General features: G+C 38.0%; 9 protein-coding genes and 1 long non-coding RNA gene across 11 annotated transcripts; 5 read left to right on the top strand and 5 right to left on the bottom strand.

Moving 5' to 3' along the window:
* Window positions 1-1,928: 1,928 nt before the first annotated feature.
* LOC121776821 (polygalacturonase-like) lies at window positions 1,929-4,353 on the bottom strand. Its single transcript, XM_042173984.1, has 4 exons — window positions 3,913-4,353; window positions 2,755-3,044; window positions 2,455-2,683; window positions 1,929-2,156 (listed from the first exon to the last, which is right to left on the bottom strand). The coding sequence occupies exons 1-4, from the start codon at window positions 4,351-4,353 to the stop codon at window positions 1,929-1,931; spliced, it is 1,188 nt and encodes a 395-aa protein (XP_042029918.1).
* A 42,445-nt stretch (window positions 4,354-46,798) lies between these two features.
* On the top strand, window positions 46,799-48,873 carry LOC121776820 (stress-response A/B barrel domain-containing protein UP3-like). The gene is made up of 2 exons (XM_042173983.1): window positions 46,799-46,903; window positions 48,219-48,873. The coding sequence occupies exons 1-2, from the start codon at window positions 46,799-46,801 to the stop codon at window positions 48,699-48,701; spliced, it is 588 nt and encodes a 195-aa protein (XP_042029917.1). The 3' UTR covers window positions 48,702-48,873.
* Window positions 48,874-64,084: 15,211 nt separating this feature from the next.
* LOC121777878 (U1 small nuclear ribonucleoprotein C-like) lies at window positions 64,085-69,287 on the top strand. Its single transcript, XM_042175217.1, has 6 exons — window positions 64,085-64,239; window positions 64,326-64,368; window positions 64,756-64,797; window positions 67,932-68,187; window positions 68,463-68,729; window positions 69,066-69,287. Exons 1-5 carry the CDS (start codon window positions 64,232-64,234, stop codon window positions 68,711-68,713), a joined length of 600 nt encoding a protein of 199 aa, XP_042031151.1. The 5' UTR covers window positions 64,085-64,231; the 3' UTR covers window positions 68,714-68,729; window positions 69,066-69,287.
* A 3,609-nt stretch (window positions 69,288-72,896) lies between these two features.
* LOC121777110 lies at window positions 72,897-77,786 on the top strand. Its single transcript, XR_006045369.1, has 2 exons — window positions 72,897-73,049; window positions 74,322-77,786. It is a non-coding gene; the product is annotated as an uncharacterized LOC121777110 (long non-coding RNA).
* A 6,210-nt stretch (window positions 77,787-83,996) lies between these two features.
* Window positions 83,997-88,654, bottom strand: LOC121777109 (sodium/hydrogen exchanger 1-like). Of its 2 annotated transcripts, none has more exons than XM_042174249.1 (14): window positions 88,162-88,654; window positions 87,974-88,092; window positions 87,547-87,644; window positions 86,658-86,714; window positions 86,506-86,552; window positions 86,215-86,409; window positions 86,062-86,108; window positions 85,781-85,847; window positions 85,583-85,683; window positions 85,361-85,462; window positions 85,149-85,284; window positions 85,003-85,065; window positions 84,777-84,860; window positions 83,997-84,602 (listed from the first exon to the last, which is right to left on the bottom strand). In XM_042174249.1, the coding sequence occupies exons 1-14, from the start codon at window positions 88,333-88,335 to the stop codon at window positions 84,222-84,224; spliced, it is 1,671 nt and encodes a 556-aa protein (XP_042030183.1). In that variant the 5' UTR covers window positions 88,336-88,654; the 3' UTR covers window positions 83,997-84,221. The 2 variants fall into 2 exon arrangements, 1 of the variants encoding a protein (XP_042030183.1); XR_006045368.1 differs by having other exon boundaries at window positions 84,554-84,602; window positions 84,967-85,065.
* A 4,990-nt stretch (window positions 88,655-93,644) lies between these two features.
* LOC121776819 lies at window positions 93,645-94,934 on the top strand. The gene has a single exon (XM_042173982.1). It carries the CDS (start codon window positions 93,645-93,647, stop codon window positions 94,932-94,934), a length of 1,290 nt encoding a protein of 429 aa, XP_042029916.1.
* Window positions 94,935-105,618: 10,684 nt separating this feature from the next.
* Window positions 105,619-108,132, bottom strand: LOC121776407 (CASP-like protein 1). The gene is made up of 3 exons (XM_042173583.1): window positions 107,817-108,132; window positions 106,790-106,916; window positions 105,619-106,004 (listed from the first exon to the last, which is right to left on the bottom strand). Exons 1-3 carry the CDS (start codon window positions 108,071-108,073, stop codon window positions 105,780-105,782), a joined length of 609 nt encoding a protein of 202 aa, XP_042029517.1. The 5' UTR covers window positions 108,074-108,132; the 3' UTR covers window positions 105,619-105,779.
* Window positions 108,133-135,133: 27,001 nt separating this feature from the next.
* On the bottom strand, window positions 135,134-136,293 carry LOC121776818 (putative disease resistance protein RGA1). The gene is made up of 3 exons (XM_042173981.1): window positions 136,084-136,293; window positions 135,481-136,030; window positions 135,134-135,384 (listed from the first exon to the last, which is right to left on the bottom strand). The coding sequence occupies exons 1-3, from the start codon at window positions 136,291-136,293 to the stop codon at window positions 135,134-135,136; spliced, it is 1,011 nt and encodes a 336-aa protein (XP_042029915.1).
* Window positions 136,294-136,319: 26 nt separating this feature from the next.
* LOC121776817 (putative disease resistance protein RGA3) lies at window positions 136,320-136,655 on the bottom strand. The gene has a single exon (XM_042173980.1). The coding sequence runs from the start codon at window positions 136,653-136,655 to the stop codon at window positions 136,320-136,322; it is 336 nt and encodes a 111-aa protein (XP_042029914.1).
* Window positions 136,656-137,666: 1,011 nt separating this feature from the next.
* LOC121776816 lies at window positions 137,667-139,766 on the top strand. Its single transcript, XM_042173979.1, has one exon. It carries the CDS (start codon window positions 137,667-137,669, stop codon window positions 139,764-139,766), a length of 2,100 nt encoding a protein of 699 aa, XP_042029913.1.
* Window positions 139,767-144,179: the final 4,413 nt, after the last annotated feature.

Genomic DNA, 144,179 nt, shown 5'->3' with positions numbered 1-144,179 from the left:
CTAAGATGACACGTTTCTTTTTTTGGAAACTTTTTCTCTTCAATTAATACACTCAATCACTTTTTCCGCTCATATTAAAATATTCATCTATCTTTCTGTCTCTATTTTAATACCTACACCCACTTTTTATCTCTCCAATTAAACACATTAACCAATAACTCTTAAAATCTCGTGCCGCCCAATGAATGTATCATCTTAGGCAGGACAGAGAGAGTAGTATTTATGTTTTATAGTTTGATTGAATCTTCACTAGCTTATCTTTGTAGCTTTCCGGCCAACAAATGCATATCGTGATCACCAACAATCTTATCCAGTGGCACAGCCAACACAAACACCAAAAATTACAAGGATAAACTAGTGAAGATTGATCATTATTTATATGATTATATCACGGTGCATGCTAACATGAGCCGTGTGTGATGTGTCACATACACCTCATAGCAAACTAACTGATCAACTAATTCCTAACCAACTCTAACTAACTCCAGCTCACTCCTCTGCCATGTCAGCTCCATCACTTCACACCCTCGTGATCACCTCATTCTATAGACTTCAACAAAAAAATCCCAGCAAATTTTATGCTATAAAATATTACAATGAATATTTGTTTGAATTCACAGTCTCTTTTAGTCTTACTCCATCAACTTAATAACAGCTTCTTTAAAATAACTTAGTTTGTGTTTAAGAATGACTGAAATACGTACCAGAAAAATGAAGAAAATGTTAAAAGACACACCAAATCAACTAATTAAAACATATAAGTATACAAAGTATAATTCTTAGAAATAGATATCCACAGAGTAGAATCTTTATATTCATTTAGTATTTTTTAGCAAAAATTCACTTGTCTAGGTATCTATGTTAGCACGTGATAAATATGCTGTGTCCCGCTAATGATTATTCGATATATGAAATTAGAAAGGATCTTATTTCTATTTGGATGTGCAAATTAAATGCTTTCACTTTTTATGAAAAATGGTATCTTCTGAAATATGGAAACTACCCAAATTTTTTACCTCCTATAATACAACTATGCACGCATATATATTCCTATAATATAACAACATATCTGATGTTTATAATAACCTTTGGACGCCTAAAAAAGTATTCATATATATTGTGCCATTAGTTTGAGTATTATATGAGATTGCTTTCTTTTTCTCATTATATATTCTAGTATACATATATGTGAAAATGGAGAAATAAAAAGTATTATCATAATTTATATTTGTTGCTTTCACTTTTTTTTGTTTATACTCTCTATTTTATGTAAACCAAAGTTCACCAAGCAAAATCATAACTTAAATTTGTTGTCATTGCATATTGTACATGAATTATATAGTTTAGTTCTTGTTTTATTCTATCTTCCACGTCATTAATTACATGAATTGCTATATGTTATATTAAAATATAAAGCAATTCCATCAAATTTACGAGCCATAATTTATGTAACTATGTACATATATAATTTATGTAATTATGTAACATATATAATTCATGTAACTATGTAAGATAATAGTTTCCAAGATCCAATGTCCTATAAATAGTACTATTCACATAGGGGTAACATCAATTGAATTGCTTTATATTTTAATATATACTATATAATTCATGTAATTAATATATACTTGCATGAATTTTTACACTGATTATATATTTTTGTTTATGTAGATTATATATTAAGAAATTTATGTATCTATATATTTTTTTAATATTCACGATATGTGTATGCATAATATTTTATGTGTATAAGTGATGGTCAATATTTGGTATACTTTCTAGCTATAAATCTATAATGCTTCTTTTTTTTGGGAAAATTAAATTGGATGTGGGAACTTGTCAAAAATGTATTGAAATTAACGTTTGAGGAGGAACTGATATGATATGTAATAACTCTAAGCTAATATCTCAAAATACTATGACACTACCTACTTCTTAGGTTGACATTTCAATCGATTGACTACTCCGTTCATATTCTGAACGGCGTTTTCACAGACAACATTAGCTGCTTCATTCTTGTGTTTTAGCACTATGTTATCTAACGTAATTCCGGTGCACGGTTCTGTTTTACTGCACTCCAAGTTCACTCCAAGTTCCGTCGCCGATGTTCCAAGTATGTTTTTATACGTCACACCACTAATCTTCACACCCGACGACTGCAGTGAAAGGTTACGAGGGTTAGGAGGTGTTGAAATTATAGAAGGAAACAAACAAAACTACCAAATATGATATTGGTATATATAATCTTTTATACTACTATATATTATTATTAATATGTATACCACAAAATTTTCCACTTTTTTATTGTTAACTTAGTTGAAATCGTTTGAAATCATCTAGTAATAGTTCGAAATATTGTATTGGTATACATGATATACTGATTTTTTAATATGTAAATACTTATTCAACTATAAGAAAATAGGATCGACAAAGCCTAATCAATAATATATATACCTGTTTGGGACAATTTTGATTGTTGGGGCAGTAGTTCTGGTCAATGACAATAGGGTTTTTAGCATTAACCATAGTGAGATCCTCGTAATAAATATTGTTAACAAATCCATTGCTAGGCCTTGCCCACGTCTTTATCCTCACACCATTTTGTGTTCCACTAAAAACACACGATTTCACCGTCACATTTTCCACCCCTGCTTCATTCAATACCCAACCTAGACTTCCAATGCTGCAAAAAAAAAGTTTGATGTTTCACAATTTTCATAAAATATTTACAATTTAAAAAATGATTTATAGTACCTTATGCCATGGCCCGGGCCACAAGCGACATTTTGGATAAACACATTGGATGTTCCAGGACTCATAGAGATGCAGTCGTCGCCGGTGGCAATGCGGGAGTTGGTGATGCTAACTAATGACGACCGCGCAATGTGAATTCCGTCGGTGTTGGGGCTTTCGTTGGGCGCAGAGATTTTGATGTTTTGGAGTTTTGCGTCGTTACAGCCATCGAAGATCATGTGGAACTTTTGGCTGTTAATGGAGGTTAATCCGTTGATGCTTATTTTGTTCGAATTGAGAAACGCCATAGACTAGTCGTGAAAGAAAATCATTTAGAAGGTATATTATAAATGGAAAGAACACATAATAGTGATACACGAGTATCTCCTATGTTTTCTAAATTTTATTCCAAAAAATAATACAGGATTGGGTAGGTCTATATTTTTCAGCAAAATATAGTTTTAAATATTTATATAGTTAATAGATACTTTTACAATAATCTATATAAAATTAGCATAAATTTCAAAACTCTATAACTATTTTTTAATATATGAGTAACCTTGTAGGGTTTCAAACCTCTCAAGCACTCATTTAGTAAAGTACATGAAGACCAAATAGACAAGGGAAGACACATGAAAAAATATTAGGATGAACTCTGTTTTGAAGTTAAATTCAAAACTATATTTAAAAATTTAAGATTGTTTTCGAAAACAGTATACTCCCTCCGTTCCGTTTTTTCATAGTTGAGTCATTTTTCCATTTCGGAAAGTTTCTTCATAGTTGAGTCATTTCCATATATAGTAATTATTTTATCTTTCTTATTTTATTTTCTCTTACTTTTTTCTCTCTACTTTATTCACTTTCTACTTTATTCTCCCCACCTTTTTCTCTCTCTTACTTATTTTATCTATTTATTCAACACACTCAACATCCCTTTCTTAAACTCCGTGGCGAAAAGTTTCGCCTCAACTATGGTGAAACGGAGGGAGTACTTTTTAGGAGCAATATTTGGAAATTATGTTTTTTGCACAACAATTTACATAAAATATGTAAATTATATAAATATATTTGAAAACAATTACGCTTGGTAGGGTTTTAAGCTTCCTGAGAACTTCCATATTTATTCGCCAACACAACAATGAGTACTCATAACAAAAGAAAAGGAAGAATTAGAGTTACCGTTGCTCCTTCTGGACACGTCTTGCCGGAATCTTTGCAGGCCCACAAATTGGCGCCAAGACCATCTAGGGTTCCACCGCGGATAGAAACTCCGGTGACCTTTTTGAACGTCAACCAGTGGTTACTATTACCAATGACATTGTAATCAAATGGAGCAGTAAGAGTCCCATCAATCTGTATGGTTATGGCATTATTTTTGCACTCATTGCCTTCGAAATATGCGTTTCCCAAGATGTACCTCCCCTGCGGCACATATATGGTGGCCGGAGACGTTATGGCACAGGCAGCGCCCCAGGCAGCTTCAAAGGCCTTGGCGCAATCGGATTTTCCGTCTGCTTTTGCACCGTAGGAAAGCACATGGTAGGTAGGGTTTGCTGCTAGAATTGATGTTGAAAAGTAGTAAAACAATGTGAGAATTAGGAATATTCTTGAAATGGCCATTTTTATTGTGGTGCAGCGTGTTTTTCGTTTGTGATTTTAATTGATTCAGTAGCTGGTATTTATTGGATTTCGACTTCTAAACAATTCGTTTCATTATAGGTATAAATAAGTTAAAAATGTACCCTGATCCTACACCATTTAAACGAAGTATATAGTCATAACTTTAGAAGAAAGGGAAACCAAATCAATTCTAATAGTGCAATGATATTATATCGTAATCTTATACTCTATTTCATGAAAGAGTCAACTTTCGATGATAAACAAAGAGTATATTTGCTAAAAATTGCTTCCAAAACTAACTAACAAACACATTAATTTTCATTTTTTATTATCAAATTTTATCGGATGTTGTTAGTTAAGATAATTACTATATATTTCATTCCAAAAGAATAAGAAAGGGATATATATGTCAAAAACAATTCACATACCTTTTTAAATATACTCGATGAATTACTATTTTCAAGCTCGGTGTAAAATGGGAAATGATATATACTTCAAATTTTCGACAAATGGAGAGAGTCTTGGAGTATATTTAAAATTCTAGAATCCAAATTTAAGCCAGATTCTTATTTCAATGGAGTTAATACCTTACCAAAAAATCTAATACATATAATACGATTTCATTAATTTAAGCCTGATTATAATAAGTGATATTTCGAGATTCAGTAGCTGGTATTTATTGGATTTCGACTTCTAAACAATTCGTTTCATTATAGGTATAAATAAGTTAAAAATGTACCCTGATCCTACACCATTTAAACGAAGTATATAGTCATAACTTTAGAAGAAAGGGAAACCAAATCAATTCTAATAGTGCAATGATATTATATCGTAATCTTATACTCTATTTCATGAAAGAGTCAACTTTCGATGATAAACAAAGAGTATATTTGCTAAAAATTGCTTCCAAAACTAACTAACAAACACATTAATTTTCATTTTTTATTATCAAATTTTATCGGATGTTGTTAGTTAAGATAATTACTATATATTTCATTCCAAAAGAATAAGAAAGGGATATATATGTCAAAAACAATTCACATACCTTTTTAAATATACTCGATGAATTACTATTTTCAAGCTCGGTGTAAAATGGGAAATGATATATACTTCAAATTTTCGACAAATGGAGAGAGTCTTGGAGTATATTTAAAATTCTAGAATCCAAATTTAAGCCAGATTCTTATTTCAATGGAGTTAATACCTTACCAAAAAATCTAATACATATAATACGATTTCATTAATTTAAGCCTGATTATAATAAGTGATATTTCGAGATTTATAATCCTAAATTCCTAAGTTCGATCGCATAGTGTCACCTGCGTGTTAATAATGTGCTACGTATTTAATATACATATAGTAGTGATAATTATTTATATGCTTGATAGTAACCTTTTTTTAAAGTTAGTTTGCAAATACGTTAATATTAATTGGTATAAAAAAATATATTTGTCTTTTTTTTAATATCAGTTCACTAATTTATAAATATTAATTTCTAATTTTATATCAATTTCTAACTCTATAGTACGATACCAACTGATATTAATGAATCAAAAAATTGACAAAATTATAGGTTCTCAAAAATTTTATTTTAAAAAAGTTCACAATTGAACCACTCCCTATATATACAAAAATACGATATTAGGGCGTTAATACCCGTAACTGAAATTATGTGTGGCCAAACTATACAAGTCCCCAATCATCGGCCCATAAGGTATCAAACAAAAGGGCCCATTACGTTACATAGATATGAGCCCATCTTAAGCTGATTTCTGCACAAAGACCATCCAAACTTAATTCAGTTTTCAGCCAACGGGGAAATTATTGTAAAAGTAATGAATTTTGGCCAAATCTAGGGGTTATGAAAAATGCTAAAATACCGTATTTTTGGTATTTTTTTGATACGATAAATGCGGTATTTCAGTGCTTCTCCTCCCTGACAAACCCATAGTTTAGGATGGTTTTAGAGGTGATTAATCTATATTTTTGTTGAATTAAGGTGTTTATTATAGGTTTTCACTCACTTAGTCATCAATTAGATGAAGTAATGAGTTTGTTGGAGTTTGAAGTAAAAACAGGTTAAAACGAGCAAAACGGAGCGAACGGGGTGATTCCAGAGAGTTCGCACGATCGGGCGTTTTTCATCCGAAGAAACGCCCGGGCGTTTTGCAGAGATTGCGGGTTCCATAGAAAACGTCTGGTCAAGCGTTTTACACAGACTCTTTATTTTGCTGATTTTCACTCCGGATATAAGAGGGGACTTCACACATTTAAGCCCCACCTCCCACACGACGATTCTAAGTAAGAAAGCAAGGTTTTGAAGAGGATTTGAGGGCTTAGGAGCTTCCCCTCTCAAGAGATTGAAGGAGAAGGCTCCCCACCATCATTTGTACCATAAGGAGTTCTAGATTTTATTTTCTATCCATGTCTTCTTTCATTTGCTTTGTTTTTCCTTTTGTTTCATCTTTGAACATGAGTAGCTAGATTTTCCTTAGTGATGTGGTGATGTTTGTATGGAATCCGTGGGTTGATCCTTGATTTATGCTATCTATCTCTTGTGTTGGTTTTGTTGGTTATTGAACTCTTATTATCCAATTGCCTATCTAACAATTTGATATATCTTGTTCTAATTAGTGACATTGAGAGATGCATGATTATAATGGTTAGGTAATAAACAACTACGTGCGTTACATGTGATCGAGAGATATATGAGTTAGAGAGAGGACTTGGGTCCGTTGTTCTAGGGAGTTGATCTTGAATTGTATGGAGGAGACTCCTACACTAGAGATTAATCCACGTGTTAGATGCACCCGAGAGGGGGTCTAACCAATTAGCCCGACCTTCCTAGCCACACATGAGAACTAATAGATGAGCATGATCCCTAGGTGAAACCCGTGATCCATACTAACGGATCCATATCTCTACCTTTCCAAATTTGTGTGAAAAACCATCATTTGTTTGTCTTGCTTCGTTAATTGTCTTTACTTGATTAATTGTTCTTTGATCTTAGTTATAAAAACCAAAAATCCCTTTTACTAGTCTAAATAGTGTTCAAAGTTGCATCGTAATACTCAAACCGACTTTTAGTCTTCGAGGATCGATAATTTTAGCTTGCCATATGCTACTTAGCTTGTACACTTGTGGGTGATGCTTTTAATTGAAAAATTAGCATGAGTCATGTTTTTGGTGCTGCTTCCGGGGACTAACTTTTCTTTTGTGTTTGATATTGTGATAAGATTGAGAATACTAGTTTAGACATTTTACTTGCTTTACTTAGTTTAGTTTTCTTGTTTAGTTCTAACTTCCCTTTGTTATTCTCTTGTGTTGTGTAGGTGTGTATGCTCACGCGTTCAAGGCGTCTACCCCTTGAGCCGATTGACTTGGAAATAGAAACACCAATAGAAGGAGAAGAGGACAAAGGAGGAGAGCACAAGCTCAGCATCTAATTGAGCCAATGGAAAATCCAAATGGAAACAATGGGGGAGTTCCCCCTCCAAACTATCACATTAAAAGTCATGCATACTCCAGATAAATAAGTATTATAACACACAACATTTTCACATCTCAAAGCAAAACACTTTCACACTTTACATTAACATCTTCAAACTCTCACACTTTCCTCAAACTTTCACATCTCACTTTCAACTTTAGAGTAATAGTTTTTACTCAAAACTCAAAACATCCTTAACATCCACTTTCATCTTTCATGTAAAACAAACAATCCATCGTTTCTCTTCACAACTTGCTCTTTTTTCAAACATCAGCAAATACTCTTCTCAACTTGAAATCGATCCATCATGGAAAGATTCTATATTATCTATCCAATTTATTCGATCCAGCTCGCGAATCAAGTCTAATATATTTATTCCTCACGAAAAGGAATTATTTTAAATTCACGTAGTAATTTATTTCACAAAACCCTAGTCCAGCGACAAATTCCACTTAACTATTAATTCGCGGACCTCGCAATATTAATAGCATTAAATACAAGTACTTTAGGGTTCAAAAAATAGGTTTAGAAAAACGGCTGGTCAGAGTTGTTTCGGGGCTGAAACGATGAGAAACGGTGGCTGCCGAACGTCTAGTGCATGGCGACTTGAACCCAATCCTGTCCGCACCCTTTCAGGTTTTTTCACGGCGGTGCAGCCGCTCCGCATGGCGCTCATGAAGGAGGAGGTGCCGGATACGGCGGAGGAGAAGCCGCCGGCAAAAAGATCATCGACTAAAGACCGCCACACGAAAGTCGAGGGACGTGCGCTGCTGGAGTCTTCCAACTCACGCGGAAGCGACAACGTGCGACGGACGGCGACCAGCAGCGACGGCGTACGACGGCAGCGGCATCTCGACAGCAGCAGCGGTGTCGTGCGACGGAGGCTGTCGAAGCTGACCCGCGACTGCGCCGACAGAACCGTGGCGGCCGCCTTTTGTCTTCCCGGCGAGTGGCGGCTGGCGACGAGGGGTAAATTGGAGAAGGCGACGGAAATTGAGAGAGATATCAGTTTGCCGAAGAGATAGAGAAGAGAGAGACGTGGGGGGGTGTGGGAGTTGATTTTGGGCCATTTGTTTTTTTTTTTGGTAGATTTGGGCCCTTGTAATTTTAAAAAAATCTTTGGGCCTTATAATTAAATGGGAGGATTTATTTAAAGTTTGGGCCCTCTTTTATTTTTATTTGGGGCCTCTTAATTAAATTGGAGATATAAGGTGGGAAATAATTAAGTTTTGGGTCGATAATTAATCGTGACGAATATTTAATTAATCTCCGGAATAATTCAAAGAGTGAATAATTTTATCTTATGTCGGAAATAATTAATTTGAAGAGAAATAATTGCGGGAATTTAATTACACGCTTAAATAAATATTGGGATTAATTTCTACATTTTTGGAGGGAAGTACGAAGAGCCAACGGAGGGATTATGGGCACAAGCGGCCGCCGAATAATAAAAAATATGCGAAAATCGAGAAACGAGATAAAAGACTTTACTTATGATGCATGCATTTTTATTTATTTATTTGAAAAGTGTGTTTATATATATATATAATCTAAATGTTAAAGGTGAATCATCGCAAGTGAATCGTGATACCAAAGGGAAGAGAGTACTTGAGAATTAAGCAGTCGAGGTGGGCTTTCTTTTACTAAACTCTTTTACGCTTTCAAAAGTATGATTATGGTGGAATAAGGGTGGTTTAAATTGTTATGTCATGCCATGTTTGTTTTGATGATGAGATTGTCGCCTGATGTCTAGTTTGTGAGTTCGCTCCATTAGGCTATAGGGTTATGTTGAGATTGTTGCCTGATGCCTAGTTTGTGAGTTCACTCCATTAGGCTATAGGGCTATCTTAAACGAATTCGGGTCTGAGTAGGGCCGCAAACCCTATCAGGCTAGTGTACACAGGTGGGATCGTGAGCCGTCCTTGCTAGTCGGCCGGTCTCGTGGGCGAATAGTGTGGCCACACTTTCGTCGCACTATGGTAAGAGGATGCGATTGATCGATTGTTTTGACTGGCCAGTCTATGAAATTGTTTTGTGATACTCGATGATATTCTTTTCTAAATGTAAAACTCGAGTTCACTATGGTATGGATGACATAACTTTTATCAACTATTTTCGGTGTGTGTCCACTGAGTATATTAAGTACTTAGCCCTGCATGTTTTTTCCCTATGTGCAGGTTGAGCGGCAACGAGAATATGGTGGTGTTGAGCAAGTAAATCGGAGAATGAATTGTTTATCCTTGAATTATGAGTGTCGTTGTGTCTTCACACATGACGTCACTCTCTCTCTTGGTCGTTTCCGCTGTAATATTTCTTTTACTTACCATTTATTGGGCCTGCAACTCAAATTGTTTGGATATTGAATATTTGGGATTTTGTTGGATAATGTCAACTCTTGGTCATTTTCTTTGAATATCAATTGTTGGTCAAACTCGTTATCGAAACCCTAGTTGTCTTTGTCTGATTATTAAATTCTTTTAATCACGATCGCCCGTATTTATTAACCCTAAAGGGCGGTCATGAAAGTTTCTCTCAATTCAGATCAATTCAAGTTGGGAAATCGAAGAGATAACATATAATTACAGCGTAGCTCCTGATGGTATTTTTCATGGTTGTAATGGGGTCTTAGGTTTTTCTTTGTAATGTTGGTAAGATCCTTCTCTTCATCTTCTTTTTGTTCTTCTTTTCTTCTTTCTGCCTCTTTTCAAGGTGTTAGCTATGTTTGAGGCTGTCTTTTTCGCTTCCTTCTCTATTTTAAGTTGTTTTGCAACTGTTTTTTTCTTTGAATGGTTGGGCAGCGTCTTTGACTTGCTTGATTTTTTTTCTTCTGAAGGGGGTGATCATACTCATTCTTATAGTGGAGACCTTAACACTTCTTCCTTTTTGTGTGGCTTAACGGACTCTTTTCACTTCATTCCCGAAACCTAATTTTTTGGTTTTTTTTTAAAGAAAAGGCTCATGGCTCAAGGGCTTAACTAGGGAAAATGTGTTGGTCAATTAATTTATTTTTTCTAAAGCCTCCTAGTTGAGTCCACTACCATAATCAACGCTTTATCTCATCTCTTGCCTCTTTTCTCTTCAATTCAATTGCATCACTCCCTAGAAGCAGAAATTGGTTCCGCATTTAGGCTCTAATCTCACCATTTCTGCCTTTTTGCTGCATTCTCAGATCTACAGCGTTTCCATCATACTCCCTTTACCCACTCAGTCCGCTAAGATAAAGAAGATACAGTTTTCACGCATTAAAATTTTTAGACGCACCAAATTGGTTCATGGAAGTTGTTGAGTTCATTATACACACAGAAAAAACACATTAAAAATAAAAAAACATGCATCTCCAAACAACTGGCCAGATACCCCCTCCTTTTTATGGGGAGCTTGCCCTTAAGCGACTATGCAAAAGTGTATGAGAAGGGGTTTAGTGATGCTAAATAAAGAAACAGAAAACAACAAAAGTCCTCCTCCCACATGGTTGAAGCTGCACGAGTGCAGCGAGGCCAAGTGCATGAAGGGAAACAAACATACATAAAAAAAATATAGATAAAATACCCCTCCCCACACTTGAATTCTGCTGCAGATTGTAGTGGAATCAAGTGTGACGCTGGGATGCTCAAGACACGTACATAAAAGGAAATTAAAACTAACATCCTAAAACAAAATAAAATACAAATAAAAAACATGCGGAGGTTTTGGAGGATGTCAGTGGCTTGTTTTGTCCGCTGATTTTGGATGCACGAGGTTGGGCGGTGTTCCCTCTTGATGGTAATGGTTCTGCTCCTTGATCGTTTGTTGTCGATGATGGTATACTTTTCGGCCTCTCCCCCTGTTTTCCAGTCCCTGCAAAATGGTTTAGCTTCATGGCTTTGTTGAAATCCCTGGCGATCCCTAGGTCTCTCTGCTCCTCTTCTTCTGCTCCATGGGCTAAGAATTGAGCTAGCTCAAGAAATTTGTCCACTTTCTTTCTTGCGGCAGCTTGCTCCATAGCTAATCTTTGAGCGGATGGTTCCCCGACATGCCACTACACGGCAGTGTTGTTCTTGTTGGTGCTATTTTCGATAGTGATGACTGAAGCCACAATTCAACAATATGTATTTGTAATCCTTTTTATGTTGGCCACGAGTTTTATTGCACAACCGGTAAGGTAAGAGAGAAAGAGAAATAAATAAGTAATTAAAGTATTGTTAGTGGTGAATAGGTTTCACCTTATTAGAGAGAAAGAAGTTTCCAAAATTTGATAGTGCATACTTTTGTGGAACAAACTAAAAAGGAAAGAGTGCTTACTCTTATAGAACGGAGGGAGTAGTATACATTTTGTCAAAATTAATTTAAATAAAAAAAAGTTATGTGAAATTTAAAAGAGAGAAATTGATTTCATATAGCATTGATAAGAATAACAGTGAGGTGAGGTGAGGTGAGGTGTTTATATTCAAAAGTTAAAATTGTACTTATCATTTAAAAATAAAAGAAGAAGAGGGATTGATTGTATCCAATAGATCTCAAGATTACGCGGACAAAATTAATGTTGGGGTTTGTATACTAAAAGATGCTTCGAGCGTACATGCCTTTGTACAGTCAGCTTGTGCATGTATACGAGAAACGCCACGTCCACTTGTTTACCTAATTATGAGAATAAATAATATAATATAATGATTTATTTATTGAAATATAATAAACAAGTCTAAGGCTTCTTACTAAGAAGGTCAAAGTAGGGAAATTCGATGATTTCTCATGAGTTTTCCAGTAAGGGACTTGACCAGATCTAGTAAGAAGAAAAACAAGTTCACAACCTAGATAGGTCTTGGCTACCTATTGGTATGGTTGCAGTGTTTGTGATAATTCTCTCATACCTAAGAAGAGAATAGAAACATTAGTGTGATAAAGCATTGAAAGAATCTAATGAGAAATGTATTCTTTATTGCTATCTACTGAAAGAATATATTTCATAAATTTTAGTATTTTCTAGTGTATGAAATTAATATCAATATTGTTTTTTCAGTCAGACGTCACTTTGACTTATCAATATGGGAGAGTTTTTTGTAACTCAAACATGATATCATGGGTGGTAGTTACTGAATAACATGAAGGTATTGGAATATTATTTCATAGAATTCGCGTGCCCAGTGTGGTATGATTAAATCACCAGGAGGTGTTTGAAAAAAGGAATTTATTATTCACAAATCTGCGCAGTTGAAATTTTATTCCACGAATAATAAATAAAGTTTCAAACTAGAAAAACTCTTTGGAGAATTAATTTAATTCAAGTCACATAGGAGACAAAAGAATTAAATTGATGGATTAAGATAATCTTAAACGCGAGAAATATTATAACATAAAATGAACCCAAGTTATTTGTAATTTGGTGATTTAGATGGGAGTGCAATATTATTCTTTAGTGGAACAAAATAATATTTCGATCAATAATATATGAAATCATGGGTCAATTGATTTATCTCCTTCTTGATCTCAGCCGTTTATTTCCTCCATCCTATGGCCTAAATTATTGCCTTTTATCCAGAAGGAGATAGGAGAAAATATGAAAAAATGATTTGAATACATCCCCCTCTCTCTCTCTATATATATAGGGATGTATTCATTTTCTTTTTGTATCTTTTGTTCTTTGTTCTTTTTAATCTCAGCCCCACGATTTTGTCATCCGACGGTTAGATTGGTGCCACGTGTCATTTAATAATGCAGATTTTCAGTTGAATAATGCACACCGACTAATAATGCACCATTATTGTGTAATAATGCAGATTTTCAGTTGAATAATGCACACCGACTAATAATGCACCATTATAGTGTAATAATGCAGATCATCTGAACCGTTGATGAATGAGATCTAACGGCCCATATTAAGAAGAATAAATGATCTAAGGGATGAATAGGAGAATAACGCTCCCCTATATATATATATATATATATATAGAGTTGTGATCATATAATAATCCTAAATCACGTAATAACTCTATAATCAAATCTGAACCACACATATTTCTTTCATATTGTAACAGAAAGAGGGAGAAACGAATCCGCGTTTTGCGCAGAGTTGACAACCCGGATTCTGCTGTATAAAGTAAAATTGATCTAAATGAATATATGCATTCTTTGTTTTGTTTTTTTAGTTGGACTTAAAAGTAAGAAAGACTGAGGAAGGAAATAAATGATTAAATCTTTTTAATATTTGTGTTTTTCTTAAACTTTAATGTTTCCCTAACTTTTTTAATTAAATGATACTGTACTCCATTTAACTCACCAATTGTTGATCGTCAATTTTAGATGAAAGAGTTAAATATGGATCAAAATATATTTAAAGATCAGAAACTATCATAATAGTATATAAAAATATTTTGGATTTTAGTGTTGATAGAATTTCATAAGTTTTTTCCATTTTTTGTTCTTTTTTCTTACTTTCGGGCCGTAGCTCTTAATTATCCGTTTTGCTGCTATACTGAAAGTAATCAATATGAAACTATCATTTTATCCAACAAAAGAACTCAAACAATCAATTTATCATGTAAAAGTATCATTTTATCATTTGAAACTATTATTTTATCCCCTCAAACTATCATTTTATGATGCAAAAGTATCATTTTATCAGCCAAAAATCTATAACTATCATTATTAAACAAAAATATTATTTTATCACTGAACCTATCATTTTACCCACTGAAACTATCATTTTATTCCCCGAAACTATCATTTTATTCCCCGAAACTATCATTTTATCCAACCAAAGAACTCAAACAATCAATTTATCAAGCAAAAGTATCATTTTATCATTTGAAACTATCATTTTATCCCTCAAACTATCATTTTATGATGCAAAAGTATCATTTTATTTGCCAAAAATCTAAAACTATCTTTATTAAACAAAAATATCATTTTATCACTGAACCTATCATTTTACCCACTGAAACTATCATTTTATTCCCCGAAACTATCATTTTATCCAACCAAAGAACTCAAACAATCAATTTGTCATGCAAAAGTATCATTTTATCATTTGAAACTATCATTTTATCCCCTCAAACTATCATTTTATGATGCAAAAGTATCATTTTATTAGCCAAAAATCTAAGAGTGAAGTGAAATCATAATAAGAGTGATGTGTTTTGTGAACAAGAGTGAAGTGTTTTCTGAACAAAAGTGATGTGTTTTGTGAAAAAAAGTGAAGTGTTTTCTGAACAAGAGTGATGTGTTTTGTGAATAAGAGTGAAGTGTTTTGTGAACAAGAGTGATGTGTTTTGTGAACAAGAGTGAAGTGTTTTCTGAACAAGAGTGATGTGTTTTGTGAACAAGAGTGAAGTGTTTTCTGAACAAAAGTGATGTGTTTTGTGAAAAAGAGTGATGTGTTTTGTGAACAAGAGTGAAGTGTTTTGTGAACAAGAGTGATGTGTTTTGTGAACAAGAGTTAAGTAAAATTGTGTGGAATCGTGTGAACAAAAGTGTTTTCACACAATTTATGTGTCTAAATCATTATAATTATTTTGCAGTTTATAATATCGATGGTTAGAGTCAGTAGTCATCGATCCATCATACAATTATTATTTAATCAAGTTTATATAACTCGATATATTATTGAGTGTGGAGTAGTGATCGATTCTGTAACGACCTCAAAGCTTAACTCATCAATGCACATACTCCACAAGTCGTATGTATCCATGAAGCATCAGACTTTTGTGTGAAGATCGTGTGGAATCGTCAGAAATTTGTGTTAAGATCGACATGATTTTTTGGAATCGGATATTTCAAGTGAATCATTCAGATCGCAGGATTGAGTGGAATCGATTGTTTATGCAATTGATTACAGATAATTGGAGAATCGTGGTGAAGGATTATGTTAAAATCAAACATATAGTAATTATGATAAAGAAAACTGGCGTGGACTAGGGATGGGAATAACAGGTTGAAATTTGACTCGAGATTTGAAGATTCAGAGCGACCTGTGAAGATAAAAAATTGTACGGTGGAGATTTAGTTATAGGGTTATCACATAAATATGGGTTATTATTTTTTAATAAAATGATACTTTTACCTGATAAAATGATAATCTAAGCGGAGAAAATGACAGTAAGCTTATAAAAATGATAGTTTAGCTGAAGAAATTGCATACAAGCTGATAAAATGATACTTTAACGTGACAAAATGACATAAAACTGATAAAATGATAGTTTTGCCGGATAGAATGATACTTTCAGCCGATAGAATGATAGTTTTGCCGGGTAGAATGATACTTTCAGCCGATAGAATGATAGGTATTTTTGGTGTATAAAATGACATTTTTTTAATAAAATGATACTTTTACTTGATAAAATGATAATCTAAGCAGATAAAATGACAGTAAGCTTATAAAAATGTAGTTTAGCTGGAGAAATTGCATATAAGCTGATAAAATGATACTTTAACGTGACAAAATGACATAAAACTGATAAAATGATAGTTTTGCCGGATAGAATGATACTTTCAGCCGATAGAATGATAGTTTTGCCGGGTAGAATAATACTTTCAACCGATAGAATGATAGGTATTTTTGGTGTATAAAATGACATTTTTGTTTAATAAAATGATACTTGTACTTGATAAAATGATAATCTAAGCGGATAAAATGACGGTAAGCTTATAAAAATGATAGTTTAGCTGAAGAAATTGCATATACGCTGATAAAATGATACTTTAACGTGACAAAATGACATAAAACTGACAAAATGACATAAAAATGATAAAATGATAGTTTCTGATGATAGATTTTCCTGATAAAATAATACTTTGAGTTGATAAAATGATACTTTTACTGATTTGTAGGTTTGTACATTCCTGTTTGTGATGATGCTTTGAAGCCAATGATTGGTATGAAATTCAATACATTAGTAGAAGCATCTGGTTTCTATGAACACTATGCCCGTTCAGTTGGTTTTGGCATTCGTAAACTAGGCAACAAATCAGTTCATGGTATTATTAAGTGGCAGTATTTGGCTTGCAGCAGACAAGGCTCTAAGAGTTTTATACCTGGTCATGCATCCAAATCAACTGAAGTGTCTGTTAAGAGCGTAGGTGTCGGTCGTTTAGGTGTGAATGTCTTGCTAAGCTCAACTTGAGATATTTTTCAGATGGTATTAGCAGCGGGTATGAGGTTTATCAGTTTGTTGAGTATCATAATCACTTAATGGTTGGGGATGAGCATAGGCATTTTATGACGGCCAATCGCAGTCTGGATCCTATCTATCGAAGTTTTATGGAGGATTGTGGCAGGTGTAATATTGGTCCCACTCAAACATTCAAACTTTTGAAGGAGATAATGGGTGGACCTGAAAATGTTGGATGTGATATTATTGATATTAGAAATGGTTATCGTGATATTATGTCCAATATTGATGGTTCAGATGCTCAAATGATTTTTGATTATATGCGTTCTCAAAAGGAATTATCTGATGCCTTCTATTATGAAATTGAGGTAGGATCTCATGGAAAGTTAACTAAACTCTTCTGGGCGATGCTATTTCAAGACGAAATTATCATATGTTTGGAGATGTAATTTCATTTGATTCAACATACAACACTAACAGGTATATTACTTTTGTTGCTAAAAGACCTAAAATGATACTTTTTGCTGATACAATGATACTTTTTGCTGATACAATTATATTTCAGTGGATACAATGATACTTTTTGCTGATAAAATGATAGTCATAGCTGATAAACTGATACTTTTCTGTATGCATGAAAATATAACTCAGTTTTATGTTATGTTTTGAAGGTATTGCATGATTTTTGCTCCATTCACTGGAAAAGATAACCATTCCAGAGCAGTTACATTTGGAGCTGGATTGTTATCAAGTGAAGGCAGAGACTCATATTCTTGGTTGTTTGGCTGTTTTGTTCGATGTATGGGGGTTGCACCCAAAATGATTATCACTGATCAAGAATGGGGGATGAAACTTGCTGTTCAACAAGTACTTTTACAAACAAGGCACCGATGGTGCATGTGGCATATTATGGTTAAGGTGTCAGATAAGTTGCCCAAATCCTTGCTTGGTAGTGAAGATTTCAAAAAAGATTTTAATGCATGTGTTTGGTCTGATTTGTTAGAGCCTGATGAGTTTGATATAATATGGAATGATATTATGGAACGGTATGGATTAGAAGACGTCCACTAGTTTGGATCGATGTTTGAAGATAGAGAATTCTGGGTTCCTGCTTATTTTTGAGATTTTCCCATGGGGTCGCTTCTTAGGACTACATCGATGTCTGAATCAGAGAATAGCTTTTTTAAAAACTACACAAAGCCTCGTGCAAATCTTGTACAGTTCATGAATTTCTTTAACTGTGCTGTTGGAGATCAAAGGAATGCCAATTCACGATTGAACTACTTGGATTACTCAACTATTCCTGATTTGTCAACCCAATTGCCTACTGAGAAGCATGCATCTACAATCTACACTGATAATATTTTCAAACATGTACAACAGGAAATAAGTATGGTATGTGAGATTGTTTCGATAACTGTTGAGGATAACATCAAGATGCATAAGGTCAAGGACCAATATGGTAGAACATGGGATGTTAAGTATGATTGTAAGCAGGACACATTCGAGTGTAGTTGTAAGAAGTTTTCCAGAATTGGTTTGTTATGCTGTCATATATTTTGTTTGTTGAAGAACTAAGTCTGCTAATCTCATTCCTGAGAAATATTTTGGTCGAAAGTGGTTGAAGAGCTCTTTACTAAAGGCAGCACATGGTCTACCATCTGAGGAGATACAACCATTTGAACGTGTGCTCCATTTTTAACCTTATTGTAAAAACTCTATTTTTTCAGTCAGAGAAATGATAGTATTTATTGTAATAATGTTATCTTTTACCTTGCAGATTTGGATGAAAAGCAGGAAGTTAAGAAAAAGTTGTTCTCCAACTTTTATCGATTAGTCCAAAAGTCTGAGGGAAGTATGGATCATCTGTCTTTGTTATGTGCTGGTCTTGATGATTTGGAAGAGCATATATTTGGAAATTGTGCAATACCTTCAGTCATTGAAAAGAAAAAGATGGTTGAGGAATTTTATGGAATGGCAGTACCTGATGTAATTGATGTACATCCTCCAGATGTTGTTAGAACCAAAGGATCAGCTAGTGACAAAGTATCAAAGAGGGAGAGTGCAATAAGGAAAGTAAATAAGCCTCTACGACGGTGTGGTAAATGTCATGAGATGGGTCGTCATGATTCAAGAAATTGTGGTAGAGTCAATGAGAAGACAGATTGAAGCCATTTGATATAAAATGATACTTTTAGCCGATAAAATGATACTTTCAGCCAATAAAATGATAGATATTTTTGGTGTATAAATGATAGGTTTACTGTATAAAATGATAGTTTTGCCGGATAGAATGATACTCTGAGTTGATAAAATGATAAATGTTACGCGTAGCTGATAAAATGATATTTCTAACCTATAAAATAATAAAATTATACTTGCAACCGATAAAATGATATTTTTGACTGATAGAATGATACTTTGAGTTGATAAAATGATACTTTTGTTTATAAAATGATCCATTGGTCATAAAATGACACTTTAACCTGATAAAATGATAATATAAGCTGATAAAATGACAGCAACCTTATAAAAAGACATATAAGCTGAAGAAATGGCATATAAGCTGATAAAATGACATAAAAATGATAGTTTTGCCCGATAGAATGATACTTTAAGTTGATAAAAGAGTAAAGGCCAAAATTGGTCCTGAACATATAGCCATTTTACGATTTTGGTCCTAAACATTATCTTTTGGATTTTTTGGTCCTGCACATATGGACATTTGATCATTTTGGTCCTGCACATATGAAAATTTGATCATTTTGGTCCCCCGTCAACATTTTCGTTAAAAACTAACGGTCAACATTATCTTTTGGATTTTTTGGTCCTGCACATATGGATATTTGATCATTTTGGTCCTGCACATATGGAATTTTGATCATTTTGGTCCTCCGTCAACATTTTCGTTAAAAACTAACGGTCAACGACCGATTTTTGACTAAAACAATGGGTTGGGTCGGGTCGTGTTTGGGTCGGGTTTGGGTTACACGTTAAGAAAAAAAATAATTATTTTTTATTAATTAAAAAATTATAAAAATTTAATTTTTAGTTATTTTTGTTGATTAAAAATATTATAACGACTAAAACATGATGTTATTATACGATTTAAACATGATATTACACAATAAAATAAAAAATTACCAAATTAAAATAATCATTTTTTAATCAAAATAATAAAATTAAAGTATATTAATATTAAATCTATATAATAAAATTAAATAATTAAAAAATTATTTTTAATAAAATCTAAGCATAATATTTTCTTCAAATTCATGAAAAATTAATTAAAAAATACTATACTTTAATTTTATTAATTAAAAAATATTAATTAATTTTTAAGAATATTATGCTTAGATTTTAACGAAAATATTATGCTTAGATTTTAAGAAAATATTATTTTTTTCTTAACGTGTAACCCAAACCCGACCCAAACACGACCCGACCCAACCCATTGTTTTAGTCAAAAATCGGCCGTTGACCGTTAGTTTTTAACGACAATGTTGACGGAGGACCAAAATGATAAAAAATCCATATGTGCAGGACCAAAATGATCAAATGTCCATATGTGCAGGACCAAAAAATCCAAAAGATAATGTTGACCGTTAGTTTTTAACGGAAATATTGACGGAGGACCAAAATGATCAAATGTCCATATGTGCAGGACCAAAAAATCCAAAAGATAATGTTTAGGACCAAAATCGTAAAATGGCTATATGTTCAGGACCAATTTTGGCCTTTACTCTTGATAAAATGATACTTTTGGCTTATAAATGTTAGGTTTACAACATAAAATGATAGTTTTGACGGATAGAATGATACTCTAAGTTGATAAAATGATACTTTTACTGATAGTTATGTACATTCTTGTTAGTAATGATGCTTTGAAGCCAATGATTGATAGTTAAGATGATACTTTTGGCTTATAAATGTTAGGTTTACTATATAAAATTATAGTTTTGCCGGATAGAATGATACTCTGAGTTGATAAAATTATAAATGTTACTCGCAGTAGATAAAATCATATTTCTAACCTATAAAATGACAAAATGATACTTGCAGCCGATAAAATGATATTTCTGATTGATAGAATGATACTTTGAGTTGATAAAATGATACTTTTTGTTTATAAATGTTAGATTTACTGCATAAAATGATAGTTTTGTAAGGGCAAAATTGTCATTTCGTTTTCAAATTGGCGCGTCGATAGAAAACGTGAACTAGACGCTAAATTTAATTTCTCTGACACTCAAACCCTCCAATTCGCTTCCAAACTCTCCGATCGCATTCAAACCGTAGTTTCTTCAGTTTCGAAGGTAAATCCATCCAAATTATGTAATATGACGTCGAAAAACCCTCAAGCATCATCGAAGAAAGGTTGGATGAAGTTTTTTACGTATTTTACTTTTGTTTTTGCTCGATTTTATCATTTTGCCTGCGATTCTCCTTTTTTTTATATTCTATAGTTTTTTAGTGTAGATTTAGAGTTACATATGACAGCATGATGAATTTACTTCGAATTTACTTCATACTTGATTTTGTATCATCAATACATACCTTGTTCCATATCTAACTCAGCGGTTTTTAGATTCTAAATCAGCGGTTTATTCGAAGAAGTTTATCATTATTTAGTATCTCAGTGAATAATTTTGAGCTATATTAAGTGTGTATTCATGAATTTGACCACTTTTTTTGTATGTCTTCCAGCCTCAAAGCGTGGGAGCTCACAAACCAACGATGAAGAAGAAATGCTTTCCAGAAAGAAATAGAATAAAGGAAAGAGTGTTATGGAAGTACCTTCCTCTGATGAAATTAAAAGTTCAATTTGGGAGGCTGCAGATGCTATTAGTAAAATGATGAGGTATATAAAGGATGCTCCAGGAAATACCAATAACACCAATTGCTTCAAAGTTGCAACTATAAATGCACTAAAGATGGTTGGTGTTGAGGTTGATAAAGGGAAGCAAGCTGTGTCTAAGACAATTGAAAACATGACACAAGCTATGGAAGATGATCAAGAAGATGATCCAGAATGGATTCAGCTTATGGAAAAAATGATGGAAGCCCATGATGAAAAATGCAAATTAGTGAATGAAGGCACATCAATTTTGCCTGATATTAACTTGGGAAAGAAACCACTAAGTTGAAGATTTGGAAACAATTTATTTACTTTTTTGAGTTTTATTCTTATGTTATATCACATTTCACTATTTGCAGGAGACAAATGATTATAATCCTTCAACCGAAATAGTAGTTTACAATCCTGAAAAGGTAAGTGTTAAGCAATGATATATCTCATCCATTCACCAACACTTTTAACAAACATGAAGTGAACTATATGTCTTATATAGTGAAGTTTTCATATCATTCTTGCCCTGGCAGGCAATTTCTAGGATTGAACAATTGGAGAGGATGGTCCAGGCCAAAACAAAGTTTACCTTGAAGGAGTCACAAATCTTTTTGTGGATTATGACAACATATGAATCAAATGAGTAAGATTTATATTATAGTTGTGATTTAGAAGAAAAATATACAACAGATGTGCTAACACATACACATATTTGAACAGGGACGCCAAAGTGTATGATGATAATGTCATAACGGTAACAAAAAGAGAATTATGTTCACTATTGTCACGTACTCTAATAGAAGTGGGTGTGATCAATGCATGGGCTTCTTATTTGAATAATATGGAAGGATACAGGGCTCTATCTTCATCAAGGCGCCTCTTTTTCACAACATACCCATCCGTAAGAATAATATAAATTTTGAAAAATAAATTGCATGGTATATGTTCATTATAAAGCATGACTATATATATGCTTGTCTATCATCTTCATCAGCAGCAGCATCAGGAAGTTTATCTCCTAATACACAAAAGATTTCAGTGTGTTAAACGATTTATGTCATTATATAAAGTCAAAGTATCATTTTATCCACTGAAACTATCATTTTATCCCCTGAAACCATCATTTTATCAAGTGCAACTATAATTATATCAAGTGCAACTAGTAAGTTTATCATTTTACCCACTGAAACTATCATTTTATTCCCAGAACCTATCATTTTCAATTATTTCCATCCAGATTTGACTTGTCTCATCTTTCAGCTGTATACAATTGTTGACCGGCCTTATGGGGTCGACCTCGTGACTCTGATTGATAGATTCTGTGACAATGTACAAACTGAGGTTGAACAAATTCTGTATTTCAAATGGGACGATGTAGATTTGGTAAATACTGAACACAATTGATTCTTTGTTATATTACTAATTATTTTTGTTCTGAAATTATTATTATTATCTATGTAGGTGTTCTTTCCAATATGTGCTGCAGAACATTACTATACCATATGCTTCAGATTTAGTACTAAAAGTATAGTAGTGATTGACAATTCGAAGAATGCTGACGATGAGGACGTATTAATCAAATATGGTGGCATACCTAAAAATGTGGTAAGTATACATGATATATAGTGAAGTATTTTTGTGATTACAGTGAAGTATAGCACTCTTTATAGTGAACTACATTTGATATTCATAATGATATATTGCAGATATTGTTTTTTTGTCATTTTTTTTGACAAAAATGGGGTATCACAACCAAAGCAAATCAATAAAGGATGCGAGCATAGTAAGGCTCAAAATGCCTTGGAGAACAACATCAAATGTAGAAGATTGTGGAGTTTTCTTGATGCGACATTTGGAATGTTATTATGGTGAGCGTGAACAAGATTGGAATTGTGGATTAACTGCAAGAAGCAAGGGTATACTACAAAGACTAAGAGCAAAGTATTGCAACGCATTATTATTGTCGGAAAAAAACCATGAGTCATTGAATAACTTGTCACTAGAATCAAAGCATTATGAAGAATATGGGAAAACAAATAATACAGATGTGGAAAAAATGATTGTAAACTTCAAGCGTTTATGAACTATTGTAGAAAACTTCATTTAAATTTAGTAGCAAGTACTTATTGTACATTAATATCTTGTTTACTATTTAATTCACTATTGTGTTGTATCTATTTACTTCACTGAATAAGGAACTAGTGTTTTGTGAACAAGAGTGAAGTAAAATACGAATAAGAGTGATGTGTTTTGCTTGATAAAATGATACTTTTACTGATTTGTAGGTATGTATAAAAGCGCGGGGGTAAATATGTAATTTCCCTCATTTAATTTCTGAATTTCGCCAAATATCACTTAAAATGATAAAATGATATATGTTAGGTTTGTTGGATAGAATGATAGTTTTGCCGGATAGAATGATACTCTAAGTTGATAAAATGATACTTTTGACTGACTGATAAAATGATAAGTTTATTGCATAGAATGATAGTTTTGCCTGATAGAATGATACTCTGAGTTGATAAAATGATATTTTTGACTGACTGATAAAATGATAAAGTGATATATGTTAGGTTAATTGCATAGAATGATAGTTTTTCCGGATAGAATGATACTCAGAGTTGATAAAATGATACTTTTAGCTTATAAATGTTAGGTTTAGTGCATAAAGTGATAGTTTTGCCGGATAGAATGATACTTTCAGCCGATAGAATGATAGTTTTGCCGGGTAGAATGATACTTTCAGCCGATAGAATGATAGATATTTTTGTTGTATAAAATGACATTTTTGTTTAATAAAATGATACTTTTACCTGATAAAATGATAATCTAAGCGGATAAAATGACAGTAACCTTATAAAAATGATACTCTGAGTTGATAAAATGATACTTTTGCCGATAGAATGATACTCTGAGTTGACAAAATGATAGTTTTGCCGGATAGAATGATACTCTGAGTTTATAAAATGATAAATGTTACTCGCAGCAGATAAAATGATATTTCTATCCTATAAAATGACAAAATGATACTTACAGCCGATAAAATGATACTTTAACCTGATAAAATGATAATATAAGCGGATAAAATGACAGCAACCTTATAAAATGATATATAGCTGAAGAAATGGTATTTTAGGTTTACTGTATAAAATGATAGTTTTGACTGATAGAATGATACTCTGAGTTTATAAAATGATAAATGTTACTTGCAGAAGATAAAATCATATTTCTAACCTATAAAATGATGAAATGATACTTGCAGCCGATAGAAATATATGAGGGCAAAATTGTCATTTCGTTTTCAAATTGGCGCGTCGATAGAAAACGTGAACTAGACGCTAAATTTGAATTCTCTGACACTCAAACCCTTTGAATCGCTTCCAAACCCTCCGAATCGCTTCCAAACTCTCCGATCGCATTCAAACCGTAGTTTCTTCAGTTTCGAAGGTAAATCTATCCAAATTCTGTAATATGACGTCGGAAAACGCTCAAGCATCAACGAAGAAAGGTTGGATGAAGTTTTTTGCTTATTTTACTTTTATTTTTGCTCTATTTTATTATTTTGCCTGCGATTCTCTTTTTTTTTTTATAGATTTTATAGTTTTTTAGTGTAGATTTAGAGTTACATACGACAGCATGATGAAATTACTTCGAATTTACTTCATACCTTGTTCTATATCCTAACTCAGAGGTTTTTACATTCTAAATCAGCGATTTATTCGAAGAAGTTTATCAGTGTCTATAGCAAATGTGTGACTATAGCGGCAAAACTCATATTGATAAAGCGAATAGTTGAGATACTTTAGTTTATCAGTATCTGCAGCCATATCCTAACCTCATGACCTTATTAAAACGCTTTGGTTTAAAAAAATGTATGCAGCAGTAATGCAGATTCGAAGAAGTTTATATGAGTACTGATTTTGTGAGTAGTGTTTTGTTATAACCTCCTGACCTTAAGTGACAAGTTTTGCTCTCTCTCTTGTTTTGAAGTAATTGAAATTTAGGTGATAAAATGATAGTTTCAGAAGATAAAATTATATTTTCAGGTCATAAAATGATATTTTCAGGTGATAAAATGATAGTTTAATGTGATAAAATCATAGTTTCAGGTGCTAAAATGATACTTTGACTTTATATAATGACATAAATCGTTTAACACGCTGAAATCTTTTGTGTATTAGGAAACAACATTCCTGATGCTGTTGCTGCTGATGATGTTACACTCTTAATGATGATTTCAGAAGGTAAAATGATAAATCTTTTGTGTATTAATGATAAATCTCTAAATTGAAAATGATAGTTTCAGGCGATAAAATTATAGTTGCACTTGATAAAATGATGGTTTCAGGTGATAAAATGATAGTTTCAGGGGATAAAATGATAGTTTCAGAGGATAAAATGATAGGTTCAGTGATAAAATGATACTTTTCAAATGATAAAATGATAGTTTCTGGGAATAAAATGATAGTTTCAGTTGGTAAAATAATAAACTAACTAGTTGCACTTGATAAAATTATACTTGCACTTCATAAAATGATGGTTTCAGGGGATAAAATGATAGTTTCAGTGGATAAAATGATACTTTTACTTTATATAATGACATAAATCGTTTAACACACTGAAATCTTTTGTGTATTAGGAACAAACATTCCTGATGCTGGTGCTGATCATGATGATAGACAAGTAGTGATGGTTTCAGAAGGTAAAATGATAAATCTTTTGTTTATTAATGATAAATCTCTACATTGAAAATGATAGTTTCAGAAGGTAAAATGATAGTTGCACTTGATAAAATGATAGTTTTAGGGGATAAAATTATTGTTTCAGGGGATAAAATGACAGTTTCAGTGTGTAAAATCATAGGTTCAGTGATAAAATGATACTTTGCATAAAATGATAAAATGATAGTTTCTTGGAATAAAATGATAGTTTCAGTAGGTAAAATGATAAACTTACTAGTTGCACTTGATAAAATAATAGTTTCAGGGGGTAAAATTATAGTTTCTGGGGATAAAATGATACTTTGACTTAATATAATGACATAAACCGTTTAACACACTGAAATCTTTTGTGTATTAGGTGATGCTGCTGCTGCTGATGATGATAGAATATTGGCTGATGAAATAGAAAGTATAAAAAATAACAAGAAAAGAAAGAATGATGATGCAAGTAAGAAGAAGACAGCTGCAAAAAAGGGGAAGAAAATAGTTCTTCAAAATGATGCAGCCATTGACTCACCGACCTTGGTAGGAAGAAGGAATACTGACTTCTTCGTTAACATGCTCGATTCTCTAAACAAGAATCAAAGAAGAGCTGTTAGAGAGATTGGGTTTGGCGCACTCCTACACTTCAAAATAAGAAGTTTCCCAAGATCATTGGCTTATTATCTGATTTACAACTTTAACCATAATAGTTGTTCAATTAAATTGAACAGCGGGGAATCACTATTTTTAGATGATGAAGATGTTCATATTACTCTTGGGTTCCCTATTGGACCTTTACTTATGAGTAGGAACAAATTTCAAAAAAATATCAACATTAAAAGTGAAATTGCTAGATTCTGTAAAGGTGGAGAAAAAATATGGTTCCAGATTATGTTGTAGGACAGATGATGAAAGACGAAGAAGGTGGTGACTGGTTCAAATTGAATTTTATGATTCTGGTTGAGTATGCCTTGATCAACACCCCTGCTGATGGAAATCTGAGCCCACAAGTTTTTGATTACATAGCGGATGTGAAGAAGATCAAAGAATACAATTGGTGTGGCTATGTCATATCCAAATTGCTTGAAACACAAAAGCGATGGAAAAATAACACAAGAAAGATATTTACCGGACCAGTCATCTTTGTAGTGGTAAGAATATATTTTTTTTCCATTGTCTATGAATCTATTTACAGAAAAACTAATATTTAGTTTTTGTTAATGTAGGCCTGTTACGTCGACAGAATTGTGTTTAAAAAAAAATGGTGCCAAGATGCTATCCAACAGTTAAGGGTTGGACTGTCGAACTGCTGAAAGAAAGGCAAAGAGCAGAAATGAGTGCTTCAGAGTTTGATCTCGGTCATAAGTATGACCGATATAAAAAGCAACAACATGAAGAGAACGATGAAGATGATGAATCTGAATCTGAAGATGATGTACCTGAAGATGTACAATCATTGGAGATGAAAGATCAGGACAAAGAGGGGACAACCAGTGGAAGTCAACAAAAGACTTTCATAGATCAATGGAAGGAGGCTGCCAGTGAGTGTAAAGCCTCAATGTCGAAAATTCTTGATGTCCTTGAAGCAGCGCCAAGTGAAATCAGGAATTTTAATAGCTTTAAGATTATCTGTGACACAACAAGAAATGCAATGGGAATCAGAGAGAAAGGTATGCAGATTGTCACAGAAAGTCAGAAATCAATGTCAAATGCTATGAGCAATGATGATATTGATGATCCTGAATTTATCGATATCATGATTGAACTTATTAAAGTTGCTGAGAGGACTTATATACTGAAAAATAGGGATGAGTTCCCTACATTCACTCTGATACCCGAATATGACCAGACTCCTGATGAGAATCCAAATTTTAATCGGGAAAAGGATATAGAGAAGGAAAAACTTCCAGAGAAGGAAATGGTTAATAAAGCAACTCAAGAAGAGAAGGAAAAAGTTCCAGAGAAAGAAGTTGAATTGTCTCTCAATGATGAATTTGAGGTAACTTTTAAAAATGATAGTTTAAGTACATAAAATGATTGTTTATATGGTTAAGATGATATAGGTTTGATGATGTTTTTTGGTTGCTCTGTTTTATTTGAAAAATAATACTTTTGCATCATAAAATGATAGTGTAAGGGGATAAAATGATAGTTTCAAATGATAAAATGATACTTTTGCATAAAATGATAGTTTCAGTGGGTAAAATGATAGGGTTCATTTATAAAATGATACTTTTGCATCATAAAATGATAGTTTCAAATGATAAAATGATACTTTTGCATGAAATGATAAAATGATAGTTTCTTTGGAATAAAATGATAGTTTCTGTGGGTAAAATAATAGGTTCAGTGATAAAATGAAATTTTTGTTTCATAATGATGGCTTTAGATTTTTGGCTGATAAAATGATAATATGAGTTCCATTGGGTAAAATAATATCCCTTATGTCAATAACAATTTATATTTTTGATTGAAAGGATGAAAGAGCATGTGCCATAATATTCACTGTCATGGAGGATATAAATGGTGAAACCGGAGATGATGAAGTTTTAAAAGACAGAAAAGATGTTTTGAAAAAGGCCAAAGGGAAGAAGAAGGTTTCCCAAGAACCTGCAGTTGAAAAGGAGAAAGTGCCCAGAACAACAAAAAAAATTGTTGAAGCACTGTGCTCTCCCTACAATGTCAGGGCAGTTAATATAAAAGGAAAATTGAATAAAGAAGAGAAGGAAATTATGTACTGGTTGATGACACATGAAGAAAGCGAACTGTAAGTTTTGAATTACATAATTATATTCTTATTAAATTCTTTTACCTAACATTAAATATGATTTTGAGATCAGTTATGAGATGGTTTATGAGAACGACCTGATCAGCATGTTCAAGATTGATTTCCACACCCTTGCTCCACGTACGTACGTCAGTATCAACATCATAGATGCATGGGCTGTGTACCTCAACTACAATGAAAAATTCAAATCAAATGCATCTCCGAGTCATCTTTTCATCAACACCACACCTACGGTACCGTAAAAGGGTAAATAAGTAATAGCGGTACATTAAAAGTTAAATTTATTTACAAAAATGTAAACTTGACAGGTATACAATATTGCTGCGAGGAAACCTGATTGGACTCAAGCCGAGGCTCAGGAAAAATTCTGCACAGCGTTAAATGAATTTGTGTCAAAGATTGAAGATTTCAAATGGGAAAATTATGACATGGTAAGTCATAATGAGATATACATTACAGAACAACGTACCTATATTTTTGAAAATGACATTTGTATGTAATGTTTTGAAAATTAGATATTCTTTCCGATATGGGCGCACGATCATTTTTATATCATGTGCTTCAATCTCAAAATTCAAATGCTGGATGTGATTGACAATGCTCTGGTTACTGAAGAGGAGATAAAGCAGAAATATGGAGGTGCACCAACTATTCTGGTATGTTTAGTTAAATGCATTCAATATCATTTAGTACCAAAACATAATATCATTTTTAATCAACCTCATGTATGTTTTGTGTTATTTGAATAGAAAAATTTCTTTCGAATTTATCTTGGAAATTGTGTTAATCCAACAATGGAGAGTATTGTCAAAACGTCAAAAAGCAGACACATGACTCTACCATGGCAGAAAAATACAAATAAAGTTGACTGTGGAGTTTATGTGATGCGCCACATGGAGACTTACATGGGTGGTCCAGTTCGTAACTGGAATTCAGGTTTAGCGAAAAACGGGACAGAGGCTTTCATAAAACTTCGTGCCAAATATACTGAAGCATTGCTTCTTGGAGAAACTAACAAGAAGGCTTTTGAGACATTTTCAATGATACAGCAGAAGTTTCAGAATGATAGGAAAAAAGGGGAAATCAATGTTGTAAAGATGATTAGAGAATTTGAACCCCGTAAAGATAGGTTGTAGTTGTAATAGTAACTTGTAAGACATTTTGTCACGTTAAAGTATCATTTTATCAGCTTATATGTCATTTCTTTAGCTTATATATCATTTTATAAGGTTACTGTCACTTTTATCCGCTTAGAATATCATTTTATCAGGTTAAAGTGTCAGCTTATATAGTTTCAGGAGCTAAAATAATAGTTGCACTTGATAAAATATCATTTTCAGGGGATAAAATGATAGTTTCAGGGTATAAAATGATAGTTTCAGGGGATAAAATGATGGTTTCACAAGGTAAAATGATAGTTAGACTTGATAAAATTATAGTTGCACTTGATAAAATGATATTTTAGCTTATATATTCTAGGTTTACTGCTTAAAATGATAGTTTTGCTTCATAGAATGATATTCTGAGTTGATAAAATGATACTTTTGCAGATAGAATGATAATCTAAGTAGATAAAATGATACTTTTGGCTTATAAATGTTAGGTTTAATGCATAAAATGATAGTTTTGCCGCATTGAATGATACTCTGAGTTGATAAAATGATACTTTTGCCGATAAAATGATAGTCTGAGTTGATAAAATGATAGTTTTGCTTGATAGAATGATACTCCGAGTAGATAAAATGATACGTTTGGCGATAAAATGATAGTTTTGCTGGATAGAATTATACTTTCAGCCGATAGAATGATAGGTATTTTGGTGTATAAAATGACATTTTTGTTTAATAAAATAATACTTTTACCTGATAAAATTACAGTAAACTTATAAAAATGATACTCTGAGTTGATAAAATGATACGTTTACTGCTTTGTAGGTTTGTATATTATGTATTGTGCCGATTATATTACGTTTATTGCATAGAATGATAGTTTTGCCGATAGAATGATACTCTAAGTAGATAAAATGATACTTTTGGCTTACAAATGTTAGGTTTAATGCATAAAATGATAGTTTTGCCGCATAGAATGATACTCTGAGTTGATAAAATGATACTTTTACCGATAAAATGATAGTCTAAGTTGATAAAATGATAGTTTTGCTTGATAGAATGATATTCTGAGTAGATAAAATGATACTTTTGGCGATAAAATGATAGTTTTTCTGGATAAAATGATACTTTCAGCCGATAGAATGATAGTTTTGCCGGGTAGAATGATACTTTCAGCCGATAGAATGATAGGTATTTTTGGTGTATAAAATGACATTTTTGTTTAATAAAATGATACTTTTACCTGATAAAATGATAATCTAAGCAGATAAAATGACAGTAACCTTATAAAAATGATAGTTTAGCTGAAGAAATTGCATATAAGCTGATAAAATGATACTTTAACGTGACAAAATGACATAAAACTGATAAAATGATAGTTTTGCCGGATAGAATGATACTTTCAGCCGATAGAATGATAGTTTTGCCGGGTAGAATGATACTTTCAGCCGATAGAATGATAGTTTTGCCTGGTAGAATGATACTTTCAGCCGATAGAATGATAGGTATTTTTGGTGTATAAAATGACATTTTTGTTTAATAAAATGATACTTTTACCTTATAAAATGATAATCTAAGCGGATAAAATGACAGTAACCTTATAAAAATGATACTCTGAGTTGATAAAATGATACGTTTACTGCTTTGTGATAAAATGATAGGTTTATTTCATAGAATGATAGTTTTGCCGGATAGAATGATACTCTGAGTTGATAAAATGATACTTTTTACTGACTGATAAAATGATATATGTTAGGTTTATTGCATAGAATGATAGTTTTGCCAGATAGAATGATACTCTGAGTTGATAAAATGATACTTTAGACTGACTGATAAAATGATAAAATGTGCGAAATTCAGAAATTAAATGAGCGAAATTTGGATACGTAAATTTTATCATGAGCGAAATGACATATTTTTACCCCCGCACTTTTTTATATGAAGTAAATCTAAGTTTGAATCTAGACCACGTGATTTTAAAAATGTGTGGTCCAGATTTAGTTATAGGATTATTACGGAAATTGGGGTTATCATTATAATGCACCCCTATATATATATATATATATATGGATGTATTCATTTCCTTTTCCCATATATTCTCCTATTTCCTTCTTGATCTCAGCCGTTGATTTCCCACATCCAATGGCCTAAATTATTGGCTATAATCATTAATTTTAATCCTTTAAAAAAGCGTGTAGGGCAAAATTGGTAAACAATATTTTGTTGGTATGGAAACTTCCTTAAACTCCGTTGAAGATCTTCCTTAATTTGTTGGCCTCCAATTTGCTGATTTCCGCCTACGGAATCCTCAAAGTCGCCGATTTTTGCCAGGCATAGATAAATTGATTAGTAAATTTAGGGCTTTTCCTTTCTGTTCATTGCTCGAATGTGTATTGAATTTAAAAGCTATAGAATGTGTATTGGTTATCTTTTGCTTAGAAAATATGACGAATTGCGATTTTCAGTGTCTCTACATTTCATCTTTGATAATGAATTTACTGCTAAAAACCTTAGCAAGCAACTTAGCCAGCATATATATATTGCTTAAAATTAACGTTGGTGGTTGGTATCTTTCAAAAAATTATGCGTCTGCACTCCACAAATATCATGGCGCCTGAAGTTCGTCGTCGGATTTGGTTATTGAAGAAAACCGTTCATTTATATATTGCAACAGTAGATGTGCAGTCTATTGCAACCGTTCGTCAACGATCTCCGGGTGTGCCTCGTTGGTGTTTGTTATTAATTGAACAATGGAAGAAGGTACATATCGTTTATGTTCCAACACTGTGTTCGTCACTTGAAGTTCATCGCCGGATTTGGTTTTTAAAACAGATGTACATAATTTACATATTGTGTAGTATAATGCGTAGTTTAGTTTCTGTAATGCATTATTTGTGATATGTAATGAACATTTATCCTGACCCGTTTAATTTAAGTTGTACCGTGTTTCGATGTTTGGCACACGTTTCTTGTTTTCCCTAAGGGTTTAACAAGCCTAGGGGCTAGGGTGTAGTATGTTCTAAGTCTAAAAAATGTTGTCCAAATACACGAGCTGTAGTAATTCGTCTGGGGTTGCACATGCATAGCGCGTAGTTTTTTTTAAAACAGATGTACATAATTTACATATTGTGTAGTATAATGCGTAGTTTAGTTTCTGTAATGCATTATTTGTGATATGTAATGAACATTTATCCTGGTCCGTTTAATTTAAGTTGTGCCGTGTTTCGATGGTTGACGCACGTTTCTTGTTTTCCCTAAGGGTTTAACAAGCCTAGGGGCTAGGGTGTAGTATGTTCTAAGTCTAAAAAACGTTGTCCAAATACACGAGCTGTAGTAATTCGTCTGGGGTTGCACATGCATAGCGCGTAGTTTTTTTTTTAAAACATATGTACATAATTTACATATTGTGAAGTATAATGCGTAGTTTAGTTTCTGTAATGCATTATTTGGGATATGTAATGAACATTTATCCTGGCCCGTTTAATTTAAGTTGTGTCGTGTTTCGATGTTTGGTGCACGTTTCTTGTTTTCCCTAAGGGTTTAACAAGCCTAGGGGTTAGGGTGTAGTATGTTCTAAGTCTAAAAAACGTTGTCCAAATACACGAGATACAGTAATTCATCTTGGGTTGCACATGCATAGCGCGTAGGTATTTTTTAAAACAGATACATAATGTACATTTTTGTGTAGTATAATGCGTAGTTTAGTTTCTGTAATGCATTATTTGTGATATGTAATGAACATTTATCCTGACCCGTTTAATTTAAGTTGTGTCGTGTTTCGATGTTTGGCGCACGTTTCTTGTTTTCCCTAAGGGTTTAACAAGCCTAGGGGCTAGGGTGTAGTATGTACACATTAATAACAACGTTAACAAAGACCACTAGTTTGAGTTATAAAACTAGTGTTTTGTTTTAATCGCGGCTATGGACTAATTTTAATTGATTTACATAATGTACATATTATAAATAATAATGGTTGTCTTAGGTTCATAATGCAATGTTGTAATCAAATAATGCACTTATCTGTCTACTGATGAATTTATATCCGCTTTTAATATAACATGCATCCCTGAATTCTGGCACAACGTTTGAATAAATTAATGCACTTATTTGATTAAATAATGCAGCCCATTGATAGGTCGTATTACTTACAACATTTTAAATAATGATAATTTCTTGGTAAATAATACAACGTTTTAGTCAAATAATGCACTTATCTGTCTACTGATGAATTTATATCCACTTTTAATATACCATGCATCCCTGAACATAAATAATGTACACGTTTGTTTTACTGATGCCCACAATGGTGGTTAACTACTTTAATATCCCAATTACCAAAAGTACTTAAGAAACAATACAAAAACACACGCATGGTAATTAATATTAAACCAATGCACCAATATACACCATACTTCCTATAATGCATAATATATTGCAAATAATGAAAATTTAATTACATATAATGCAGAGCTAAAAAAACGTAATGCACAATGTATATTGCTGAATAATGATAATTTCTCGAAGAATAATGAAAGGTTTAATTCAAATAATGCACATTTCCATATCCCTTAGCCATATCCAATTTTGACAAACAATGTATCACTGAACATAAATATTGCAAAGTCACGGCTAATCTCTGAAGTGCAAAAGTACCAAAACTATCCATAAACTATTCCGACGGGGTCCGTCTACAGTACCGTCGATCACCCTTTCGTCCTTCCGTCTGTGTCTGCTCACCATCATCTCCAGACGTACTAGGGCCTCCCACGGCCAACCTATCCCTAAACTTTTTCGCCAGCGCAACGGGAATAACGTCGTCCACGGCATCGTCTATGTATAATCTAAGCTGCTCTCTGATATGGAACAAACAAAATAATACATCAGAAAATTATCAATTAATCAGAATACATAATGGTATTAGCTTTTTAAGGATTAATGCATATATCATATCAAATAATGCATAAATCATACGAAATTATGAATTAAAAATGACTCATAATGCATCGGACAAGGCAAGTAATGCACATTTGATACATACACTACCTGCTTCACAATGTAAGTACAGATACAAATTACCTTTGATAATGTTTAATTTACTTCACTTAATGTAAATATCATGGTACATAATGCAATGTCTAAACCCAAAAATTCACATGTATTACATACTAAGGTTATTAACCCATATAAAGAGTACCACTCGAAATGTACAATATACTCCAACAAATGCATAATTACAGATCCATACCGCACTGCCCACACCAAATAATAAACATATTTAATCTTAACTGAGTTGCTTAACCAACACAGCCAGTACCCTTATTAATGCATAATATACTCAACATAATGCATAAATCGTTGTATATAATGCACAGTCTAAACTAAGTAATGCACATATATAATCTTTCCTGTGATTAGTCACTAAAACACACAATACCCTACATATTGCATAATTTACTGGACATAATGACATTTTAAATATATACATAATGCACTACTCAAACCAAATAATATATACATGTACTCTTGACTGAGTTGCGTAAACAATACACACAATACCCCTAAAATGCATGATATACTGCAGATTATGACAAAAAACATGTTCATAATGCACTTCATAAACAAAATAATGCACATACAAATCAAAATAATGCATATAAAATTCATTCAGGAACCACTTTTTCGCACAACAATAACAAATCCTGGTACATTAATCAATTTTTTTTTCCAATAATGCAACCCAGTGCATCTGCAATGCTGTTTTAATATGGCCTAATGCGCACTAAACAGACATGCAATTACCCTTCCACACACTCAACACATATGATTTTGAATTGCACAATTAGCGACACAAATATACCTGCAGCTTGTGAAGGTTGGGAACGCGGACGAACTCGTTTAGGCATTTTAAATCTGTCAAAACAAACAGATATAAGATAGCAGAATCCACGATTTTAAACCGAACACTCTACGGATATAGATAACACACGGATTTTTCAAGTTATTACTCTGAATTTCAAAAGACGCGACATATTGGAAGTTCCAATTTTTACATTTCGTATCTACAAAATCTTGAATACGACTTCCAGAAAGCCCTTTCCGAACATACCTGGGCGATTTGATGGATACAAAAGGAGAGTTCGTGGTGGTTTGGCTTCGACGTTAGCACCGGTGGAGGTGGGAGACGGGATCTTGGACGATTGATGTCAAGATTTTCGCGGTCTCACTATGAGAGCAAAACGGCAGCCTACACTAGGGTTTCGATAAGGTAGCGAGTGGAGAGAGTGGAGAGGAAATACAGAGTATTGAATGTGTGAGAATGAGCCGTCTCCTGATTTGAAATCTCCCAAATTTCGGAACTACCAAAATTATGGCGGTTCATTTTTCGGTCTTTGTCCATAATACCCTCATAATGCATTAAGATAACCACTGTAATGCAACGCGGAGATTAAAATGAGGCGTCAATCTGGACCGTTTATTAAGATAATCTAACGACTCATATTAAGAAGAAGAAAGGATCTTAGGGATGAATAGGAAAATAATGCTCCCACATATATATATATATATATATATAGGGTTTTGATCCATGCAAAACCATTCTTAATACAAAAATGCAGAACCAAGCATACAAAAGTCATTTTTAAGTCATTGTAAGCTTATTTTTACGTCATTATAGTAAGGATGACATGAAATGATCTTAAGATGACCTCAAACCCAAAGTTTATAATATGACCTAAAACTGCTTTACAATGACCCTCCGTATTTTTGTTTAATTATTGACCATTGGATTGTCAAATCTCATGGTCAGGATTTGGTATGGATTTTGTATTGAGATCAAGTTTTGTATTGATCATTTTCCTATATATATATATATATATATATATATATAGGAGCGTTATTCTCCTATTCATCCCTTAGATCCTTTATTCTTCTTAATATGGGTCGTTAGATCTCATTCATCAACGGTCTAGATGATCTGCATTATTAGTCGGTGTGCATTATTCAACTGAAAATCTGCATTATTACACTATAATGGTGCATTATTAGTCGTTGTGCATTATTCAACTGAAAATCTGCATTATTAAATGACACGTGGCACCAATCTAACCGTCGGATGACAAAATCGTGGGGCTGAGATTAAAAAGAACAAAGAACAAAAGATATTAAAAGGAAATGAATACATCCCTATATATATATATATATATATATATATATATATATATATATATATATATATATATATATAGGGTAGTGTTAATCTCCTTTTCTCCCCTTAGATTTAAGTTTCTTCTCAATTTGGAACGTTGGATCTGGTGGACGGACGATCCGAATTACTGTAATAGCCGAGACTTAGGTTTCTCGGGAGTTATGAAATAAAATACTAGAACTTTTATTGACAAATGAAAGAGTATTTTTATTTCTTGAAAAAGGGTACAATTACAATTTTCAGAAAAACCTCAAACTAAATTACAATCTTTGACAATGAAAATAAAAGTCGAGCTACACTACTACATTTAGAAATCCCTAAGGGCTACTTTGGCCTTCGTCATCGGGCCGTCTCGGCCCCAGATTTTTCAAACGAGCCGGGAGGGCGAGACCACGAGGGAAGACAGCCTCGTTGGCCAGTCGCAACTCCTGGCAAAGCGCACGAAAGAGAACTAGTTGCATGAATAGAGACTGTTGGTGGATTGTGATAGCTCGGCACCAAGCTCGGCAGTTCGCCACCAAGCTCGGCAGTTCGGCAGGGAGCTCAGCAGTTCGGTACCAAGCTCGGCAGTTCGGCACCAAGCTCGGCAACTCCGTGATCTGGAGAGAAAGATCAAAACATGAAGAAGAGCTCGGCTGTTATGACAACTCGTTTCAACAGCCGTTAGATCTCCTCAATTGTTTACAGAGACAACAAGAGAAGTGTATTAAGAAAGGGAAGGGGAAACAATACCTTTCAGAAATGTGAGTGAGTGTTGGACCGAAGGAGGCAAACTCCAGCCAGCAGGCTCCCCTCCAGCTAATACTCTGCAAAGCTGCAGGTAACAGCCCTTGCTTCCCCTACCCAAACCGGTTATAGTCCGGAAATCAGCCCCCACAATGCCACCTCTTGTGTGCACCTGCAAAAGAAGACAAAATTCATGAATGAATCAGAGTACAAGGCAGCACAAAACACCAAAATCAGTTAAAGGATGCTGCAAGGTCAGCCAACACTCAGCCTCTGCAGCTTTCAGTTACAAGATATGTGTTTATATACACATTCTAAGCCCCTCGGTTACTATACCACACCACAACACCTTCCACTTAGTAGCAAAGTAACAAGCTAAAAAGAGGGAGGGAGAACCGAGAGAAAGCGGAAGGAATCGAGCAAGAGTAAGAGCAGCCTCACTCAGCAATCACAAGAGGTAAATCCTCCAAACCATACTAGCATCATGTAGTACACAGTAGATAGCCAAGAATGAGAACTTAGGAACACATGAGCTCAAGAACATAGGAGTATGCCTTAGAACCCCACATCAGAACATAATCAGTAACATAGAAACGGCTACCACTGGCTCAACCCCTCCATGAAATCAAATCAATCATAGCAGAATGTAAGAAAATCCCCTAATGCTCAAGTCACAGTATCTTTTTCGCAAGCTTCACTTAACAACACTAGAAAGATTTAAACAAGAAACTTAGCTTTGGAGGGAGAATGGCTCTGGCCGAGGTGCCGTGCTGCCAGAGGCGGAAACGCTAGACGAGAGGCAGCGACCCGACGGCGGGGTGTCAAGAGCGGTGGCGAGCCGAGACAGCAGGCGATCCCGGCGTGCAGTAACGGCAACGGACCCTACCGTGTTCAGCCTAACCCCTGCGAACAGCGACGGCGTAAGCCTCGCGAAGCTGGATGCCTCCCCACTGGCCCTCGACGGTGGCGGCTCGACGAGCTCGCGGGAAGGGGGGACAGCACCGACGAGGGACTGCTGCCTCGACGCGACGGAGGGTGAATCGATGGTGATCCCGCCGAGGAAACGGAGGAGCGCGGAGGGTCGCCACTTCCCTTCACTGGCGAGAACGAGACGGAGCCGATGGATGGGAGCACGGCAAGACTCGCCGTGGTTGGAAGGGACCGACGCGGCGAGGATATTCCCAAATCAGGGAGAGAGTTCGCCCTTGCAGGGATGAGCGAGGGTGAGACAACGCGTCGCGCGTCATCGGACCTCCGCCGGAGCTGGAGCTTCGCGGAGGGAGCGGACGTCGAAGAAACTAGGGCTTTCTCAATTTGGGGTTTTAATTTCGGAGAAAGGAGGAAATGAAGAATGGGGAAAAGCCGATGGAATCGGCTGATTGAGGAAGGGAGTATGTTTTCTTTTGGGCCTCTTTTAGAAAAGAATAAAAGAAAAGAGAAGTGGGCCGAAGGATACTTTCTGGGCCAGATTATTTCTAACTGGGCCTGAGAAATTATTTAGTAGGACCATTATTTTGGGTTGGAGCCATTATCTTAAGATTATGTCCAAGAGTTAATGGAATTAATTCCCTAAGCCACGGAAGAGTAGAAATATTAAACCGTGTAGAATAGCTTTTGATAAAATTTAAAGCGGGCTTTAATAGCCACAAAAAGTATTTTTAAAAATACTTAAGGATAATCCGGGAATATATATTATACCCAAACAGATCAGTCGGTTTCGGAACAAATTAAATCGCCGATTTAATTAAAGATTTTAGATCTCTAATATTTAGAAAGAAAGAGATAAAATAAAAGATCACGCTTAGGCATGCATTCATGCAAGATCAATGATTACTTAAAGCCTAATTTAAGTATATTATTTTTGAAAAGGGACGTCGTCGCTCGACGAGTAAATCTCAAGTCAGACAGTGCCCGTTTGAAAGAGTTAAGCAAACGAGGTGGGCTTTTCTATCCTACATTATGTGTGGGCTTTCTTTTTCAGAATTTATGTGAAAAGCATGATTATTTGAATGAGTTGTCATGCCATGTTTTATTTTGTGGTTGCCTATCTGGTAAATCGAATTCGGGTCCCAGTAGGTCAGTAAATCCTACTCGGACTAGTGTACACGTAGGGACCGTGAGCTAGCGCCAGGTTGGCCGGTCCGTGGGTCGTGAGCTAGCGCCAGGTTGGCCGGCCCAGTGGTCGTGGAATGTGGCCACATTCCCGACTCACGCAGCTGATATGGCATATCATCAGAAGTTTAAATGACTGCAGTCTATTTTCAGAAAGAAATAACATATTTTAGTGACCGGGTTAGATTTTCAGTAAAACCCCGCGTTCACTCAGCTTGGCTGACAACTAGAAGAAAACAGTTTCGGCATAAGCCCACTGAGTGCATCAAGTACTCAGCCCTGCATATTGTTTTTCCTTAATGTGCAGGTTGATCGTTGTCGAAGCCGAGGAGGTGTTGGGACAGAAGACCAAATAAGTAGGAAGGTAGTGGGTGTAGTATGTCTTCATACATATTACATCTGTCTTGGTACTCTTCCGTTGCGCAAATTCAGAACATTCATTTAACAAAGACAATTTCTCATAACTACTCTGATTCAGCATGATTTGTACCCTCAACACACTTCAGACAATGTTTCTTTTGATTTAAGCATCTTATGATGAGTTGAGACAGTTTCAGTATGTTTTAGTCGCGGTAAAGCTACACTTTCTTTGACTAGGGAGATGTGGTCGTGACAATTACAATCCTAGATACTCATCCCGTAGTTCATTATTTAGTGTATTTCGTGCATTATGAGGGTGAATTAGTAATTTTATGTTATCAAAACTGATGAAAACGTATTGAGCGAAATTTAAGTGGGATATACCCACTACTTTCCATCTACTCACACCTCATTCATCATCAAACCTATTAACTCTAATTCTCTCTCCCGATTGTCTCTCTCGTTGCGTCTCCTCAGTTTCCAACCAAATCCAAAACCCTAGCCGCCTTCTTTCAAGGTCTCGCCGCTTTCTCAGAAATTCAACTGGTGGTTCTTCGATTTCCAATTGTGAACAAGATTTTGCTGCGGTCTAAGAGGAGGTAGGGTTTTTCGAATGTTATTTTTCTGGTTTAATTTACGAGTTTCAACAATCGGTTCCCAACTTTCGCCAGTAACACATCACTCACACCACGATTCTCCCGATTAACATCAACTGAGTGTATTTGTTGATACAATCTTATAGGGTTTTGTTTGTTTGGTGTTCTGCGCAGTTGTCAAAATGACGAAAAGAGGACGACCATCAAATTCCCAACAATCCCAGGCTGAGGGTGAGCTTCTTGCTTTAGTTGCGTTTTAAATACCTGGAATGCTGCTCTGATTTTGTGCTTGATGTATTCTGAATTTAAATCCCACATTTTTTAATCGAGTATGTACATTATGTTCATCATTGTGTGAAATATGTATCCATTATCCGTATGCTGTTGGACATTATTTTAAAAATAATTCAATGGTAGTGTGTTCATTAATGTCATTGATCTGCACATTATATGAGTGTTTATATTCATCATAATACCATGTATCATGCATCATATAATTGGTGTTTGTTTGTAATTGTCTAAGAGTACATGGAATATGTGTAGGTGCATTACTTATTATAATATATGCATTATATGCCTATATAAAAATATTGTATTCAATTGTAGAACATTCAAGTAAATGTTGTTTGTCAATGTTGAAATAGCGATTGCAGGAGTTTTACGCTCATTAAGTAAATGAGTTTGTTCATTAATTTGTATATTTGTATTCATTATATATCGTGTATAATGCATCATGTTAATGTTGTTGTATATTGTCAACGAGTTGATCGAATATTTGTTTGTTCATTAGTTGGTATAATCTCTTCATTTTAAGCCGTTGTGCTTAAATTATTTGTCAATGTGAATGCATTATTTTCATTTCTGTCTTTAATTGTCAACAGACAAAGGGAATATTTGTTTATTCATTACCTTATATAATCTCTGCATACCTTCATATGTTAATGCATTATTTTCATATATGCATGAATTATTTTACATTCTATTTTACATAGTCAAAGTGCAAAGGTATCAAATGTTACAATCTTTGAATTACAACTATATATCATTGCATTATTTACCTGTCTGAATATATTATTGCACGTTTCATGATGCATGTTGCTACTGCTGGCAGGTATCTACGTAATGCGTCTCATGGAAACCTATTTTGGTGAACGGGAGAAGGACTGGGATTGTGGCTTTAACGCAAATGGAACTCACATGTTGAGTCCGGAATGTCGTGAAAACATAGTCTAATATATATGATTTTTAATCTTGACCGTCATTTTTTCCTCATCCAATGAATAAAATATGTAGAGTTCTAGGTTCTACACTTAAGAATGATTCTATCTTTAACGCAACCCTCTATATATATATATATATATATATAGTAGAGAAATGTCATGCTATGCGCTCTAAATGAGCGACAAGTTGAGCGCCTGGTCCACGTCACCACTCCTGCTTTCTCACTAAGATATTTTCTCTTATCACCTACAACCCTTTCTCTGGTTCGTTTCTTAATTTCAAAAGCTTTACCAATTCTATACCCACTTGCCAATCTACGAAAATTCTAAACTTGTCACTGCCTCTTTAATGTTTTCACAAAAGTTTTCTGATCTCCATCAAAAAAGAAGATACAACATAGAAGAAGAAGAGCAACAAAAGATCTTCAGTTCGACTGCTAGGGTTGTTGCTGCGCAATTTGTCCAGGAACTTGTCACACTCATTAATTCTATCCTTCTTGCCAATTCCCTTTGTTTCTATGACGATCGAAACCGATCGCACAATTTTTACCATCAATAAAATATATAGAATGTGGTTTTTTCTTTTTACTAATAACAAGACAAACAAAGAGAGTACGAAAATCATAAGAGCATCCGCAGCGGTGAGCAGGACACTGTCCGTCCGTGTCAGTGGCACGGCACCGCTGTCCGCTGCTGCGCTCTTACCGCTGGCGCGGCGCTGCTCGATGCATCGAGCACGTCCGTGCCAGCGAGCAGCTGACGTGGCACTTTCTGATTGGCCAACGACATTTCTGTTGGAAATTCATTTTTTTTAAATCGAAAATAATACTAAAAATTAAAAAAATATTTTCAGAATCCCCAAAATTTGGCCATTTTTAACTGTTTTTCTAGATTTTTTTTATTTTTTTTATTTTTATTATCCCCAAAATCATCTTTAAATACACACATTCATCATTCATTTTTGACATCAAATCATCTCTCATTCATCTCTCATTCATATTTTTTCATACAACTTATATCTACATCTTCCTCTCTCACTCAAACCCTCAAATAGATTTCACTCATCTCATTGCGAAAGCGGAGCGCGAAGAACAAGAATACTATGAACAACATCGTGCCGCCTATGAAGCCTATGCCGCAGCGAATACCCTCACGCCTCCTCCTCAACCAACTAGATCAACTCGCTGATACATCCATCGTGACCGGGAGGGAGCCAACGAAAGGCTCGTTGCCGACTATTTTTCCGACCAGCCGCGGTTTCCAGAAAATTACTTTCGGCGCCATTTTCGCATGTCAAAACGCTTGTTTATGCATATTGTCAACACATTGTATGCCCGTGTTGAATACTTTCAAACAAGTACAGACATAGTCGGTTGGCAAAGTCTCTCGGCGTTGCAGAAGTGTACGTGTGCCATCCGACAACTTGCTACTAGGCAAACGACTGACCTCTTCGACGAGTATTTGCATGTCGGTGAGTCCACTAGAATCCTTTGCCTTAAAAATTTTTGCGAGGGCGTTCGTTCAGCTTCGGGGATGAATTCCTTCGGGCACCCACCACCAATGATTGTCAATGGTTGCTTCGTCTTCACGAAACAGTCCATGGTTTTCCTGGTATGTTTGGCAGCATTGACTGTATGCATTGGAGGTGGAAGAATTGTCCGACTGCTTGGAGGGGGCAACACTTAAGCGGCCACAAAGGCGGCGGCCCAACACTTATCCTTGAAGCGGTCGCCGACTATCGCCTATGGATTTGATATGCATATTTCGGTGTTGCCGGATCCAACAACGACTTGAACGTGCTCTATTCTTCACCACTCTTCAATGATGTGTTGAATGGTGTAGCACCGGCGATTGACTACACCGTCAACGGAAATACATATCACATGGGTTACTATCTTGCCGATGGTATCTACCCAAGGTGGTCGACTTTCGTGAAGACGCTCAGCAACCTGCAAGACCCGAGACGGGTTCTTTTTGTGCAGCGTCAAGAGTCCGCTCGTAAAGACGTCGAAAGAGCTTTGGGGGTCCTTCAAGCCAGATTCAACATTGTGAAGGCCCCGTCTAGGCTGTGGTACGTGAAAAATATTGCCGACATCATGTACACGTGTATTATCTTGCACAATATGATTATAGCTGACGAAGGACCGAGGGCGGCTAGCTTTTACGACGAGGATGAAGCCGGAAGCTCAACCGCGAGGTCTCCCCCACGCCGAGGTGTGCATACGACGGTGGGTGAGAGGATCGAAACAAGGCACACAATGCGCGATACCCGAACCCACGTTGAGCTATAAGAATATCTAATCAAACACATTTGGGAAAAATTCGGCCACGAGTAGTGGATTTTTTTAATTTTATGAATTTAATTATGTAATTTTTAATTTTTAGGATTTAAATTATGTAATTTTTAATTTTTAAGACTTTAATTATGAAAATTTTAATTTTAGGATTTTAATTATGTAATTTTTAATTTTTATGTAATTTGTAATATTATTCCGGATATTTTTTATGCATTTTAATATTGTGGAAATGTTTTTATGTAAATTGAATGATATAATGGTGAGACCCTTGAGCTTGTCCTTGCGGAAGAGCACGGATGTGGGTGTTGTGCTCTTACCTAAGAGCAGGGAGTAAAAGTGGGTCCGGGCCCACATACGTGCACGTTGACAAGAGCACGGACGTGGATGCACTAAAGTGATTAAATTTCCAGAAACTTTATAACTTGAGTGCATATGAATGCTCTTTTAGAGAGCAGAACACTAACGCATATAAATTACTCGCAATTCCAAGTATGAAGTACCATATGAACAAAGGTTATGGCTAAGGCCATTAGCAATGGCGCGCCACGTCATCAGTTTTATCCTCCTACCCCCAACCTGCAATGTGGCGCCCTAAGGCGCGCCCTATGAATTTTCATTTTATTTGAATATTTAAATAACAACAAAAATTGGGAAAAAACTTCATTTCATTTATACAAATTAATACATTACAATACGAATAAAAAAAATACGCAAACTCAGCGACGGCGGTTACGGGCCCACACTTCTTCAATCATGTCGTTCATGAGCTGAACATGGTCTTGTTGGTTGCGCATTGAGGCCTGTCTAGCTAGAACCTCATTGAAGCCCGGCGGTAATCCTCTAGCGGAGGGCTCGGTCGCCGTGCTGGACGAGCTAGATGCATCGTCATCATCGTTCCAGTCGGTGATGCTCCTACCCTCATGCTCGACTATCATGTTGTGCATGATTATGCACGTATACATAACATCGGCGATGACTTCCTTGAACCAGAGACGAGTCGGCCCCTTCACAATTGCCCACCGTGCTTGGAGCACACCAAATCCCGCTCGACATCTTTACGCGCCGACTCCTGCTTTTGCGCAAATAAAGCCCTCTTCTCACCAATTGGGCAGCTGATCGTCATCACAAAAACAGGCCACCGTGAGTATATGCCATCGGCCAAGTAGTACCCCATGTGGTATCGGCGGCTGTTGGCAGCGAACTCGATGGCCGGGATGTTGCCATTGCATTGCTCGGTGAAGAGGGTGGATGATTTGAGGACGTTAATGTCGTTGTTCGACCCGGCTACGCCGAAGTAAGCATGCCAGATCCAAAGCCGATGGTCAGCGACGGCTTCGAGGATCATCGTCGGGTGGCTGCCCTTGTATCCACTTGTGAATTGGCCTCTCCACGCCGTCGGACAATTCTTCCACTACCAGTGCATACAGTCGATGCTCCCTAGCATCCCAGGAAAGCCGTGCGCTATCTCGTGCATCTTCATCAGGCCGTGGCAATCAGCGGCAGTCGGCTTGTGCAAATATGTGTCACCGTAGGCCTCCACAACTCCCCTACAAAATCTCTTCAGACACTCCCGGCCTGTTGTCTCCCCGACGTGGAGGTACTCATCGAAAATGTCCGTTGTGGTGCCGTAGGCCAACTGACGGAGTGCAGCCTTGCACTTTTGCAACGGTGTAAGGTCGGGTCTGCCGACGCCGTCTTCCCGATACGTGAAGGTAACGCGGAATTCTAAACCGACGGTGGAAAACAGTCTGTCCCCATAGTGGTTGATCGGCAAAATAGTCTGCAATCAGACGTTCGTGAGCTGCTGTCTGGTCGCGTCGGACAGACCTCCGACGTCGAATAGGCCTGTGGATCTGCTCCGCTGCCGCCGCCGCCGCCTCGCACTGCAATTGGGCTAAGCATTCCGCCATGGCCTCTTCAACGGCTGTATCTAAGGCTTCCGAGGTGGCCGAGGTCGAACTACCCGACTCCGAGGAGCTAGAACTAGTGGCTTCATCGTCGTGGTTTATTTTGGTATTTGAGAGAGGTAGAAATGTGACAGATGAGCGAAATGAGAGAGGTGTGATGTTCGTACGAACAAGTGAATGAGAAACGAGGTTTAAATAGCCATCGAAAACGCGTGCCATCGTTTGCCGAGCCCACAATGGCGCGGACGATGATGCGGATGATAGGTCATCGTCCGCGACGTAGGGCGCGTCCTATGCATCGGCCGCGGACGATGGCGGCCACCCACAATATGGGCATCGTCCGCGCCCGAGGACGATAGACGCCATCGAGCGTGCCATCGGGCGCCCCATTGCGGGTGGCCTAAAGAAACTAAACGTAAGATAGCAGTACTTCAAAGAAATAGTGACCAGAGAGAGAGACAACACTTCAACTTTGAAAAACCTAAAGTTGAAACCAAGAAGAAAAGAGTGAAAAGAAAAACATTGAAAGAAGAAAAGACTAAGAAGAAAAACATTGAAAAAGGAGGTGAAAAAAAGGAAAATAATGTGATGTCAAAATTACCAAACAGAAACAACTACAATAAAGGAAAGTGGCCTATGTGGAATAATTGGTGCTCACATACGCTCATATATGGTTGTGCAGCATATCGTTTCTCTAGCGTCATGATCTAAAATCAAGACCAAATCTCTACCATTAAATTTCAAAATGAGTGGATGAGTATTTCAACACAATGACCTGAGTATTTCAACACAAGTACACGAAAATATCAGCACAGCTTTATTGAGATTTTACATGCATTATGTTGAGATTTTACATACATTGTATTCAGATTTTTTTGATGTATCTGTTGATAAAAATCTGCTTATCAACATATACGAAACTGAAATAAAAATCATCAAATTTCATCATTCGAACATCGTCGGAACATATGCAATTGAGATTTCGTTAGAATCCTTATAAAATTACATTTAATTTGATATATGTTTTGTGAAAAAATAATTTAAATCGAGTGAGTTATGTAAATTTAAAGTTTTGGAATAATTTTAATAAGAGAAAATTGCCATTAATACCCTTTAATTTTATTTAATAATTATTTAAATTTAAAATATAATCTACTTGACATTATATGAACCACTAGATCTCCTAATATAATGATTAAAAATTGACCTTAATTTTGAATTATTAATTAGTTAGCAATTGATCATCTCCCCTATATATATAGGGTTGTAATCAAATTGAGATTTTTTAACTGAATTGAGATGCATTATCAGCTACTCATTTTTATTAAATGGGTGGTACAGAATTTCCCACATAGAAAATATTTTTAAATTTATTAATTATGAAAGAGTAGAATAGTAATTTCATGTTTTAATTATGAAAGGATATCTGCCTCGGCAAGCCCCCTCTCCCTTCCCTCCTCAGCCACCATTGCCTCCACATCTACGCCGGCCCTGTCGCCCGCTGCCGATCCGCCTCCCTCACCTTCACTTACCTCCTCCACTCCCGCTACATATCCAAATCGGATCTGGCTTCCTACACCGATGACCCCGCTCACATCAGCGTCGTCAATAATTACGTCAAGTCAGTCGTTGACGACGTCATGGCCGTCGATTGGGTGGCTGACGGCTTCTCCGGTTCGGTGGCGGTCCCTCCGGGGTCGTTGCTGCGGCTAACGGTGATGAAGCCGAAGGAGGAGGAGGCATGGAAGGGTGAGATTTTGGGGATTGTGAGGGGGATGAAGGAGAAATTTGATTCGATTGAGCAGCTTACGGTTGGGGAGAATTTCTCGCCGGGAAGGAGCAAGGGTTTCTCGAATGCGTCGATTGCAGTGGCGAAGGACCTTGAATCGAATGCTAAAATTTAGGATCATGTTTAGAGGCTAGGTTCACTGTGTTTATCTGTATCAGCAGCTCTCAAATCAGATCTATTTAGCTAATTTCTGAAATTAGATTGAGTTTTTATGATTTTGTAGCTGCAATCGGCAGTTGATGAGCATTTGATTTATCATTTAGTGATTGGAAAAATGTTGAATTTTTGGATCAAATCAAATTTGCTGATATTTGAAATTGAGTTGTGTTTTTATGATTTACTCATATGCTTGTTGAACATTTGATTATCGTCGATTTTGTCATTTATTGATTTAAAAAATTATTGAAATTGTGCTGGATCTGAGCTGGAGTAGGGAATCAAGCAAAATCACAATCACAATCACAACTAAATAAGCCGAGTGGGATCAATAAGGGAGCACGTGATCATCCGAATGGGCATGATGAGGTGGCGAGTGAAGGCGTAGGATGCATGGGAGGAGCGGAGTATAAAAAGGGGACCACGCCACCTTCATTTGTGTGTGTTGTGTGATTTGATTAATGTGTTTTGAATCGTGGATCTGAGGCAATTATCGCTTATTGCTTTCGTTGTAATTCTGCATTATAGTTCCTATTTCGCAATATAATTCCTCTTTGATCGTGTCATTTTATTGTGTCTGTGGCATAACTCATTTGATTGTGGATTGATTTGTGAATCGAATCCATAATTGGGAAACCACGAGCTAAGGTGGTAACAAGTGGTATTCAGAGCATTCGATCTCTGGACGATGGATCGGTGACGCGAAGCATGGAAATGGAGAGGAAAGTGATGGATCTGGTGGAGAAACAGATGAGCAGGTTCAGAGTGGGAAATTTGAGGAGATTACGTAGGCGATCGCTGCGATTAATCTGCAGAATCAGAAGAATAAATTGGTGTTGGAGAATGGGGAAGGAAGTGGTGGAAGCAATGGCCGATGGGGTGAGAAGAGGAGTGACTGGGTAGATCTACGCGTTACGAGTTCCCAAAATTTGATGGAGATGGATTCGAAGGTTGGGTAATGCGAGCAGAGTATTTTTTTCAAGTTGCGAAGGTACCGGAGGAGGAAAGGGTGAGAGTGGCGGCGATCCACCTTGAAAGGAAAGGCTCTGCAATGGCATAAAGGTTTTGAGAGCTTGCATGGTGACATCGCCTATGCGAATTGGGCTTGCTATATCGTAGGAATGACTGCTTGTTTTGGAGCAAATGCTTTTGAGGATCCGCTGACAGATCTTCGAAACTTGAAGTAAATGGGAACGTTGCAATCTTATATGGATACATTTGATGAGCTGTATCCAAGAGCAGGTATTAGAGAGGATCAGGCGCTAAGGCTTTTTCTATTAGGTTTAGTGGATGAATTACAGATGCCCATAAGGATGTTTAAACCAAAAGCGCTAGCTGAAACTTACTCGCTTGCTAAGCTGCAAGAGCTCACTGTGAAGACGTTAGGAGGAGGGAAGTCTAAGGGAATTCAAAGTGGAGCTCAACCAGGAAATAGCTACTATTCGAGTAGTAAGCCGTTGGCAGTGACAACCACCAACAAATCGGTGGAAAATTCAGGTAACTGGGGAGGAAACAACTGAGATAACACTCGTTTTGGAGGAGTCAGAGCTAGTGCGAATTTGAACCTAAGGAGATGGATGAGAAGAGAGCAAAACATGAGTGTTTTTGGTGTCCAGAAAAGTTTACTCCCAATCATAAGTGCTCTATGCGGACAACTCATACAAAGGGAAGAGCATGTTGAACTTGAGGAACCAGAGGAGGAGAGTGAGAATTGTGAGGAGGAAAAGCGGGATCTACAGCTATCTTTGCACGCGGTCTGGGAAAGGATGGGCTCAAGTAATGAGGATTCGTGGATTATGTCAGAAGAATGCTCTGAAAATTCTGGTAGACACCTGTAGCACACACAATTTCTTGAGCTCTAAAATGGCTAAGAGAATCAACTATGAATTGACTCATGTGGACTCTAAGGCAATGGAGGTGGGTTATGGCCAGATATTACAGAGTAAGCAAATGTGTAGCTGTTAGGGTTTTGTATACTAAAAATCACCTTTCGAGTGATTGCATACTGTAAAACTCTAATGGTTATTTTCCAATAAATGCAACAGATTTTTTTTGTCATAATGTTGTTATGTTTTACATTTAATGGTTATTTATTGCATATTTAAATGTATAAGCAAACGTAACAAAGTCTAAGTCTTTGTTTTAGTAGACCGGTTGTGGGCGTCGTCCAATTTAAGGTAACACGGTCAGTTCTAAACAAAGAAAAATAAGAATTTCACAACCTAGATAGGGTTAAACTACCTATCGCAAAAAGTTGCAATGTCAGTCCGATTATTTCTAAGCCTTATTGAAATAAGATGACGTTGGTGTGGTATAGCACTGAATGGATCTAATAGCAAGACGAGTCTTTATGCTATCAACTGAAAGACGAGGTCTTGATAATTAATTTCTTAATCAATGTACGTTAGCATTGAGCACACGACATTGAGTATCCACTACTTTGACTTACCAAAGGTGCGGGTTTTTCGTAACCCAACGATCCAGGTATATTGGGTAGTGGTGATCATTATCTAGCAGTGCTAGGATTGCTATTATGTTGAAACGTACGTGAGGAGAGTCTCGTTTGATAACATCCACAAGAGGAGCTCGAAACGAGGTTTTATTATTCGGAACCTAGCTAGTTGGAGTTTGATTACTTTATGAATAATAAATAAGAGTTTCTTACTAAGTCCACTCTTGGAATTCGAAATATGTTAATTAATTAAGTCTACAGTAGACATTAATTAATTAATGGATGTTTCTATCTTAAGCGCGGGAAATAAATCAAATGCAATTAAAGGAAATCTGGAATACTTGTAATTTCGGATTTGGAAGGTAGTGCAATATTACTTCTGTAGTGGCTACTCGTAATATTCCAATATAAGCTTATATTAAATTGTGGGTTCAATTTAATTAGTAAAAAGCTAATTGGGTGAGGCCTGTTCCAAATTCTTCCTTAGATCCCTCACTGGGCCCAATATGTGACTTATATAAATAGGAGAATAAAGGAGAAAAAAGATACACTTTTAATATACTAAAATTTTCGTCCCCCTCTAGAAAGAGAGAGCTCGAAATTTGTACTCCCTCCGTGAGCAGTTTCCGTCTTCCATTATTTGAGTCCTAGTACGTTGGTGAGATTTGCCCACACAAATATCAGCGTATAGTCCGAGACACTAATCAGAAGATCCAAGGTCTTGTATTGAAGATCTTCACATGGGACGGAGCAAGCCATCATCGATTCTTGATTGAATCTACGAGGTAAATTGACTAATTCCTTAGTAAGCATGCTTTAGGGATTTTATGTGCTAAAGCATGTTTTTAATTCAAGTTATGAGCATGATACATGTGATAATTACGCGAATAGAATTTGTATAAATAATCTGCTAAATAGATCAAGTTTATATGATCGGTAAATCACGCACGCTTCCGCTGCCAACCCCTTCAATTGGTATCAGAGCCAGTCTTTGGCACTAATTATTTGGATTTAAATTTCGCGAAATTCATGTATGCATGTATTATTTGATTGCGAAGCATGTTCTTGGTGTTTTGTTTAATAAATTTTGCATAATGAACTCAAGAACTATCGAATCAAAGAACTTGAATTACTCGATCGTACGGGACGTACGAACCGTCGGCGCTTGCGCCGAGACGGATTGCACCACGCGCGATCGTGAAATAGGGTTGTCGATTGAGTGGGAGCCGAGGGATCGCGATCACGGGGCGACGCGCAGTCGAGCGTGGGCTCGAGCGCGACGCTGGCCGAGACCGCAAAACCCCAGGCGTTCCCTGCACCAAGGCCGACTTGAAGGCTGGCACGGAGTGGTGGTTCGTCCGAGAACCACCGAGACACCAGGCACCGAGATCTGGAACCCTAGGCGGAAGGAAGGGTGGTCGGAGCTGGCCGAGAGAGGGCGCGCCACCATGCGCGCCGCTGGCCGAGAGCTCGCGCCACCCGACGGCTCGGATGTCCGAGACGGGCGCAGAGACGCTGGTCGAGAGGTGCGCGCCTGGCCGAGAAGTGTCGGCAACCGACGGTCGCCACTGGCCGAGACGGACGCGTCGAGTTGCGCGCCGTGTGCCATTGCGATGGGAGCATCGTCGCTCGGATAGGCCGAGACGGGCGACAGCAACTGGCCGAGAGCAGCGCCACCGTCGTGCGCGCCGCTAGCCGAGGACCACGTCACCCGACGTGCTCAGCTGGCCGAGACGCGTCGGCACCCGACGGTCGAGACGACCGAGACGGGCGCTCGCTAGTGTCCGAGACGCTGCGTGCGTCGTGATTCGACGACGAATTCGTCGGATCTTCGTCGTTCATCGTTCGTTCGAACTTCGTACGATGAGATAACGATGAAGGATTATTTTAATAATTATTTAATTATTTTATTAAAAGATATCATTAAAATATTATTATTTAATGGAAATAAAATCTTTTTGGAAGATTTGTCTAGATTTTAGGAATATTTTTATTATTTTCTATATCTATGGAAATAAATAATATTATTTTGATTCCTAGATGATATGGATAAAAATAATTTAATAGTTTCCTAATATTTATATATCTAAGATCCTAAAAAGGATAGATATGTATGAATACATTAAATAATGAAATATCTCTTCCTAATCTTGAACACGGAATTAATTTGAATTTAATTTTTCATATCTTATTAAGAATTAAATAATTTATTTATTTTAGACATATCTTATAGTAGACATGGATAAGAATTATATTCTAGAACAATAATTTCCTAAAGGAAGATACCAATTAATAAAAGATTTAATTATCCAGCAAATTAAATACCAACAGAATTTAATGAAAGCCTTTCTCTGCCCTAAGGCTAAGGATAATTAAAGAAAAACCATAACCCTAAATATCTAAGCTATAATTACGAACTCAACGTTTGTATATGGTCTCCATCAATTGGTCTGCAATTTATGAAGCCTTTTTCTAATATTATTGCCACCTGCTCTGTGGGGACAATAATCCTAAGAAAATAGCAAGTTCATGAGGGCGGACTTCTCAAATATAAATAGTACGAACTAGAATGTAGTTTCCAATATTATCGCCGCCTGCTCTGTGGGGACAATAATCCTAAGAAACTGTGAGATTCAGAAGTTCACACAGGATTTATGAGATAGCTTGATCTTGTTAGCAGCACATGAGTATTGTTATGAGAGTGTGTTGTAGAAATGAGACTCTGTAATGCTAAAGAGATGGTCTTGCTTAGGCAACATTAGGCGGCCATGCCACTCTGTGGTCTCTGGACTATTCGCTGGTGTTGTGACCAGTAAAATTGTAAGATTTTAATGCGTATTGACTTCCTCTGGAGGGTACAAAATTTTAATATTACTATTGTAAGATTTTGAAAAGTTTTATGGTTAATCTAATCAAACTTCTTACATAAGTTTATGACAATAGTAAAATACTCTGTTTTGCAGTGCAAATCTAATCGTCAATATGTCGTTCAATCCTCTTTCTGCAATTCTCAAAGAAAATAAACTCGAGGGCCAAAATTACATAGAATGGAAACAAAATTTGGACATCGTTCTCACAGCAGATGAGTACATCTTTGTGCTCACTACCTCGCGACCTCCATTGCCGCCGGCTAACGCTGCGGCAGGAGTCAGAGATGCACACAGACGGTGGCATAAGGCGAATGAGATGACTAAGTGCTACATGTTGGCATCTATGTCATCAGTACTCAAGCATCAACATTCTGCTATGGAAACTGCCGCCGAGATTATGCAGAATCTCAAGAATCTTTTTGGTACTCAGAATCGAACGGCTAAGTCTCAAGCCTTTCGGAGTATCATGTCGAAGACAATGAAGGAAGACTCATCTGTGAGGGACCACGTCCTCGAGATGATGGGTCACTTCAACCAAATTGAGGTCTTGGGAGGGACGATCGATCCCGAGTCCCATGTGACTATCATCCTTCAAAGTCTTCCCCCTAGCTTCCAACAGTTCAAGCTCAACTTCGAGATGAACAAAAGGAATTACACCTTGGCAGAGCTGTTGACTGAACTTCAGTCGGCAGAGGACCTTATGGTCCAGGCTAAGGCGGCCATGATGATTTCGGCGTCTCGTTCCTCTGGCTTAAAGCCTAGCAAAGGAAAAAGGCAGGCACCGAACTCAGGACCGGCCAAGATAGCTAAGGGGAAGAAGAAGGCTAACAAGAAGCCCACGGGGAAGTGTTTCAAGTGTGGAGAGAAGGGGCATTGGAAGCCAGACTGTCTTAAACGGGGCAAGGCTACAGGTATGGACTAGGCTCTAGTTGTCGAGTCTTGTTTGACTTCGACATCAATTTGCACTAGGGTTATTTACACAGGAGCCACTGATCATATTTGTTTTGATCCTGACTTAATGCAGGTGACAAGACGGCTACATGATCGTGAGATCGAAGTCCAGCTGGGCGACGCTACCAAAGTGGCAGCCGTTGCAGTGGGAGACATTTATTTGCGTTTTAGTAGTGATAGATTTTTGATTTTGAAGAATGTTTTGTTGATACCTTCTTTTAGAAGAAATTTAATTTCAGTTTCTAAATTGGTTTATGATGGATATTCGATTTCTTTTAATGACAACTGCGTTATTAAGAAAGATGGTTCTTATATCTGTCGTGGTATCATGGAAAACAATCTGTATACAATCACTTCTGCACAGTTTAATAATCGCAAATCAGAACTCAATACAACATCGAAAATTTCAAAGAAACGAAAGGAACCTTCAAGTTCAATGAACGAAACGTACTTGTGGCACCTTAGACTTGGTCATGCCAATGAAAGGAGGATCCATTCTCTAGTTCAACAAGATCTTATCAAAGGTCTAGAGGAGGAACCTTTTCATAAGTGTGAGTCATGCTTAGAAGGCAAGATGACCAAGAGGCCTTTTAAGGCTAAGGGCAATAGAGCCAAGGAAGTACTTGAGCTCGTTCATTCCAATGTATGTGGACCAATGTCTACTGAGGCAAGAGGTGGTTTTTGACACTTCATCACTTTTATTGATGACTTCTCGAAAATTGGATATGTCTACTTGATGCATCACAAGTCAGAGTCTTTTGACAAGTTTAAAGACTTTAAGACTCTTGTGGAGAAGTATCATGGGAAGAATATCAAATGCCTAAGATCTGATCGTGGAGGCGAATACCTCAGTGCCGAATTTTTGGACTACTTATCGGAAGTGGGAATTGAATCCCAACTGACTGCGCTGGGCACGCCCCAGCAGAACGGCGTGGTTGAAAGAAGGAACAAGACCTTATTAAACATGGTTCGATCGATGATGAGTTATGCACGTCTGCCTATTTCATTTTGGGGACATGTCTTGTTTTCTGCAAGCCACATTTTAGACAATTTACCATCAAAATCCGTACCTAAAACTCCATATGAGTTGTGGACTGGGCGTAAGCCCAATCTAGCACATCTCAAGGTTTGGGGTTGCCCGACTCATGTATTGGAAAATGATCCAACTAAGCTAGGATCTAGGACGGAGATATGTTTGTTTATAGGATACCCCAAAGGGAAGAAAGGTTATGAATTCTTTAGTCTCCGAGATAAGAAAGTCATTGTGAGCACTCACGCGACATTCTTAGAGGAAGACTATGTAATGAATCATAAACCCAGTAGTGAAGTGGCCCTTGATGAGCTAACTTCTGTCACAAGTTCCATTAACCAAGAACAAGTACCAAGTGTACAAACAATTCCCGAAACTTAAACTTCTACTCAAAATATTGTAGTGCCGCGCCGCAGTGGGAGGGTCTCACATGAGCCCGACAGATACATTGGTTTGGGGGAATCTATGGATCACTCCTCGGAAAGCAATGTATTAGATCCCTGGAACTTTGCGGAAGCGCTGGCAGATGTCGATCATTGCGAATGGGTGAAAGCAATGGATTCAGAACTACAATCTATGATAGACAAAGACGTCTACGATTTGTCCGTCCTACCCGAAGGCTGTACTGCCATTGGGAGCAAGTGGATATATAAACGTAAACGTGGACCCGATGGACGAGTTAAAGTCTTCAAAGTAAGACTAGTGGCCAAGGGGTATACCCAAAAGGAAGACATCGATTATGATGAGACCTTCTCCCCAGTGGCCATGCTCAAATCGATCCGGATACTGTTGTCTATTGCAGCTGATATGGATTGGGATGTATGGCAGATGGACGTTAAGACTGCGTTTCTCAACGGCAGTCTTGAGGAGACCATCTACATGGAACAACCTGAAGAATATGCCATAAAGGGCGAATAACACATGGTTTGGAGGCTTAAGAAGGCCATTTATGGCCTCAAGCAAGCATCTAGATCGTGGAGCCAATGTTTCGATCAAACTGTTTGCAAGTTTGGATTCGAAAAGTGCCAAAGTGAAAGCTGTGTGTATAAGAAAGTTGATAAGGGGAATGTAGTATTCTTAGTTTTATATGTAGATGACATTCTTCTAATTGGAAATGATAAAAAGATGTTGTCATCAGTTCGAACATGGTTGTCGAACCAGTTCGAGATTAAGGATATGGGAGACGCGGGACACATCCTCGGGATCAAGGTTCTTCGGAATCGAGAGGAGAAGATGTTGTGCTTATCTCAAGAATCTTACATCGAAACAGTACTTAGTCGTTTTAGCATGCAGGATGCCAAGAAAGGTTTATTACCTTTTAGACATGGCATCCATTTATCTCAAGAGATGTGCCCTAAAATGCAGTCTGAGATATAGGAAATGAGAAGGATTCCATATGCTTCGGCAGTTGGAAGTCTCATGTATGCTATGCTTTGTACTAGACCTGATATTTGCTTTGCTGTTGGCATGGTGGCAAGATATCAGTTGAATCCGGGCCAAGGACATTGGACTACCGTAAAGAACATACTCAAGTACCTTAAACGGACTAAGGACTATGCTCTAGTTTACAATGCATCCGAGCTCTGTCCTTTGGGATATACTCACTCAGACTTTCAAGCTGATCAGGACTCGAGAAAATCTACTTCAGGATATGTGTTCACCTTAGGAGGTGGAGCCGTAATTTGGAAGAGTGTGAAGCAGAAATGCATCGCGGACTCGACCATGGAAGCCGAGTATGTGGCCGCTTCGGAGGCTGCAAAAGAGGCAGTATGGTTCAAGAACTTCCTTATGGATTTAGGTGTGGTTTCGAATCTGCCCAAGAGCATCACCATTTATTGTGACAATTCTGGTGCTGTGGCAAACTCGAAAGAACCAAGAGCTCACAAAGCGAGCAAACACATAGAGCGGAAGTATCATATCATCAGGGATATAGTGCAGAGAGGAGACATACAAGTGGTCAAGATTGCGTCAGAGAACAACCTGGCAGATCCTTATACAAAGGCTTTGGCGGTGAAACCGTTAGAATGCCACGTTGAAGGGATGGGAGTTCGACTCATTCAAGACCTCAACTAGCTTTCCGTATAAGTGGGATAAATTTAGACGTGTGCACTACCATTTTGTATACTCGAAATCTGTTTTGAGTATAAGTGGGAGATTGTTAGGGTTTTGTATACTAGAAATCACCTTTCGAGTGATTGCATACTGTAAAACTCTAATGGTTATTTTCCAATAAATGCAACAGTTTATTTTTGCCATAATGTTGTTATGTTTTACATATAATGGTTGTTTATTGCATATTTAAATGTATAAGCAAACGTAACAAAGTCTAAGTCTTTGTTTTAGTAGACCAGTTGTGGGCGTCGTCCAATTTAAGGTAACACGATCAGTTCTAAACAAAGAAAAATAAGAATTTTACAACCTAGATAGGGTTAGACTACCTATCGCGAAATGTTACAATGTCAGCCCGATTATTTCTAAGCCTTATTGAAATAAGATGACGTTGGTGTGGTATAGCACTGAATGGATCTAACAGCAAGACGAGTCTTTATGCTATCTACTGAAAGACGAGGTCTTGATAATTAATTTCTTAATCAATGTATGTTAGCATTGAGCACACGACATTGAGTATCCACTACTTTGACTTACCAAAGGTGCGGGTTTTTCATAACCCAACGATCAAGGTATATTGGGTAGTGGTGATCATTATCTAGCGGTGCTAGGATTGCTATTATGCTGAAACGTGCGTGAGGAGAGGCTCGTTTGATAACATCCACAAGAGGAGCTCGAAACGAGGTTTTATTATTCGGAACCTAGCTAGTTGGAGTTTGATACTCTATGAATAATAAATAAGAGTTTCTTGCTAAGTCCACTCTTGGAATTCGAAATATGTTAATTAATTAAGTCTATAGCAGACATTAATTAATTAATGGATGTTTCTATCTTAAGCGCGGGAAATAAATCAAATACAATTAAAGGAAACCCGGAATACTTGTAATTTCGAATTTGGAAGGCAGTGCAATATTACTTCTGTAGTGGCTGCTCGTAATATTCCAATATAAGCTTATATTAAATTGTGGGTTCAATTTAATTAGTAAAAAGCTAATTGGGTGAGGCCTGTTCCAAATTCTTCCTTAGATCCTTGACTGGGCCCAATATGTGACTTATATAAATAGGAGAATAAAGGAGACAGAAGATACACTTTTAATATACAAAAATTTTCGTCCCCCTCTAGAAAGAGAGAGCTCGAATTTGTGCTCCCTCCGTGAGCAGTTTCTGTCTTCCATTATTCGAGTCCTAGTACGTTGGTGAGATTTGCCCACACAAATATCAGCGTATAGTCCGGGACACCAGTCAGAAGATCCGAGGTCTTGTATTGAAGATCTTCACGTGGAGACGAAGCAAGCCATCATCGATTCTTGATTGAATCTACGAGGTAAATTGGCTAATTCCGTAGTAAGCATGCTTTGGGGATTTTATGTGCTAAAGCATGTTTTTAATTTAAGTTATGAGCATGATACATGTGATAATTATTCGAATAGAATTTGTCTAAATAATCTGCTAAATAGATCAAGTTTATATGATCGGTAAATCACGCACGCTTCCGCTGCCAACCCCTTCAGTTGAAACTTGGAGTGGGACATGCAGGGAGCTACATTTCAAGCTGAGGTTTATATCATTAATTTAGAAACATATGATCTCATTTTGGGAGGAGAATGGCTATCCACACTAGGAGAAATAAGGTGGAATTTCAATAAATTGAGCATGGAATTTGAGTTAGAAGGCAGGGAGGTTAAGTTGCAAGGGGAATTGTGGTCATTAAAAACTGAACAGCTTCATTGCTTGCGTGTTCTTAACCAGCAAGAGGCTGATGAAGAAGAGAGGAAAATTAATCAGTTAATGTCTGCTGTGGAGTCTGAGATGGGCATTTTGTTGTGAGATCAGTGTGGAGGAAATTTGATCGGGTCTTAATGGAGTTCTGGAAAAACATGTTGAATTATTTGTGGAACCCAAAACACTTCCACCTCAGAGAGCTCAGGACCACAAGATCATATTGAAGGAAGGTTCTGAGGCAGTTAATATCAGGCCTTACGCCCAATAGAAGAATGCTATTTAATCTATGATTGCTGAGATGTTAGAAGCTGGGGTAATAAGACATAGTGAGAGTCCTTTTGCCAGCCCCAGTGTTGGTAAAGAAGAAGGACTCCTCTTGGAAGCTGTGAGTGGACTACAGGGCATTAAATGCTATTAGTGTGAAGGATAAGTATCCCATACCTGTTATGGAGGAGCTTTTAGATGAGTTGGGATCAGCTTCTTGGTTTTCAAAGGTGGATCTGAGATCAGGGTATTGGCAGGTGAGAATGAGACCTGAGGATGTGTATAAAACTGCTTTTAAAACACATGCTGGCCACTATGAATTTATGGTTATGCCATTTGGGCTAACAAATGCCCTGCTACATTTCGAATCCTTATGAATACTGTCTTTAGAGAGCAGCTCAGGAAGTTTGTACTTGTTTTTTTTATGACATATTGATTTACAGTGGCTCCAAGGAAGAACATGAGTTTCACTTGTCTGTTGTGCAGGAATTAATGAAGAAGCATTGCTTACTGGCTAAGAGGTCTAAGTGCACCTTTGGGTGTAGGAGAGTGAAGTACCTAAGCCATGTGATCTCAAAGGATGGTGTGGCCACTGATGAAGGGAAAATAGAGGCAGTCAAGAATTGGCCTCAACCCAGATCTATTAGACATATCAGAAGCTTTTTGGGCTTGACTGGTTATTATAGAATATTTGTTTCAAATTATGGAGTTATATCTTAGCCCTTGGTAGATGTGATCAAAGGGCCAGTGTTCAAATGGACTCCAGAAGCGCAAGCTGCATTTGAGAAGCCGAAGGCTGCAACGATCTCTGCTCCTGTACTAGCCTTGCCTGATTTTTCTAAATATTTTGTGGTGGAAAGTGATGCATCGGGAGTGGGAATTGGAGTTGTTTTAATGCAAGAGAATCATCCAATAGCCTATATAAGCAAGGCATTATCTCCAAGATATCAATCTCTATCAGTTTATGAAAAGGAATTGTTGGCTATACTCATGGCAGTGAAGAAATGATACCACTATCTTCAATGTAGGAAGTTCATTATCTTGACTGATCACCAAAGCCTCAAGTATATACTTGAACAGAAATTGACTACTCATACACAACAAGCATGGATGGCTAAATTGATGCACTTTGACTATGAGATTAGATACAAGAAAAGGGTTGACAACTCTGCTGCAAATGCTTTATCTCGAGTTCCTGAGGTTATGACTCTTGCTTTCACATCCTTTATTATTCTCATGGAGTTGATTGCTCAGACTAATGCTTCATGGGCGGCTGATTCTCTGATACAACAACTGATCTCTGATAAACAGCAAGATGCTGCTTCATATCCCTCTTTTAGTTGGAGTAATAGAGAGCTCAGAAGATATGGTAAATTGGTGGTGGGAAATGACATACCATTGAAGGCCAAAATCTTGTCTATCTTTCATGATTGGCTGGACATTCTGGAGCCTTAGCTACATTAAAGAGAGTTTCAGGCTTACTCTACTGGCCCAAGATGGTGAAAGATGTGAGGGAATTTGTGCGGGTCTATGTTACTTGCCATAGATTTAAGCCAGGAAACTCTTCCCCTGCAGGTTTGTTACTACCTCGGCCTACACCTAAGGCTATATTTACTGATCTAACTATGGACTTCATTGAGGCATTGCCGGTTTTACAAGGGAAAGATACTATCTTGGTGGTGGTAGATCGTTTAAGTAAATATGCTCACTTCATGGCATTATCTCATCGTTTTACAGCCAAGAAAGTGGCCAAGGTTTTTCTGGACTCTGTTTTTAAACTACATAGGATGCCTATCAAGATTGTGAGTGATAGATGAGCCATTTTTGTGGGGGCCTTCTGGAAGGAATTTTTTGCATTATTGGGTGTTGAGCTGCTTTACTCTACAGCCTATCATCCTGAAACAGATGGACAGTCGGAGGTAGTCAATAGATGTCTCCAGTGTTACCTCAGATGTTCTGTTGGAGAGAAGCCTCATTCTTGGGTTCATTGGCTGGGCTTAGCAGAATATTGGTACAACACCGCCTTTCACTCGAGCATTAAGATGACTCCTTTTGAGGCATTGTATGGGTTTGCCCCTCCACTACATGTTCCCTACCTACCTGGAGACTCCAGTGTGGAGGCCGTAGATGCGGCTCTGCGTGATAGAGAGGCCATGATTGATGTGCTCAAGCGAAATGTGTAGAAGGTGGCTGCTAGAATGAAGAAACAAGCTGATCGCATGCGGCTGGACAAAGACTATATCATTGGGGATTGGGTTTGGTTGAAACTACAAGCTTATAGGCAAAAATCTATTCGGGGCCAGCACCAGAAGTTTGAACCCAAATTTTTTGGGCCCTATCAGATTGTGGACAAGATAGGGAAGGTGGCTTATAAACTCAACCTGCCGCCCTCGGCCGCTACACATGATGTTTTCAACGTGTCCTTATTGAAGCCTGCAACATCTCCTACTGGACCTATAGTCGACATTCCCCCTCCTTCTCACATCAATGATGCACTACCGCAAGCTATACTGGAGCGGAAGATGGTTAAGAGGCACAACCAAGCAGCTACCAAGTGGTTGATCCATTGGGCAGGAAAATCACCAGCCGATGCTTCGTGGGAGTTCACGGACGTGATTAATGAAAGGTTCCCGTGGTTTCTTGGGGACAAGAAACCTAAAGGGGAGGGTATTGTTGCATGCATGGAGATACATCACTCTATACATCATGCATGCAACGTATGAACCACATGAGATGCATGCGATGGAACTTGTGTGAGGTATGCAACTAAATAAGCCGAGTGGGATCAATAAGGGAGCACGTGATCATTCGAATGAGCATGATGAGGTGGCGAGTGAGGTGGTAGTAAAGGCGTGGGATGCATGGGAGGACCAGATTATAAAAAGGGGACCACGCCACCTTCATTTGTGTGTGTTTTGTGATTTGATTCATGTGTTTCGGATCGTGGATCTAAGGCAATTATCGCTTATTGCTTTCGTTGTAATTCTGCATTATAGTTCCTATTTCGCAATATAATTCCTCTTTGATCGTGTCATTTTATTGTTTTCGTTGCGTAACTCATTTGATTGTGGATTGATTTGTGAATCGGATCCATAATTGGGAAGCCACAAGCTAAGGTGGTAACATATCGGCACCACCAGATTCTGAGCTCCTTCGATCATCAAATCAATTGCTTCTAGTAAGCTGCAAAACAAAACAGTACCAAATTAAGCTAGGGCTCAAAATTGAAATTGAATCCCAAATTCAAATTCAAATTCAATTGTGGTACTACCTAGCGGAGGGATCGATGTGAGTGATGCGGGTAGTGGAGTGAGGGAGAAGAAGGGAAATTGGTTGGTTGAGAGAGGAGGCCGAAGATGAGGAGTTCTCCTTTTTGCAGAGGTAGCAGATGATGTCGGCGATGCAAATTTTGGTGACGCAAACGCAGTGGCATTTGGGGGAGGTGTGGCCGCAGGTCCAGACGTTGAGGAAGGGGTCGGGGGAGGATTTGAGGGCGGCGAGGGCGGAGGCGATGGCGGCGGAGGAGGGGAGGGAGTAGAGAGGGGGCTTGCCGAGGCATAGATCAGTCATTCTGCCCTTTCATAATTAAAACATGAAATTACCATTCTACTCTTTCATAATTAATAAATCTAAAAATATTTTTCATGTGGCAAATTCTGGACCACGCATTTAATAAAAATAAGTGGCTGATAATGAATCGCAATTGCTAAAAAAAATTCTATTAATCATATATGAGACTAATATAACACTAACTTATACAATCCATCTTTTCTTTTTTTAACATTCATGTTTAAACTAAATAAGACTCCTATTTCTATTGTGGACCAAGGGAGCAGTGAGGATATAAAAATGTCTAATACATTTGTGACGCAATTGAGACGAATGTATTTTCATGGGCCCAAATGGTTTGAATATCGGACCCCGTTTATTAACGCTGTCGGGCGGGATGCGGGTTGAGCCCAACCCGTCAGTTTGTCAAGCTTTATTATAAACCCTATAATTTTCCCCCAAAACCGCTTGAACAACAATTGGATTTAATTTCGTTTACCGATTTTAATTTTGTTTACCGATCTATCAGAATTCTCTCGCTAATGCCGCGGTATTCGTCTTCTTCTTTGTGATTCAGTCTTTGGATTATTGGGAGTATTGTTTCTCGGGTTTTGGATAATCTTGTTTTTGTTGTAGGTACTACTGTGATTATTGCGACACTTACTTGACTCATGATTCTGTAAGTTTATTTTCTAAATTTTATGTTTTTATGTTAGCTCAATTAATGTATGGTATGATAGTGCTGACTAAGCCCTAATTTTAGATATATTTATAATTTGGTGATTGCAGTAATTATTAGACTATATCAGAAGCAGGTTTTTAGCTCTGGAATGTGTTTTCTAAATCATCAATGTGTTGATCAACTGCATTGCAAAATTGATCTCTGGAATGCGTGTTCTTAATCATGTTTCTCGAATTGCAGACAATTTAATTATAGTTATGCAAGCTCTTAATTGGCTTGATGTTGCATTGCTTCTAATTAATTTTTGAATGCTTGGTCTAGTTGGTTCAGTGTGATGCTCTTTTTTCCTGTTAATGACAGGTTTCCTTTGTGTCTGTTTTTTAGCCTTCAGTCAGGAAGCAGCATAATTCTGGCTACAAACATAAGGTACACCTCTTGATGATGTAGTAGAGTATTGAATTATTTACTTTATCTTCAATTGTGCTGGCATTAGTGTTATTAAATACCTGCCATGGCATTGCCGTGACATTATCTGTCCCGGTATTTTGTAAAAAATGCCATCACCATTACGATATGTGACAGATTTTGATGCTGGCCGCCATGGACTGCCATGCCTGTGGGCTGTGGTGTTGTGGTGGTTATGACAGTCGTTTTGTCATTTTCTGCCCAGTAACCTGCAACCCGCCCTGTTTACCCAAGTAACCAGACCTCTGTCTAAATAGAAATTTTATTCTCCAAAACGGTAAAACCTGAAACCTTTACCTCATCTCTGTCTCCCTCTCAAACCCTATCCTTGACACTCAGTAACTCACTAACTAGTAATTATGTATGCTATTCTGATGTAAATTACATTTGTTACCTATGGTGAATTGTTTCCGTAACATCAAAGTCAAACTCGTTATACAAAATTTCTGTAACAGTAACTTCAAACTAAAAAGAATACGATGTAGTCAAACAAAACAACATGCTGCAGATTGAAATAAAACTATATGATCCAGTAAAAGAATATAATGCAGTAAAACAAAATATCTGTACTATCTTGAGGTTGATGAGTATTGAGGTTTTGAATTTACTATTTAGACAGAATATGTATTGATGCATGACTTTACACTTTAATTATTGTGCTTAGACTTCAATTATTAGTCATATCATGCAATTGTTTTGACTTTTTGTTTCAATTGTTGTTCCAAGGTTTGAGATATTATGTTTTTATCATTTTCTAGACTTTTGCATTTTATATTTCGTATTATATATATATATATATATATATATATATATATATATATAGGGTAGTGATCAAGATATAACTAATCTTAAGTGTATAACTAGAGAACAAATCTCAGCCACACATCTTAATACTTCAAATTAATCTTATGGCTTAAATAATCTTGTAGATTTTTATAAAAAATAATAGCCAAAGGGCATTTTTGGAATTCAATATCTCAAATGTATCAACGTGAATTGTGTTCTGCGCATTTGTAGAATCTGAATCTGAATTGTCTCCGGCCACCGCCATGGCCGGCCTCTCCGCCGCCGCCGCCGCACATGCGCCGGTTCTTCCCCTGAAGGCGTCCTCCGCCGGGCAGTTCGCGGCGATGACGGCTGCGGTGAACACCATTTTAGATGACGGCAATAACTTGATAATTACTTAGTTATTGCATTTGGATTGGGTGACTTCATTATTCCAGATAAAGAAATGAAAATAAAAGTTGAGATTAAGATTCTAAGTGATGACATGCCATCGCAATTTTTGAAATTCTCTTGACCCGAAAGTCGGGAATTCCATTTTGCATTATATATTTTCTAAGTGGAGATAACATTTTTTCTTTCCGCTTTCGCTCGGCTTTAGCTCGAAAATGATTTAAGTAAAAAAAATTAATTAGTAATTTCTACCGAAATGGATTGGGATTGAAAATTATTCAAGGGTTCTAATATCAGTTTTAGGATTTTCTTCCTATGTACTAGTTGAATTAGGTATATGGCGGGTATAATTCTCCAAAAATAATTATAACTTGATCAGAAATTGGATGCTTAGATGTATGTCTGAGTTGATGAATCCATAACCTTGATAAGAGAAGTGCATGCTAAAAGAGCCGTGGTGTTTCTCAATGGAGAAATTGAATTGAAGTGGATTTTGAATACTTCACTCTTGTTTATAAAACAAATCGCTCTTGTTTACAAAACAAATCACTCTTACTCAGATTTTACTTCACTCTTGTTCACAAAACACATCACTCTTACTCAGATTTTACTTCACTCTTGTTCACAAAACACATCACTCTTACTCAGGTTTTACTTCACTCTTGTTCACAAAACACATCACTCTTACTCAGATTTTACTTCACTCTTGTTCACAAAACACATCACTCTTACTCAGATTTTACTTCACTCTTGTTCACAAAACATATCACTCTTACTCAGATTTTACTTCACTCTTATTCACAAAACACATCACTCTTACTCAGATTTTACTTCACTCTTGTTTACAAAACACATCACTCTTACTCAGATTTTACTTCACTCTTATTCACAAAACACATCACTCTTACTCAGATTTTACTTCACTCTTGTTCACAAAACACATCACTCTTATTACGATTTTACTTCACTCTTGTTTACAAAATACATCACTCTTAGCATGATTTTACTTCACTCTTGTTTACAAAATACATCACTTTTATTACGATTTTACTTCACTCTTGTTTACAAAACACATCACTCCTAATAAAAATTACACTTTAAGAATTGTTTTATATTTATAATTACTCACTAACTACTCCATATTTTTATTCACCATCGCCATTTTTTGTTAATAACAAATTCAGCGACGCTATTTAGATTATTCCAATAGCTCCAAGCCTTCTACGTCTCCATCTCCGGCAAATTCGCCGCCGCATTTCTTGCCGCACAATGCTACATCTCCGATCACCCCAGCCCAACAGCTCCAAGCCTTCCTCCAGCTCAAATACCAGTGGATTCACGATCCCAGCCAGTCCCCATTCGCCACGCATCCAATCGCAAATCGCGTTGCCGTCGCCACCTCCGCCCTGCACTACCTCGGATGCGCCGCTGCGCTCAGTTTCCCCCCTCTCCACCGCCTCGCGCACCATCTGATCGTCTCCTCCGGCTACGCTGCTGTCGCGGCTCTGTTGTCGGTTATCCTCCCGGATTCCGCCGCCCAATGCGTCTATGTTGTTTTCGGATTGCTCTAGGCGGCTGAATTTGCAGAAGAGATCGAGAGATAAGAATTTAGGGAACCTATTTTTTTCTATGCAATGACCATAATACCCCCGCCTTGTTATTATGGACTAAATTTGTGATTGAGGGAACTAATTTCTCCTTAAATTCAAAAATTAATATCAGCCCTTGATTTTTTTGATCTTGTGGCTATTATTTGTTCTCTAGTTATTTGGTTAAGATGTGTTTGTCATAGATCACTACCCTATATATATATATATATATATATATGAATAATGAGTTTTTTTTTTTTTTATCGACCGCCATAAGCTGTCATATGCCGTTAATAATATGCCTGGCAATTAACATTTGCGGATGTCCAGGCAAACATAAGATCTTATTACCAAAAGTTTGAGGAACAACAAACTCAGATTTTGATCGATCAGAAGATCAAGGAGCATCTTGGGCAGACAGTAGTATATCAACAGATTGGTGCAGCTTATAACCAACATCTTGCTGCTTTTCCCGGAGCAAGGCCGCGCCTACCTGTCATGCCGCCTCCTATGTTTCCGGGACCTCCTCAGATGGTTCCTGGTATGAGGCCTCCAATGCTGCCTATACCAGTTCCTGGTGCTCCTGGTAAAGCAAATACTCATACTATTCATCTCATTATTTCGTTCTCCATTATTATTATTTTGTCGTGCAAAATCATGATCTGGGGGAAATTCTGGTAGTATGTTTTTGGCAAGATAGTCAACAGAAGCATGGTGACTATTCTAGATCATGAAATAATATCTCTGCCTTGCCTTGCAGTATCACAGGGGAGTAAAAATTGGAATTTTGGATACTTGATGAATAGGATGTGTAATAAACAAATTTGGATGCATTCAATTTAACGCAGTGATTGCTATTAGGTTATGGTAATTCTCCAATGGTCCCAATGCAGCCTCAGCCTGCTCCTTCGTTGCCTCCACAATCCAGTGGGCTTCCACCTCCACCAAGTACGAGTGCCCCATCACCAGTTGCTGGAGGAGGCCAACCCCCTAGCTCAAGCGGTGCGCCACCTAATGCTACTCAAATGTACAATGTTAATCCACCTGGAACTTCTGCTACTTCTGCACCTGCTGGTGGCTATTCTTATCCACAGTACTCTCAAACCGGTTAATAGTTTACTAGCCATGGTAATGTCTTGCACTAGCAATTACCAGTTTCTTTTTCTCAATGTCATTAGTTTAAAGAAAGGTCCTCTGAGAAGAAAAACTCATACAAGTCACTTTTACATTTTGCATGATAATAGATACTGGTGTTTCTTCCTGGTTTCGGAAAAAATAGGTATATAATGTATTTTGAGGAAAAACCCTTTTTACCCTACTTGCTAGTGTTATCAACTGAATTGTATGAGTTTGTGCAGATAGTGCTAATTAAATTGGAAACGATCAATTGTTATGAAATTCGATCTCTATGCTCAGCTCATTTGTGTGCTCTGACAAAATCGGACATTGTTGATTTTCATGCAGGCTATAGTATTGAAGAAAGTACAGAGAATGTGCTGAGCGTAGAGGGCTGTATTTCGATTAACTATCATTGCACATGCTTGGGCTTGTCTGTGAAAAGCTGCTTGTAGAAGTATGAGAGATGTGAATTGGTGAGACGGACTTTTTGTAATTCTTAAGAGATTTTCTTTTCTTTAGGAAATTTTCATAGTGGAAATCTACATGCTAGTGCTGAAGTTCCAACAATTTGATTTAGCGCCCCATTTGTCTCTCATATGTATGAGAACGTAAGAATGCAAGACACTAATTTTTGCAAAAAACTTTACGCACTACAGCACGATGGCAACGATGAGGTGCCCCTACGAAGAACCTATTTATTGCCGGAAACAAGCCTACCCTACACCTTAGAAAAAGCGAAATCATTTTGTTATGCGAAGAAACTTGTTTGTCTTCTTCAACCAAATTGTTGATCTAGTCCTCTTGGCATGATCAGCAAAGAATATGCCATGCCTGCCAAGGAAGAGCGAGTATATAAACACAAACATATATCGCGGAGAAACTATACTTGGTATCATTCGTAGCTGCAACTTGACTGAAATGAATTGGAACACGCCTTTCATATTCTAGCTTCTGTTTCACCATGCCATTCAACAGCAGCTCCGAGCTGTAGACAGTGCCATCTGCAATGATCATCTCATCACAAACTTGATTGTTTGGTTCTAAGGTTGCCTGTTATGGAGCATGGGAGGAATTACCAACCTTTCTCTACAAAAGGAACACATCTTCTTCACAAGCTAGAATCAACAGATCGTCTGGCAGTTGCTCCTCCTTAAATACAGATCGTCTGGCAGTTGCAACAAGAATCAATATTTTTCATAACCGAACAATTTTCAAGGAAAATGTGACAAATTGTTTAATGTGGACAACATTTCGCGGATGGAGGGAGTAGTTAACAAGCAAAGCTCATCAATTAGTTGCCTGGTGGCTGGTATAGTGAGAGCTCACTTCGCGGTATTGCTTGAAAATATTTCTGTCTTCCAAAAATTTACCCAGTCGTGCTGTCCGAGAACAAATTGAACGTTGTTGAGAACCGGTCACCCATCCTATGAACAAGAAGCAGTCGTGGCAGAATCACGAAGCTTCGTCTCCTGTGGAATCAGGTAAATACTCCAATGTCTATTGCTTTGTATAAATGCTTATATTGGTCATCTTTGTATGATCATGGAGAAGAATCAGCCTACCACTTGAACGAGGGCTCACAACTGGAGCATGATTTGTTAGAAATGATCCACTCACCCTTAAGGGGTTATAAGGGGAGGATTACGATGAGCTAGGATCATCACCAAGTCGAAGTGGAACAAGATTTAAGAGTTTTAACACGCCCCTCACGTATGGGCCGGAATGACACATCATACTATAAATAGATAAAATTTTTCATCGACTTGGGCTTATACTGATACCATGTTAGAAATGAGCCACTCACCATGCCTTATAAAAGAAAGAGTTATCCATACTTATATAGACGAGCTAAGATCATCGTCAAGTCGATGTAAAACAAGATTTAAGAGTTTTAACAAGATTTCCACCATTTTGATAGAATGAATCACAAATACATTTGCTAATCCATGCGTTTTTATCTTACATTCGAGCAATTTCAATTCTCGGCAGTAATCTTTGGTTAATGGTAGATTTGGAAGTAAGGAATATTGAGTTAGGTTTTTCTCATTTGGGCGAAGGCTCCGTTTGGCACACAGAATTGGAATCAAATTCTATGGAATTGAATTAGGAGGAATTGTCTAATTCAATTCCAAATCCTATGTTTGGTAAAATAAAGAATTGAAATGGAATTGAATTTGAAGAATTTGTGCGTACACTATACACAAAATACACACTTCACACATTATAGACAAAATACACTTACTACACAAAATACACACATTACACACAATATACGTGCACTACACACATTTTATAAAAAATATACACACTATACACAATATACACATACTACACACACTATACACAAAATATACACAAAATACACATTGTGCACGCACTATACAAAAGCACACTCCACACATTGCACCTTCTACACGATATACACAAAATAAAACACTACTTACACTATACACAAAATACACATACTACACAAAAATACACACACTACACAAATTTTACACAAAACACACATACCACACAAAATACACATACTACACAAATTTTACACAAAATACACATACTACACAAATTTTACACAAAATACACACACTACACACAAAATACACACACTACACACACTAATCGCATATTGAAAATTTAAATTTTTTGATTCGATTCAGTTCAGAAAAAAAAATCTAAATTTTGTAAAAATATTTTCAAAATCAGATGCTTGAAATGTGTGAAACGTGCTTAGTGTGTGAGAAGTGTGTGAAGTATGTAAAATGTGTGTAGAGTGTGTAGTGTTTTAAATGGGTGTAGTGTGCGTTTTGTATGAAATGTGTGTAGTGTGCATGTAATGTGTGAAATGTGTGTAGTGAGTGAAATGTGTGAAGTGCATGAAACAAGTGTAGTGTGTGAAATGTGTGTAGTGTGTGTTGTGTGTGAAATGTGTGTAGTGTGTATTGTGGGGAATGTATCTAGTATGTGTAGTGTGTGAAATGTATGTAGTGTGTGTTTTGTGTGAAACATGTGTAGTGTGTGAAATTTGTGTTTTGTGTGAAATGTGTGTTTTGTGTGAAATGTGTGTAGTGTGTGAAATGCGTGTAGCGTGTGTAGTGTGTGAAATGTGTGTAGTGGTGAAATGTGTGTTGTGTGTATAGTGTGTGAAATGTGTGTAGTGTGTGTAGTGTGTGTTGTGGATATATAGTGAAAATATTTAATTTTATAACTATTTGGACTACTCCCTCCGTCCCATAGTAGATGTCACATTTGGGAGATGAGACGAGATTTTAGGAGATGTTATTTTGTGTGTTAGCTGGTGAGAGAAAATATAATTTTATAATTGATGTGAGAGGGAACTTTTTCCAAAAGAGGAAATGTGACATCTTTTGTGGGACAAACTAAAAAGGAAAGTGTGACATCTACTATGGGATGAATGAAGTACTTTTTATATGAAATTCAAATTGTAGAATTGAAAGATTTGGAATTGCAATTCAATTCTAAATCCAAATATTTTTATGGTACCAAACATTGGATTTGAAATTAAAGACTCCAATTCCAATTTCACAACTCCAATTCCATGTTCCCAAACATAGCCGAAAAGAAATTGGAATTGAATGCGAAAGGAATTTTCGAATGTGAATTTGTTGGGAAAGAAGATTATGCTTGAGGGGTATATTAGTAATTAACAACTCTATTCAACTCAAATTACTACTTCAACCAAACGCATTATAGCACAATTCCAACGGCCCATTGTTTTCAGCCCAACGCCTAGTGAGTAGAAAATATCCAATTCCAAAACTCTTTAAAAGCCCGCTTTCTCATTAATCTTGTTTATTTGTTATACTTTACTACTCAATTTTGATTAAACTTGTAACCTGGATAACAATTACTCCATCCGTCCCATTTAAGATGACTCATTTTTATTTTTTTGTTTATCCTAAGACTCGCAATCAAGATGACCTATTATTAAAAAAACATCTTTTATCTTTACTTAATTACATCTTTCATATTTTACTCTGTTCACTCAACGCACAAAATGAAGTTACATGAAATCCGGTGCTGCCCAATTAAACTTGCCTCGGGATGGAGGGAGTATGATTAAACTCGGGAAACATGTACAAATGACACTGGATAATTAATTTTGAACTCTATTAGAGAGAGCAAAAGGAGTGGGGAATGATTGAGAATTTCATGAGTGATTGTCGATTTGTCATAATGTAGGAGAGAGAGAGCTGTCCATCATTTCAATCCACAATTTTACAAACACTCTTTGTCTTCGGAGAAAAACTTGCAAGCATTGTCTCTCTTTAGATCTCTCTCACTGTCAACTACTTAATCCTGCAACAAGTAAGTATATCAGTTTTCATCTTTTATTGTCTGTTGATGGAATTTTTAAATTATACTTACATCTTCTAACTTTTCATCTTGCTGCTACTTTGAGTAAACTGGATTTTCCTATCTTACGTGTCGTGGAGTACTTTTTTAGATATCATAATTTTGTGACTATCAAATATTTTTTAAAAACAGTGAAATTTTAAGCTTGATTGCAGAAGAAAGTTATACAGCCGTTTGCTATCAACATAAATCCTTAGTTGTTCTAATAAATCCTACACTTTTATGTTATTGAACTTAGTAAAGTATTACTCCATTAATGATTTAGACCTGCAAATTCATTTGTCAATTGTTTTTTTTTCATGATTTCAACCTAGTTTGTTTTATTGCTATTTCCTTCCTTGTTTAGAAAATTATCTATTGTGATTGTTGGAAAGTGAAATTGAAATGCAGAAAAATAAATATTGAAATGAAAGAACATTGAAGAGGTTGGGAAATAATATTGTATTGACTTGCTTTATAAAAAAATCACTTCATAGCATTTCTTTTATAAGAGAGAATTGATCCTATTTTAGAAGGCATATTTTCTTCGTGTTGTACATTAACTAATGACATAAGCCATATTTGAGTAAGAATAACTTGTGATTCTACATTGTCAATTTACTCTCTTGCTATAGTATAGTTACTTGTTTTTTATTATTAGTGATGACAAAACATAGAATTCAAAAAAGGAGCAGGTTGTTTTTGTGGATAAGAATAATACTCCCTCCGTCCCGCTTTAGCAGTCCCGGTTGATCAATTTCGGGTGTCCCGCTTTAGGAGTCCCGGTTGAACTCGGTGCATAAAAATTGATGTCCACTACATCAATTTATTTATTACATCATTTAAAGTGGGACCCAACCTCCACTAAATCTTTTATTTATTACACACTTAAAAGTAAAAAAGTAAAAAAGTTGTTTAAAAGTGGGACCCAACCTCCACTACATCATTTATTTATTACACACTTTAATACCCCTTAAAACATGTGCCCGACTCAACCGGGACTGCTAAAGCGGGACGGAGGGAGTACATAAAAATGAATCTTCAGAAAATTTATTTGCTTTCTCAAGACACAGAGAGATGAAATGTTGAAATTACAATATTGTATATTGGTGTTTGTGCAATAATATGATTGTGTGGGTATAATATTTTGTGAGGGAGCATTTGAATAGTCATCCACAACATTACAATTTCAAGCATTCATCTCTGGAAACAACAAATTTCAATGTATTTTCTCTTTCACTTTAGATCTCTCTATGTGAAACCATGGATGGAGGTGTTGCTGCCATCGAAGTTCTTGTCCAAAACCTGATCAATGTTTTGAAGGAAGAGCACTCTCTACTTCGAGGTCTCGATGGAGATGCCGAACAGCTGCAGAAGAGTTTGCCGAACAGCTGAGAAGAAATTCATCACCCAAGATGCTGTCAAGTTCTGGTTGAGGGAGCTTGGAGTTTTGGCTTTCGATGCTGATAATGTCTTGGACGAACTCAGCTACCAAATTCTCGAAAAACAGGTGAAGAAACTGAAAACCATCAATCCCAGTCCCGATACCAAGGATAAGGTAGTATCATGCTTCTCATCGTGCAAAAGCATTTCGCGTCGGCGTAATATGGCTAACACAATAAAAATAATCAATGCGAAGTTTGAGTCTATGAACAAAAAGGCAACAGATCTTGGCCTTCAAAGCATACTTCTGAATGCACCTGCTGCTGCTGCTGATACTTCCATTGAGAATAATTCTTTCAGTCATGATACAATCTTTATTGGAAGAGATGATGATGTGCCTAAACTAGTTGACATGCTGACACATATCCCCGAAGATCGGACCTTCTCCATCGCTGCTCTTGTTGGAATGGGGGGTATGGGGAGACTACGTTGACTAGGAATGTCTTCAATCATCAAAGCATAAAGGCTCGATTCAGAACACTTATTTGGGTTCATGTTTCTCAAACTTTTGATCCAATCAGCCTTTTCAACAAAATCCATTCAACATTGACTTCAAATACTGGTCATAGTGCTGAGATTAAACAAGTTGTCCTGGAAAAGATTCAAGAAGCTCTCAAGGCTAAAACTTATCTTCTTGTTCTTGATGATGTCTGGAATGAAGATGTTTTGAAATGGAAAGACTTTATGAGTTCCATGGAGGGAGTTACGTCTACCAAGGGAAATTGCATTATCATTACTACCAGGAAGGAAAATGTTGCTTCAATTGCTGATCCATTTTATGTTCATCCTTTAAAAGGCTTATCTGATAATGATTGTTGGTCCATAATAAAAGCAAATGCTTGTGATGGAAATGGAGAATTTCGATCGCGATTTGAGAATATAGGAAGAGAGATAGCAACAAGATTTCAGGGTTTGCCCTTAGCTGCCAATGTAGTTGGGGATGTGCTTCGCCGCTGCAAGTCGGAACAAGAGTGGCGTTCCATCAAAGAAAATTGGCTCTCGGATGATGAAGGAGGTGAAAATATCTCAAAAATATTGAAACTGAGTTTTGATCATTTACCTTCACCGTCACTGAAGAAGTGTTTTGAATATTGTTCGATTTTTCCAAAAGGTTGGAAAATCAAGGAGGAGCTGATTGAACTATGGATGGCAGAAGGGTTTCTTCAACCAAGCCAAAAAGATGATATGGAGTCTGTGGGAAACGTGTTTTTTAATAGGCTGCTACAGAACACTTTGTTGCAAGCTGCAGACAGATGATTATGGAAATGTAGAAAGTTGCGTGATGCACGATCTCGTGCATGATCTTGCTTCTTCAATTTCATCTAATAATGTAGATGGAAGCAACCCGGTTCGATACATGATTCTTAAAGAACAATCAAATCATATTCCGGAACAAGAGGCCAAGCATTTGCGAACATTACTCTTGGAAGGTGAAACTTCTTGTACCATGTTCTCAAATTTCAAATGTCTGCGTAATCTTACTCTCACTAGCAGAAGTTTTACAAAGTTGGCCGTTTCAGTTAGGGAGTTGATACATTTGAGAAATCATAACATATCAAGTACAAGAATTAAAAACTTTCCAGAGTGGATTGGTGAACTCCATCACTTGCAAACATTTAGAGCAGAATAATGGGAATTAGAGAAACTGCCAAGTACATTGAAGTACCTGATTAACTGAAGGCATCTTCATCTATGGCCGGTTACAAAGTTACCTGCTGAGATTGGGAAATTAACTAGTCTACAAACACTACGACACTTTGAAGTGGGCATAGAGAAGGGCAACCAAATTGAAGAGCTTGGAACTTTGAAGAATCTCAATGGAAAACTAAAGATTCAGCATGTGCACGACAAGGAAGAGGCCATGAAAGCAAATAAGTCAAACTTGGATGAGGATAGTTATGATGATGGAAATGATGAGAGTGTGTTGGAAGGCCTCCAACCTCATGCAAGTCTGAAGGTGTTGAAGATAATCGGATTCAGAGGAAAAACATTTCCAACATGGTGTAAGAAGATGGCAGTATGGGATGGTTCTCAAAGCTCTTGGGTACCACTCAATAACTTGAGTGAGGTAAGACTTGTGGAGTGCTCAGAGTGTGAGGAAATCCCAATGCTGGAGCACTTGCCTAATCTCAAAACTGTTATTTTGTTGGGATTGAAGAAGGTGAGGTTCATAAATTCCTCATTCAAAAATTTGAAATCTCTCCTATTATATAATTTAGAGGGATTACAATGTTTGCCAAAATCATGATTCTATAACAATCAAAGTCTGTCAAATTTAGGGATTGTAGAGTGCCCTATGTTGAGTGAATTACCAGATGGACTGGACACCCTCGAGTCACTAGAAGAATTGATCATCAAGGATTGTACAAATCTGAAGTTGATTGAGAATTTGGCACGCGGAGCAAACAAATATCAAGGAATCCTCTGCAAGCTTAGAATTGAAGGGTGCGAAAAGCTGATGGAATTGTCATGTCAAATGCTAGAGTCGTCCATCCCCACAAGCAAGATACTCAGATTGGTAGGATTAAGGAGCCTAAAGAATCTAGCAATGCTAATTGACTGCCTCGCTAAATCATCTCATCGTCTCAAAGAATTGGCAATCACGGGTGTTCCTAATTTCATGGCTAGTGGTTTTATTGAGAGTTGGAGATGTGAGTGGTCAAGGGAGAGAAGTGTTGGATGGCATGCTGCAATCAGTTCAATACCTCACTGCTCTTTCTTGGTTGAAGTTAGAGAATATTGGGGTACAAGAATTGGCACAATGGTTGGGGAACCTCTCATCTATGTGGAAGTTAAGTCTAGTTGGTTGTAACAAGTTGAGGTGTCTGCCCTCTTCAGATGTATTGAAGATTGTCCATTTCTACGTATTGATCCAGAGTGGCGCAACCATCCCAATCTCGAGATCAAGGTTGGCAATCGCCCCTCCATTTCAGAAGTTTACAGTTGCAGTTAACAAGGCTCTTGTGTACCACTTGATATCTTGATTGAGATAACACTTATGGGGTGCTCGGAGATCCCAAATTTAGAGAGGTAGAATAGAGGCGGTTTTTGGCATTCCATACTCGAAATTGACCAAGAATAAGGAGAAAGGGAGAAGAAGAGCAAGCATCCAGACTCCATGTCAGAGACAAACAACTACCGACAATCCTAGAACATCATGAATACTACGCTTTGGTTTTCATTACGTTAGTGTGATTTATCTTAGCATGTGTGATTAGTTCTTCTTGGTTTAAATTCGGTATTTAATCTACTGCTTTAGTTTTCTTACTCCGTCCCAAAGAAATTTAAGTATTGATATGGCACCAGAATTAAGAAAAAATTGATAAAGTAAGAGACACGAGATGAGAGGTATTTAAAGTAGTGCTAGTGAATAGTGGAACAGACGAAAGTAGAAAGTGCACTTATTTTTATGGGTCGGAGGGAGTATTTGGTTGGATTGCTTATATACTTCCTCCATCCTGAAAAATTGACCTATTCCATTTATAAATAGTTAAAGTGGAGAAAGAGTAAAGTACGAAAGAGAATAGTTAAATTGGAAAGAGAGTAAAGGACAAGAGAGAATAATGTAGAGAAGTCTCTTATTTATATTATTCTCTATTTTACTTTTCCTTCTTTCTACTTAAATTATGCATATCATTTTTCCAAAACTTGAGATAAAAATGGAATAGGTCAATTTTTCAGAAATGGAAGGAGTAAATTTTATGATCAGTATCATCTACAAATAAAAAATGCATGTTTTCAAGCACAAATTTTGCGAGCACTTGCTGTACTCGAAAATTCTGACAGATTTTTCGATCAAAATATTTTTCGAGCAATTTTGCGAGCAAAATGCTAAATTGTAAAAGTGAGATAAAGCAATCCACGCAATCTCATTAATCATTTTGTTCCTCTGTTGACTTAACACTTAAATAAATGGTTAATCAAAATGAAATCAACACCTAACATGACTAAATTAATATATTCCAGAAAAGTAAACCGAACTTTAATGTCAAGAAAATAAAATATTAAATTTTCTCTGCCTGTCAGCAAAATTCATAGAAGTATAAACCAATAATAGGGTAATTAAACATCTCCTACAAAATATTTCATCTTCATTTTATACAAAATATTTCTATCTTCATTTTATATTGAGTAAAGTACTATTTTAGTTCTAAATATATGACCGATTTACGATTTTGGTCCAGAATATTCACTCTTTGAAAATCAAATAAAGACATACGAAAACACTTTCGTTTAGGTCCTTTTTTACGATTCCGTCAATTCCTGACGGTCAACCGTCAATTAGCAAAATTTTGATCCGATTAGCCGATTTTCATTACTGTAGCTAATTTTGAATACTCCCTCCATCCCTGAAGAGTATGCACTATTTCCTTTTTCGTCCGTCCCCAAAGAGTATGAACATTCCAATGTTGGAAACTCTCTTCTCTCTAATGAGGTGAGCCAATTTTCCACTAACAATACTTAAAAAACATTCTCTATCTATCTCTCTCTTACTTTACCAATAATGCTCGTGCCGGACCCAAAGTTCATACTCTTTGGGGACGGAGGGAATATTATTTTTATATTTTTGGAAACTCAAAATGAGTAAATATAAAAATCGACCGATTTCTCCCTCTCTTCAACACTTCATCTTTATTTCTCCCTCTCTTTCTTCCCCACAGCAAGAACCCTAATTTTTTTCCTCCATCTCTACAACAACCAAACATCTTCGGACATGGAGCGTTCGACGTGTAGCAGAGACTCCGTTGACAGAGGTGGCGCTCGTGACTTCGGAGACCTCCGATTCAGTTACGTTTTCTGCTATTGCAAGAAGACGACGGTGTTCCGTATTGTCACCAGCCAAACAAACCGTCAAGGGGGAAGCTTTACTTTGTATGTGAGAGGAAGGAATGCAGTTTCTTCAAGTGGTGCGAGCCAATTCATGAAGTCGAAGCACCTGTCTGTTCTTTGTCAACCTCCTTGGGTGGTTCCGATTTTGAGGGTTTAACATTGAATTTATCATAAATTAAGGACAAAATTAAGAAATTAGTGAATGTTTTGAGGTTTGATCTTTGTTTAGTTATTGTTGTTGTAACACTTTTTTGTATGTTCAAATTACTTGATGGAGTGTTCGAAAACCCTAATCTTTTGTTCCAATATGAATTTTGAATCTGAAAAAATGTATGTTGGTTTAATACTTTAGGCATTATTATGACAAGTTAACAAGTATTTGAATGCTTCTTCTTCGACAATGAGGCATAATAAACTGACATCAAATTGAGGCAATAAATTGACAACAAATTAAAAGACAAAGTAGTCCTTCAAATTCATTATCTACTTCCAATTGATCTTGGGCATTTAACCACACCCAGTGCAGACTTACCGCCAAAAAATTCTCTAGTGTATGTTGGTTTGATACATTAAGCGTTGTTGTAACAAGTTGACAATGAGGCAATAATCTGTGTAAATAAACTGACATCAAATTGTGGCAGTAAATGGACAATAAATTACAAAGCAAAGTTGTCCTTTATATTCATTTAACCACATCCATTGCTGAATTACATCCGAAATTTTTTTTGTCATTGATGCACTTTTTATTTGCACTAAAAATACCTGCAAGTATACAGGGTATAAATAGTATAGCCAAAGGTCAGTACTGGAAATCGAACATAGGGAAAACAATCACAAATTGTCTACCTCCTACTAAGCTTCTTTTACTATTTAGAAAACCGAAAGAATTTGGAATTTTGAAAATAAAAACAAAGTAAACAACTAATTGCAAGTAAAACACAGAGATAATATATGAGATAATGGAATTTCAGGGATGTGCGTTCACAGTTATGGTTATACAAATTCCAACTACAACATCCTAGCACAGTTCTTACTTCAGTAGAACGAGTCACCTAAGTTTTGCCCATGCAGTACAAGCGTAGATTACTAACACTAGGGGCGTCAATCCTAGATCTGTAACTCCTTAAACTCCTAAGACCCTTTAAAAGTCCTCACTCTCAATTAACAATGCCGTTTTAAGGGAAGCTATTTGTAGTGTCTACTAAGTCGATCTAAGTCTCCAACCTCCTCTCACGATTATGTAGCAAGTTATATTAAATCATCACAGAATGTGTCACTCAAACGTAAGGAAATTATCAAGAACTTAGAAAAGAAATGAAGTAAGAACAAAACGGATGTTAAATAGAAAATGGAATTGTATAACCAAAGTCATTACTAACACATCCCCAGAATCCTATGAATTTAGTTACACATGATAGAATAATCTAAAGACATAGTTTTTAGGGAAAACAAAGAGAACATAAGAACTAAAGCAAATAAACCCAAAGGTTGAATCCTTGTAGCCTTGATCTTCTCTTGATTCCTTCTTCAAACTCTTGCACAAGAAGAACTCTCAATATTATGCTCAGGAATTATTTGGCAAAAAGAAGATCTCTAATGATGAAGCTTGAGGGGGTATTTATAGCTGAAATTTCGCCCTCCTCTAATAAGGAAAAAGGTTGCAAAGTATGGTAAATCTTGGGGAGAAAGTAGGGCAATTATGTGCCCCGCGTTTTCCCAGCGGGCCGCTGCACCTTGGTCAGCGGTCGCTGTGGGTTGATCCGTAGCCTCTGCCTCTTGAACAGCGCTCGCTGCAATTGTTTCGGATGTTGCTGGCAATCATCCCGTAGCTTCTGGATCACTTCAAGAGGTCGATGCGCACACCCTAGTGGTCGCTGGGCGTGTTCCTCTTTTCATGCACAACTTTCCCGGAGCGGACCGCTACTGGCTCAGCGGCCAGGGGCCACCAGCGGTCGCTGGCTGAGTTGCAGCGGACCACTGGACGTCTCGAAAGCGCCTGATTTCCAACTTCGACTTTTAGCTATCTTTTTAGGCTCAAATATTCACATTTCTTACGAAACACGTCAAAATACCAAAATAGATAACCATAGAAAATATGGACATGAATTGTGATTTTGACATTAAAAACAGACCAACTTAAGGCCTTAAAATAGTGCATAATCCGAGCATATTAGTCATAGGCACTGCATCAACCCTAACACCATCAAAACCCAAAATCAGCTTCTGAGGCAGCGGCAACTTCCGAAGCAGCGGCGGAACAGGACGGTCATGTCGGGACTTCGTCCTCCTCTCAAAATCAAGGTCACTTTCATGGTCATTAGCAGCCGGCTGGACTTCTGCGTCGAAACTATGGTTCGGAGACGGGTGGACTTCCACCGACAAGCCTTCTTTGTTTTTCTTCGAAGAATCGTGCCCCTCGTTCACAGACAGACCTTCTTTGGGTTCATTTTTAGGTGGGTAGATGGACTTCCTCTTCCTCACATATGCGGCTTTTATGTTCACGAGACCGCCGATGGAACGTAGTCTAGGTGCGGCGACTGCCAACTCATGGCAACCAACACCGTTATCGGTCGGAATTCAACTGGTTCTTGGTCATAATTATGGTTTATTCTTATGAGAGTGACGAGAGAGAAGAGACTTTTGGGATCTTTTTGAAGTGAATCTTTTTCTTAGGAATACAGAGAGAGAAATCAACTTTTGTGTTTATTTTTTTTAAAATTCAGTTATTAAGTGAATAAAAATTGAATTATTTAGCAAAATAATTAGAAAATAATGAAGTGACTAATAATCTCAGATTAAAGCTAATCGGGTCAAATGTTCTCTAATTGACGGTTGACCATCAGGATTGACGGAACCGTAAAAAAAGAACCTAAACGACATCATTTTCGTATGTTTTGGATTAGATTTTTAAAAAAGTGAATGTTTTGGACCAAAATCGTAAATATGTCATATGTTTAGGAGCAAAATAGTACTTAACTCTTTTATATTAGTACTCCCTATGTCCCAACTAAGTTGAGTCACTTTTTTTCTGCACTCGTTTTAAAAAAATCGTAAAAAATAGTTATAGTGGATATATAGTAAAGTAAAAGTCAGAATAATGTAGATAAGACTATTCTCTATATTATTCTCGCTTTTACTTTACTATAAATCCACTTTAACTATTTATTACGATTTTTTAAAAACAAGTGTAAAAAAGAAGTGACTTAACTTAGTTGGGACAGAGGGAGTACACAATATATAAAGTTTACCTGTCATGATTGCCATTTCTACGGATAGAAAGTTCAGTTGAATTATGACTAGTGGGGGATGAAAGAAGTAAGGAAGAAAAAGGAAACAATCAATTGGCTCAAAATATGAATCCAACGTGCAATTTAAACCATTCAAATAAGAGGGTCAATTCATAGTAGTTCGATACTCGAAAGAAACAATATTCAACGATATCAAAAGATAAATGAAACAACGTTCAACGGAAGCATTCGAGAAAAGAATAATACTATGAAGACATAATTTATTCAGAACATTTATTTGATATCTTCTTAATCGCCACGCTCAACATCCACCACGCTCGTCACAACTCAACCTGCACATAGGGAAAACACATGCATGGATAAGTTTTTGATGCACTCAGTGAACTTATGCCGAAAATTCATGCCATGTCATTTTTTAGTGAACTATGGTTTTTACTTAAAATACCAAGAAACACTAAAACCATTTCCATCATAAAAAGCGACTACATAGTCAAACATCTATCATCATCATCATCATACCATATCTGAACCTCGTCGGTGAAACGAGAATGTGGCCACATTCCTGATCACTGGACCAACCAAGTTGAAAGATGGCACACGATTCTCATCTGTGTACACTAGCCTGAGTAAGAGCTCATCCCCTAGTCAGACCCGAATTCATTAACCATCAAAGTCTAGTGGGACTCACTCCTAGTAGACGATCAGCTCATCAAAACCAAAACACTGCAAGACATAACATATTTGAAAGTTAACCACATCATTCGTCATTCGTTATTTGAGACATTCAAAAAATGTATACTCAACTTAATTATCACTCTTGTATACTCAACTTAATTAGGACAGAGTGAGTACTATAACTAATAATTATGTAATAGACACGTAATTCCATGTATTACAAGATTACGAAATCACATACTCCTATCGATTTGTCACTCATGGTGTTTGTATTGTACTCCCTCTGTTCTATAGTAGTGGAGTCATTTTGACATTTTTGATATGTTCCATAATAGTGGAGTAATTTTCCATTTTAATAAAAATCAACACATTTTTCTCACTTTTAATCTCTTTTACTTTATTCTCTCTTCACCTCTCTACTTTTTTTATTTCCTACTTTATTCTTACTTTACTTAACTTACTTAAAACATTTTTTCTTAAATCGCGTGCCAAAAAAAATATCTCTCCAGCAGCAAAATAAAGGGAGTATATTTTATTATTATAAGTTTACAAGCATACTATAAAAAAAAGCTATTTTAACGGAGTGGTGAAGTGAAAATAGGCTTTAATATTTAACTAGTCAATTGCCCAAACTAAATGCTAGAAAAAATACTATGAAGAGTGTATAAACTAGTCCACCCAGTGTAGTGTAATTACTACATAACTTTCTATCACAAAAACTAAATGAGAGAGTAATTGAGATGATTCAAACTAGCATTATGTATGCCAGAGAAGTTACAATATACAAATAGTAGAAAATTAATAATTACAACTTGACTATAAATAGCTAATTAATTGCAAGACCACATCCACAGAACCTTGCTAACAAAAAAATACATACCAAAAGCTGGAAAACTAGACACTTGAGAACACCTCTCTCCCTCTTTATCATGATGTTAGAGCAGCATGATTAGTCATTGGCTTCTTGTGCAGGCCATTCATGCACGCTTGGTTCGGTCGGGGAGGCCGGCACGTAGGGGACGAAGCCACGGCCACCAAAGACGGGCCGCATGAAGGCATTGTCGAATTTCCTCCAGTAGTAGTGAATGGTGCGGCTGGGGGTCGTGAGAAACATGCGCAAGCTGCTCGGGTGGACTGCAGGCTGCTGGTCCCCATGAACGCCCGACGCCTGCCCGCTTCCGTTGAAAAGTTCGGAATCAGAATCATGACTGCCAAGAAGTGGCACAGCGAAGGACTTGGGACTGCCTGGCTCTGAAGACATAGATCTGTTGAGCTCTGAAGATGAGGGCATCAAGAATCTCACCAATGGTTTTGTGATCAACCCACACACCTGCATCAATGCAGGGGATTATCGACATGTTTTTCTCCTTTAGGATTATCAAATTATCCAAATTTTGTGTAAAATCCTCCCATCAATGATCCGAATTACTTGAAAATGATAGATGGCGAGGATTCGTTGCGAAAGCAGTTACCCCATACTAGGAGGAAAATGAAGATGTCTTACCACGGTGCTGAAGAGCACGACCGTTATGGTGCTGGTGATCATGATGGCATTGCCACGTAACTGGGTGTGGCCTGCCCTGGTAAACTGGGTGCAAAGAAGAAGACAGTCAGGTTAATACGATATGGATGGATGGGTACCCGACGAGTATCTTGTGTAAGACGGTCAGAGGGCAGATGATTTGGATCCATACACTGTACTACAAACTGGATGGAGCAGAGGATTTAACCTGGTTGTAAGCAAGAGCCATGGATACAGCACCTCGCATAAGTCCAGACCACCATATGGTAATCTGCAAATCAAGGTAGGTGAAACCGTGCAGATGAAGTAGAAATAGGTCTAACATAGCTTGAATGACGAATATAGAGTCTGTACTTGCTGCTTAAAGCCGATTTTCTCACGTGGAGACTTGTTGAAGTTGGATAAAATTGACAAGGGAAAAACAAAAGCTGCTCTTCCAACCAAGACCAGTCCAAGTAGGATTGCACTGACTTTGATCGAGGTTTTCGGGCTGAAAAATGGACAGGGTGAAGTAATAATATAGAAAACTCATATTTCAGGAAAATGGCACCATGTGTAATACTTGCCTGTCACTTACTACCGTCCACTTCTCAATGTCCAGAGCATCCATGCCAACATACAGAAATATGAATGTCTCAGCAACAAATGACATTGTTGCAAAGGTGTGTCTGCAATATGGTTGAAGATGTACTTTGATGACAAGAACACATGAAGCAAAGAGAAGAAACAAAAGCAACAGCAGAAAGAACTTGATCGAATGGTCTAAAAAGTTTAAGGTTATGTCGTACTTAGTTGTAACTCTCGAGTTCTGAGTCACATTATGCCAGGTGTAATGTGACATTACAATCCCACAAAAGAAGACCGTGAGGATCCCACTTAAATAGAATAACTGCAATACGACTCTCAAGTTATAGAAAGGTTTAATCCCATAATGCTAGAATTTTGGACTCAATAAGCTGAACCTTATAAGTAGCAAAAGAACTTACTTCTGCAGACATGTATGATAGGTAAGCCATGAGCATCATGATTGCAACCTCACGATCAGTTGAGTGCCTGCACAATTTCAGACCAGCTGTAATTTTGTTTATATTTTTAAAATCATCAAAGCAAAAGAGTATTAGGTTAGTGAAGGGCTCCACAATTTCAGACCAGCTGTGCAAATTCAATTTCTTAGATGTCTTTGTAAATTATGTAAGCTCTTGTGAAGTAGTGAAATGTCAATATATTTTATACGAGACAAAGGAACACTATTACTACTGGCACTGACCTTCCAAAATAAAGCTTCTTTATTATATATGCGCTGAGCAGTCCCAGCTGCAGTACAAACAAAACGTTGAGTAGCACGTAGTAAATGGTATTTTGGAAGATAAAATGTATTCACACCTCTCCCCTGGGAAAAGAAGAGGGAAAAATAACTCACGAAAACTCCTAGCACAGTGCTTGAGATAAATAAATAAATGAAATCCCCAATCAGCTGCAAAGCTATAGCTGAATTCATACGAGAAAGATCAAAATCCTGGATTGCATTGAAAAGCACCACTGATGTTGCATCATTTACAACGCCTTCTCCAAACACTAAACTGTATAATAGTGGAGTCTCATCCTGACTTAGCACCTGTGACATTACAATATATGTTGCTTCAGCCCATAAAGAACTTTTTCAATTAGGATTTCAACAGCAAACAAACACAGCGATAAAGCCATACTGGACCTGCAATGTACAGACAGAATCTGTTGCAGCAAAAATAGCTCCGATTGCTGGAAATACAAAAGGCTGTTAAAACCAGAGATGAATACAGATATTTAAATGTGTGTGTGTGGGTGTACAGGCAAAAGAGAGAAAAGGAAAGGGAGAGGTTTTACCAAGATAATCCCCAATTTCAAGACCAAGATCCATTTTCTCAAAAATGGTAATAGCACCTGTCGTAACATATAAGATTAGAGTAACACCATGGTCAATTTTACATCTCCCCAGATAAAAAAAATTAAGGAAAAAGTTTTAGAATATAATAGTTCCATTCCCAGCACAAACTAGTGCTATTGTCCTCCTCTTTTTGATGTCTCTCTCCATTCACACAAACAGAAGTACAGAACCATCCCTCAAGATGTATAAAAATACAAAACAAGTATGTAAACTGATTTCAATAAGTTGTAATTCTATGTATGATTTTTATCTGAAAATAGCATTGCAAAGTTGCAAATAATTTTTAGCAGTTAACTATTTATCTTGAGCTTTTCCACTCCCAGTTAGTGAGGAAAGATGAGAAAAAGCTCAAAACAATGTAGAAACTTCAATGAAAGTTATGAAACAACCGGTGCAGATTTTTCTTCACAAGGAAGTTCACTGCATCAACTCACACAGGGTCTTACATTTTCACATTAAAGAAATTCAGTTTAAACTCTATGAAAGAAAAGTACTCCCTCCGTCCCAAGGAAGATGACCTCTTCCTTGGGCGGCAAGGAGTTTTATGCATTTATATTTGTGTGTTAAGTGGAGAGAGTAAAGTAAGAGAGGGGGAATAAAGTAGAGATAAAGGTGTTTCCATTTATAGTAATGAGTCATCTTGGTTGGAACAAACTAAAAAGTAAAGTGAGTTATCTTTAATGGGCCAGAGAGAGTACATAAAAGGTACACGACAATGTACAACTTGAGCAATAGAGGATAAAAGAATTATATGTCTATAGGCAAGAATTACCTTGCTTGTGGCAATAGTTAACCATAAGTGAGATAGATTAAGGGTTTAGTCCTTACCAAGTGATATGATTGAGAAAGATACCAATGTACCAATTGCTCCAAACATCATTATAGTCGCAAAATTTTGGAAGAATTGCTTCTTCTTAACCTGGAACCTGATTTTTAAATTGAGCTATGAAGCACACTCAAAATATAATAAATACTTTAGAAGGTCACAACAAGTAAACCATAGAGTGGAGAAGACGTTTGTTTTATATGCCTAATCAATCATAGGGATATTGTAAAGAAACATGCTAAGGACACATCTCATCTAAGGAAGATGTGCCCTTAAATTAGGAAATCACACATGCGCGATTTTCATAATTAAAAAAAAATAAATATAAACAGTGTAATGTTTATAACCAAGCAGGACCTATAGAATTCAGCATTGGTGTAAATGAAACATGAAACAATATTCCAATAAGATATAGTAGAAAAATCTTACCCAGCATTGAAGATGATTGGAGGAAGGAGATAAATGAAGAAGAGATCTTCGCTGAAGATAAAGAGGTGTGAGCTTTTCCCTCCACTTAGAAGTAAAATCATAACTCCGGTTCCCACGCCCTGTCAATTCGAGTTGGTGGTGATCATTTAAAGGATCAAATCACAAATGCATAGAAGAAAAGTACTCACAATTAAGAGGGCAGTGATGGATTCATTCATCCAAGGACTTTCCTCCAATAGATGACCGATCACAACACTCGCGCAGAGGAGAGTCACACACAGGGTAATCGATACCACAGAAGCATGATCTGAGGTGGTTAAATTTCTCACCGCCTCCACCACGGATCCCAAATCAATCCCCATCGCCTCCTATTTTCAAACTAGGTTTCCTCTCAGAATGCGGCGAATCGACGCCCAAAAACAGCCGAACACCGGAAATGCAGCAGAGCAAAGAGTTTCCTCTCGAATTTGAGAGATGAACAGACAAACGAAAAGGAATTGAGAAATTTGTAGCTTCGAATATTAGTTTTTTTTTTACGCAAAAGTTATTTCAATGAACTTCTCTACGTCGATTACGCTTAAATTGGAATGGAAAAGGAAAACATATACGCTGATTAGTGAAAGAGAAGGAAAATCGAGACTCCATTTATAGAATATATATGTGAGAGTGACAACGATTGGAGTCTCCTACCTCTTCTTTTTATAGTATACGGAGAGAAATACTCCCTCCAAGCCATTTTTATTCTAATTTTAAAATTGATTGACTTTGGGAAGTAATGCGGAACTCATTTTTTGCATTAGTTATATAAAAAGTTATTCCTCTATCTTGGAAATTTTGTCATATTTTTATTTTGTCACATTTTTTCCATTTTCATCTATACCATAAAATTTATCACATTTCATTTTTTTACCATTTTTATAATGGATCTCATATTCCATTAACTTATTCTTACTCACATTTTATTATAAAACTAATAATTTAAAAGTAGGACCCACATCCTACCAATTTTTTCAACTCACTTTCCATTATATTTCTTAAAACTCGTGCCCGATTAAAATGTGACAGAATTTGGAGGACGGAGAGAGTATTAAAATGTGGAATTCGAATATTAAAAATAGAAGAATATAAACGATTCTTTAACTCGTGCACAATGCAGAATGTTTAAACGACTCTTTTAAATGATGAATGAAGGGATTAACTAAAAATGATAAGTGGAGCCACTGACGTACATTGGTGGAACCCAACATTTAGTCCAGGGACGGATCTATATGGTTGATAAAGGGACAAATGTCCCACCTAAAAAATTATGTAAGCTACTTTTGTTAGTTAATTTTTTTTAAATATCTTTATTCATGTCCCTTCTTAATTCATTAAAATATCTTTATATATATTTTTGCTCTACCTATATAGAATTTATGGCTCCGTCCTTAATTTATTCCATGTCGTCTATTTTCCTAGAGTTGATTAAGCATTTTGGCCCTTCACTAACATGTCCAAGCAAAGATGTTCACTGTTCATGAACCACCGGTTCCGGGTTGAGAGAATTGTGTACTGGAACCGCTCCCGTGAGTATATTTGGCGGTTTTGGTTTCGGTTTGGAATTGATGGTTTTAAAGGTCCTGGTTCCGATTTTGACAATTTCTTTTTTTTTTATGTCTATTTTGATATATAATTACTTCATTTTTGTGCCAAAACTTGACTTTGTTTTGTTATTTGTGTTATTTATCATTTAAAGATACATATACCTTTTTTTTCTAGTTTTTAAGTAAAGAAGCGTGTGCTTTTCCTTATATGTCAAGAATTGGGCTCAATGTTCACCTTCCTTCATTCATTACTGCTCGGCCATTTAATTAAGGGGAGGCCCGCATGGTTCCTTCAACATTGTGCCAGAAATAAATCTGAGGAATTTTGGTATTTACAAATCACGGTCGCACAGCTACATCAAGAAATAGACGCAAAGTTACAATTGTACCCCTCAAGTGGACCATCATCATTAATTTTCTCTCATTTGCCAAACTCAATTATTCCCAATTGAATCGAATCAGTCACCACCAACACTCCGATCGGTCGCCCTCAGATGGAAACGGTGAGCTGCGAGATCACCTCCGCGATCCACTAGATCATCGTCAACAACGTTGCCCTCCTCTCCTGCGCTGCCGCGCCATCTGTTTCCTCAAAGCACTCCACGGAGGAGGAGGAGACTATTTTTTTCAACAATTTCATTCATAAAATCAACGGTTTCTTAAAACTCGTGTCGGGTCAAAATGCATCTTTATAAGGCGGGCGGGCGAAGGGAGTATAACGTATAAATAAATTCAAACAGTATTAAAATGTATCACAAGTAGTTACATACTGTTAAGGGATAATTTCCCTTAACAAGATTCCGGCATCGCGATTGCGATTGTCGGAGGGATAAAAGGTAGTGGAGGTAGTCGCGGGAGCTTTGCAAGTCGATCAAACCAAGAACAATACCGAATTGAAATAAAAAAGTAAAAATAAAATAGGATGATTGTATTTCTGATTGATTGAGAATGGATACAAGTACTCCAATTTATAAGACTAGCCTAACTTACTTAACAAGAAAATAAATATACTAAGAATATATGGAAAGATATGCTAAATCAATTCTAAACCAAATAATAGATATATGAGGTTATTTTTAGTGATATACTCGTATCAACTCCCCCACGGTTAGAACATCTCCAATGGCGGCGTCAGCGTAGGCACGCCGATTTTTCGCTGACGCCGGTGCTGACGCCGAACCATTGCAGTCGGCGTCAGCGAAACCGGCGTCAAAATTGGGGCGCCTAAGCCGATTCTTGGACTGACGCCGATTCTGACGCCGACTCTCACGGCGCCATTGTAGGCCCCGAATCGGCGTCAGACCGGCGTCAAAATTTTATTTTATTTTTTAAAATTTTCGAAACACTATATATGCGCGCTTTGGACGTCATTTTCATTCGCACCACTTGTATTAACGAGTACTCTCTCTATCTTAATTTCTGTACAAGATCAACAATGAGAAATGGAGAACAACTACGAAGGTACTCTAGTGACGACCGGGTCTCAGACTCCCCCGGCTCCCGTGGGAGGTGGTTGGCCTCCGATGACCGGGTTCTACAACATGTACCCGTGGCAGCAGATGATGCCACCGATGGTAGCCGGGGGAAGTTTGCCGGCTTGGCAGGGGGTACCACCGATGCAACCCCCTATGCAGATGATGCCGGGGTGGGCACCTGGGATGCAGCCACCGGCGCAGCAGATGATGCCACCGCCGCAGGGGATGCCCGGGGGGAAAACGTCTATCGGCCGGCTTTGGATTTTTCCACCGGTTCTTCACACACATCGACCCCAACGGATGCACAGTACACGCCGTTTGAGAGCTTCTTCTTAGAGGAGTTGGGTTTTGATATTAACGAGGTTCCGGAAACCCCCATTCCAAGCCGGGGAGTAGGGCGGGGTCCGAGCGCCCCTAAGAAGCAGGGTAAGGCCAAGAAGGTCAGCGAGTCGTAGCAGCTGATGTAAATCAAATAATGTTAATTTTACTCCAAGATTTCTCCTAATGTTTATTTAAATTATGTATCAATTAATCATTAAAGTTTAGCAACGATTTAGCAACGATGGTTTGAGACACTAGAGTCATTGCTTGGACTTGGATTGCTTGTTGGATAACTAGATCTTAGGGAGCTGGTTTGTGTTCATACTTTCATTCTAAGTCATGTTCAAAGGAGAATGTGGAGTTAGCTTAGGTAATCTCTTGACTTGTGAGAGTTTTTATGATATGAATTCGAGGATTTCAAGAGTCTCGTCATGAATTGAAAACCTTTGTGCTTGATTGCTTATCTTGCTCGAGGACGAGCAAAGACTTAAGTTTGGGGGTATTTGATGTAAATCAAATAATGTTAATTTTACTCCAAGATTTCTCCTAATGTTTATTTAAATTATGTATCAATTAATCATTAAAATTTAATTATTATTTATTAGTTGATATATGCACATGTAGATTAGAGATATACGTATGGCACAAAGTTTAAATTTTGCAAGACTAAATTGAATTATATTTGTTTTGGCAGCAAATTAAGCAATGGGCCTATCAAATATTTAAAAAAAATAAAAGAGGCCCAATCATGAAGGTGGCGTGACGTGACCTATTTTGGAAAAGGAGGAATTCAAATATAAAAGGGGAAGGGGACGCTGCGTGGCAGGGGGCCGCTTTGGAGAAAAGAAAAACTGCAGATAGAAATTCCATTGAGCAATTGAAGAGAGGAGCGATTCTAGACGAATTCAGCGTGAGAAAATTAAGATAGAAGAGAAAGGAGAAAATTCCAACCATCATCTACTCTAAATTTACTCCATGGTTTCTAGGGTTTTATCTCCATTTATCATTGTTCTTGGTTTAATTATGTTAGGCTAAGAATCTTGTGTTACTCCAAACACGTAGTATGACATTTTGATTTCGTGATTTATTCTATGCTCGTTTTTATCTCATGTTAGTTATTACTACTTATTTGATTGAATGAATTTATTACTTTAGGTGCATCTTTAGAGATAATTCTATAGTCTTGATTTAATGCCTCTTTAGCTTGAATTGGGATGGATTGTGGTGGTAATGAATTATCAATTGGAATTGTTTAGATGACAACTTGATAATGGATTTTGATCGTAATTGCAATTTTACTTTGAATCTCGCGCTTCCGTAGGGTTCTTAGGATTATTGAATTTGGTTTAAAGAGTAAGTGTTTAGCTATTCTTTGACTAGTTGATGTTTAGCATGTTTAGTGCTTGCAAGGTGAATAATTTTAAATTTTCCCGAACGTATGAGATAGAATTGAATGCATAGGATTAATCCGTGTCTTGTTTACAAGTGTTCGGAGTAACATTTGTCTCACTTGTTTTAATTTGAATTCAACTTTATTGTTCATTATTTTCAAAAAACAAATTTCAATAAAAAACATTCATCTTTTCTGTTATTTTTATTTATTTGGAGTTAAACAAACTTACCTTCCCTGTGGATCGACACCTTAAATTACTACACACGAAGCTGTACTCTTGCAGTGAAGTGGTAATATTAGGGATAATTTTGTGAACTTGAGTGCATACCTATTCTGATTTAAAAAGACCTAAAATTACACATCAAGTTTTGGCGCCGTTGCCGGGGAAGGCAATAGGTTGTTTAACTTTCTGTTTTATTTTTATTTTTTATTTAATCTTTTTAATTTAATTTTGTAGGTACTTAATTCGTGTTCTTACGCGTGATAGCCATCTACCACGTCTGGACTCAAAGACGAAGGAGTGTTTTATTTGTGGTAGTATCTTTCTAATTCCTTGTGTTTTATTTTAAGTTTGCTAGTACACATTCCAGCACACACTTTTTCTAAGACTAACCCCAAAGTTGTCGAGAGTCTCGCTTTCGGTAGAATTGGTATATTTGAGTTGTGCTTGGTTTCTTTTCTGTTGTGTAGGTGTTCTAGAAAATTGAAAACAGAAAAAAAAACAGTGGATGCGAACCAGATCTAAGGGTACACCGTAATTTGGGTTATTGATACATCATAGAAGAGGACAGAATTCAGTTGTGATTGATACACATCAGGACTATCAGAGTCCAGTGGGAGAAAATCCAATTTTTGAAACAAATTTTGAGAGTAGTAGCAGTGATTCAGAAGCTGAGTCGATGGCCGAAAATAATAACAATGCTCCTCCTGTGGAAAAGTTCGGCGATACTGTCAGATCGGGAGTTGATCACTCGGGAAATTTCGCCTATGCTACGGATAACATAAGCATCCCACCTCACTACATCAGCTTGGTGAATGGTGGCACCTTGTTCCATGGCCGTGAAGACGAAGAGCCCATAAGCCACCTCAATGCATTCTACGAGTTGACCATGAACCACAGACCTGCGAATGTGCCACATGATAATATCAAGAGAGCTCTCTTTCCTTTTTCGTTGAGAGACAAAGCACGAGAGTGGTACGACTCACTTCCAGGGTACAATGTGGCGACCTTTGAAGATCTGAAATCCAAGTTTCTCCTGGAATATAATTCACCAATGAAGATCGAGAGATTGAGGGATGCCATCACATCTTTTCGGCAGCAAGATGATGAATCTTTTGCTGAAGCATGGAAAAGGTTTACTGAGATGTTGAGAAAGTGTCCCAGCCATGGTCTCGCTTCTGGCCGCGATCTTGTCAAATTTTACCAAGGCTTAAACAATGAAAGCATGGGACTTATAAATGCGAGTACTGGTGGAGATCTTGATAATAAGACACATGAGGAAGTGAGGACCTTGTTTCAAAAACTAGCAGATAATCAAAGAAACTGGTACAATCCAAGGAGAGGGGTTGAGAAGAAGGGAAATACCTTTGGAGCTTCAGTAGAATCTGAAAGAATGACAGCGGTTGAGGCACAACTAGCTAATATTAGCACCCAAATGACATCGGTGGTTAAAGCAGTATCTTCCATGCAGCTAAACCCACAACCTCAAATTGTTGCAATGGTTAGATGTGGACTGTGTCAAGGTAGGCATCATACAGATCAATGTCAAATGATCCAATCTCAAGAAACAGTTGAAGATGTGAATTACATAGGCAATAACCGCCAAGGTTTTAGCCAAGAGGATCAATTCAATAACAATCATCAGAACTGGAAGCCTCAACAACAAGGGAATTGGAACCAAGCTGGGTCAAGTAACAATGGTGGGAACCAATGGCGAAACAACTCCCAACCCTCTGGTTTTGATAAGAAACTTTCACTAGAAGATCAGATGGGACAGATATTCGCTTTCATGTCAAAGAGTCAAAAAGAGAATGATTTCTTCAAAGAGAAAACAATTGAGAAGTTTGGACAGCTCGGGGCCTCTATGAGGAATTTGGAAACACAAATAGGGCAGCTTGCTACAGCTTCTCATACAAGAACTCCCGGCACCATTCCAAGTGATACAGTGCCCAACCCCAAGAGAAATTAACATTGCAAAGCAGTCACCCTAAGAAGCGGAAGAAATTTGGATTCTATGCCTTTAATGGACGACCAAGGTACTTCCGGCATCTCGCACGCAGGGGCGGACAAGATGTTAGGCTTGCATTCCTCGCACGCAGGGGCGGACGAGGCATGTAAGGGAAGTCCCGCGTTGGTGCAGGATGCCCAACATGGTCAAGAACAGGCTTCATCCGGCAGCAAGGAACAAGGCGATGAATCTAAGTTAAATGGAAGATTTACAGCAGGAGAGAAAGACAAAAAGGTCAATGAGACAGAACCTAAGAAGAGCAAGTCCAGTATTCCTAATGACATTCCACCGCCTCCATATCCATTCACGAGAAAGAAGCGAGTGCGGCAAGAAAAGAGTTTTGAGTGGATGATGAATGTGATTAGAAAGGTGAATGTAGACATCTCATTGGTGGATCTTTTCACCAATTTCCCAAGATTCTCCAAGTTCTTCAAAGACATGATGGCGAACAAGGAGAAACTTCAGGATGAGGGGATTGTGACATTGAGCACAAATTGCTCACAGCTGATATCTGGAATCATGCCGACGAAGAGAAGAGATCCAGGAGGCTGCATCATACCATGTGAAATTGGTAACACGATTTTCACAAAGTGTTTATTGGACCAAGGTTCAGGAATCTCATTGATGGCATTGAAAACTGCTCGTGCCATTGGTTTGGAGGAAAGAATGGAGCCTATTGACATCGCTCTACAATTGGCTGATCACTCCATAGTGAAGCCCACTGGAATGGTTGAGGATGTCTTGGTTAAAATCGATAAGTTCATCATTCCCGTTGATTTTATTGTGCTCGACATGCCACAAGATAAAGAAGTGCCAATTTTATTTGGTAGACCATTTCTAGCAACAGGAGATGTATTGCTTGGAGCAAAGGATAACTCTGTCACATTCAGAATTAATGGTGAGCAACTGACCATCAATGTTGAGAAGGCCTATGTTGGTGGTGAAAGTGGTAAGGAAGCAAGAGAGGTGGTCATACTAGAGAGTCCGAAAGTGTAGGCCGAGGATGAAGAAGGTCGAGCCAACGACTATAAAAAAAAGGCACTGATTGGGAGGCAACCCAAGTCTTTTATTTTTCTTTTGTTTTTGCTTTAATATATTGGGGGTTTTGTTTGCTCAATTCTTTCCCTCAATATTTATTTTGAATTGAGCATTTTTTATTTTTTTATTTTTTTTTTTTTAGTAGGAGTGAAGATGGAGGTCGTGTCTCTGTTGTTGGAAAAAAAGAGTCGCCCAACCCATCCACCCATTAGCTTCACAATGACATGGGAGTATCTTTATACCTACCTTATATTTGTCTTCTACCTTGGGGACAATGTAGAATTTAAGTTTGGGGGAGAGGGTTGAAATTCTGCTTTGTGTGCATGTTAGTATGATTTCCTATGGATTGTTACTTGATCATACTTGTTGGGAGTCACTAAGTGGACTTAGCTTTTCCTGTGAACTTGTGCTATGAACTTAGTTGTCACTTACTTGCTTCTGGAGAACAAAGAGTCTTACTTGTTAATTTAGGAAAGAGTAGTGTTCTTTAGTGTCCGATTTCTTGAGCTAAGGAGAGAGAACTATTTCTGTTTTGAAAAATGAGTTTAAAAAAATCTATATGGTTAATTTGCATAATTTGAGTAGGACTTGAATATATTTTGTTGATGTCGATGCACAAAAATGATCTAGGCATTAGGACTAAAAGCCTGATTGCCAAAATATCACATGCCTGACCCTACATGAACCCCTAGCGAGCCAGTTTGAGCCTTATAGCCTAATTTCTTTGTTAAAATTTTGAAGTCACTATACTAGCCTACATGATATATCCTTTTGTTAGCCCTTCTTTTCAGTCCTTGTCACTAAAATTGAGGTGCTAGCACATCTTTGGGTAGTTGCTGTTGGTGGCAAGAAAAAAGGTCTTACGTTTATATGCTTGTTATGTAATATCCAATTTATGCTTGAGAAATAAAGTGCAAAGTTGCCAAAGAGAAAAAGAAAGAAAAAAGAGGCAGCCTGTTCATAGATAAAAAGCCAAGGCAAAAAAAAATCAAATTAGTGCTCGAAAGAAAGAAAAAAAGTAGTAGCGTGATTTGTTATGTTGAAAAATCTTAAGTTTGGGGGTGGTAAGCTGTGGAAATTTCATGCATAATTATTATGGAGCTTTGGGAGATGTTGTCCTATGGGATGTGCTAGTATTCTTGATTTTGGTGGAATGAGCTACTAACCAAATTTGATATCCCACCTTAACCAAAAGCCCCATTACAACCACAAATAAAGACCTTTTGATTTGTGCAAAGGTATTGACATTTTGTTGATGAGTTCTGCTTTGAGTTTTGTGGAAAGACCTTATAGATTTAAAATAGAGAATAGCCGAATGAACTTCTTTTGACGATTTAGCAACGATGGTTTGAGACACTAGAGTCATTGCTTGGACTTGGATTGCTTGTTGGATTACTAGATCTTAGGGAGCTGGTTTGTGTTCATACTTTCATTCTAAGTCATGTTCAAAGGAGAATGTGGAGTTAGCTTAGGTAATCTCTTGACTTGTGAGAGTTTTTATGATATGAATTCGAGGATTTCAAGAGTCTCGTCATGAATTGAAAACCTTTGTGCTTGATTGCTTATCTTGCTCGAGGACGAGCAAAGACTTAAGTTTGGGGGTATTTGATGTAAATCAAATAATGTTAATTTTACTCCAAGATTTCTCCTAATGTTTATTTAAATTATGTATCAATTAATCATTAAAATTTAATTATTATTTATTAGTTGATATATGCACATGTAGATTAGAGATATACGTATGGCACAAAGTTTAAATTTTGCAAGACTAAATTGAATTATATTTGTTTTGGCAGCAAATTAAGCAATGGGCCTATCAAATATTTAAAAAAAATAAAAGAGGCCCAATCATGAAGGTGGCGTGACGTGACCTATTTTGGAAAAGGAGGAATTCAAATATAAAAGGGGAAGGGGACGCTGCGTGGCAGGGGGCCGCTTTGGAGAAAAGAAAAACTGCAGATAGAAATTCCATTGAGCAATTGAAGAGAGGAGCGATTCTAGACGAATTCAGCGTGAGAAAATTAAGATAGAAGAGAAAGGAGAAAATTCCAACCATCATCTACTCTAAATTTACTCCATGGTTTCTAGGGTTTTATCTCCATTTATCATTGTTCTTGGTTTAATTATGTTAGGCTAAGAATCTTGTGTTACTCCAAACACGTAGTATGACATTTTGATTTCGTGATTTATTCTATGCTCGTTTTTATCTCATGTTAGTTATTACTACTTATTTGATTGAATGAATTTATTACTTTAGGTGCATCTTTAGAGATAATTCTATAGTCTTGATTTAATGCCTCTTTAGCTTGAATTGGGATGGATTGTGGTGGTAATGAATTATCAATTGGAATTGTTTAGATGACAACTTGATAATGGATTTTGATCGTAATTGCAATTTTACTTTGAATCTCGCGCTTCCGTAGGGTTCTTAGGATTATTGAATTTGGTTTAAAGAGTAAGTGTTTAGCTATTCTTTGACTAGTTGATGTTTAGCATGTTTAGTGCTTGCAAGGTGAATAATTTTAAATTTTCCCGAACGTATGAGATAGAATTGAATGCATAGGATTAATCCGTGTCTTGTTTACAAGTGTTCGGAGTAACATTTGTCTCACTTGTTTTAATTTGAATTCAACTTTATTGTTCATTATTTTCAGAAAACAAATTTCAATAAAAAACATTCATCTTTTCTGTTATTTTTATTTATTTGGAGTTAAACAAACTTACCTTCCCTGTGGATCGACACCTTAAATTACTACACACGAAGCTGTACTCTTGCAGTGAAGTGGTAATATTAGGGATAATTTTGTGAACTTGAGTGCATACCTATTCTGATTTAAAAAGACCTAAAATTACACATCAGCAGCCGGTTGAGGATAGCGGGGTCCGGAGGAAGTGGACGGACGCGGAGAACGTTGCGCTGGCCAAGCCGTGGGTGAGTGTCTGTGATGATCCTCTCGTTTCGAACAACCAGAGGATCGTCAACTTGTGGGCCAAGATAGCCGCAGCCTACAGGGCATTTTGCCCTGAAGGGAGACCGCGCACCGGGGAGGAGTGCCGGAAATGCTGAGACCGAATCAGGTCTGCCGTCTCTCGATTTTCGGGTTTGTACGCCAATGCCCTCCGCATGCGGACCAGTGGCCAAACAGAGGAGGACTGCAGGAGGATTGCGGAGAGAGCCTACCCGGATCCCGGGAAGTACTACGACTTCACCTACTGGACCTCCTACCTTGTGCTCCACGAGTCGGAGAAATTCCAGGCAGGTGTCGAGGCTGGCTGGCCGAAGAAGCAGAAACTGAACTATACCGGTGAGTATAGCGGCAGCAGCGGTGGTTCCCACGACTTCCCCGAGATGGCCCAGGAGCTCCCGACCCCTTGTTCGTTCGGGCGCAACGGGAAGCGAGGGGGGCACCCCGAGTTCCCAGGAGGTCCAGTCGGCATCCCCCCTCGGCAAGTCCATCGATGAGCTCAAATTCTTCGCGTGTCAACAAACGCGCGCTCAAATGGTCAAGACCTTAGCCGATTTCCGGACGGCGGTGGACCCCGAGGAGAAGACTTATCTTCGCGTATTGATCCGGAGCATGCGTGAAGAATTGGAGTGGTTTCAGAGGGATACCGGCGGGAGTAGCGGCGGCGTTGGGGGCGACAGAGGCGGCGGCGGCGACGACGGAGGCGAGGAATGATTTTTTATGTATTTTTTTGTACTTTTTAATTTTTGTATTTTTTTTAAATTAATGTTCTTTTTTATAAATTATTGTACTTTTTTATAAATTTTAATATTATTATTCGATTTTCCTGTATTTGTCTCGTAAATTAAATTCCGTATGTTGCTACGATTGTAAATTAAATTATATAATTGTTATTAGTGATGTGGATAGGCTATGGGAGGGCTATGATAGGGCAGTTGCATGTCCAGATGATGTGGCAGGAGGATTTTAGTGCAGATAATGTGGTAGTGGGAAGGCTATGGGAGGGCTATTGCATGTCCAGAACCATTGGAGATGCTCTTAAAATTCACCTTGTCCTCAAGGTGAACACCAAGAAGCCACAAAAAGTGTCGACGAGGATTGCTTTGCGAGTGCTTTGCGAGGTATACCCCTGGATCAAAAGCATACTGAGGAGAATGTTTGGTAATGAAGCTCAATATATACATGAGACAACAAGCAAAACCAGCTATCTTTCGCCCCTGTTTCTCTGCCAGAGATCCAACGATGGATCCGAACACTGCGAAAGAACCAAATTCTGCAATAGAAAGCTGGACGATTCCACTCGTCTCAAAACCATATGTACTGTATTGGTAGTAAGCATATGGATCATGCAACCATTCACCAACTCCATCCTTTAGGAACTTGTGGTTCTCTTTAAAACTAATTAACATATTTGTAAAATTGGCACTGTAATCAAGGTTAGCTTCTGTAATAATAGGGTCCATGCCCACTGCTTGCCATCCATCATCGATGAATTTAAACTCTGGTGGTGCTACACCTACAATCAAACTTCTTGCTCCTTCCTTAACCCTCTTCCCTTCGATAAATGACACAAAAACAGAAGCTGGAAACAACGATAAAGTTGCAGTCATTACCTTGAGATACATTGCAATAGGAGCATACGACTTCTTTGGTGCTTCGTCAATTATGGTGGGGTTTTCAATCACCGGCTCTGCATCATCCCGAGCCTCATCAACATCCTTCGACACATGAACATCTTCTTCTTCAATTGCTGGCAAGTCCCCATTCTCTGGGAGGTTGTACAGTTCTCCAGAAACAACTTCTTCTGCAGATGACGTGCTCCACTCAGAATTAATATTCCCCTGAACTCGGACAAGAACTGGCTCTTCGGGAACATGAACTACAACATTATGGACCGCCGCTGGGCTAACACCAATATTATTCACATAAAGTGAATCAACGGTGTAAGGTGGGGCAGCAGCGGGCAGCATCGCCAACGGTGGATGCAGTACCGAATCAGGAAAGGGTGATCGCGAAGGTCGAGACACCGGCCGCCAATCATAATAAAACTGAGATGTTCGCCGCTGACCATCAAGTTCGTATCCAATCGGGGGCAAGGTCGAACATTCTGACAGCGTGTATGAATCTGTCACAACGTTGTTGGTGTGACCGGTGGTGGGGCTTTGGTGCAGCGTGAGGGGATCCAAGTTTGGATATTTATGTGGACCAAGGGCAGTTGTGGACCAAGGGGAGTTGTGCGGCGGGTAACTGTCAAGATTATATGGAGGCAACGGTGGCTGGTAGGGCGCGTGAGGTGGCTGGGCGGCGGTGTACAACCGGGATTGGTCGGGTGGATCAGGTTCGGGCCGGAGCGGAGAGTGCGTTGCTGCTGCCCTGCACTCATGCTCAACCAATCAGGTCTCGAGCCGAGCGAGCCAAGCGTGGATATACTCCAACGTTGCTGCTGTTGAATTCAGTTGCAAGCCTTGGGATGCTTGCGATATATCCGGCCATGAGCGAAGATTGACTTCGGCCATGAGTTCGAGGATGAAAGCACCAATTGTTAAGGGATAATTTCCCTTAACAAGATTCCGGCATCGCGATTGCGATTGTCGGTGGGATAAAAGGTAGTGGAGGTAGTCGCAGGAGCTTTGCTCGTCGATCATACCAAGAACAATACCGAATTGACATAAAAACGTAAAAATAAAATAGGATGATTGTATTTCTGATTGATTGAGAATGGATACAAGTACTCTTATTTATAAGACTAGCCTAACTTACTGAACAAGAAAATAAAGATACTAAGAATATATGGAAATATATGCTAAGTCAATACTAAACCAAATAATAGATATATGAGGATATTTCTAGTGATATACTCGCATCAACTCCCTCACGGTTAAAATTTACCTTGTCCTCAAGGTGAAAACCAAGAAGCCACAAAAAGCGTCGACGAGGATTGCTTTGTGAGTGCTTTGCGAGGTATCCCCCTGGATCAAGAGCATACTGAGGAGAATGTTTGGTAATGAAGCTCAGTATATACATGAGATAACAAGAAAAACCAGCTCTCTTTCGCCCCTGTTTCTCTGCCAGAGATCCAACGATGGATCCGAACACTCCGAAAGAACCAAATTCTGCAATAGAAAGTTGGACGATTCCACTCGTCCCAAAACCATATGTACTGTATTGGTAGTAAGTATATTGATCATGCAACCATTAACCAACTCCATCCTTTAGGAACTAGTAGTTCTCTTTAAAACTAATTAATATATTTGTAAAACTGGCACTGTAATCAAGGTTAGCTTCTGTAATAATAGGGTCCATGCCCACTGCTTGCCATCCATCATCGATGAATTTAAACTCTGGTGGTACTACACCTACAATCAAACTTCTTGCTCCTTCCTTAACCCTCTTCCCTTCGATAAATGGCACAAAAACAGATGCTGGAAACAGCGATAAAGTTGCAGCCGTTACCTTGAGATGCATTGCAATAGGAGCATACGACTTCTTTGGTGCTTCGTCAATTATGGTGGGGATTTCAATCACCGGCTCTGCATCATCCCGAGCCTCATCAACATCCTTCGACACATGAACATCTTCTTCTTCAATTGCTGGCAAGTCCCCATTCTCTGGGATGTTGTATAGTTCTCTAGAAACAAATTCTTCTACAGATGACGTGCTCCGCTCAGAAACAATATTCTCCTGAACTCGGATCAGAACTGGCTCTTCGGGAACATGAACTACAACATTATGGACCACCGATGGGCTAACACCAATATTATTCACATAAAGTGAATCAACGGTGTAAGGCGGGGCAGCAGCGGGCAGCATCGCCGGCGGTGGATGCAGTACCAGATCAGGAAAGGGTGGTCCCGAAGGTCGAGACACCGGCTGCCAATCATAATAAAACTGAGATGTTCGCCGCTGACCATCAAGTTCGTATCCAATCAGGGGCAAGGTCGAACATTCTGACAGCGTGTATGAATCTGTCACGACGTTGTTGCTGTGACCGGTGGTGGGGCTTTGGTGCAGCGTGAGGGGATCCAAGTTTGGATATGTATGTGGACCAAGGGGAGTTGTGCGGCGGGTAACTGTCAAGATTATATGGAGGCAACGGTAGCTGGTAGGGCGCGTGAGGTGGCTGGGCGACGGTGTACAGCCGGGGTTGGTCGGGTGGATCAGGTTTGGGCCGGAGCGGAGAGTGCGTTGCTGCTACCCTGTGCTCATGCTCAACCAATCGGGTCTCGAGCCGGGCGAGCCAAGCGTGAATATACTCCAACGTTGCTGTTGTTGAATTCAGTTGCAAGCCTTGGGATGCTTGCGATATATCCGGCCATGAACGAAGATTGACTTCGGCCATGAGTTCGAGGATGAAAGCACCAATTGTTAAGGGATAATTTCCCTTAACAAGATTCCGGCGTCGCGATTGCGATTGTCAGAGGGATAAAAGGTAGTGGAGGTAGTCGCGGGAGCTTTGCCCGTCGATCAAACCAAGAACAATACCGAATTGATATAAAAACGTAAAAATAAAATAGGATGATTGTATTTCTGATTGATTGAAAATGGATACAAGTACTCCTATTTATAAGACTAGCCTAACTTACTGAACAAGAAAATAAAGATACTAAGAATATATGGAAAGATATGCTAAATCAATACTAAACCAAATAATAGATATATGAGGATATTTCTAGTGATATGCTCGTATCAACTCCTCCACGGTTAAAATTCACCTTGTCCTCAAGGTGAAAACCAAGAAGCCACAAAAAACGTCGACGAGGATTGCTTTGCGAGGTATCCCCCTGGATCAAAAGCATACTGAGGAGAATGTTTGGTAATGAAGCTCAGTATATACATGAGACAACAAGCAAAACTAGCTCTCTTTCGCCCCTCTTTCTCTGCCAGAGATCCAACGATGGATCCGAACACTCCGAAAGAACCAAATTCACAAACTCCATCCTTTAGAACACTCCGAAATCAATACCGAAAGAACCAAATTCTGCAATAGAAAGCTGGACGATTCCACTCGTCCCAAAACCATATGTACTGTATTGGTAGTAAGTATATTGATCATGCAACCATTCACAAACTCCATCCTTTAGGAACTTGTAGTTCTCTTTAAAAGTAATTAATATATTTGTAAAATTGGCACTGTAATCAAGGTTAGCTTCTATAATAATAGGGTCCATGCCCACTGCTTGCCATCCATCATCGATGAATTTAAACTCTGGTGGTACTACACCTACAATCAAACTTCTTGCTCCTTCCTTAACCCTCTTCCCTTCGATAAATGGCACAAAAACATATGCTGGAAACAGCGATAAAGTTGCAGCCGTTACCTTGAGATGCATTGCAATAGGAGCATACAACTTCTTTGGTGCTTCGTCAATTATGGTGGGGATTTCAATCACCGGCTCTGCATCATCCCGAGCCTCATCAACATCCTTCGACACATGAACATCTTCTTCTTCAATTGCTGGCAAGTCCCCATTCTATGGGAGGTTGTATAGTTCTCTAGAAACAAATTCTTCTACAGATGACGTGCTCCGCTCAGAAACAATATTCTCCTGAACTCGGATGAGAACTAGCTCTTCGGGAACATGAACTACAGCATTATGGACCACCGCTGGACTAACACCAATATTATTCACATAAAGTGAATCAACGGTGTAAGGTGGGGCAACAGCGGGCAGCATCGTCGGCGGTGGATGCAGTAACGGATCAGGAAAGGGTGGTCCCGAAGGTCGAGACACCGGCTGCCAAACATAATAAAACTAAGATGTTCGCCGCTGACCATCAAGTTCGTATCCAATCGGGGACAAGGTCGAACATTCTGACAGCGTGTATGAATCTGTCACGACGTTGTTGGTGTGACAGGTGGTGGGGCTTTGGTGCAGCGTGAGGGGATCCAAGTTTGGATATGTCTGTGGACCAAGGGCAAGGGGAGTTGTGCGGCGGGTAACTGTCAAGATTATATGGATGCAACGGTGGCTGGTAGGGCGCGTGAGGTGGCCGGGCAGCGGTGTACAACCGGGGTTGGTCGGGTGGATCAGGTTCGGGCCTGAGCGGAGAGTGCGTTGCTGCTACCCTGCGCTCATGCTCAACCAATCGGGTCTCGAGCCCGGCGAGCCAAGCGTGGATATACTCCAACGTTGCTGCTGTTGAATTCAGTTGCAAGCCTTGGGATGCTTGCGATATATCCGGCCATGAACGAAGATTGACTTCGGCCATGAGTTCGAGGATGAAAGCACCAATTGTTAAGGGATAATTTCCCTTAACAAGATTCCGGCGTCGCGATTGAGATTGTCGGAGGGATAAAAGGTAGTGGAGGTAGTCGATGGAGCTTTGTCGGTCGATCAAACCAAGAACAATACCGAATTGATATAAAAACGTAAAAATAAAATAGGATGATTGTATTTCTGATTGATTGAGAATGGATACAAGTACTCTTATTTATAAGACTAGCCTAACTTACTGAATAAGAAAATAAAGATACTAAGAATATATGGAAAGATATGCTAAATCAATACCAAACCAAATAATAGATATATGAGGATATTTCTAGTGATATACTCGTATCACGTACCATACCATTAATGATTGTAGATGTCATTCGAGGAATCATTTTACTATAAATGTAGGAATCATTTTACCATTGAGAATCTCGACCAAGGAAACCTACTTTCTTCCATATGCACATGCAAGACATAAATACATATTCACAGACGACATGCAATTCCACAAAGTGATTTATACACAACTCACGATCATCAATTCACGCACACAATACATGGTAGTTTCATTTTTTTTACTTATACATGGACTATTTGGGGATCTTCTTGGAGATAGAGTAGAGAGAGAGGAGAACGAGGAGAGCAAGCACGACCGAGGCGAAGAGCGAGACAGCAACGGAAGCTCCGACGTACGTACAAAACTTGTCATAAACATTGCAAACTTTACCCCATCCCAGATGAGAATTTCCCTTCAAACCAGTGTAAGCAATCGCACCTGCCGATCCAGTTGCTGCGCTCACAATTCCTAGCAGTAGCTGGATTTATACAAAAAACAAAACAAATATAGCGCATCCGTATAGGGCTAGGGAAAAATACCGAAAATACCGAGTTTTCGGTATGCCGTGATTTCAGTAAGGTAATGATATGAATTTTCATATACCGCGGTATACCGAAATTCGGTATATGCCGTGAAATATAAATATAATTATGTATAAAATATAATTTATATAATTTTAAATTATAAAATTTATTGTGAAATATTAATATAGTTATGAATAAAATATATTTTTAAATTATAAAATCTAAATAATATTCTAAAAACTCAAATTATCTATTTTTATTGATGTTGAAAGTCAGGTATACAACAAAAGTACAGTATACCGAACTTCGGTATGGTATATCAAAAATGAGGTACGGTATCGGCATGGAATTTCGCTATACACGAAAATAAGGTATACCGACCTTCGGTATACCGAAATTTTTTATGAGGTGAATGTATGAATTTTTCGCATACCGCATTTACAGTAAGGTATACAGTATGGTGGTTTTGGTAAGGTATACCATACCTACCCATCCCTAGGTATAGATGGATTATGATTTTAAAATAAAATCTATTGATCTTTTTGCATACAGTTTTTTTAAGATGGAACATTTTTTTTAGTTCACAAACTTTGTCAAATATCAATTTTTGGTTCATAATGTTCGAAAATAGCTTTTGAGGTCCGTTAACTTCGACTTAATATAATTTGAGCTACTTCTTCATTTTTTCTGGAAAAAAATACCCCTAAGGAGAGTGAGTATTTAAAGTTGAAAATCTTACAGCATCAACAATGATGAAATGAGATGAGATTTGTGGGCAGAAGCCAGGTTTGAGGAGAGTATAAAATGACAAGATTGTGGTGATGATGCTGTACAACCCCGCAACTGAGAGTGCTGCTACAAAGTATCTGCATTTTAATAACTACAACAAATTAATTTCATACTAATACTTAATTAGGATATCATATACTATAAGCCAAAGACAGTAATCTCGAATTAAAGTCAAATTAAGCATAATTTATTTACGGTGGCATTGCTTGTGATGGCACAGAAATGACCAACTACTTTTTGTGGTCTTCCACACCAACATGTGTGGTAGTCAAAGATTATACATATGTACATCAAAATATTAGTAGTTTTAATTTATATAGTCTCACTCTGACTTAGTACAGATTTGAAAAAATTGTTTGATTTTATAAAGAAAAATAAAAAAATGAGTTAGTGAAAAATTTGATTTTATAAAGAAAAATAAAAAAATGAGTTAGTGAAAAATGGAATGAGGACTCCACTTTTATATATTGATTTTATACTAGAATGTTAGTGTAATGATTTATATGAATGGTGGGTCCACAATTACTTAGAATGGAAGAAAGGTAAATGTGATTTTAAATTACGGACACCCCGAAATAACAACATGAGATATTTTTTCACGGACTAAGGGAGTAATTTCTTTTTCTTTTTTCCCCTACTAATTATCAGGTAATATCTATAGTCCATACATATAGAAATACTAAATCACATGAAGCTCAAAATCAATCAAGAAATATTTTCCAAAACTTTCTAACAATTCCAAACAAATATATAAAATAAATTTAACTATATTTTCGTTCGCCAAGATTTCAGAAGGTAATATATACGCAACTCCAAATATATTTTGAGAATTTTAGAGACGCAAAAATTATTGTACTATGCAACACTAATTTCACTTAGTTTTTCTTGTATGTAGGTATCATCAAACATAAAAATATATAGCACACAATTAGTGTAATTGTGTTGTGTGTGCATATGTATAGATAAGTATAACTGACATGAGAGCTGGTGAGTAGTTGAACTTGGCATCTCTTGAATTCACTGTTTCCTTGCTGGCAACAATCACCACAACCGCCACCACCGCTGAAGCAAACAATAAAAATCGCAGCACCACCTCAGCTACGGCGAGGTAATTCACCGGTGCTGCTGCAGTTTTCACCTCCGGTGGTGGCTCACTAAGCGGCACTTCCTCCACCGGAGCCTCAACGACCGGCTCCGGCTCCGGAACTGGTGGGATTTCTGTGGAGGAGGTCATGCTGTAGTTGGTGTATGGTTTTATTTTTGTAGTAGTATGTGATTTAGATTTGCATTATGATTTCAAATGATGTGCTATATATAGAAGGTTATGGGTTATTTTTGGTTGGGAAATGGGAATTCTGTACATACACGCTAAGTGATTTTATAATGTTGTTTATGTTTATCTAAAGGCTACTTACTTTACAAAACTGAGTTTTAGGAATTGTTAGTTCAAACTACATTGCAAACTCATGATCTTCCAACCAATTTTTGCTTTATCATATACTCTCGCACCACTATATTTTACTTTAAAAAAAAGAAGCACATCGACTGAATAAATCTCCATGTTTGAAATTTTAATTGGGAACAAATTCTTGATATGATAAGCGACTATTTATTAATTACCAGTGTCATCTTATACTATTTTATTTTATAATATACGACAAATAATTATTGGTCCCGTGTCATTTTATCTTGTAAACACTAGTAATAATTAATTTATAATTTTTTTTATTTAATGTAATATATATAATATGTTAGTTGTATGTGGGCCTCTCAACCAACAATATTGCTGGTTTCTTCTAAGAGCATCCACAACCGTGCTCTTGCCAGCGGCACGGTTGTGGGCCCGGGCGGTACTATTCATGCCTGCTCTCTGGCAAGAGCACAACACCCACAACTGTGCTCTTCCGCAAGGACGAGCACAATTAATATAAAATTCAATTACACAAAAACATTTCCATAATATTAAAATTCATTTAAAACCCACAATAAATATTACAAATGACAAATAAAATTAAACATTGCATAATTAAAATCCTAAAAATTAAAAATTACATAATTAAAATCCTAAAAATTAAAAATTACATAATTAAAATCCTAAAAATTAAAAATGACACTACTCGTTGCCGAATTTCGCCCACATGTGGTTGATTAGGTCTTCTTGTAGTTGATTGTGGATTCGAGTATCGCGCATTGTGTGTCTTGTCTCCATCCTCTGGCCAACCGTCGTATGCTCGCCTCGGCGTAGGGGAGACCTCGCTGTTGAGCTTCCGGCTTCGTCCTCGTCGTAGAAGCTAGCCGCCCTCGGCCCTTCGTCGGCTATAATCATGTTGTGTAATATAATACACGTGAACATGATGTCGGCGATATTATTCACGTACCACAGCCGAGCCGGGGCCTTCACAATGTTGAATCGAGCTTGAAGGACCCCGAAGGCTCTTTCGACATCTTTCCGCGCTGACTCTTGACGCTGCGCAAAAAGAACCCGTCTCGGGTCGTGCGGGTTGTGGAGCGTCTTCACGAACGTCGACCACCTTGGGTAGATACCATCGGCGAGATAGTAACCCATGCGGTATATATTTCCGTTGATGGTGAAGTCGATCGCCGGTGCTACACCATTCATCACATCATTGAAGAGTGGTGACGAATATAGCACATTCAAGTCGTTGTTGGATCCAGCAACGCCGAAATATGCATGCCAAATCCATAGGCGGTAGTCGGCGACCGCCTCAAGGATAAGCGTTGGGCCGCCGCCTTTGTGACCGCTCAAGTGTTGCCCCCTCCAAGCAGTCGGACAATTCTTCCACCTCCAATGCATGCAGTCAATGCTGCCAAGCATTCCGGGAAAGCCATGGACTGATTCATGAAGACGAAGCAACCGTTGGCAATCATCAGTGGTGGGTGCTCGAAGGAATTCATCCCCAAAAGCAGAACGAACGCCCTCGCAAAAATTCTTTAAACATAGGATTCCAGTGGACTCACCGATATGCAAATACTCGTCGAACATGTCGGCCGTTTGCCCAGTAGCGAGTTGTCGGATGGCACACGTACACTTCTGCAACGCCGTGATACTTTGCCGGCCGGCTGCATCTACACCTGTTTGAAAGTATTCAACACGTGCGGACAATGTGTTGACAATTCGCATGAACAAGCGCTTTGACATGCGAAAACGGCGCCTGAAGTAATCTGCCGGAAACCGCGGCTGGTCGGCAAAGTAGTCGGCAACGAGCCTTTCGTGGGCTCCCTCCCGGTCACGATGGATGTACCGTCGATTTGATCTGGTTCGTTGAGGAGGAGGAGCAGGGGTATTCGCCGCGACATATGCTTCGTAAGCGACATATGATAAATGGATGATGAATGTGTGTATTTATAGATGATTTTGGGGAAAAAAAAATAAAAAAAAATCAAAAAAATTCAGAAAAAACGGGAAAAAAACGGCCATATTTTTGGGATTTGGAAAATATTTTTTTTTTATTTTTTAGCATTATTTATAATTAAATACCGATTTTAAAAAAAAAAATAAAAAAAAGTTTAAACACAACGGCTATGCCGTTGACGAATGGGAGCGCGCCACGTGTGCGTCCGCTGGCACGGACGTGCTCGATACATCGAGCAGCGCCGTGCCAGCGGCGCGGCTGCAGCGGCGGCGGTCCTGCGCCTTGCCAACGGCGCGGACGGCGGTGGCGTCTTTCGCCACCGCTGCGGATGCTCTAATACCTATATATTTTCAATGATTGCATGTCATAATTTTTTCACCTTGATAAATGACAATCGCCACTTATTCCGCAAATGATTGATTGAAAGCTAGAAGCTAAGGATGCTTTACTTACTTAGAAAGTGGAAATTTGATAGCCAACACTATCAGATAATTCGTCCTAATAATGACATTTGGATTAAACTGTAAATATGAAATATCAAATTTTAAATGTGAATTAATTAATAAATTCTACTATGAAATATCGCATTTTACTAATAACATAAATAATTTCTTTATTTTGAAGTAAAACATAAATATGTATTGGTACTACACATATGCAGGAGTCCGTATACACGTTTTCGTGTCTTATAGTTATAGAATTATGTAAAAAATGTCTATAATTTGTTACCCACAACATGAGAATTAAATACTACATCCGTCTCATATTAAGTGTCACATTTAGTGTGAGCACAAATTTTAAGAGATGTAAAAAAAAGTGAGTTGAATACGTAATTGGACTATGAGTCCCACTTATATATATATATAAGTTTTATAATAAAATGTGAGTAGAATTGGTTGTTGGAATGTGAGGTCTACTTACCATTTATGGTAAAAGTTAAATGTGACTCTTATTGTGTGATTGACCGAAATAGCAAAATGTGACACTTAATGTGAGACGGAGGTAGTAATTATAATAACATCAATCTAGCTATAAATATATAATTCCACTTTATAGTACTCCAAAGATTTGTATTAATAGGTAAAATCGAGATTCATTTAACTCTAGTCGTAGCATAGATAATTCATAATTATGCTTATTAGTTTTCAAGATGAAATTAGCTTAAGGTTGAAATTCTCCATCCTGCCTTGCAGATAGTGCTTATTCCGTTTTGAAACAATAATATGTTCTTTCCACTTTAAGGTATAAAAAAAGAACATATTTTATGGAATTTAAGAGCTTTTTCAACAAATCAAACCAAACAAACGCAAACGCCAATCGAAATTCCCATCTATAATCATCAAGAGATTAATTATATCTTAATTTATATAAGTAGTTCAAGATTCGTAGTTTTTACAACTACAGCACAGATAGGAAATAAAGTACTTGGTAGATACTAGAATAGTTGCATTATACATCTTCATACGGAAAGGTAAGATCAAATGGAACCCCCTCACCTATTAAACACGTCACTATTAAATTTTGTTATCCATTTATTTCTAGTTGGTAGGTGAAGAGTCCCATTAGTTCATCTTAAACCCACCATCATGAGAGGAAGTTTGTTTGGCACGGATTGTGCAATGAAAAAGTAATTTAATTCATAATTATCAAATTTAATGTTTGGATTGATTATAATATAGTAATTTCATTCCTTAATTTTAAATTTCTATGTTTGGTTTGATTTTAAGAAAATAAATAAAGTAATCTGATTTCTAAAATCAGAAAATTTAATGGAAAATCTAGGATTTTTTCCTCTCTTTTAGCCTAGGTATTCTTTTTCCATAGAATATTATTATAGCGCTACCGTCTTTTTCTTCTTCTACAGTTTTTTTCTATTCTTTTTCTTCATTTCTTTCTCCACATGATTATCAAGGGAAAGTTATTTTTCCTGCAATTTCATCTTTTGGGTGTTTGTGGTCAACCTCTCTCTAACGTCAATTTAATGGTTATTGTATAGTATACTCTAAATAATTTAGTACTCAAGGTGCAAAATTTTTCTAAAATTTCTTTTATTCCCTCCGTCCCACGAGAATATTCATCTACATCGTATTTCTAATTATTAATATAATACAAATAGTAGTTAATTTTATTAATTTATTATATTACTCCAAATAAATAAAAAAGTTATATAGTTTAAGCATCCTAAAATTTTCCAAACACAATAATCTAATTCCTTGGGATTCACATGTCTAGTAATAATATTCCTAAGAATAATAAATCCTAAAACTCATAATTTCAAGAGGAAATATGCGTTACGTGCATTTGATTTTACATGATTTGCAAGTACTAGAAGAAAAAGAAAGCGTAGGAGTTCAGTAAACGAATTACACATTGCTAACTAGGATCCCAAATCATGATGGTACGGAATTGGGGTCTTCGGTGGTTGGAACAGTGACTGGAATCACACCTACACGAAAGGAACTACTCGAAGGAGACGAGAGAGAAGAGGGGGATCTAATTTGCATGAATTCATAATCATAACCAAAAATACATGAAATGCAAGTTGAGCATGCGTACGATTAAACAACTCATTAACAATCTAACTAACTATCTATTCCTGCTTTGTGCTCACTCACGGCGTGATTTAATCCCATTTGACCCACGTGTGCATGCATCCATGTACACTTATTTAGCTCATTTCGCTCATGCGCTTATTGAATAACAATTCAGGTACCAAATCTCCCCTCCTCAACATAATCCTCAATGTTTGAAATGTGGAAACCTCTCTTGCAAATCATGCAAATACTCCCAAATGGCATCTTCCGGAAAGGAGTTTTCCCAATGAACTAGTACCTGCGTGGCCAGTCTGTTACCCCTCTTCACCAGTCTTCGCTCCAATATATAGATGGGCTCGAGAAATGTTGAGTTTCCCAAAATGGGAAGTGTGCCATGCAGCTGTGATAGGGGTCCCATTTTCCTCTTCAATTGCGAAACGTGGAAGAAAGGATGAATTTTGCAGTCAGCATGTAACTGTATCTTGTAAGCTACCTCACCATACTTATCCACCATATTAAAGGGCCCGAAATACCGGGGGCTCAGCTTCTGAAACTGGCGGTCTCTCAAGGTATTTTGTCAATATGGCTGATGTTTCAAGTACACCCATTCTTCTATCACGAATTGTCTCTCGAGCGATGCTTATCATGTTGTTGTTTACTGTTGGGCACGGTGGAGATGGTGCTTCAAGACTTCCATCATCGCATCACGAGCCATCAAGCTCTTGCTCACATCATGGACTGCTGAATCACCTTTAAAATATGGAATATGAACTGGTGGCAGATACCCATACAAGACCTCAAAAGGAGTCATTCTAATGACCGAATGGAAGGAAGTATTATACCAAAACTCAGCCAAACTCAACCATTTACTCCACGCTGTAGGTTGATCAACACACATACACCGCAAGTAAGTCTCCACACACCTATTCACCACCTCCGTTTGGCCATCGGATTGAGGATGGTACGCCGTAGACATATTGATAGGGTCCTCGATCTAGCAAATCTCGCCGAAGATCATCTCCAATATTTTAGCGTTTCTTTTATTTTAGTTAGTTATCTTTATTTATTTTCCATATCTTTTGTAATATTTTATTTTACTTATGTTTCTTGATTATCAAGACATGTGTTAGGGTTTAGGTATATAGAATTCTATCGTATTTTCATTCATTGAGAAATAAAGTATAAACTTATTCTCATTCTCGATTCTGGTGGAAATCGCCCCCTAGCGCCTCAACTAGGGTTTATCTTCCTTTTGATCTCATTACAAACGTGTGTGCTCAATTCCGATAAAACGAGGTTCTATCACATATGCAACTCCACCCCTTGGAGCTTGAAGAAATCGGACCAGAACTTACTCATGAAGACTTTATCCCTATCACTGATAAGTATAGTAGGGAGGCCATGTAACTTGAACATATAATCAAGGAAGGCTTGAGCAACTGCTAAAGCAATATAAGGATGAGTGAGGTTCATAAAATGAGCAAACTTGGTTAGTCGATCAACCACCATGATACGATCATGGAAGTCGTGCGTCAAGGATTTCCACTACAGCAGGATTCCACCTGTAGTTTTCCTATTGAGATAATCTCCAAAAGCTCTAAAACTGCCACCATTGTCTTTTTCTTTGAAAGAGCTTCGTGTGGGTGCCTTACACACCTCAATCGGAGTCCGGATGAGGGAGACATGGCCGTTTTACAGAAGTCGCGCATTGCAGAAAAGTGCCACCCAGATGGGTGGCTTTCGGCGGACAAAAGCCACCCGGACGGGTGGCCTCCCGAAGGCACAAATAAGGCAGCGGAGTCCACCCGGGCTGGTGGCTCACGCAAATGCTAGATTTTGTGGGCCTTTTCTTGGGATTTTGGCCTAAACTATAAATAGCACATTTTCTCATTTTTCTAGTTGGTTGATTGATGAATTAAGATTTCTCCTTTGTGAGTTTTTCCTCTTCGAGGATTGTATCCAATTCCTTTATTGAAGTTTGCTTCTTTCTTTCTTTAGATTGATTCAAGTAAAGGTATACGTCAATGGAAGTGTATCCATTGAGTAGTAGAGCCAAGGGGTGATTAGAGTTGATAAAAGTTGCCTAAGGTTGTTTCCATTGTTTTGGTCAAGGTTGCTACTCTTTTCCCTCATCGTATACACATTCTATCATCTCTTATCTTCCATGAATCTCTATTTTAGATCTAGTTTTATGGCTAGATCCACTCTATCTTTTGTTTATTTCGTGCTTTGTTGATAGATCTACACTCTTGGCATCATCTTGAGAAATTACATAGATCTAAACAATCAAGATCCTTATCACACCACCAAAATATTTGATTTTCCATGTGATAAGGGCAGGCCTTCAATGAAGTCTAAACTGACTTGGGACCAAGCCTCTTCAAGAATAGGAAGGGGTTGTAACATACCAAGATAAACACTGATGTCATACTTAAATAGTTTGATTACATCACATTTACCAATGTATTTCCTGATATGTTTCTCCATATGGGGCCAATAAAATGAAGGATGTCGTTTATAGGTAGCTAGTATTCCAGAATGCCCTCATGCACTGGTATTATGAAACAGATGGATAATTTTCAGCCTTAAAGCATCACCATTTCCAACCACCAATCTCCTTTTCCTCCTCAACTAATTCTCCATCCATGAAAATTTTGAATTCCTTTTGGGATCTTGCTGCAGCTCCAAGATCAGTGTCTGTAACTGAAGGTCAGAACCCCTAGTGGCTTCAATCAATGGATATAAGTATGTAGAAATAATAGTGATTGCCATACAAAATATTTAAGAGGAGTGTACTCTAGAAAGGGCATCCGCAACTACATTCTCAGTCCCTTTCTTGTAAGTAATCTCAAAGTCAAAAGCTATGAGTTTAGATAACCAACTCAATTGGCCTGGAGTGGTGAGTTTCTACTTCAGTAAATGGGCTAATGTTTTGTGATCGGTCCTAACTTCAAATGGTTGATTTCCCTAGTGGCTTCAATCAATGGATATAAGTACGTAGAAATAATAGTGATTGCCATACAAAAGATTTAACATGAGTGTATTCTAGAAAAGGCATTCGCAACTACATTCTCAGTCCCTTTCTTGTAAGTAATCTCAAAGTCAAAAGGTATGAGTTTAGATAACCAACTCAATTTGCCTAGAGTGGTGAGATTCTACTTCAGTAAATGGGCCAATGTTTTGTGATCGGTCGTAACTTCAAATGGTTGGTTTCCTACATAATGGCTCCAATGTGTAACAACAAAGACAATGGCCAACAATTCCTTATCATAAACATATACTCCCTCCGTCCCATTAAATATGCAACATTTGCTTTTCGGCACAAGATTTTATGTAGTGTTGTTTTGTGAGTTAATGAAGAGAGAGTAAAGTAAGAGAGAAGAAAAAGTACAGAGAGTATTGTTTCCATTTTTAGAAACGTTTCATTTTTAATAGGACAGACCAAAAAGGAAAACGTTTCATTTCTAATGGGACAGAGGGAGTAGTAGATTATGTTTTGGGGACAAAGACTTGCTTATAAAAGCAAGTGGATGGCCTTGCTGCATGAAGACAACCCCTATGCCATAGCTCGAAGCATCAGTCTCAGATCAATGATAAAGGGAAGAGAAAAGTCTAGAGCAAGAACTGGAGGAGACATCATAGCTCTCTTTAACTCCAGAAAGGCCCTCTTAGCGTCATCGTTCCAATGGAATGCATCTTTTCTTAGCAAATCAGACAAAGGTCTACTAATTATTCCATAATTTTGGATTAATTTCCTGTAGTATCCAGTAAGCCCAAGAAATCCCCTTAGTTTAGAAAGTAGTTGCAGGCTAATCTAGCATTGCTTGTAGCTTCTTAGGATCAGTTGCTACACCTTCTTGGGATATAATATGGCCCAAATATTCAATTTTCTCCTTTTGCAAAATCACATTTACTCTTCCTGGCAAAAAGTAAATGCTCCCTCAACTTTGCAAAGGCTTGCTATAAGTGGAGTAAGTGAGTGTCAAAATCAGCAATGTACACTAGTATATCATAAAAAATTACCAACACGAACCTTCTCAAAAAATGGTCTAAATACACCATTTAGGGACGGATCCAATGCATTGGCGGGTGGGGCATATGCCCCTCCTCAAATTTTCCTACATACATATACATATCTATGATTTTTGCTAATTTACACCCTTGATTCACTAAATGCCCGTTCTTAATTCTTCTAAACTTTACCTATACATATTTTTGCCCCTCTTGAGATTATTTTCTAGCTCCGTCCCTAACACCATTCATCAAACTTTGAAAGGTTGCTGGAGCATTGGTAAGCCCAAATGGCATTACAAGAAACTCATAATGCCCATCATGAGTTTTAAAAGCTGTTTTAGGGATATCCTTCAACTCCATTCAAATCTGGTGATAACCAGATCTTAGTTCAATCTCTGAGAAGACAACAGCTCCATGTAGCTCTTCCAATAATTCCTCAATCAAGGGAATTGGATATTTGTCGTTAACTTTCAACTTATTCAACTTCCTATAATCCACACACATTCTCCATGTCCCATCCTTCTTCTTCACAAGCACAACGAGGGAAGAAAATGGACTAGTGCTAGGTTGAATAAATCCTTGCCGTAATGAATCAACTACTTGTTTTTCAATAATATTTTTCTGTATGGCTGTGTGCATGTAAGGCCTAGAGTAAACAGGAGAGGCTCCATGTGTGAAGAAAATTTGATGATTATGGTACCTCATGGGAGGGAGAGTAGTAGGCTCTGCAATGACCTCTGCCTGACCATCTATGAAATTTTGAATAAACTTGGGAATAGCTGGGAAGTTTCTCCAGAATTCTCTATGGCCAATATTTCAGAACGTCCCTTATTGTTGACTCTTATGCAGCATAACTGGACCCCATCACAGTGAGCAAGCAATTTATCCATCTCTATTTCAGACACAGAAGATAGACTCTGATTTGATTGACCCCGTAGCAACACATATCTCTTTCCATCTAGTTTGAAATGCATAGTTAAGGTCTTAAAGTTCCACTGAATAGTGCCTAAAGTTTCAAGCCATTGGATTCCCAAGACCATATCACTGTTTTCTAAGGGTAGGATTCTAACGAGATCTCAATTGCATATATTCCGACAATAATCAGATGATGAAATTTTATAATTTTATCTCAATTTTCGTATATGTTGATAACAAATTTTATATCAATAAATGCATCAAAAAATCTCAATATAATGCATGTACAATATCAATAAAACTATGCTGATATTTTCATAAACTTGTGTTGAGATTCTTATATCACTGTGTTGATATTTGTATTACACTATGTTGATAAATAAAACTGTGAAAATTGTATGTTATAACAGGTTGACTATTTTACCCTTTTGTTGATATTTTATATACTATTTATTGAAATCCGTGAGTTTTAATCTCATCCACTCATTTTAAGATCTAATGGTGTATGATTGGTCTTAACTGTGGATTGCATAATATATGCATTTTAACATGACCATATCTAAACTGCAAATACTACTTGGTAATACTGCAATATTCATATAGTAACATTGCAATCTGGTAAGGTAAAAAACTATTACGAATGATGCAGACACGTAACATTGCTATATTCATAGAGTAACACTACAATCTGGTAACAGACTGAAAATAGAGAATACTGATTTTGCCCTTCAACGATTTTTATTGTTCCATTTTAATTAAACTAGGTTGCCACGTGGCATCTTGAGAATTACACGATCTTCAGATCTAACGGCCTAAAATGGTGGTATGATGTTATAATAAAGAGGGTTGTCATATTAATACATCCATATATAGGGTAGTGATAAAATACAAACTCTATATATTGTATAAACTCCAAACTACTCAACACAATATTAACACAGTTTCAACACAATATCAATAGTGTAAAATTTCAAGATTTTGATGTCAACACAATGTCAACATAGCATCAACACAATGTCAATGCAACATCAACCGTTGACACTGTGTTAACATTATTTGTTGCTATTATTTTGTCATCTGTTGACATTTCTAACGGTCCAGAGCATAGTTTGGAGATTGTACAATATTTGGAGTTTGCATTTGATTGCATCCCTTGTGCTATATGTGTTATATATATAGGGGTGCGTTAGGGTGACACCACTCTTAAAGTGACAACGTGAAAACAAGTAACATGCAATATGCAATACATTTGCAAGCAATATGTGACACATAGGCAAGCAATTCGGCATATGTTTCCAAGCAATATGAGATACGAAGCACTATGGTGACACCATAGTTGAAATTACAATCTAGGCAAGCAATCTGCGATACATAAGCAAGCAATACGACATATGGTTTCAAGCAATCTGCGATATGAAAGCAAAGATAATTAAGCAATCTATGATACTTAGGCAAGCAAGTCTGCCACATGGCGAGCTAAGGTTGAATCTGCTCCTAAATCTAACGACTGTTCTTGGTGGTACAGTGCCATCTTAAATGGTGTTGTCATTTTAACATAAAGTAGGTGCCTAAAATGATCCAAAGTATACTGATTATTTCAAAAGCTGTATATTTTGTTGATTGACCGATAAAGTGATAAGCTGTTAGAGTATTATGTAATATTCGTACTGTAATTGCGACATGTATTATTTTGGTTAATAGGTAACATTGCTGTTGAAAGTAATTTGTTTTTTGAAAATAAGTATATATTACATGTTTGATTTGATGGTATTATTTGGGGGCTAAGGGGTTGTTTATTTGAGAACGATATATGTGCTAAAGAAATTACCAATATGTTGTGAATGATTCAAGGCATATGCTCTATTGATTAATGAAAAAAGTGATAAAGTTGACAGGAGGACGATACGTTCTTTGATGATGAATCTGACCGTAACATGTTATTGTCGAAAGTATAGTTTGATTTTTATGATTATGTTTGTTATATGATAGGACAAAATTGTTATTATTAAAAAAATTGGTAATATTGATTGATATCAGATTGGCAGGTAAATATGAATAGATGTATACACATTTCGGGTAATAATGTGATTGTTTTGTAATAGCGTTATACGTTGAAATCTTAGAAGATTATTTTTGGAACGTGATTCCACTACGAGCTTCTCAAAGCTCACCTCCCTTCTTATCCCTCTTATAGAGTATAGAAGCGAGTGATCTCGCTTGCTGGGCAGCTGCACGTGTCAAGTCACTACCCCTTTTTCCCAATAAAGTTGGAATTTTCACGTGGCATGCTTAGGTTAAACCTTTGGTTGTAAATAATTAGTTTGAAGGCGCAAGGCTATGTTACCTTATTTTTGCTAATGAGGTTGTTTATAATTATCGAAATAAGCTAACGTTGTTTTGTTGTCATGTATAGTAGTAAAAGTGGTATTAGCAAGCTTAGCTAATTACTATCTCCGTCCCCCAAATATTGGCACACTTTGATCCGGCACTAGTTTTAAGAAATGTAATGGAAAGTGAGTTGAAAAAGTTAGTGGATTGTGGGTCCTACTTTTATATATTAGTTTTATAAAATGTGAGTATGAATGAGTTAGTGGAATATGGGGTCCACTACCAAAAATGGTAAAAAGTGAAGTTAGACAAACTTTGGGGGACGGACGGAAATAGAAAAATGGGACAAACTTTCAGGGACGGAGGTAGTATATAATAGCGTTGTGTGTTGGTTTATGCGGAAACAAAAGAAAAAAAAAGTTATGCAGGATAAGCGCCGACAAGATTTTGATTTTTGTTTACTAATCGAACTGAAATGTTACACCACTTACTCGGTTAATACTAACCAAGTAGGGGGTTACAGAAAGTCTTCTAACAAGTAATTTAGCCCATAGACAAGATTTCAAACAAAAAAAAATTATACTACATACAACATATTTTACATATAATGCATGTTCCACATTGAAATGAATAAGGTTATTTTCACCCGATTACTGAAGTTATACTCTTGGGGGTGTTCGGTTGGCAAGATTAAATCTCATGATTAAATATGTATCATGTTTGGTTCATAAGATTGAACCCTTCAACTTAATCCTAGATGGATAGTCTCATGATAATTAGTCATAGCCTCCCCCCTCCAACTAAAATAATCCCACAACTTAATCCTAGATGGATAATCTCATGATATTAGTCATGACAACCGAACGCCACCTTGGGGCATTAACCATTATATAAGATCACATTGTGAGTGAGAAAATGGGTGAAAATAGCATTGTTATTTGCAAAAGGACAAATATTTTATACTCCATAAAAAAGGATATCGGTTTACTATGAATTTTGGCGCAATTGTTGATATTTCCCAAAGTATCACAAATTTTACATTTCTTATTTCTTATTCTAACCTGATGAGAATAATATTTCGGCAAAAACTATTTCAATATGGACAACTGTGAAAAATTGTGATATTTTACACCAATCGTAAAATGAAGTGAAATGAGCTTGTGATGAAAGCAGAAATAATTTATATATCAGCGCATCAATATATTAAATTTGTTCATTTTTGAGCTAAGAAAAGGATGGTGAGCTGTATTTATGATTTTGTAGCACGTGTTTCTATATAATTTATTATTAAACTTTAGTTCTGTTAAGGGACATTTTCCCTTAACGGTGGTTAGTGGTTGTCGCTTGGAAGCGGCTGAAGTCCGGCGCCCTATTCGAGGGTCGGTGGAGGGTGTTTGATAGTTGTGCGTGGGACGTTCAGCTTAGCGGTAGGGTTTAGACTTCCTGTCGGGCAGCTTAGGTAGGGTTTCTTCGTGCTCGGCGTGCGGGAGTCTTCACGTTGGACTTTGTAGAGAAGGAGATTTATGGTCTGAGAAATATAAAACGGCAATATAGTAGGGAAACTTCTAATTCATTGATAATTTGATTAAATGATGCAATCTCTCTTATTTATAATACTAGAATACTACTAACTTAACTTATCGAACAAGGAACAAATATCTAAATATATACGTGAAAGATATGACTAAATAATTGGGATATCCTAAGATGTTGGATCGTATCAAGTTCCCTGCTTTAAAATAATTATGTAATTTTTCCATTATTAGACTATTAGCCATATTTGATAATGTATTAATCTTTTTGTATCTATTAGAACTCGAGAGTTGATCTGCTGCGCACCCATTGTGAGCGACTTATGGGCGACAGCTGACGTGGAGTTACATTTTTATTCTTTTAATATTTTTGCACTGTTTTCATCGCCATCTTCCCTTTCCCTTTCCCTATCTCTCTTACCAATTTATATCCCTTCCCTATTTCTCCTACCTATTTCCCTCATTAATCTGCAAATTTTAGTTTTATTGGGTCTTTCACAAAATCAATTTCTCAATCTCTATTACTCCACTTTCGATGACAGAATTTTCTTTATTCATAGATGCTATTGCAAACTGAAAAGGATTCCATAGCCGGTTACGGTGACTATGAAACTGTTCAATAATTGGTGGACCTTCATTTGGGCTTGTCTATTTCCTTGGCCCATGTGATGATTGAATTGGGCTTGGCCCAATACTTACTCCTCATACTCCAGATGCCGCCATGTGTACTCTCACCCGGATCAAGGCTCTAAGCCATTGGATGGCGATGTGTGCTTGTTATGTGAGAGGTTAGACCCTTCAGTTTCATTTATTCACTTACACACACTCTCTCTCACTTCTCTTGCTCTCGCTCTCTCCTTCTGCTTTCTTCTCCGACGGCTTTCCGTTGGTTCTTTTGGTGATCTTGCACGGTTGAAAGTGCAAAGGATCTAGCTACAGTAACTGAGGAGGCAACCACTTCGGTTGGTGATGTGTTGGGCGAATTAGAGTTTCATGTGTGAGGTTTTTCTGGTGAGATCGTTCTCAGAGGTGATAGATCTGGTGTTATGGAGCCTGTTGGTGCTGGAATCTGGAGTGTGAGGTTAATCACCCAAGGATTCAGTTGTGCTCCCTTGGATCTGTGTTCTTGAGAATAGGCTGGTGCTATCGGCGAGTGTCTGAGCCGAAGCATTGTGTTTCGGTGTGTTTGCTTTGTGTTCTGTTGTGTTTACTTGTGTAACCTTGTTAGATCCGTGAGGATCGGTTTCTTGTGTTACTGACTCGGTTGTTGAGTGTACAAGTGGAAGACACTGGAGCTTGAACTGTATTCTTATCTTGTGTAATAATAGTTAGACTCGTATTCTGTATTTCGATATTCAATTCCTTGTAATATCAGTCGCTTGGTTGGAGTTTGACTGAGCTCCCTTATAAAGAACAAAGAGGTCTTGGTAATTAGTGAATCCGATCTAAGTCTGATCCCTACAGAAACTCTGCATTTTTTTTAAAAAATTAAAACCCCTTCTTGCATAATTGAAATTGCTAAAGCTGTTTAACTTTCACAAAATTTGAGAAAGCATTTGCATTTGTAGAAACTCATTTGGTGAGAAAAAATGTGTGCAGAAACCCATTGATGATGTGCGAAATTACTAATTCTACAACAATCGTAAGAATAGTTTGATTCATTAAATTGAGGGAAGTGGTGATCTTATGGTGAAAAAATTCATTGATTACATTAATATATTTAGTGAGGAGGAGAAAATTTATAGAGATTAAAGGTTTGGTGCAATCCATCTGCAATGGCGGCGACAAGGTCAGAAGAACAAGAATTTGATAATGGACGAAATAAAAATATTATATGCAGAAAATTAAATATACGACAGTGGAGGATCGAGACATATATAGCTGAAAGAAACTACAAATGGGGTGAGAAAATATTAAGGGAAAAAAATTAACTGTGGGATTGCCACGTCAACATCGGCGGTCACAAATCGCGCACAATCATCTCTAATTAGAACTCACTATTTTTCTATTCCCATCGATTATGTTTTTACAGATTAAATCCATTAGTTACCACCACTTTATGTTCCGTAAATATACAAACTATCGTGTTTTATTCCGCCATGTTATTATTAATTTAAATATATGAATTAGAGAATTTTTAATTTTATCGCGACGAGAAATTTTAATCTATATAAAAGATCTTGAACTTTTAGTGGTTTTACGTCTGGTTTCTGTGTGTAAGATTTTGGTTGGCATATATGTTGGAATAAAGGAAACAGAATAACAAGTATTTGAAAAGCAGGTGGCGTGAAAATCATGCTAACCCTAACCCTAACCCTAACCCTAACCCTAACCCTAACAAGTTTGTTGGCCAAACAACTTCCCTATTTCCCATCCTCCAATCCGTATCACATGGAAGATGATTTAACGAAGCAGTCAATTAAACGTTAGTGAATAGTACTTCCCTTTTGTGGCATTGATCACTTGCTTGATAGAGGCCATGTCTCTCTCACTCACCTTCAAAGACTAAACAGATTAACAGAGAGCATGACTAAACAGATTTCAGGCTCCCACTTATTTGGTCTTTACTGCTTCAGAGAAGCTAAATCCATAGATCAAATTATAAATTACTGGATACTTATAACTGTAATCAATAATAAGAATGCAAAAGGATTGGGGTAAATGAAAAGAATTACATCTTTCCATGATGAACACATTATGCTTGTTAGAAAAACACAAAATTTGGCTCAAATATTATTTTACCTTCGCTTAGGAATGTCCATCAATAGCAACTTCAACAACGGGATCAGGAAACTTGCTGTCTTACTCTTCCTACACTTACCTGACAAGAACGAAGAAAATGAAAAGAGAGATTCGTACTTACCTGATTGGAAGCCAAGTGAAAATGCTTTGTAAATTTCATAGATGAAAGAGGATATATAAAATGGTTGTGCCACTCCAAATCAATATGTAGTTGTGGACAATCTTTAATATCTAACCAATCTAACAGAGTGAGACACCTCCACATGGATGAGAGAGAGGTGTGGCAATTCTTCTACCCCTATATTCTCTAATGAGGTATTGAATTGATTGGGGCACCCACTCTCACTTTTCCACCCCCTTCAAATGCAACATACCTTCAATACTTTCTCTTATGGCATGCATGCATCAGCATCACTACTCTCCATTCACCACTTCACACTCACATCTATATAATTCTTTCAATTAGCACTGGTAGATTCTTCAGGCTCCTTAATCCTGCCAATTTGATTGTGGGTGCAGATGAATCGAATCTATCATTTGACGTGGCACTTCCATCAGCTTCAATTATATTTTTTTGCACCACCACTCAAATTCTCAATTGACTTTTGATTTGGACAATCATTGATAACCAACTCTTGTAGAGAATTGAGGGTATCCAGCCCATCTGCCAATTCACTCAACATAGGGCACTCTACAATTTCTAAATTTGATGACTTTGATTGTTATAAAATAACAATTCTGGTAGACATTGTAATCCCACTAATTTAGATATTCTAAGGCTCCGTTCGTTACCACGGAATTGGGGCTATGGAATTGGAATTGGTGCCTTCAATTCCAAATCCGATGTTCGGTACTGCAAAATATCTAGATTTGGAATTGAATTACAATTCCAATTCCTTTCAATTCCACACTTCGAATTCCATATCAAAAGTAGAAAATTGGAATTTTAAATAGTTAAAAAATGACACTTTCACACGCAACACACACAGTTACATAGTCACAAACATATTCTCCAGTCACAATCTCAAACACACACAGTTACACACACTGTCACACACTCACATACACACACTGTCAAACACTCACATACACATAGTCACACACATACACACACTGTCACACACACACAAACACTGTCACATACACACAGCACACTCACCCCCACAGACAGCACACTCACGCAGACACTAACACAGACAGACTCATATATACACACTCACACACACGCATAAAAGTAATTTATTAACAAGGATACACACACTGTCACACTTACATACACACACACATATACACACTCACACACACGCTCACATTTACACACACAAACACACACCTGCACACCTAAACACACACACGTAAACTCATATACACACACAAACACACACCTGCACACCTAAACACATATACACACACACACACACGCCTGCACCTGCACACACACACAAACACACACCTGAACACATGTACACACACCTACACACACCTGCTGACCTGCACATATACACACACTTTACACACTACACACATTTCACGCACTACATCTTCACACGCTACACACATTTCACACACTACATATATTTCACACATTTCACACACTACACACACTACACATATTGCACACATTTCTGTTGGATCAAATTAAAAAGTTTGATTGCAAATATGAATTTCAAGAGACGTGGAGAGAGAATTCACTCAAAAAGGTGGAGAACTTAATTTATAAATTGATAGCTTTTTCTATTTCTCATGCCCACTACATATCCAAATGAAATACATATTTATAGGCTTAAATGTCGGTTAGCTCACCTTAACCGACTTCAGTAGCAAAAACAAAAATGAGATTTTGGTTCCTCATTTCAAGAAACTAGCTATGACTTTTACAACACAAAATTCAAAATAGAATTGTCTTCTTTTTTTATGCTTCCAGCAAATAGACAGATGACATCATTAGTTGATCCAAATCTTGGCATGACATTGTTGACTTTTTTTATCTTTGAGTTTATTTCACAAATTCCTCCCTTAAACTCAAATATCTTTCATTCTTCATTCCGATCTTCACCTTGTTGTTGATAAATAATTCTGTTGGTAAAGCCTTCGTAAATATATCTGCTGCTTGATCACGACTTGCTACATGACTCATTCGTATGTCTTCATTCTTGACATGTTCTCGAAGGAAGTGAAAACGAACATCTATATGTTTACTTCTTTCGTGATGCACCAGATTCTTCGCTAACTCAATTGCTGATTTATTATCGATTCGGATTTCCGTCGCCTCGTGTTGCTGGAGTTTTAGCTCACGTAGCAAATTTCTCAACCAAATTGCATGTCCAACACACCATGATGCTGCTACATACTCTGCTTCACATGTCGATAATGTCACAATCGGTTGTTTCTTGGAAGCCCAAGTAAATGCCGTGTCTCCCAAATAGAACACGTAACCTGAGGTTCTTTTCAGGTCATCTACATCTCCGCACCAATCACTATCAGAGTAGCCCATTAATTTGTATTCATTTGACTATGAATAAAACAATCCGTGTGTCTCCATTCCTTTGAAGTATCGCATAATTCTCTTGATTGCCTTCCAATGCGAGTACTTTGGTTCTTCCATGAATCGACTCACCACACCAACACTAAATAAAATGTCAGGTCTTGTACATGTCAAATATCTCAAGCTTCCTACTAAACTTCGGTATTTGTTGGCATCTACTCGATCTCTTCCCTCAAACTTAGAAAGTTTTGCACCGAGCTCCATTGGTGTTGATACGGGGTTGCAATCATCCATCTTATTTTTCTTCAGGATACTTTTCGCATATGCTTCTTGGGATACAAATATTCCCGTTGCATCTTGTCTAACTTGTAGTCCAAGAAAGTACTTCATTAATCCCAAATCTGTCATCTCGAATTCTCGAGCCATGACCTCTTTGAATTCTTTTACCAGTGTCTCATTATTCCCCATGAATATAAGATCATCAACGTATAAAGCGACATATAACAGATTGCCCTCTTTTTCTTTCACATAAAGTGCATGCTCATATGGACATTGCACGAACCTGTTTTTCTTGAGATATGTATCGATTCGGGTATTCCATGCTCGAGGTGCTTGTTTTAGTCCATAGAGCGCCTTTTTCAACTTTAGCACTTTTGTTTCCTTTTCGGCTTTCATATATCCAGGTGGTTGCTCCACGTATACTTCCTTTTCAAGCACTCCGTTTAGAAATGCTGATTTCACGTCCATTTGATATATCGGCCACTTGTATTGAGCTGCAAGTGATAATAGAAGTCGAATTGTCTCCATTCTTGCTACCGGGGCAAAGACTTCATCATAATCGATCCCCGCCTTTTGTCGATACCCTTTCGCAACGAGTCTCGCCTTATACCTTTCAATCTTGCCTTCAGCATTCATCTTCCTTTTGTATACCCATTTAACTCCTATGGGTTGATGATTGTCTGGCAACTCTACCGGTTCCCAAGTGTCATTCTTTTCAATAGAAGCGATTTCTTCATCCATTGCAGTTTGCCACTTCTTATTTCTCACAGCTTCTTCAAAGTAATATCTTCAGAATCTGCTAGGAGACATACTAGATGTGCTTCAGTTGTTGTATCATACAGATCTTGCAAACTTCTCGTTCTTGGTTGCCTTGGCTCTTCTTCATCTTCGGTTGTTGAGTGATTTGCCGGCGTAATCATCGGTGTAGAGGTTGATGGTTTTGTTTCTTCATGTGCTACTGTATTTTGGTTGTTCCAGTCCCATGTACTTTCTTCATTCATAAGCACATCTCTGCTTATAATCACTTTCTTCTCTATCGGATCAAATAACCTGAAGCCCTTCGTCTTCTCATCATACCCAATGAACACATAACTTCTACTTTTATCATCTAACTTGGTTCTTCTTTGATTCGGTACGTGCACATAGGCTACACTACCGAATATCTTGAGATGTGACATTGTTGGTTTTATTCCGCTCCAGGCTTCCTGAGGTGTCTGATCTATCAACTTTGCATGAGGACATCGATTTTGCACATACACAACACATCGCACCGCTTCTGCCCAAAATCTTTAGGCATGTTCTTGGTTTTCAACAATGACCGAACCATGTCGAGAATGGTTCAATTCTTTCTTTCTGCTACACCGTTTTGTTGAGGCGAGTAGGGCGTTGTTAGATATCTCTTTATTCCTTGTTCATCACAGAATTTGGTGAAGGCGGTTGACATGTATTCACCACCTCTATCTGACCGCAACGCCTTAATATGATAGTCCGTCCTCTTTTCAACCATCATCTCAAATGCTTCAGATTTCTCTTTAAGAAAATACACCCATGTCTTCCTTGTGCAGTCATCGATGAAAGTGATGAAATACCTTTTTCCTCCAAATGACTCGGGTGTGAATGGACCACATATGTCTGTATGTATCAGCTCAAGAATATACTTCGCACGATATTCTGCCATTTTAGGAAACGAACTTCTTGTTTGTTTGCTGAGTACACATCCTTCACAGAATGATCCTGAGTAATCTATATCGGGTAGCCCATGGACGATACCATTTTTGGCTAATTTTCTAATGCCGTCTTGGTTCAAGTGCCTGAGCCGTAAGTGCCATATTGAGGCTTGGTTCGTCATGTTTGTCTTCAAACACTTCTCTTGCACGTACCTTAAATTGAGTTTGTACATGCGATTCTTGGCCATTTCAACACGTGCAATTAAGTGGCCTTGTTTATCCTTTAATTGCATCATCTAGTCTTTCATGAAAACCAAGAAGCCATTCTCCATTAATTGTCCCATGCTCAGAATATTGCTTTTCATATTTGGCACATAATAGACATTTTCAATAGTACTTTCTTCACCATTATGGAAGAAATTGATTTTACCTCGGCCTTTTACTTCGATTTTTGAGGCATCGCCAAACGATACATGTCCATCTTTAATTTCTTCCATCTCCGTAAATAGATGTTTGCGTCCGCACATATGATTGCTGGCACCGGTGTCAAGATACCACACCATGTCGGTCTCAGTATCAGGACTGGTGTCATCATATGCCATCATAAGAACGCCATCTTCTTTTTCCTGCTCTTCAGCCACGAGATTCATATTCTCTTCTACCTGTCTCGGAGATCTACAATCTCTTGCGTAGTGTCCGTGTTTGCCGCAATTGTAGCAATCAACATTAGGACGGTATGCACGGTCGCCTCTTCCACGACCTCGTCCTTTGCCACGCCAATTTTGTTGAGCTTGAGTTGGTTGTTGTTTTTCATCGTGGTAGTTTTCTCTCCCACGGCCTCTATCACGACCAGCACCGCGACCACCAAAGTAGCCTCTCTCTTGGTGATTGTGTTGCACATACATGGCTTTTTCTTCTTTGATTGTCGCCTTGGCTTGCAGCGCATCATCGAGCGATTCTTGCTTCTTCTTTTTCTTTCTTTGTTCGTGTGCCTCCAGAGATCCAGCTAAATCATCAATAGTCATGTCTTCTAAATTCTTTGATTCTTCAATTGCACACACCACGTTCTCAAAATCTCGGTCAATGATCGTAGAATCTTTTCTACGACCCTGATATCGGTTAGATTCTCACCGTTGCGTTTGATTTGATTTATCACTGTTTGAACACGAGTGATATAATCAGAGACTCCTTCTGTCTCTTTCATCTTCATGGCCTCTAGTTCACCTCGTAAGGTTTGGAGCCGTACTTGTTTGACTCGATCAGCGCCTTTGAACACTTTCTGCAGTGTCTCCCATGCCTCTTTTGATGTCGTGGCACTGGCAATTTTCTCAAAGCCTGACTTATCTACGGCTTGAAACATGAGATATAGAGCGGTCTTTTCTTTCATACGCTTCTCCCTTAATGACTTTGTCTGATTCACAGACATGGCTTCGATTTCAACTTGACTCGGTTCTTCGTAACCGGTCACGACTAACTCCCACACATCTTGCGCACCAAGCAACGCTCGCATTTGGATGCTCCAATTGTCGTAGTTCGTCTTGGTAAGACGGGGCAGCGGCATGTGCCCTACTGACGCCACGGTGGTGCTCGCCATCGGCTCTGATGTCAATTTGTTGGATCAAATTAAAAAGTTTGATTGCAAATATGAATTTCAAGAGACGTGGAGAGAGAATTCACTCAAAAAGGTGGAGAACTTAATTTATAAATTGATAGCTTTTTCTATTTCTCATGCCCACTACATATCCAAATGAAATACATATTTATAGGCTTAAATGTCGGTTAGCTCACCTTAACCGACTTCAGTAGCAAAAACAAAAATGAGATTTTGGTTCCTCATTTCAAGAAACTAGCTATGACTTTTACTAACACAAAATTCAAAATAGAATTGTCTTCTTTCCTTATGCTTCCAGCAAATAGACAGATGACATCATTAGTTGATCCAAATCTTGGCATGACATTGTTGACTTTTTTTTATCTTTGAGTTTATTTCACAATTTCACATACTAAACACACTACACACATATCACATACTACACACACTTCACAAAATACATGCACTTCACACACTACACACACACCATATATTTCACAAACATTTCACACACTACACACACTACACATATTTCACACATTTCACACACTACACACAATTCACACACTACAAACACTACTCACATTTCACAAATTTCAAGCATCCTGTTTTTGAATTTTTTTCAGCTTTTAGATTATTTTTTTCATCCAAATCGAAACGAATCGAAAAACTGAACATTTTCAAAAGTTTAAACTGAATCAGACCGAAAAATTGAAAAACTGAACTAAATTTGATATTTTAGTTTGTGTGAAGTGTGTGTGTAGTGTGTGCATTTCGTGTAAAATTTGTAAGTGTGTGTAATGTGTGTACAATGTGTATATTTTGTGTATAGTGTATGTAGTGTGTTTATTTTGTGTGCAATGTGTGTATAGTGTGTGAAGTGCATGTAGTGTAGTGTGTGTAGTGTGTGAATTGTGTGTAGTGTGTGTTTATTTACCAAACATGTCAATTCAATTTCATATCAATTCTTCATTTTACCAGACATATGATTTGGGACTGAATTCATTCCAATTCAATTCCATAGAATTTCAGTTCCAATTTCGTGTACCGAACGGGCCCTAAGAGATTTAAAATTTTTTAATGAGGAATTTATGAACATCACCTTCTCCAAATCAATCAAATAAAGAGATTTGAGATTAGTCAAGTGCTCCTGCATTGGGATTTCCTCACACTCTAAGAACCCTCGAAGTGTTATCTCAATCAAGTCATCAAGTGGTACCCAAGAGCCTTGAGAACCTTCTTATACTGCCATTTTCTTACACCGTGATGGAATTGTTTTGCCTTTGAATCCTTCAATAATCAAAACCTTCAGATTTGCATGTGGTTGGAGGCCTTCCAACACACTCTCATCATTTATTTCATCTTCTCTACCATCATCCCATTCAAATACCAAATCAAATAGGTTTGGCTTGTGATATAATTTTGCTTTCGTAGCCTCTTCCTTGTCACACACCCTTTCAAGAAGCAGAATCTTTAGTGTTCCTTTGAGATTCTTCAAACTACCAAGCTCCTCAATTTGGAAGCCTTTCTCTATGCCCACTTCAAGGTGCTGTAGTGTTTGGAGACTAGTTAATTAATTATACATTAATATGGAGTACTTTAGTCAAACTATCACTAATCAGACGTTGACCTCAGTTTTAGATGGAATCGTAAAAAATGGACCAATCAAACGACAATTTCATTTGTTTAGGACCTGATTTTCAAAATCTGAATATTTTGGACAATGTTCATATTTCAGCCATATGTTTTAGACCACTTTTGACATTTACTTTATTATTGTTCCTATTTCTTAGTAGTAATACATATATTCGTTTAGGCACTTCAAAATAATGTTTAGGCACTTTATTGACTTTGAGAGATATCCTATTTTCAAAATAATGTATAGGCACTTTACTGACTTTGAGATATTATAAATGGTACTGCTACAAATTAAAATAGACTTTGATAAAATTTGAATGTAAATTACATTTTCTTCTATTGTAATGTCACATAAAGCAGTGAAGAATCAATGTAATATATATATGAAATTTTAGAAATATAAAAATATTATAGAAGTTTATTAATTAAAAATATAATTGATATCAAATTGAATTTAATTTCGGTCATAACTGATAGCCGACTTTAAAAAAATACCAAACCGGTACCGACTTGAACACTTGAATTTCGGTTCGGTTCTTGGTTAACCAGAAAACCGAGAACTGCTTAACCACCCCTATTTATTGGACTATAATCCTACTCCTAACACGATTTGAGGAAGGACTTATAAGACAAAAAAGGAAATAAACTACTCTATTTGTCCCACAATAAGGGTCCTATTTTGCTATTTCGCTCCGTCCCACAATAAGAGTTATTTCATTTATACCATAAATGGTAAGTAGGCCCCACATTCTACTAACTTATTCCACTAACATTTTATTATTCTCTCTCTTACTTTACAATTTCTCTACTTCAACTATTTATTATCATTTTTATAAAATGAGTGCAGAAAAGTCAACGGGACTCCTAATGGCGGACGGAGGGAGTATATAAGTGGGTCTCACATTCCACTAACTTATTTAACTCACTTTCTTTACATTTCTTAAAACTTGTGTGCAAACCAAGTAGGACTCTCCTACTGTGGGACGTAGGGAGTACTAAACTAAACTAGAAAATAATAAATTAAACAAAATCTCCATATCTGTGTCGGCGCCTCCGCTGCATGAGCCGATGGCTGTTCTTCGCACTGTTGACTCTGATCAGATTTCCTCACACTCTTAGCAGTTCTTAAGTGTTATCCAAATCAAGTTATCAAGTGGTACCCAGGAGCCTTGAGAACCATCCCGTACTACCATCTTCTTACACCATGTTGGTAATGTTTTGCCTTTGAATCCTGATTTATTCAGCACCTTCAGATTTGCATGAGGTTGGAGGTTTTCCAACTCATTTCTTTCATTGACACTATCCTTGTCCCATGTAAACACCAATTCCGACATGTTTGACTTCTGCAACACATTTGCTGAAAATGGTGATAGCAAAAGACACAATTGGACAGGAACAAGAATGCAAACAACACAAGATGTTTACATGGTTCGGCAATGCCCATGTGCACACGAGAACAAGATGAACTCTTCTATTATCTCACCAAGATTAAACAAAAAAAGTAAAACAAGAGTGAAGAACACTATTTGAACTCTCACAATCAAGTCACAAGATCAATACATGAATTCGCATGCTAACTCTTCCTTTCTCTTCTCAATCTTTGCTGTGTGTTGTGCGTTTACTTAGGAATTGATCCTTCACTTTATACCCGAGCTGTTGGTACAGCTATGAATCAGGTAGGTATAAACGACATGCGGCTGGTCCCTCCCTCTGCACCATAACACCGAGCCAATCACACTTCATGGCCACACAACCCACAATGTATGTTCTGTGTCATGTCTGTTGAAAATGCATAGAAAAGAGAAAGACAAGTTCATTGAAATTGAGTATAATCAAAGAATCTGTGAATCAAGTGTTGTAATGTGTGAAGGGAAAAGAAAGAACATGGAAATGACAGAAGAAGAGAAGAGTGGCAACTTTGCAAAGAGAGAGAGAGAACCACCCCATTGCTTCAATAAATTTTTTCCTCAACACAATATCAAAAACGATACTTACTTGCTACAACATTCAAATGGAGACTCCATCAACCATGATAATGGAGTGTCAATTCTTCAAGAGGAGAAGTTGATTTAAGGAGGCAGTCAATTACTAGCACTGGTAGATTCTTTAGGCTCCATATTCGGATGACTCTAGCATTTGACAAGGCAATCCCATCAGCTTTTCGCACCCTTAAATTGCCTTCTCATGAAGGATTCAATGGTATATTTTTGCTCCACAACTTAGACTCTCTATCGACTTCAAATTTGGACAATCACTGATAATCAACTTTTCTAGTGAATTGAGGATATCCATCCCATCTGGTAATTCACTCAACAATGCACACTGTATAATCTCTAAATTTGTGAGACTGTTATTGTTATAGAACAACAATTTTGGCATACATTGTAATCCCTCTAACTTGATTAGTGTGAGAGATTCCAAATTTATAAACCTAACCTAACCTTCTTCAAGTCAAACAAATATAGAGATCTGAGATTAGGTAAGTGCTCCAGCATTGGGATTTCCTCACACTCTGAGCACTTCATAAGTGCTATCTCAGTCAAGTTATCAAGTGCATGAGCCTTGAGAACCATCCCGTATTGCCATCTTCATACACCATGTTGGAAATGTTTTTCCTTTGAATCCTTTTATCTTCAACACCTTCAGATTTGCATGCGGTTGGAGGCCTTCCATTACACTCTCATCATTTCTTACCTCTTCTCTACCATCGAACCACGCAAACACCAATTCCCACAAGTTTGATTTCTGCAACATATTTTCTTTCATAGCCTCTTCCTTATCACGAACTCTTTCAAGATTCCAAATCTGTAGTGATTCTTTGAGATTCTTCAAACTTCCTAGCTCTTCAATTTGGTATCCCTTCTGTATACCCACTTCAAATAGCCACAGAGTTTGAAGACTAGTTAATTTACCAATCTCCGGAGGTAACTTTGTAAACGGCGATATACAAAGATTTCTTAAGTAAATCAAGTACTTCAGTGTACTTGGCAGTTTCTCTAACATCGTTGCTCTTAATGTTTGCAAGTGATGAGTTCACCAATCCACTCAGGCAAGTTTTCAATTTTTGTACTTGATATATTAAAATTTCTCAAATGTATCAAGTCCCTAACTGAATCAGGCAGCTTTGTACAACTTAAGCCGACGAGAGTTAAATTATGTAGACATTTGAAGTTTGAGAACATGGTACCAGAACTTTCACCTTCCAAGAGTAATGTTCGCAAATGCTTGGCAACTTCTTCCGGAAGATGCAAGATCATGCACAAGATTATGCATCACACAATATTCCCTTCCAAGATAATATATCTTTGCAACTTGCAACAATGAGTTCTGTAGAAGCACATTATAAAACATGTCGCCCATGAACTCCATATCATGTCTTTGGCTTGGTTGAAGAAACCCTTCTGCCATCCACAGTTCAATCAGCTCCTCTTTCACGATTTCCTGGCCTTTCGGGAAAATCGAACAATACGCAAAGCACTTCTAGATTAACGGTGAAGGCAAATAATCAAAACTCAATTTTAATATTTTTGAGATATTTTCACCTCCTTCATCGTCCGAGAGCCAGTTTTCTTTGATGGAACACCACTCTTGTTCGGACTTGCATCGGCGAAGCACACCCCCTACTACATTGGTAGCTAAAGGCAAACCCTGACATCTTGTTGCAATCTGTCTTCCAATATTCTCAAATCTTGATGAAACTTCTCCATTTCCATCACAAGCATTTGCTTTGATTATGGACCAACAATCATTGTCAGATAAGCCTTTTAAAGGATGAACATGAAATGGATCAGCAATTGAAGCAACATTTTCCTTCCTGGTAGTAATGATAATGCAATTTCCCTTGGTAGATGTAACTCCCTCCACGGAATTCATAAAGTCTTTCCATTTCAACACATCTTCGTTACAGACATCATCAAGAACAAGAAGATAAGTTTTAGACTTGAGAGCTTCTTGAAGATTTTTCAGGATAACTTCCTTGATCTCAACTCTATCACCAGTATTTGAAGTCAACGTTGAATAGATTTTGTTGAAAAGACGGATTGGATCAAAAGATTGAGAAACATGAACCCAAATAAGTGATCTGAATCGAGCCTTTATGTTTTCGAGACTGAAGACTTTCTTGGTTAGTGTAGTCTTCCCAATACCCCCATTCCGACAAGAGCAGCGGTGGTAAAGGTCTGGTCTTGGGGAATATGGGTGAGCATGTCAACTAGTTTAGGCACATCATCATCTCTTCCAACAAAGTTTGGATCACAACTGAACGAATTAGTCTCGATGGAAGTATGAGTAGTAACAGCAGCAGGTGCATTCAGAATTATCCTTTGAAGGCCAAGATCTATTCCCCTTTTGCTCATAGTCTCAAAATCCGCATTGATTTTTTTTATTGTCTGCGACTAAAGGAAGAGAAGTATGATGCTACCCTATCCTTGCGTTTCATCATTTTCTTCACCTTTTTGTGGAGAAGATGATAGCTGAGTTCGTCTAAGACATTATCAGCATCGAAAGCCATAACTTCAAGCTCTCTCAACCAGAATTTGACAGCATCTTGGGTGATGGATTTCTTCTCAGCGTCAATCAAGAAGGCTTGGATCATGCCCAAAGTCCTTTGCAGCTGTTGGGAATCTCCATTGAGACCTCGACGTAGAGAGTACTCTTCCTTCAAAAAGCTGATCAGGTTTTGGACAAGAACTTCGATTGCAGCAGCGCCTCCATCCATGGTTTCACAAAGACACAGATCTATAGTAAAAGAGACAATGCTTTCTGAAGATGAATGCTTGTAACTCGTTGATGATTATTCATAATATGTTATACTCACTCATCATATTATTTTTTATAACCTGAAGCACTAACAATAAAAAGAAATAGGGTTATTTGAATCAGATCATGACAACAAGCATCTGACAAATGAATCTAATGGTTGAAAGTGTCATGATTTCCAGCTGCCATTGCCAAACATATCAATATAATATGTGCTTAATTGTCAATTATGTAGGCAGTTTTAAATTACAATTATTGCTACTTAACATGATGCGAGTAAGAACAAAGTATATTTGTTTTTAGTTGAAAATACCGAATTAATCAAACATAACAAAATTAATTAGTAGGTCAGAGTTACGTTGTTGGCAGTTTTTATTTTTATGCATCAGTAAATGCTCAAATCAAAGACGGTCAGCATATTCTGCAGTACATAGCAAATGCATCTAGCAGAAAGCAAACATACAACAACTAAACGACAGTAGCATTGTTCAACTTCAACTAGTAGACATGTGATACGGCAGGGGCATGGAGGGTCTACCGCCGAGGAAATCGGGAGGTAGTTTGGCCGATGGAGAAGAATGAGGAAGCAGATGCGGCAGGCACGGTCTGCGGAGAGAAATAAGGAAGAAAGAGAAGGCAAAGGGAAGCGGCTAGTTTATTAGTTTGTTAGTTTGTTCCTATTTTATTGTGATTCGATTATTTCTTGTTATATCCATAGTCTATAAATAGAGAGACGCTAGCAAGAATAATTATCTAGATAGTGATCACTTGTTTTGGACGACGGATTTGTCGTAGGCCTCCGTAGTGAGGATTGTCTTTTGATTCTTGAATTCTATCAATAAAGTCCGCAAATTTCCCTACAAACATTATTGTGAGCTTGTGTGCGTGTGGTGATTACAACCAAAGGGGTACATCTCGTGCCCAACTCAACGTTCTGCCTTTACTCCGCTAACAATTGGTGCGGTGAACGATGGTGAACTCTCGAGGTGATTCTCGCCTTGACGCGGTGGAGAAGGCAAACGAGGAACTCAACGAACGGGTCACATCATTGGAGTCCAAGCTCGACTCCTTGTTGGCCGAAGTACGCGCGGGATTCGCGTCCCTCACCCCCGGTACCAAGGCCCCTCCGGAGGACGAGGCTTCCTCCGAGAACCGGGAATCAAATTCGGTTTCCACTGGCAACCAGTCCCCATCCCCTATGCCGACGTTTGACGGCACCGACGCCCTCGCATGGCTGGCAAGGGCGGAGCAATACTTCCTGATTTCGGATACGGCGCCCGAGAAGCGGGTGGGAGTAGCCATGGTGGCGCTGGCTGGCGCCGCCCTCCCCTGGTATCAGCTTCTGCGGAGACGGAATCCAGACCTCTCCTGGGCCCGGTTTGCTCGTGAGTTGATGAAGCGTTTCGGGGGAAATGGGGCCCTGGACGAGTACGAGGCCTTTGCAGCAGTCCGGCACACGGGCTCCCTCGCAGAATATGTAGCGGCATTCGAGGCACGCCTCGCTCAGGTACCAGATATAGCCTGCCACCAGTACCTCGGTTTCTTCATGGCGGCCCTCCGGCCGGAGGTGCGCCTCCAGATGAAGGCCGCAAAGATCACATCTTATGAAGATGCTGTCGAGTTGGCATTGGACATAGATGTGCTCGCATCACAGCAACCTCAGAGGACAGCCCCTGCCCCCTCCCACACGGTGTCGCAACCATACACCGGGCACCAGCGTCGCCCGTCGACCACCGGTCACTCAAGCGCGCCCTCGCCGCTCCCTTCCACAGGCTCGTCCCGGCCACTATCCAAACGCTTCCGGAATATCTCCCCGGAAGAATATAGGCGGCATATCGCGGCCGGCACCTGTGTCAAGTGCGGCCTCAAGTTTAGCCCGACTCACAAGTGCCCGCCCAAGACCCTCAATGTCCTCATCTGCGACGACGACGAGCTGCCAACTGAGGACCTGGACCTCGAGGAGGAGCTGGAAGATGCAAGTAAACCGGAGCTCTCCGTCCTATCCCTACATGGCCTGGACACGGCAAATACCATGAAATTGTTCGGCCATGTGGGGCAGCAGCAGGTCAAGATAATGGTGGATAGCGGGGCAAACTACTGTTTCATCTCCGAGCAATGCGCCCAACAGCTCCAACTGCGGATCACCCCAACGTCTCCCTACTCCGTCGTTCTAGGGGACGGCTCCACGCGGCGTGCGGCTGGAATCTGCAAAGGGGTCACGGTTACAATGGCAAACGAGGACTTCACCATATCTTGCTATGTGTTCCCCCTTCGCAACATCGATATCATTTTGGGAGTGTCATGGCTCGCCTCCCTGGGGTACGTCTTGGTCAATTGGCAACACTCCTCCATGGATTTCTCGGTCCACGGCAGACCTGTGGCCCTTAAGGGAAACCCATCACTCATGCGGCGGGCCTGCTCCACCGGGGACCTCCGTCGCTTGGAGGACGGCGACTGCGGTTGGATCCTCCACTCCATCGACACCACGCCGTCGGCATCCCCTTTCGGCATCGACCCGGCCCTGTCGGCCAAGGCCACCGACCAATTACGGCAGCTGATCAAGCAATTCCCCGCGATCACGGAATCCGCGTCCAACCTACCGCCCCGCCGCCAGATTGACCACAAAATACCACTTCTACACGGTACGGAACCCGTCTCCGTTCGTCCATATAGTTACAATCATCTACAGAAAGACGAAATGGAAAAACTCGTGGCAGAAATGCTGGAGTCAGGCGTAATTCAGCCCAGCACGAGTCCATTCTCCAGCCCGGTACTCCTCGTTCGCAAAAAGGATGGCTCTTGGAGATTCTGCGTGGACTACCGGGAGTTCAACAAACGAACGGTTCCGGACAAGTACCCTATTCCGGTGATACAGGAACTGCTGGACGAGCTACATGGGGCCCGTTGGTTCAGCAAGATCGACTTGAAGGCGGGATATCACCAAATCCGGGGTGGCGACCGAGGACGTCCCAAAAACTGCTTTCCGAACCCACTCCGGCCATTACGAGTTCTTGGTCATGCCATTCGGCCTCACCAACGCCCCGGCTACCTTCCAGAGCCTCATGAATGATATTTTCAGGCCGGCATTGCGGAAGTACGTGTTGGTTTTCTTTGACGATATCCTCGTCTACAGTACCTCGTGGCCCGACCATCTACGCCACCTTCACTTGGTTTTCACGGCCCTGCAGGCTCACTCACTCGTGGTGAACGCAAAGAAGTGCCTCCTGAGCCGCGCCATCGTCGAATATTTAGGCCACATCGTGTCCTTCGAAGGCGTTAAGATGGACCCGGCCAAGATCTCAGCAGTCCTCCGTTGGCCCACCCCGTTTTCACTGAAGGGCGTGCGCGGTTTCCTTGGCCTAACCGGGTATTACCGCCGTTTCATCCGGGATTACGGCAAAATTGCAGCGCCCCTCACGGAACTATTAAAAAAGCCGCAATCCGCGACCCCGAAGCGACCATGGGCATGGCCACCGGCGGCAGCCGCTGCATTTGAGGCACTCAAGACGGCTTTGACATCAGCCCCCCTCCTCAAAATGCCAGATTTTTCCAAAGAATTCGTGATCGAGTGCGATGCCTCGGGTCGCGGCCTAGGAGCGGTCCTAATGCAAGATCGTCAACCAATTGCATACTTCAGCAAGAACCTGGCCGGCCACAGGTTAACCAAATCCGCATACGAGAAGGAACTTATGGCTCTCGTGCTCGCCATTCATCATTGGCGGCCATACTTGCTAGGCCGCCGGTTTGTGGTCCACACCGACCAACGCAGCCTGCGGCAACTCTTAGCCCACCCCTTGGCGACCCCGGCTCAACAAAATTGGGCGGCGAAGCTACTAGGATACGACTTCACAATCGTCTATAAGGAGGGAAAGCTGAACCGGGCGGCCGATGCCCTCTCCCGGCGGGACGACGAGCCCGTGGAGCTCTCGGCTTTGTCCCTCCCAGCTTGGCCGGAATGGTCGACCGTCCAGAGCGATTTAGCCGCGGACCCCACACTCCTAGGCATCAAGACGGCCCTCGAGGCAGGCCGACCAGCCGCCCGACACTACGAGCTGGTGCACGGCACCCTCTTCTACAAAGGACGGATCGTCGTCCCTCCCCACTCCCCGTGGATACCTAGGCTCCTCGCCGAGTTCCACGTGACGCCAACAGGGGGGCATTCGGGGGCATACCGCACCTATCGCCGGTTGGCCTCCAATGTCTATTGGCCGGGAATGATGAAGAGAGTCTCCAATTTCGTCGCAGCATGTGCGACGTGCCAGAGGCACAAGTCCGACACAAGATCGCCAGCGGGCCTGCTGCAGCCACTCCCAATTCCAGCTCGGGTTTGGGAGGATGTAAGCATGGACTTCGTTTCGGGTTTACCTCGAGCAGGAGGATTTGATTGCATCTTCGTGGTCGTCGACCGACTATCCAAGTATGGGCACTTCATCGGATTACGGCACCCATTCACGGCCAGACAAGTAGCAGAGCTGTTTACCAACGAGGTCGTTCGCCTCCACGGTATACCCCGGTCCATCGTATCCGATCGAGACCCCATATTTTTGAGCTCGTTCTGGAAGGAGCTTTTCCGCGCCACAGGAACTAAACTAAAGATGAGCTCTGCTTATCACCCGGAAACAGACGGCCAAACCGAGGTACTAAACAGATGCTTGCAGACATACTTGCGTTGTTTCTCGTCGGACCGACCAAAGCAATGGAATAAATGGCTGGCTTGGGCGGAGTACTGCTATAACACCAGCGTTCACTCCGCCTCGGGGATGACACCTTTTGAGGTGGTCTACGGGCGACCCCCTCCTACGTTGCACTCATTCCTTCCCGGGGAAATTCGAGCACAAGCAGTCGTCGACACACTTCGCTCCCGCGATGAAGTGCTGGAATTATTGCGTCATCACCTCCGGCGGGCACAGGACCGAATGACGGCCTCGGCCAACAGGAAACGACGGGATGTGGAGTTTGCCGTAGGGGAGATGGTCTATGTCCGGTTCCGACCACACCGGCAATCCACCCTGTTTTCCTCCCGCAATAGGAAGATGGCGCCTCGTTTCTTCGGGCCATTTTGAATAGAGTCCCGCATCGGGGCAACAGCCTATCGCCTTCAGCTCCCCGAGACGACACGCATACACCCCGTGTTCCACGTCTCGCTGCTCAAACGGGCCGTAGGGGAGGCCCCGGCAGAGGCCAATCTGCCCGAAGGCCTGGGCGGAAACGACCCTCCCTTTCTGCCCGAAAAAGTGCTGGACACCCGAACTGACCAGCGGGATGACGAGGCACACAGCCAAGTCCTCATCAAGTGGCAAGGGATGGACGACGATGAGTCCACATGGATGGACGTGGCGGACGTGCAAGGCCAATTTCCTTTTTTCAGCCTTGCGGACAAGGCTGTTTCGACGGATGGGGCAGTTGATACGGCAGGGGCATGGAGGGTCTACCGCCGAGGAAATCGGGAGGTAGTTTGGCCGATGGAGAAGAATGAGGAAGCAGATGCGGCAGGCACGGTCTGCGGAGAGAAATAAGGAAGAAAGAGAAGGCAAAGGGAAGCGGCTAGTTTATTAGTTTGTTAGTTTGTTCCTATTTTATTGTGATTCGATTATTTCTTGTTATATCCATAGTCTATAAGTAGAGAGACGCTAGCAAGAATAATTATCTAGTTAGTGATCACTTGTTTTGGACGACGGATTTGTCGTAGGCCTCCGTAGTGAGGATTGTCTTTTGATTCTTGAATTCTATCAATAAAGTCCGCAAATTTCCCTACAAACATTATTGTGAGCTTGTGTGCGTGTGGTGATTACAACCAAAGGGGTACATCTCGTGCCCAACTCAACGTTCTGCCTTTACTCCGCTAACAACATGTTCTTCTTTTTCAATCTTTTTTTCTATACATGATTATAATTGGAGAATTATGTACGTTTTTACAATTAGAATCAATCGGATGTATCGATATCTTCTCAAAATTCTTGAAACATATAAAAGAAAGCCCATATATTGTTAGGAATTCATGTCACCATCTAATGATATACCGCTAAAATAAAATACAGATTTAGACTCTAACAATAATGTATGTTGACCGGTTAAACCCAGCAGTTAAGAGAATTTACTTTTTGTTGTGTTGTGTGTTTCCACGATTTGGTCAGATCCTGAAGTTAAATTCACCACGATATCCACACGTACTCTGATCCGATGCAGGAACGATTCCTGGTATAATAGTTCAATAAGAGAATGCAAAGAAATGGTGATGGAACAATTTACGATTTGGGTATATATGTTTTCTACGAAGTTATTTTCAGTGATTTAAACCAACTCCTAAATATGTACAATAAATAGGAAAAGGGGATTGAGCTTGTTATGGACTTGAATCCTTCTAACTCCATTAAAATAACTAAACCTATGAAAATTTAAGAAGACTTCATAAACTAAAGGAAAGGAACTTGATAAACTAAAGGAAAGAGAAATATGATTTTCTATTCTTGCTTTTTTTTTATGAAATGCTTGAAAGATATATCACGTATTTGTATCAGAACTCTTCTTTAATCAGTGAATATCTACTTGTCTAACGTAACTGGCAAATAAAACGTTGAATCAGAGTTGATAAGAAAGAGTTTTATGAAACTTTGCAGAATCCACAACACATAAGATAAGAAAATCCATGTTACAACACTAGGGTATACTAAGATGATATTAAAACTTGTTTTATTGATAAAAAAAAGAATTCCCTCAACAGAAAATGAAAAATGATATACTCCCTTTGTCCCAACTAAGTTGAGTTGTATTCCTTTTTTGGATGTCCCAACTAAGTTGAGTCATTTTCCTTTTTTGGATGTCCCAACTAAGTTGAGTCATTTCCATCACATATTTCACTCTCTCTTAGCTTTCTTAATTTATTCATCTCTCCTACTTTTCAACACAATAGCTTAATCTACATATGCCCAAAAGTTATGACTCAACTTAGTTGGGATAGAGGGAGTACTAACTTGACGCAAGATTCAATCTAAGATGGTGTGAAGGGAATGGTTGCGCCACTCAAAATCGATACGTAGATATAACTCCGGTAGGATGTAGCTCTCTCTCCCCCTCCCTCTTCTAATAAAAATGTTCAGAATTTAAATTTGAGGCATATAGCTAAGAAAATAATAGAACAACAATACACAGGCACAGCTTCAAGTATTGAAAATCCAAAGCTAGTGGACATTTAAAACTATATATTGATCTTAAATTAGTCATTATATAGTTGATTAGGTTTATGACATAATATGCACATTCACTAAACTACTCTACAAGATGCCTTAAGCATATCAAATACAATCAAATATCGGCCTAACAGTGTCAGTACATTTGGTCTTTAATATTGGCTCAAATAGTTTATTCACTAACAAATTATATACATATGAACTGAAACTAATTGACTAGCCCAACGGTATAAAAAGTCATTACTGAAATCTCAGGACATGAACAATGGAAGAAACTGCAGTAAGGCCATGAGCTA

This window comes from Salvia splendens, chromosome 18, assembly GCF_004379255.2.
Source record: "Salvia splendens isolate huo1 chromosome 18, SspV2, whole genome shotgun sequence".
NCBI classification, from domain to species: Eukaryota; Viridiplantae; Streptophyta; class Magnoliopsida; order Lamiales; family Lamiaceae; genus Salvia; species Salvia splendens.
Note: the sequence above shows the minus strand (reverse complement) of the source record. Positions and strands in the feature narration are given on the sequence as shown.

Coding starts and splice junctions, on each gene's coding strand:
- LOC121776821 (XM_042173984.1), bottom strand. CDS start 4,353: ATGGCCATTTCAAGAATATTCCTAATTCTCACATTGTTTTACTACTTT. Junction 3,045..3,912: donor CGTGTCCAGAAGGAGCAACG/GTAACTCTAATT, acceptor TTTCACGACTAG/TCTATGGCGTTTCTCAATTC. Junction 2,684..2,754: donor GGCCCGGGCCATGGCATAAG/GTACTATAAATC, acceptor TTTTTTTTGCAG/CATTGGAAGTCTAGGTTGGG.
- LOC121776820 (XM_042173983.1), top strand. CDS start 46,799: ATGGCCTCTTCAACGGCTGTATCTAAGGCTTCCGAGGTGGCCGAGGTC. Junction 46,904..48,218: donor CATCGTCGTGGTTTATTTTG/GTATTTGAGAGA, acceptor TAATTATGAAAG/GATATCTGCCTCGGCAAGCC.
- LOC121777878 (XM_042175217.1), top strand. Junction 64,369..64,755: donor CTTACTTGACTCATGATTCT/GTAAGTTTATTT, acceptor TCTGTTTTTTAG/CCTTCAGTCAGGAAGCAGCA. Junction 64,798..67,931: donor ATTCTGGCTACAAACATAAG/GTACACCTCTTG, acceptor GCGGATGTCCAG/GCAAACATAAGATCTTATTA.
- LOC121777109 (XM_042174249.1), bottom strand. CDS start 88,335: ATGGGGATTGATTTGGGATCCGTGGTGGAGGCGGTGAGAAATTTAACC. Junction 86,553..86,657: donor TGAAATTGGGGATTATCTTG/GTAAAACCTCTC, acceptor TTGTATTTCCAG/CAATCGGAGCTATTTTTGCT. Junction 85,066..85,148: donor AAATCGGCTTTAAGCAGCAA/GTACAGACTCTA, acceptor CTTGATTTGCAG/ATTACCATATGGTGGTCTGG.
- LOC121776819 (XM_042173982.1), top strand. CDS start 93,645: ATGGCCGAAAATAATAACAATGCTCCTCCTGTGGAAAAGTTCGGCGAT.
- LOC121776407 (XM_042173583.1), bottom strand. CDS start 108,073: ATGACCTCCTCCACAGAAATCCCACCAGTTCCGGAGCCGGAGCCGGTC. Junction 106,917..107,816: donor AACTACTCACCAGCTCTCAT/GTCAGTTATACT, acceptor ATTAAAATGCAG/ATACTTTGTAGCAGCACTCT. Junction 106,005..106,789: donor ATTTCATCATTGTTGATGCT/GTAAGATTTTCA, acceptor GTATAAATCCAG/CTACTGCTAGGAATTGTGAG.
- LOC121776818 (XM_042173981.1), bottom strand. CDS start 136,293: ATGAGCAAAAGGGGAATAGATCTTGGCCTTCAAAGGATAATTCTGAAT. Junction 136,031..136,083: donor CTGCTCTTGTCGGAATGGGG/GTATTGGGAAGA, acceptor GAAAACATAAAG/GCTCGATTCAGATCACTTAT. Junction 135,385..135,480: donor GCTCTCGGACGATGAAGGAG/GTGAAAATATCT, acceptor TTTTCCCGAAAG/GCCAGGAAATCGTGAAAGAG.
- LOC121776817 (XM_042173980.1), bottom strand. CDS start 136,655: ATGGATGGAGGCGCTGCTGCAATCGAAGTTCTTGTCCAAAACCTGATC.
- LOC121776816 (XM_042173979.1), top strand. CDS start 137,667: ATGGTGAACTCTCGAGGTGATTCTCGCCTTGACGCGGTGGAGAAGGCA.